Genomic DNA, 121896 nt, shown 5'->3' with positions numbered 1-121896 from the left:
ACTAGGTAGTTTGTGCACAAGGAATGGCCTATTATTGTAATCTCTTGACCATTGTACTTGCCTATAAGAGTGCTAGTTTAGTTATTTGTTATAAATGCAAGCTATTACAATTATTGAACACATTATGTTTTATTTTTACATTTGCTTATTTGAATTATTATTATTATTTTATTAAGTGGAGCACCTTTAATTAATTAGTTACTTGTATATTTAAATCAGTGGAAGTTTATAAACTTTTTAGCATTCATTTACATATTTCCAAATATCAAACTATCCTTGTTTTCTTTTGAATAAAACAAGGTAGCTAGTCTGTGTATGATGCATTATACTTCTGTTCGCACTGTATACATCATTGCATATTAAATATAAGTATTTGGTTCCCAAATGTGGACTTAAGACAAAGAGTTTGAATGTATCTTATTTTATAAATAATGACGTCTGATCCATTATTATTGAGTAAACAACCGTATGTTGTCTTTGTTTCCTTCCACATTTCTAATTTCTGCAGCTTTAGTAGGCTGTCATTGGAAGAGGTCTGGCCCTCGCCACCCCCTTGGTGGGGCCCCTCGTGTGGCAGCAGCGAATACTCAGTCAGATCGCGGACAGCAGCGGGGAGATGCTGCCGTCCAGCGCGGAAAAACAAGAGACTTTACAAGATATTTGGATTGTTTTTTTCACATTCATCAAAACATGGATAATAACGACACGTATCTACATCTTAGTAAGTGTTTAGTAGTTTTGTTTTCCTTTTCCTTCCCAGGTCCGCGTTTTTTCATTTGTACGCGTCTGTTTCTGAGTCCCCTCATGCTCTGCCTTATCTGAACTACGAATTCTCTTGACGGACTTTGTACGATTTGGTCATAAATTGTACTTGTTTGAGTTATCGGCGCTGTCGTGTCATGTGTATTGACTTGGAACCAGTGCCAATGTTAAAATCAGGTGATAAAGATTGTGCCTCTCAGTCAGGGTCAGGGGTTGGCACTTTAATTGCGGTTATGTAATTTATAGCTTTCCAGAGCGCCTCTTGCTAAACTGTTCGCTGTCGAGTAGTTATTAATGGCTCTCAGTTTGTATCTGGACAGCAGTATGTCCTGGTTTATTTATTTGACAACAGTTTTGATTTTGTAGCCAGTTTACAAAAGGTTTAAGACAACCCAAGATGCCCCAAACAGGATCAAGCGGTCACGAGTAAAGATCACAACAGATCTGATGTCACGATACTGACAAGTGGAACGTGGATTTTCCATTACTCTGCTGGTCATGCAGTTACGATTATTTGATTTTGGCACAATCATCAAGTTGAGTAGACTAAAATAAACAATGCACAATAAGCATATTGTACATCTTTAATTATAGGCTAATCAAGTATTGAGTACGCAGTACTAGTTCAATATTGATTTCTCCCTCATTTGTAATATAAAAGCGTCTGCTAACAAACAAATAAATACATGTCAATGTGATTTATTAACAGCACTGATATGAATGAGCATAGGGGCTTATATCAAGCCTAAGATGATTGACTTAGTGCTGAAATGTTGCTCATCATCACACCTATTAAATTCTCCGGACTGTGTGTTGAAGGTGTTTGAACATTTTTTAAAGAAAGCGACCATACTTGTCACATCGTATAACATCGACACTGAACTAATTTTCCTTCATTAACACCCTCTTGATGTTTTTTTTCTTAATTTCATCTTTAATTTTGTGGTCAATGGCAACCTGTGAACTTAGTGTCCATTTGAAGTTTATCTTCGGTTCGCGATAAATTGTGCACGCTCCTCAAACTTCGTAATTGCATCATTTCACGCGCACGTCATTTTGACTAAACTAAAACTAAGAGCTAAAACTAAAAGCAGCATAATCAAAATGATACATTAATTAGTCACTCTGTTAGTCATTAAAAATTCACTTGAAAGGTTAACGATGTTATGACTAGTAGTACTGTCATTTATGGCATGCTTTAAGAAATGAGGAAAGAATGAGGGTAACATGATTGATTCATTACCTTGCTGGTACACAACTCCAAGAATTTTTATCATCCATAAATATATATAAAGTAAATAAAGGCAAATTTGTGTGCATTCTTTAATATAGCAAGGAAAGCACATTTTGTTGTATCTGTGGGTTCAGCTCATGTTTCAGTAGATAGCCTATATGATAGACAAGTAGTTGTGTCATTGGTGTTTAAAGACCCCTTTCTTACTTGCGTTTATACTGGCCTCCAGGTAAAGGCTGTGATATCCTATTCACTCTTCACTGATTGCAATTGTTTCTTAAGAAGAAATCTGGAAGTCATTGCTGTCTCACCTGTGTTTGTTGACTTTTGTGATGCTGTAATTGCTTTGAATAACGTCAAATGTCTGAAAGTCTGCTTGCATCAAAAGTACACTGTCGCTATTTTAGATCAGCAGCACAAAAACAAGTTTGAACACATAGTGCCTGATCCATTAGATAACATTCAGTCCAAAAAGCCTGGCCATTAATGGTGACTACCTTCAACACAGGCCGAGCTGTTATTTAGCTTGCTAATCAAATTGACCACCTTTCTGCCCCAATTATGACAGGCTCTTAAAGGTAGTTTAGAGACGATCTATGTTCCAGATGACCCACGTTATCCTTGACGATGTTGGCTGTTTCGCATCCCACACTCTCAGAAAATGGTACAAAAGCTGTCACTGGGGCGGTACCCTTTCAAATAAAGCACATTTTTACCTAAAAAGTAGTATCTCATACCTGTGCCTAAATGGTGCATATTAGGACCTTTTTAAAGGATAATGCGTTTGTATCATTTTCTGAGAGTGCATGGAAGGTCACTCCTAAATAGCAACTTATTTTAACTTTAAAAAAATTAACAAATTAGCACCACTCTCTGTATTATCAATTCATATTTTTCTAATAAAAAATCTATAGATTCCTAAAATAATGAATACATTTTTAGAATTTAAAGATTTGACTGTAGCTTGACTGTCAAAACATTTGATTAAAGACACAACCACAAAGCCAAATCTGCCCGCATTCCCACTCTGACATTTAGAACGACACCCTAATTATCAGATTTTAGTCTTGCATCAGTTAACCAGTTCTCTTGTGATTCACAATATGATAATCTCCTTAATCTGAGGTAATCCAGCATCACTCTGCCACACATCCCCCAGGGGAAATTGTTTCAGGACCCCCATAGCTTTAAGATCCAATTTGGTATCTTTTCCTAAAAAAAAAAATAACCTAGTGGAACCAAAAGAGATAAGGTTGTTCACATGTTTATGTTTTCATATGTTGTTGGTTCACAGACTTGCGGTTTGTGTGTGATATTAGCAGACTTTCTGCTCTTTCTCTAAAAAAAAAAACAGTCTGTAGATGGGACAGCATTCAGGTAAGATAATCACTGCTAATGAGCCGAATGTTGTTTGAAAGACTAGGAGTGTGGAGAATAATTGCATTATATTTGACTTAAATACGTAATGCTATCTTTTATTATAGGATGTTTACATCTGTCAGTATATACAGAGCTCATGGCACTGAAAATAACACAAACTACACATACATCAGGATGTGTGTTAGAAACAAGCTGGTCAATAAGCTATGCTAATAATAGGTGGCAGTTAATGCACTATGCAATATATATATATTTTTAGATTTAAAAATCAAAATTTATGCGCTGTGACTTTACAGTATAGGCCATAAAGAAGAACGGTGTCAATCACTAGCATATGCTAAATATAATCAAGTGATCAGTTCTATTCAAACCTATCCAACTTAAATTGATATTGTCAAGTGTTTCAGAATTTGTGTTTATTGGTCACATTGATAATTTGGGATTTGATTATTAAAAATGTAGGATATCTGTAATATTTCAATATTTTTAAAATATTCAGTTCAAAAATGTATATCCGTACATCAGTTATATGTCAAAGATTACAACATTTGTTTAAAATAAAATGAGTGACATTTTTAGCCATAACCATTAGCAAAATTTCTGAAGTACTCTTATCATCTGTCTTTGGTTGGCCAAACTGATAACCCAAACACACACCATCGATTGAACCAATTTTGCTATGTCAGATTGATCTGGATGCTAAAACAAACAGAGCTTTAAAAGTATTTTTCAAGGAAACAGTTGTTTAGTGTTGCTGCGTAACACTGTATCAGGTGTCAAAATAACTGTTTGTAGCACAAGTAATGCTCATAACTAGGGGTGTCACGGTTCTCCAAATCCTCAATTCGATTACATTTTCGATTCTAAGGTCACGATTCGATTAGATTTGAAAGCACAAAAAATACTTTGCCATTTTTAGACTAGACTTTTATGAAATATAACCTTGAACCCGGAGATGCCCTGCCATGTTAGTCGTACTGCCAGTGGAAAAATATGGTACACGCACATACCTGATAAAACGAAACTTCATGTCAGTACTTTGCACCTTAAAAATGTGCTTTTATTACCGTCAGACAAGATTGTGAGACTATACCCCAGTAAGTCATGTTTAAATGTTGTTTTCATAACTCTTAAGCAACTGAAATAAGTTGTTGTGAATTTTAGTTCAGAGAAACGACCAGTCCTGGCACAGACGCCGTTCTGCTGTGCACGCGCGCATGCTCTGATTGAGTTCAGCTGAAGGCGGGAGGCGCTTGCTGTTTTTTGTTTCCCATGTAAAGAGCAGCTTGCATGGTGTCTCCTGCGTCTGCCATGCTATCTTTTGACTCGCTGTAGCCAGCAAAGTTAGAGGAGCTTGGTAATAACAACCCGACCGGACGTGACATGGAGCGTGGCAGCATCGACGATTCCATTTTTTAATTCAAAGTTTGAGGTTGTTAATTTTAATTGATTTCGATTTTCGTGACACCCTTACTCATAACAGTGGGTTTTTTAAGAATCCGTTTAAAAGAGACATGCATTAATGGTATGCAAAGTTAAAATTGTGGTTTAAAGAAACATGTCCAGGCCTAAAGGATTATATTAGGGAAACTGATCTCCTTAAGTTGTTCCAGAAACCGAATGATCATCACGTGCAGGAACTATGGCTGTAAACATCAACACTCTGTCGTTTCAAGGATGGATGTTCCTTCTGGTTGGAATCCCTACTGAAAAATCCAGCTAAGACCAGCATAAGCTGGTGAGCTGGTTTTAGCTGGTCCCCAGCTTGGTTTTAGCTGGTTTTGCTGGTGTAGGAAGCTGGTTTTGCTGGTGTAGCAAGCTGGTCTAGCTGTGTTTTGGTCAAATTTTAAGCTGGTCTAGCTGGACTTAGCTGGTCATGCTGGAATACCAGCTGGCCCACCAGCATGACCAGCTTTGTCAGGCTGGGAGGTCCAGCATAAGCCACCTTGGGCCAGCTACAACCAGCTGGAGCCAGCTACCAGCTTGTGCTGGTTTTGGCTGGATTTTTCAGTAGGGATGTGACATTTAGATGCCGTTAATACCACTAAAATCTCGTCAGGACACAAAAATCCCTCTCTCATATATCTCTATCTCACTTGTGATTGTGCGGGGTGTAGAGGACACCTCACTGGCTATCTAAAATGCCCTTATTTTGTACAAAACATCCCACATAAGATGAACAGACACGTTTGGAAAACAGACACTGTAATGCCTTTTAAATACAGTAAGTGAAAACATATTTTTGGGCCGACTGACATGAGCAATTGCATTTGGCTGGTTGTAAAATCAATGTTAAAGCTGCAGTGTATTTGTAAGATGCATCACTTCTTTATACAGCCAGGCAGAGTTTTGTTGAAAAGTGTGTTATTAATAGAAGCTTTTGTTTGTATTCTATAGACCCCTTCAAGGTTTGTAAACATTGAATGATTATCGGGTGCGCGCGCAGCACGGAGTCAAACTGTTCATACCATTTAGGCTTTCTAGTTTAATCTAACAGGGCTGAAAATGATGACTTACCTGAAATGAAGTGAGCACTACAAACACAAGCCTCTTTTATATTTGCAATGTCCCAGTCTGCACGTTAATTGCTTGCAGCCACAGATGTTGTATTTTTTTATTTTGAGATTCTGCAGGAATCCCGAAAAACTTAACGGCAGACCTGGTGCGATTTTCAAAGCCCACGACGCAAGTAGGCATTTTTGACGATACCGAATAATACGCAACTTAATCTGCTGTAATGACTTTTCTGACCCCGACATGCGCAGTGGGAACCGCCTGTGACGTGAACTGTGAAGGGGTCTATTAAAACAGCTTTAATAAACCTAACCTGGATTGGTGGTCTTAGCTGGTTTTGGGGCACTTGGTAACTTGTTGGCCAGGCTGGAACATCAGATAGACGCCAGTTTGACTAGAAGATCAGCTAAGACCACCATAGCAGCTAAGATTTTTGAAGGCATAGTTCACCCAAAAATGAAAATTATGTCATCAATTACCCACCCTCGTGTTGACCTTTAGTTTCCTTTTTTTTTACACAAAAGATGTTTTGTGAAACAATGGAAGCACAGAGTTGATGGCATACATTAACTAGTATTTGCTTATACTATGGAAGTCAACGGGTACCGTCAACTGTGTGCTTAACATCATTTATCAAAATATATTTTGTGTTCAACAGAATAAAGAAACATTGAGTAAATGGTGAGTATCATTTAAGGGTAAGTAAATGATGACATAATTTTTGACGTAATAAAGGCTGTTTACTATAACATTTAAAGCGTTTTATTAACGTAAGCACTAAAATTAAGCGTAATGATAACAAATAAGATGTACAGTACACAGGTTTTAAACAATATAAACATTAAGACACATAAACATGTTTATGTATGTATAAGAGAAGAAACAGCCTACATCTTGCACTCAGATGAGGCTGATGTGTGATGAGCCCCGAGTGCTTGAATTCAGTCACACCTGTGACCTCAGCTACAGTGAAAATGCCACCAATCATTAACCTCATGACCGAGATGTCTCGCAGCATTTCTTTCATGAAAATGTCAAACTGCCACTCTATATTTTCTATATTTATACAATAAAATCATGATTGTGGAACAGGATGAACAGGCTGAAGACATAAACGAATGACATTTTTTCCCAACCTTGTCTTTTTTTTCAGGTTCTTCTTTGCAGGTGACCCACAGCCACCTGAGCTCTCCTCCATCCCAGCCTCCTCTCAGCTCCATGGTGACCCACCACCACTCTTCTATAATCAATGGTATAGGGTCACCCTACTCAGTCATCACCTCCTCCTCCTTGGGTTCACCCGCAGCCTCCATGCCCACCACATCTGGAATGGGTTATGGAGCACTCCACAGTCCTCAGGTACAGTACAGAGAAAGGTCAGGTGACCTACTGTGCTAGCAAACCAATACACACTCAATAATACAAGAACGTCACAGAAAGGCCAGATTGAGATTAAATGTTCGGGTGATTCTCACGAAATCCTGACTTAAAAGGTGTCCAGTATCAGATTTTTTTTAAAAGCCCTTGATGCCAATTTTTTTTGCACATACACTCTTAGAACGAATGTGTTAAAAACAACACATTAGTGTTGATTCTGGGACAACACACTAAATGCGTTGTCCCAGAATTCACCCATCGCTGTGTTATTATTGAAACAACACATTTTGTGTTACTTTTAACACAACATGTGTTATATTTTAACACAAAATCAACAGAAAATGACACATAATGTGTTAAAATTACACATAATGTGTTAAAAGCTTACCACACAATGATGTGTAAAAAATTAACACATCCTTTCTAGGAGTGTATAAGATTAAGGTCTAAACTTACTATAACCATTATTTTTAGAGGATTTAAAAAATATGTCCTATAGAATTATTTAAATCTTTTAGTAAAACAATATATCATTACCGCAACATGATATTACATTAAAGGCGGAGTCCATGATGTTTGAAAGCCAATGTTGATATTTGAAATCACCTAAACAAACACGCCCCTACCCCAATAGAATCTGGACCTTCTGTTGATAGACCCGCCCCACACATACGCAACCCGGTATTTGATTTGATTTTATTGGCTATAAGTGTGTTTTGGTAGTCGGCCCGTCTCCTTTTCCAACGCGTTTTTCAAACATCGTGGACTCCGCCTTTAAATATATGCATTTACAAACTCATGTTTTGGTAATGAGCACTAAAAAGTTGTCTAGGTACTATGACAAACAAAATTTCAACTTTTATCTGGAGAGAAAAAATAAGAACTGTTTACCTGGTAGCCATCTTGAGTGGCTACCAGGCAGAGGTTTGGCACATGCGCAAACTTTGCAACCCGAAAATTTAGATTTTAAAATAGCATAAAAAATGATGTTAGGGCAATTGTAATCTATGTCACAGTCAATTATGTCCTTTCCAACAAATTTTTTTTTTAAATGTCAGTCCCTTGAGGGCTTAAACAATGACTGAAAATTGTTGCGGAGGATGAGACATTTTTTCTTGGATACATTTATATTCCTTATTATTGTCTCTACATATACCAATGATCACCAAATACCACATGTTTCTTTACTGTAAATGTTTATAGTATAACATGCACTGAAACTTTTTATTTTTTAGATTTTTTAATAATAAATATTTCCATGTCAAAGAACCCAAATCCAGTCATGGATACATTGTGGTAATGAAAATTTTCCCCTTAAGTGTGGAAAAAACAATGAAATTGGTTAGTATGATGTCATTTGAAATGTCATGTGCAAAATAGTACGTAAAGAGATTTTTGTAACTGTATGCTTCTTATTTTGATACTCTTACTTTGCATTTATGTTTCTTGACACCTCATAAGTCTAATTTCACGAGAATCACCCGTTTGCTATTACCCAGCGTAGTGTTTTTCTTTCTTTGAGGCTGTTTACATCTGGTATTAAGATGCATTGTGGTAAATTGGATCACAAGTGGACAAGCTAAAAACAGGTGTAAACGGGGTGTAAAACGTTTTGAGCTGGTCCACTTGCGACCACATTTAGAGCTAGTCGAAAATGCATTTGCTTTTGTAGTGTAGACGTGCATGTGGTCGAATGTATTCGAGCAGCTTCAAAAGACTGCCTACTCTTCGTTTATTGATCTCATGTGTGATGTACTGACTTACATGTACCGAGCAGAATGTTTTTACATCGGACATGACTTCTTGCATGAACCCGTGGTTCAGCGCGGCCTTCAGGCTTTCATAGAGGCTGATCTCTTTTCCATGTTTAAGTGCTATGATTGTGTCCCCAGTGCTTCTGTCAACCTAGAAAATGTGAAAAAGATCAACCCAGTAACTTAGTTTTGGTAAACCACTTTCTGCGAGCATGTGAAAAAATAGGTAATTAAAATTAGGCTCTCCTTGTGATGTCAGAAGGGGATAATACTGCTCCTTAATCTGCCCTATCCAACCACGGCACTGCCATTTAGTACAGCGATCAGCTCATTTGCATTTAAAAGGACACACACAAAACGGCACATTTTTGTTCACACCTACAAAGTGACAATTTTAACATGCTATGATAAATTATCTAAATGGTATTTTGAGCTAAAACTTCACATATGTACTCTGGAGATACACCAAAGATTTATTTGACATCATCTGACGTCTTGTGAAATGTCCCCTTTAAACGAAAGCAGAGGGACTCGCCCACAAAACACCCCATTAAAGTAATCAGGACAGAAGTGGTCGAAAGTGGACAAAAGAGACGGATTAAAATGAAGTGAATGTGTCTCTCTCGTCCAGTTGTGATCTGATTGTATAAACAGCCCCTTTGCATGTGTAATTTCTGTCATAAGAGGAGGTAATGGGACTTTTCTTAAGGGGACAGTTCACCCCCCCCCCCCCAAAAAAAAATCTGTCATAATTCACCCCCCTGTACTGTATACTATGTTAAAACTCATATGACTTTCTTTGTTCCTTTAAAAAAAACAAGAATATCAACAAGAACTGCTTCACTTACCATTTGTTTCCATTGTATGCTGTGAAATTGAATGGTGACTGAGGCTGTCAGTCATTAACACTTCCCATTTTGTGTTCATGTGTTTTTAAACAACATGATGATAGAATTTCATGTCTGGGTGACTATCTCTTTAACATCCATTAGGACAAACCTCGACTGTATACACAACAGTCAATGAGGGAAATGCAGAATGCTCTTTTAATGCATCTCTTCTTTCCTCTGCAGGGCCTCCCTTCAGCCTGAGGGAGAACAGCCCATTCAGTTTAGTCTAGCCTAAAAAGAGCTAATGTAGCGTGACGGACAGCCCTAGTATAACCTTGGCTCACATGCAGAGAGATATCATTGCGTTGAGGCTGCGGTACAGCGGGCGCAATATGCCACGCTTCTAGAAAGCTGCGGAAACCTACCATAAAATTAGCAATAAATAGTGTCATATGTGAATGTCTCACCTGAGAGGAGCAACACCTCTGTAGTAGAAATGATACTTGTGATCAAGACCCAAGCGTTTTTAATAATATACTGTAGACTATAGGCGGCAGATTAAAGGAAGGTGATGGTGACTTGAATGAATGCATGCGTGCTGTTTATCACCTTCACAGCATCTTTCTGCCTCACTGTCTCAAACATGCTTACAGTTTTAGGATAGCACTCTCACAAAATGTGCATGTGTGTGTGTGTGTGTGTGTAAGGTGCTATCCCTTTAAGGTTTGAGAGTGTCAAAATTAAGACTTCTCGCTCTTAACATGAGTGCTGGGTTGTGTTTGGCTTGAAAGCCTGAAGGGCAAGATGTTTTAGGCAGTTTAAATGAAAGCTTAATACTGTTTTCTTGCAAAGTTTCGGAGGGAAAGTTTGTATGAAATATGCATGAACTAGTTCTGAGATACATGAAAAATGCAAGTTTTTCATTGTATGAAAGATAAATGATGTCGTGTTAAAGGAAAACACCACCGTCTTTTATATTTTATTATTGTTCTTATCCCTATCTTTTTTCAATGCGTGCACTTTAAATCTTTGTACTGCGCTTCTTGAATGTGTTGGCATTTAGCCTAGCCCCATCCATTCCTATGGCTCCAAACAAAAGTTTTATTTTGTGCCACCATACTTACTCGTGTAACTTCTCATTTAACAGTCTTTAAATACGGATAACATGGAAGTGTTTGGTGGCTTCTAAATTAATTCCTGTTTGGATCCTAAGGAATGAATGGGGCTAGGCTAAATGCTAACACATACACGAGGCGCTGTACAAAGATTAAGTGCACGCATTCAAAATAGATAGGTATGTATTAATTTGTCTAATTTGAGGTAAGAACATAGTAAAAATTGAAAAACTGTGGTGTTTTCCTTTAAGCGTACGGAGCGGCTATTGAGCAATAAAGGGATTTTATTGATTTTTTTTTCAGTTCTTTGACTTTCTCTCTCTCTTTAGGCGTGTCTGTGTAATTGTATAAGATTGATCTGCTCTGTCTACTTGACCATGATCTTGTTTCGCTCATAAAACTTGCCACTTTTGTTATAGCTTTTGCTGCCCTCTATTGGTGAATAGAAAAGTAAAATAAAATCTCACTTTACAGCTATTGAAAGTGAAGCATGTTTTGCTTCACAGAATTGCGAAAAACTACTACCACAAATGTTTCCTAAATATTTTCCTCAAAGCTAGTCCTGCCCCAAACTTTAGTTTGGATGCTCAAACAACCAGAGCTAATATTTTGATGACCCTGCAGTGTCACAGTGTTAGAAGACATTAGATTTTACATTTATGCATTTGGCAGACACTTTTATCCAAAGTGACTTACAATGCAAGATATACACTATTTATCAGTATGTGTTTTCCCTGGGTTCAAACCCATGATCTTTTGTGCTGCTAACATAATGCTCAACCAGCTAAACTACAGGAAAACACTGAGCTGCAGTAATCCACCGAATGACTTGCAGTCATCTCTGCACTTTAAAGGATGAAGTATTCAGACGCTTTCTCTTTAATGACACATATATGCGAACCAAAGTTTACATTCCATTGTTGCAATATTTCCCCATCCCTTCTACGTGAACTCTTTGAAATCTGTTTACTGTTCATGTTGGTTAAGGCCTAAAGCCCTAAAGAATGAACGGAAGCCATACACAAACATTCTCAGGTCACGTGACCCAAGAGGAAGTGCTCAGGTAACAAATTTGGTCGTCGAGGTGGCAGGAAACTGGTGCGCACAGAAACACGTCCTGTCACCGCTTCGCTCTTTCTCATTGTTTTCTCTCTCCTGTCTTACAGATGAACTCTCTGAACAGTGTGAGCAGTTCAGAGGACATTAAACCTCCTCCGGGACTGGGCGGCATAAGCGGTTACCCGTGCGGCAGCCAGGGGTGCCTCTCCAAACACATCTGTGCCATTTGCGGAGACCGCTCCTCAGGTAACTGCCCTCATAAGCGTACCCACACACGTGCATGTTTCATCATGTTTGAGAAGCAGTCACTCGAGAAAACTTCAGTCACCTTAAAGCGACAGCTCACCTAAAATACAAATTTTGTCATCGTTGACTCACACTTGCGTCATCGTAACCCGTATGACTATATTTCTTTCGTGAAACACAAATTAATATGTCTCAGTCACTATTTACTTTCATTGTACAGGAGTCAGCTTTCTTTCTTATTTCTTCTCATGTGTTTTATGGAAGAACAGCATTGATGTTGTATATACTTCGTTTTTGTGGGGGGAGAGCTGTCCTTTTAACATAAGACAAACTTTATCCTTATTGACTTGGTAAATAGGATTTAACTTTTGTATATATGATCTTCTACTTACAGGGAAACATTATGGTGTTTACAGCTGCGAGGGCTGCAAGGGATTTTTCAAGAGAACCATCCGGAAAGACCTCACATACACGTGTCGAGAGAGTAAGGACTGTCAGATAGACAAACGCCAGCGTAACCGCTGCCAATATTGCCGCTATCAGAAGTGTCTGGCCATGGGGATGAAGAGAGAAGGTGTGGATTGATGTAGTATTGCAGATGCAGTTGAACCAGTTGTTTTTATTTGGTTTTATACTTTGTATTATTAACCCAGTATGAACTACTATGCTGGTCCAGGTCAATTTTGGTGGATCAATTAAATAACATTGCAATGCTGTTTAACAGGAAAACCTCTGGTTGACCAGCATGGAAAATAAGTGCAATTTTTTGAGATGTTTGGTATTATAGTGATGTTGTGTATGTGTAGCGGTGCAGGAGGAGAGACAGCGCGGTCGAGAAAGGAGCGACAATGAAGTTGAATCCAGCTGCATCTTTAATGAAGAGATGCCAGTGGAGAAGATCCTGGATGCTGAGCTCGCTGTAGAACCCAAGACTGAAGCTTACATGACTGAATCCAGCACTGGCAACTCGGTGAGATGATTTATGAAGTCGAAAAAGCATGTCCTTCTGATCTTTTTTTTTTTACATATGTGACCCCGTCTGTGAAATTCAGGTTAAAGTCTCATAATGTAATAATAAAATAAGGTGCATCAAAGTTTGATTTGACTTATTAATTTCATTTTTTGACATGACCTTGTTTAGTCAATATTAAAGATGTTAAAAAATATATAAAAGTAGGGCTGTCACAATGATTAAATAATCATCTCATCGCGATTGTTTGACCTCATCGTGATGATTTCAGATCACCGCAATGATTGCACATCTCTTTAAACAACACAAGGGGAGCTGCAGCGCCTGTTTAAACGAGACCGTATCAGATGGCGTCCTTAGGGGAATGGTCTACTCATTTTCAATATTAAACTATGTTATTACCTTAACTAAGAATTGTTGATACATCCCTCTATCATCTGTGTGTGTGCACGTAAGCGCTGGAGCGCGCTGCGACACTTCGATAGCATTTAGCTTAGCCCCATTCATTCAATGGTACCATTTAGAGATAAAGTTAAAGTGACCAAACACATCAACGTTTTTCCTATTTAAGACGAGTAGTTATACGAGCAAGTTTGGTGGTACAAAATAAAACGTAGCGCTTTTCTAAGCAGATTTAAAAGAGGAACTATATTTTATGGCGTAATAGCACTTTTGGGAGTACTTCGACTCGCCTGAAAAGTTCGCTCCCCTTCTCACTCTCATAATGGGAGAGGGAGGGTGTTACTGCGCCGAGTCGAAGTACTCCCAAAAGTGCTATTACGCCATAAAATATAGTTCCTCTTTTAAATCCGCTTAGAAAAGTGCTACGTTTTATTTTGTACCACCAAACTTGCTCGTATAACTACTCGTCTTAAATAGGAAAAACGTTGATGTGTTTGGTCACTTCTAACTTTATCTCTGATTGGTACCATTGAATGAATGGGGCTAAGCTAAATGCTATCGAAGCGTCGCAGCGCGCTCCAGCGCTTACGTGCACGCACACAGATGACAGAGGGATGTATCAACTTTTCCTAGCTAAGGTAATAACACAGTTCAATATGGAAAATGAGTAGACTATTCCTTTAACTGACAAGTGTAACACGATACATTATGCAAAGTAATTCAATACAGTATTTAAAGAGACAGCATGTAAAGAAATGCTGCAAAACTTTGATAAGACCTTAATAGGATTGGTTACTATTTAAGGCCTGTTCTGGTATAGTCAGTTTATTTTGATTACATTTTTACTTTCAGTTATTTTTTAGACACTTTATTGTGTTTATATCTTATTAAGAATTTTCAGTTTTTGAAAGATATATTCATTAAATTATAATATGTGTTATGTGTATTAATATTTACTGCCAGTTAAACCTCGCAAAAGATTTAAATAATCACAACGTGTGAAAATTATTTAATGAAGAAACAAAAAAATGTATGAAAATTAAATGTCTAAGCAATAAAACAGTCAAATAAGTTCTAAAACAGGCAATTAATCGTCATAATCATTACAATTTATTAGACAATTAACTGTCAGACAAATTTTATAATCGTGACAGCCCTATATTAAAGTTAGTTATTTTTCACGAAATCATCCTACATAATGTAAAGAACATTCTATGTAGAAAACAGTCAATCACAAACAGTGATTTTAGGTAGGTTTTCATATTAGGGCTGCTCGGTTTTGTGCAAAATTATAATCACGGTTATTTTGGTAAAAATCATAATTGCGATTATTTAATGCAATTATTCTGTGACTTTGAAAACATGCATTTAACCTTTTTATTAAACAAGTGTTAAAATAAGATACATGTGTCAAAGCAGTGGTCCCTTCAAAGTACCTTGCAAACATCCAGCAGCACACAATTTATATTTTAATCGCACAATAATTGTCATCCCTCGATTATCTTGTTTTTTTAATTGTTTGAATCAAAAATTGAAATGCACAGCCCTAGGTCATATATTTATAAAATGTTGTATTTGGAAAAATCTGATGGGAAATGTTGTAATTTTTTAAAATCTTTGTTATCTTGGCAAAGTTAACCCCGATTGGAACCAAGTATTTTTCTTAGGAATAGAATCTGGAAATTGTAGGGCTTCAATTAATGTAGTGTTATAACTACCTTATAAACAGTTATTAAATCAGATTATACCACAGGGCTGTTAAATGCTGTATTGTGATTGGTTGAGAAATGTTCCATGAGTATGCATTATTTTTCGATAACCACACACCTAACTTGTCAAATGTCTTAAAAATAGGCACCAGAGCAATGTTTGTGGTATCCGTGGTATAAGCGGAATAATTGACTCCGGTCCTTTGAATCATTTGAAAATAATGCACACCTGCAGTTTAATGACATTTCGCGTCGTGCCACATTACCACATTGGGTGTGCATTATTTTCGTATAATTCAAGGGCCCATTGTCAATTATTCCTTACTTAAAGTGTAACTAAACCCCTGGTCAGAGCCTGACTTCACCCAATGGCAATATTTGAAACATGCAAGAAAAGTGGGCAGACCCCAACGGGGAGAGAGGGGACGAACTGAGCTCGTACCAAGGGTGTGGTGGGATCGTAATAAGGCGTGGTGAGCTTGAACCTGCTTACATAGGGTGGTACCGCTTACGTCACGCTGTACCGCAACATCCAATAGGAACATTTAACTGCAATAGCCACCATTCAACCTGTAGAGGGCAGCACTCGTTTTTACCATATATTGTAGCATTAAAGAACCCTTAATACCCAATTGTCAAAAAAGTTACTAAAATAAATGAACAGCACTAATAAAGCCCCATTCCTCTATGTTATTAACTAAAAAATGTTGGTTTAGGGTTTAGTTACTCTTTAAATAATTTTTAACAGATAATAAAAATCTACCCAAGAGATTATTTCCCTCTCCTACAGGCAGTACTTTGTTAATATGTACATATTTCTGTCTCTGATTCTCAGACAAATGACCCAGTGACCAACATTTGCCAGGCTGCAGACAAACAGCTCTTCACTCTTGTTGAATGGGCTAAAAGAGTCCCACACTTTTCCGAACTACCTCTGGATGATCAGGTTATCCTATTGAGAGCAGGTCAGTGGCCCTTTATGTAGAAACATGTGAAATAAACTATACAGCATACAACCTCTCTCACTCTGTGTGTGTGTATTTAGGTTGGAACGAGCTGCTCATCGCCTCATTCTCACACCGATCTGTGACTGTTAAAGATGGAATCCTATTGGCCACTGGCCTGCATGTCCATCGCAGCAGTGCTCACAGCGCAGGAGTGGGTTCGATATTTGACAGGTCAGATCAGATCATTTTAACTGTCACATAATCACAAATAAATTTCATTTAAATACTTTCACTTTTATAAGGTTTTGAATCCTTATATTGTACAAGTGTGTTTATAATGAATAATGGAATTGGTCTGATGTCTGATGCTCCTGTCTGGTTACTGTGTATTGTTTGCAGGGTATTAACAGAACTGGTTTCTAAGATGAAGGACATGCAGATGGACAAAACAGAGTTGGGCTGTCTCAGGGCTATAGTCCTCTTTAACCCAGGTAACAGCCTGTCCTGTCTCTTTATCCACAAATAGGTGTTTGTTTTGAAAACCGTTAAAAAAACCTCTAAATCAATGAAGAGTTTTATTCATTTTTAAGACAAGATGATGAAATAAACATGTTCTTATGGTTTATGTAACTGTCCACTTTTTAGATGCAAAAGGATTGTCAAATCCATCTGAGGTGGAGGGATTGAGGGAAAAGGTATACGCCTCTCTGGAGGCTTACACCAAGCACAAATACCCCGATCAACCGGGCAGGTACCTCGTCTACAGCCACCTTGATGTTTTTTTATATAAGCACTTCTGTTCCTTTTTATGAAAGACTTTAAGGTGACATATCATGAAAATCAGACTTTTTCCATGTTTAAGTGCTATAATTGGGTGCCCAGTACTTCTATCAACCTAGAAAATGTAAAAAAGATCAACCCAGTAACTTAGTTTTGGTAAACAATTCTCTGCAAGCATGGGAATAAATAGGTCATTGAAATTTGGCTCTCCTTGTGATGTCAAAAGGGGATAATACCGCCCCTTAATCTGCACTATCCAACCACGGCACTGCCATTTAGTGCAGAGATCAACTCATTTGCATTTTGAAGGACACACCCAAAAACGGCACATTTTTGCTCACACCTACAAAGTGACAATTTTAACAAATTATGTATATGGTATTTTGAGCTAGAACTTCACATACATACCCTGGAGACACCAAATATTTATTTTACATCTTACGAAAGTCTTGTGAAATGTCCCCTTTAAGTATACACATATATAGGTCACGTGGTGGTAAAGTATGAGTAGTTAACCTGTATGTACTTTTCAAGGTTTGCCAAGCTGCTCCTGCGTCTGCCCGCTCTGCGTTCCATAGGGTTGAAGTGCCTGGAGCACCTGTTCTTCTTCAAGCTCATTGGAGACACACCCATAGACACTTTCCTAATGGAAATGCTGGAAGCTCCACACCAGATCACATGACACAAGTTCAGCTTCATGTAAATATCCCCTAGCGCACACTTACCCCAATTCCCCGAAAGAAGTTCTTATTTTGTACCAAGCACAATGTGAAAAAACAACAAAGATATTTTCAAGGAAAGCGCCACTGTTGACGTTATATGTAAAATGACTGTATACTTTTATTTTGTACATAGATTTTATCCACTGTGATAGCAGCAGCAACTAAATGTGAAATTATTTAATTCCAATCGAAAATTGTATAAAACAGACACCAGCGATGAGTTTTAGGATTATGTAATTAAAAAGTCATTTGAAAATGTTGTTGTTTATGACAGTAAGTTATTTTAACATTCTCAAAAGTCTGACATCTGTTTAGATATTTAAGTTGTTGGTGTGATCACAATTACTCAACAAACCACCCAGAAACATAATAACTATGAGAAATAGTGGCAGTGTGGGATTTTGTGGTCACAGATTCAGCCTTTTCAAACCTCCATCAAAAAGCCATAGATATAGTAAAGTAATATGGTGAAATGTGGGACCTGGAGCTGGATGTCATGTTTAAACGAAATGAAAATGTATACAAATATATTTTATTATAATAAAAATACATATAATGTATTAATACTGAATAATTACATTGTTGTTGTAAACAAATAGTTGCATGTTCTAATGCAAGTTTGCATCCCATTTCTTGATTTTTTAAAGTGCTTGTTAAAACTAAGGTCCTACACAAAGACAGTTGAAACCATGATCATTTGGGAGAATCTTACACTGTTAAAAAATTGCATCCTACAAACATCACTCAAAAATATGAACATGATTCAGTCATGGACAGCTTTTCCACATGTTTGAATCAAGTTACAACATAACATAAAGAAACTTAACATAAAGAAAACAAATGCTTAACATAGAGAAAAGATGACTAAATCAAGTAAAGATTTGCATCAAAACAACATGTTTGAATCACTTTTGGTAAATTTTGATCTAGCGCAACACACGCTAGCAAGCTTTTAAAAAAGCTTTTTTTAACCTTGCTCAAAGACATCAAACATTCTTGACATTGTAATGTAATGCTGTCAGATCAAGCAACCTTTTAAACTGCATTTAAAGAGTTCTCAGCCGAAGCAAATGCTCTACTCTTCATCACAACATACACTCTTATAAATACTAACACAACAGCATTAATAAGTCTTCTCATTGTTTCATCTTGATATAAAATACATAAAATAGCATTTTATTTGGACATTATTGACATTATTCCAGCAGCATTATTCAGTACCATGCTAAGTGCAATGGTAACTTATGGTGTCACTAATGCTTAAAAACTGTGTTCAATTAACGATTTAAGTACTTGGACAAGGAAGAAAATAGTACATACTACAAAAGAGTAAAGTTGTAGCCCTGTTAAATGTGTGACTAAGAAATGAAGAATTTAAAGTCGGTCAAAAAGTGACTTTATACAATATATGGACTGAATAATTAATAATTTTGAGTTTTAGTGATTCAAAAGTGGGCAAATTGACTTTGTAATGCAGTATGAGATAACTGTGAGTGCCTGTACATATACGTCTAGTGTACAGTAGTTGAGGGTTCATTTTGAATAAGAGCCACAATTTGACTCAAAGCACTGAAATTATCAGACAGAAATATTATAGTTTTATAATTATAGTTTTGTAGTAAAGTTGTGACTGAAGTTTCTCATTACTTTTAGGTGTAAATGTTTTTTTCAGGTTTGTCTGATGTGTCTAAATCAATGAATTTGTGACTCACTGGTTGGGAAACTACTCTTGCTCCGCAAATTAAAAAGCACTTGTAAAGTGTCTGGACCAGCCGGAAAGGAAAAGCAATAATGATTTTTTTCAGAAGGCATGAATGAAATGTGCATCTTTCATCTGCCTTTCTGTTGTGCGTCTAGACTGATGGTATTTATATTGTTACAAATGTAATTTATGGGTTTATGGGTAATTTATAGGTTCATCTATCAAGTGATAAAAACACAATTAAATATTTTTTGTCAAAATCTCACCTATGGAATTACTGCATCAATGTTGTATCATTTTGCAAATGAAATTACACCTTATTTTTATTTTAAAATCTTTGTAAAAAATACTACTGGACAGAACACGTGCTGGATTAAAAATGACCCAATGATGGGTTGTTGTTATGCAACCATGGGTTATAATAACCCATTTGGGTTAAAATAACCCAGCATTAGGTCAATTTTTAAACCAGCAAGTGTTCTGTCCAATATTTACCCTTTGGGGGTCAAAAATAACCCAGCCATTTTTAGAGTGAATGTAAACATTAGTGGCAATGCATCCCCTTGCAATAGAGAAAATATATGACTTCTTGAAAGTTCAGAAGTAACTAATAATGAATAACAACCAATTACAAAACATTTATTTTAAAAACATTTACAAAATGTCACTGTAAGTCACATTTATTTGTATAGGGCTTGTCTGACTATTAAACATGTAGTTATTTAATATGGTAAATAACAGGTATCATATTAATCTTACATGGAAATTGCACTTAAAGGAATATTCCATTTTCTTAAAAGAAAAATCCAGATAATTTACTCACCACCATGTCATCCAAAATGTTGATGTCGAAAACATTGCAGGATTTTTCTCATTTTGATGGACTTTGATGGGGCCCAGCATTTAATACTTAACACTTGACGGTTTTTTTAACGGAGTTTCAAAGGTCTATAAATTATCCCAAACGAGGCATAAGGGTCTTATATAGCGAAACGATTGTCATTTTTGACCAGAAAAATTAAAAATATGCTCTTTTAAACCACAACTTTTCGTCTATTATGCTCTATTAAAGTCCATTAAAATGAGAAAAATCCTGCAATGTTTTCCTCAAAAAACATAATTCTTCTCGACTGAACAAAGAAAGACATCAACATTTTGGATGACATGGTGGTGAGTAAATTATCTGGATTTTTCTTTTAAGAAAATGGAATATTCCTTTAAATAAAATAAAAACATATATAAAATATACTATAAAAATAAGTATAATAAGTATAAAAATATATTTTATTATATATAATAAATATAAATATAATGTATGTATACTGAATAATTACATTGGTGTTATAAACAAATAGCTGCATGTTCTAATTCAAGTTTACATTCCATTTTTTTTAGACATCTTACATGGAAATGGCACTTAAATGAATTAAAAACATATAAGAGCAGGATTTTGACATTAAGGAATTTGCAAAGATGCCATAAACAGCAGTGTAAAAAGCATAAAGAAATTATAGCAAGATCAAGTAAACCACACACCTATAAAATTGAAACACTGAAGTCTTTAAGATTGCAGCTGGACCATTACATAAAAAAGCTATATTTGTCATGGGCTTGCCAGATCTTTTGTACTAGATGTAGGTCTGAGTGTATCTGGCAAGACCATGACAGTACTATGTTCTGTGTGGGGACATGTGGAGTCATATTGTATGTGTGGCTTCCACGTGTTCCCAGTGTCTTGTGGCTGTCATGGTCTTGCCTGACCTTGGTGTATGTTTCAGGTCTGATGTTAGAGGGCAAGGCCATGGCAGCATTGTGTTTTGTGTGGGGACACGTGTTTTCACATCATGTGTTTGTGGCACGTGTTCCCAATGTCTTGTCACTTTTACCCTACTCCCTTACGTACTCGTGTCTTACGTAATTAATTATGTTCACCTGTTCACCATTGATGTGGTGTCTTTATTATGCCCTCTCGTTCTCTGTCGTGTGCTCGTTCGTTCGTCTTAATTCAGTGTGTGTGTGTTGTCCCGTCTTCCGGAGCACCTGAATTATATCTCTGAGTCTGTTTTGTTATTTTTGTATCCAGTGTTTATTCCCCAGTTCTGTGTTCCATCACTACGGTTTATTTATCCTCTGTTTTACCCCCTCGTGGGTTTTTGTGTTTATTTAATAAATCCTCAGTTTTATGTTTTACATCATCTGCGTTTGGGTTCTCCCTTATTCCTGTCGTGACAATATTAACAGAATTTACAATACCATAGGCTAAACTAATGTCAGCGGTCTCTCAGTAGGCAAGGCCTTGTTAGAAACAATGCTTAGCCAGGAGGACCAGTTCTCCTATTGCACCTCGTAACTTTTGGTTAAAAGGGAAGCTTACAATAGCAATGAAATACATTTTAATTGTCTTAAAAACTGGTCTGATTTTGTGGTGGATGTGACTGAAAAAGTCCCAGACTAAAACGCATGTTTGAGCTGCCTTAATTTAAAAACATCTTGTACTGACATATCTTATATCTTAACATATATCAGTGCCTTGTTTTGTCTCAAGATGCATGTCAGTATTGTTTTTTTATAAAAACTATTTAAATGTCCTAATTAAGGTCTAGTCCTGGATTAATCTAAACCCTGTCCTGGAAACTGCCCCTGTAAGTCCTAAGAGACCTCTGTCTTTATTTAACCTCATTCCTATTTAAAGATACAGTATTCAACAGATCTCGTTTCTGATCTTTCTTTTCTATGGGTAATGGTCTTCAGGCTCACTAAGTAAACTTGACACAGACTTATCATTTCAATTACCAAGAGTGTCAAGTCTTGATTTTATAAAGACTGTCACGATACGTAGAACAGGTATGCAGACGCAAGTTACCAATAGCATATATTTATTACAAATAACATTAAACGAATAAAACAACAGGCAGGCAGGCAAACAAGAACAGATACGAAAACTCTAGGGACTCAATGACAATGCTAACACATCTGATCAGACAACAGACAGGCATATACACTCACCTAAAGGATTATTAGGAACACCATACTAATACTGGGTTTGACCCCCTTTCTCCTTCAGAACTGCCTTAATTCTACGTGGCATTGATTCAACAAGGTGCTGAAAGCATTCTTTAGAAATGTTGGCCCATATTGATAGGATAGCATCTTGAAGTTGATGGAGGTTTGTTGTATTCACATCCATGGCACGAAGCTCCCATTCCACCAAAACACAAAGATGCTCTATATGGTTGAGATCTGGTGACTGTGGGGGCCATTTTAGTACAGTGAACTTGTCATGTTTAAGAAACCAATTTGAAATTATTTGAGCTTTATGACAAGGTGCATTAATCCTGCTGGAAGTAGCCATCAGAGAATAGGTACATGGTGGTAATAAATGGATGGACATGGTCAGAAACAATGCTCAGGTAGGCCGTGGCATTTAAACGATGCCCAGTTGGCACTAAGGGGCCTAAAGTGTGCCAAGAAAACATCCCCTTCACCATTACACCATTGCATTATTGAGAAATTGAAAAGGTGTTCCTAATAATTCTTTAGGTGTTGATGATGATAGTAATTAACGAAATGTCCAGGTGACAACAATCAAAGTAACAAAACACACAAAAACAGATCATAAACCGTGACAAAGACAGATTTATAGAGTGTTTGATGAATGTTTGTGTGGTTGAAAAGTATATGTACATGAGTGTAATGTGAAGTCGATTGTTCAGTCACTATTCAATCTGCAAGAAAACACAGCTAAATTGCAAAGAAGGATGGGAGAGTAATCACCTCTTAATAGCCAAATTTAACAATCTACTATTTATTAAAATTTTATTACGCTATGTAATAAATGTTTCAGCTTTTCTCTCTGTTGTAATATTTCTTTTGCAATAAAATTACCATGTGCTGTGAACAAACGTAAGTGAGAGGGAAAACATCCTATTTGTGGGCAGTGTTTTTTTTAAGTGATGTTTTTCAGATGTAGAGGCGGTTCGCTCCACCCTCAGACATACTGCAGTGATTAGTTTAAACCTCTGCTTTAGTCATGCACTTCACAAAGTAAACATTGCCTCAGAGACACCCACCACTGGCATATTTGTCCACAACAGTGAAAGGCATAAGGTTTTCTGTTCAGACATGTCATTAATATTCTGAGACCTACCTTATGCTCTCTCTGGGATTTAGTTTTTTTATTTGTTAGAAAAGGAACTTTGACAAACTGTTTTGACAAAGGTATGAAAAATGTGTGAAACAAATGAAAAATTGTTATGGCATTTGTAAGAGAAGACTTCTGCTGTGCCAAGAATGTGATGATGAAGATCAAGTGGATCCTCATTTAGTGTTTCTTAGCAAATGAGAAAAACTGTAAATAATTGCAGGCCAGGTACAAAGTCATTATCTGCTTTTTCAAATGTTTATATTATTCTAATAATTTGGTACTCCTTTTTTCTTGTATCACAAGATGTTACAGGCCATAACCATACAATGTTTTCCTATAAAATGTGTCTTATATAAATGAAAAGGATGATTATGTTGTACAAAATAGTATCAAGCTAAAGTAACAGTGTTGACAGCATGTAACCGAACTGGGGCCTGTTTCAGTAAAAAGGTTCAACCAACTCTGAGTTAAAACTTGAACTCTGAGTTAAACCCATGGACAAAAAGAACATGACAGCAGCTAAAAATTTAAATTAGGAATAAGACTTTGACATAAAAGGCTACGAACTTTACAAATGTTTGTCATTAATAGAACCGAAATACACCAAGCCAGGATTCAATTCAATTAAATTTTATTTATGTAGCGCTTTTCACAATTGTTAATTGTTTCAAAGCAGCTTTACATAGATAGGGGGAAAACACCAAAAAATCAATAGATAATATAAGAAGCAGAATACAGCGGCTAATAATAAACCGTACAAGCGAGTGTAGTAACAATGTAACGTTTACAGGAAAGTGCTAAGTTAAGCCAATGTTGGCTGACTCTCCATGGGATGAAAAAAAACCTAGGAGGAAAAACCCTATATATATAACACAATAGGGATATGAAACGGGTAGGCGGATTAAACTGGTTCAGCCGGTGGTCGCTAGTCAGGCATCGGCTGGGCATCACGGTGAAGGACAGCCAATAGATCAGTGGTATGATGAACTTCACAGCATCAGGAACTGGGTCTGTTTGTCTCATTGTCCTCGGGGTCGAGGACGAGACAGGGAGAGAAAAACAGAATCCTATTTCGAGACAGGCTAACTATTGCGGCATAAGTATATTACCCAAGTGAGTTATGTGAATGCTTTGTTCTAGACAAACTAACTATTGCGGGATAAGTACGTTATTCAAACTCAGATTGCCGATCTGAGCACAGTGGCTCTGATGAGTGTATTCATAAGGAATGTAAAGGCATCTGTTCGAATGCAAGAGCATTGCCACAAAGGCTGATGAGTATTGTATGTATTTGGTATTGATACTGTATATCTAAAATGACTGCAAAGAAAAATTATGCCGCTCAAATAAACCTTTCTACAAATAAATGCAATCTACGGGATATACTGCACTACAACAAGATCCTTGGAAATGAAATTTTAGTCACTGATGGTCTCATATCAAATTAGCTTTACAAGTCATTTCAATTTATTGTTTAAAATTTTAGTTGACATTTTTGTGTAATTTATAAAATATATAAAGTGGCAATTTGATTATAACTTAAAGACAGCAAAAAAATGTTTTACAGTGTGCGTAATAAAAATGTGTGCAAAGAATAAATGTACTAAATGAACTAATGAGATAAACACCGGTATTCATTAAAAAATTGGAGTTTACAGAATAAACCTGCTCCCGACCAGGTTAGGTTCACAGAGTAAGTAACCCTGGAAACAGACTATAACCCTAAGTATAAGTTACCGCTCCTTCTGAAACAGGCTTGACTTACCCTGCTGTCTCGGGTCTAACATACCTCCCATTCTGAAATCCCAGAGTTTCCCTCATTTTCGGGTTAACATACTCAGATTTTTCACATAACCTCTTTTCTGAAATGGGCCCCTGGTTATACAAACACACTTTTTCTTTGACACCTTCATAATCATGACATGACACGTGCCATGAACATGAAGAAGATTTTATACACATTTGACAGCTGTCATTAAGCGTCATTTGTTCAATTATGTCATTTTTAATGCAAAGATGATATTGTTTGAAATTTCTTTGTTATGACAATTTTACATAAACCAAAACTTCATAACTTGTCATAAATCTGTCATAAACATGACATAGCAGAATAATTATCAAACTTAAGAATCTTCCTTTATGGGTTAACATTACATTAAACTGTCATTTAAATGTCATTAAGTGTTAATACTTGTCAAATAAATTTAAATACCTTAACAAAATGCAAAAGAAATATCAAAAGATTATACTTAACTTTATGTATGTGCATAATACATAAAAACTTGACAACTAACCGAACTTTTTCTACCTCACACAGAGGGTTCTGACATTTTCTGACATAGAAGAAAAAACATTTAATTGATTTAATTAATTAATTTAATGTAATTAACTGTTTTTCCAGTTATGTGGACCCACCGCTGCGTGGCTTAACCCATTATTGTACTGTTTTCATTTAATTTTAGGTGATTTGGTCTCCAATTGCAATAAAATATAATTTTATCAGTTTTAATGATTATTATTATTATTATTGAATGATTGATTTTATTTGTTAAACACATGGAGGAAAAACATTATGAACTGATAAATATTAATGTTGTTAATATAAAACTGTTTGACAGAGTATCAACACTTAATGTCATTTAAATGACAGTTTATATTTTTACCATTGTAGTTGAGGTCAAGAAAAATATTCATAACGCTGTTATAAAACTATATGACAGAGTATTAACACTTAATGACATTTTAATGATAAATTAAATTTGTATCACTTGTAAAAAGTCAGTTATGTCTTGGTAATATCAAGTTATGATGTATTGGTTAATGTCAAGTTGTCATACAAAGACAAAACAATGTCATCTTTGCATTAAAATTACAAAATTCAACGAATGACACTTAATGACAACGTGCATAAAATCTCTTTCATGTTCGTGGCACGTGTCGTGTCATGATTGTGAAGGTCTTGTGAGCACCCCTTTAGGTAAAGTGTTACCAGAGAAATAAACAATTACTTTGGACACCAGATGTACCTGCAATTATATAATTACCAATATTTTTCCTTGGATCAAACTCTCACAACCTTTACACTGCAAACACAATGCTACAAGAAAACTTCTCTTTAGGTATAAAGGAGTAACCACTGAGCAATAAAACGTTTTTCATGGTAGACTCTGAAAGGTCAAGCGCCATCTGAGACAACTACTGTAAATAAAGTCTGGGAATAAAGCAGGACAACATGTGCTACAATATGTATTGGTTTCTCAGAATGTGATTAAAAAGTTCATTTTGGGCACATATGACGTACTGAAATCTAAACCAAAGCTTAAGAAGCATAAAAAACGAATTAAGTAGTCAAACATGATTTTATTCTATTTCTGATATATGAGGAACATTGAGATCCAAATATTTTTTTTAATAAATGCCACAGACTCATCTTTTTCAGACACACTGGTGTAGTCTGAAGTGTGTAGGAGGTTTGATCCTTCAGTCTTTACATCATCACGCTTTCATTGGGCTGCCGTGGTTAATTAAACAAGTTGCAGGCCAACAGCAGAAATCCAGCTGCTGGTTGATATAAAAGAAACAGTGGCCAAAGACAAAACAAGGTGAGTTCAGGAAGGCGCTTCTACCCTGTAAGTCTTATTATGCAGATGTCATTAACAATAAATCGTTGATTTACAGAAATGAGAACTTCATTGCTTTGTGATAAAGTCAATGCTTTTTTTGAATATAGGCTTTTCGATCCATTGTGATTTTTGAGACTGACTGTTATTACCATGACTGAATTCGCTCTGGTTTCATCTCTCGTGGCACTGCTCTGTGTTCTCCTGCAACTCTGTGCTGCTCAAGGTGAGTCTGATTCTTTATGAATCTCTCAGTTTTTGGTGAGGTCTGGTTGAATACTAAAGTCAGCATGTGTTGTTGTGTGCAGGCAGCTGCAGGGACAGATGCGGCGAGCCGTTCGCCCGTAGCCAGATCTGCAACTGTGACCACAGCTGTTTTGTCTACGGCGAATGCTGCAAGGATTTTGAAGAAGTCTGCACTACCAGTAAGACCCTTTTTCGACAAATCAAAGGGGTTTTCAGTGTTTTTGAACATTAGTATCATTACTAATGTATTTATTTATTGATATAAATCAAAGGGGTTTTCAGTCTTTTTGAACATTAGTATCATTACTAATGTATTTATTTATATTTATTTATATGTTTTATTGTTATATGTGTGTTTGAATAATTGGGCTGCCTATCTTGGCCAGGACACTCTTGTAAAAGGGATTTTAATCCCAGTGAGTTTCTCTCAAGTAATAAATAAATACCACAGGGCTGTTGAATGCTTGATTCTGATATGTTGAGAAATGTTACATGGGTATGCATTATTTTCAGATAAACGCACACCTAACCTGTCAATTATTCCTGTTATACCACAGTTACCACAGACATTGCTCTGGTGGTTATTTTAAGACATTTATCAGAATAAAGCATTTAACAGCCCCGTGTTATAATTGAAAATAATGCTTGGGTGTGCATTATTTTTGAATAATTCAACGTCCCGTCGTCAATTATTCCGTTTATATATATATAATTGACAGGTGGCTCATGCAGGGGTCGGTGTGGAGAGGCGTTCCTTCGTGGAAGAGAGTGTAACTGTGATTCAGACTGTGTCCTTTATAACACCTGCTGCTCTGACTATCACGCACAGTGTGGTAACAAATACTTCTTTTCATTTGAAAGTACAGGACTGATTTTGTTACTATTTTAATTTAGTTTCGGATTGAATTTTTTTCTTTTTTAGATGCTTTCTCCAATCCACAAGCAGCAAGAAGCTCAATGCTTAACAAACCAACAGGTATTATGTTAATGTGTACCTATTCTTCTCATAATTGTTGTATGATCTTTTCAGCACTCCCCTTAAAAGTTAGACTTCATTGCGTTAGCAGCGCAAAAAGTCATGAGTTCGAACCCGGGGAACACATGAAGAGTTTCGTTGCAAAACGAGATAACCACCGTTTTTTTAATTGTTCAGAAATCTCGATTTTTGGTTGTGCATTCCAATTCATTTCAATGCAACTGCAGTTGGTTTGTTTTGATTTAAACCTTCATAACTTAAAAAATACAGCTAAGAAGCACCATAAAACAAAATAATAACATAATAACATAATAATAAACATGTTTTGACAAAAATGTTAAAAAATGGATTTATCTCGTTTTGCAACGAAACTCTTCACATATTAATAATAACAAAAAATGTATACTTGATAATGCATTACAAGTTGCTTTGGATATATTATGGTGTCTGCTAAATGTGTAAATGTAAATTACATTTTTTGCTCTACTTAAGACAAAAACATCAAAGAGTGCAAATCTGAAGCCTTTCAAAGCGGTTTTCTGGAAAATAGTTTTTAAAGGGGCCATGTCACAAGACTTTTTTAAAATGTAAAATAAATCTTTAGTGTCCACAGAGTACACATGTGAAGTTTTATCTCAAAATACCATATAGATAATTTATATTAAAATGTTAAAATTTACACTTTGTAGGTGTGAGCAAAAATGTGGCGTTTTGGGTGTGTCCTTTAAAATGCAAATGAGCTGTTGAAATTCAAACACTGATCGCAATGATGGTGGTTTGTTGCAATTGAAATTAAATTACGCTGTGAATTATTTTCTCTCTCTCTCTCTGTCTCTCTGCACTAAATGGCTGTGTTGTGGTGCAGATTAAGGGACGGTATTATTATAATAAGATCTCCTTATGACATCACAAGAGGAGCCAAATTTCAATTACCTATTTTTTCATGTGCTTTCAGAGAATGGTTTACCAAAACTAAGTTACTGGGTTGTTCTTTTTCACATTTTAGGTTGATAGAAGCACTGAGGACCCAATCATAGCACTTAAACATGGAAAAAGTCAGATTTTCATGCCATGCCCCCTTCAATAGTTTCTGTTTATAAGATTTGTTTTGTTTTAGCTCTTCTCCCTGCCTAGCTACAGTAAAGTATACCATTCTAAACCATCAAACAGATCAACTAAGAAAGCAAACTATCCCCTTCTGGTAATACTGTTTATTCATGAGGGTCAGCAAAAAGATAGAACCATAAAGAATCTTACTGTTTTACAGACTATACTGACCAATGTATGGCATCATGCCTCGCAACCCAACAAAGCCCAGATCTCCGGATAAATGGTAAGAGATATAAGTTTAAAGTGCAGCAGATTTGTGTATGATTGCATGTACAGCACGTGTGTGGTTGTGTTTTTCCATCATAGGGCCCAGTGCTCTGAACTTTATGTCTCAAACTGACGCTCCAGCAGCCCTCGCCGGAGTCCCAGTCGCTCTCAGCATTTCTGCCCCCATGACCCCTTCTGACGTACCAGGTGACATACTGAGCTTCATAAAAATTAAACATTTCCTTATTGTCTATGAGGTTAACAAATATAATATTTTTATAGCCACCGGCTCCAATTCGTCTGGAGTCCCTCTACCAGACTTAGATCCAACCTCTGGACCTTCTTCCGGGCAACCCCTAATTATTCCTGTACAGGCGTCCCTCTCCATCAATGAACAAGGCAATAGTACTCTTGAAGGCATCACACAGGCAATGGGCGCAAGCACCCCTGCAGGATTAGGTATTGTAGCTGCAACAGCACTTCTGAATTTGTGCACATGCCTGATGTATTCATGTAGCATTTGAAGACTTTCATTAGTGTGTTTTAAATTAAAAAACATTTTTTAAAGATGCAAGTTTGAACCCTGACATCTGCAGCAGCCTTCCTATCGATGGGCTGGCAACTCTCTTCAACGGCACCATCATTATTTTTAAAGGTAATATTTTCTATTTGTGACTCTGCCTGTGAAATCCAATCACGAAAAAGTCATTTTGTGATCGCTTTCTACATAAAATGATCCTACATAATGTACAGAACATTCTGTGAAAATATAACCTTGATATCTTTAATACTGACTAAGTAAGGTCATGTTAAAGATTAAAAGTTAATGTAAAAACAATGAGTGATATCAAACTTTTACGCTCTGAATTAATATTATGAGACTACAGCCTGGATTTTTACAGACAGGGTCACATATGCTGTTTCGTTTTTGTTTGAGTGGTCACAAAGACATTAACCTTGCAAAGTGATTAAGCAATGTGATCCCCATCCCAGGTCACTACTTTTGGCTGCTGAATCCCAAGACCAGAAGAGTCGGTCCTGCTCGTAACATCACAGAAGAGCTCGGCATCCCGTCCCCTATAGACACTGCCTTCACACGCTGCAACTGTCAGGGGAAAACCTACATCATCAAGGTACTGACAAACAAAACCTTTATGTTTTTAAAAGAGAGTCTGCAGCATTATTGTGGAGGGCTGACAATTATTATTTGATCTTCAAAGCATTTTTGTGAACAGCATTAAACAGTAAGGTTACACTTTATTATAAGGGTCCATAATTCATAATAAATACCTGAATGAATTAATACTTACTTAAATATGAACTAATTATGAGTTAAGGCATGAACTAATTATTAACTAATAACAAGTCATCTTTTTATCTATCACGACACACTATCATTGGAAAGGTCTAAGCCTCTAGAATACATATTTTAACAGTGTTTTATAAAATCAATTATGTAGGAAGAGTAATTGATACAGTTTTGAAAAGAGGGTGCCTCAAAACTTTTATATCCTGCGAAATGTCACTGTCCCACCAGCGGGACGCCTACATTTACTGTGTTTTGTATGTTAATTCTTATCCAATCATGACAAACTATATATCATTTAAAAAGCTCAAAGAGTGCCGTTTTCATATTTCATCACCATTTTGGGAGAATTATGACGTAGTGAGAGTCAGTTTCTAAAAGGTCACGGGCCCACAGGTAGGTCAATTTTTTTTACATTTTTATAACACTAAAAGCCTACTTTAAACCTAAACAATCTTGACAAACTATATATCATTGGAAAGCTCTCAGAATGTAGTTTTCATATTTCAAGATCATCTGATGATAGAAATAATGTAGTGACAGTTTTTTGGTTACATGACCTCCCTCCCATAGGATAGGGCTGCATAAAAACTAATCGCAACTAATCGTTTGCAGAATAAATCTTTTTGTTTGCATCATATATGTGTGTGCATTGTGTATGGTAATTATTTATATATAAACACACACAAATGCATATATTTGAATATATTAAGTATTCATGTACAATATAAATTATATATAAATATAAAAATGTATATACACATGTAAATATTTTTAAAATATATACATGCATGTGTGTGTATTTATATGTACATAATTATTATACATGATACACAAAAACTTTTATTCTGCAAACAATTAGTTGTGATTAGTTGTTATGCAGCCCTACATATTAATTATTATTTATTCATAACACTATATCCTATTATTAATCTTCAAAAATTTTGACAAACTATATATGAAGAGTTTCATTGCAAAACGAGATAACCACAGTTTTTTTTAATTCTTCAGAAATCTCGTTTTTTGGTTGTGCATTCCAATTAATATCAATTCAACTGCAGTTGGTTTGTTTTGATTTAAACCTTCATAACTTAAAAAATACAGCTAAGTAGCACCATAAAACAAAATAATAACATGATAACATAATATTAAACATGTTTGACAAAAATGTAAAAAAATGGATTTATCTCGTTTTGCAACGAAACTCTTCATATCATTTTGCATTAATAATAGTAGGAATTTATTCATTTGTGACAAGAGTATGCAACAAACCAATGACACCTAGTGGCCGTTGTTGGTAAAACCACCAAAAAAGTGTGACAAAAACCTAATTTTTGTGATTTTATCCTGGAATTTGGATCACAACTACTTGAGACTTCATGTTTATATTATTACTTTTGTGAAAAATTTAAATTTGTATAATTTTATTTATTAAATCAGTGTTAGTGCATTATTTTTATTTATTAAAATTTATTTTAACTGCTATAACTTTTTTTATTTAAATTTCACCTTCAGACACCTCTGTGAATAACCTTAAATTGTCTTCATTAAAACAAGACCAAGATTAGGCTTCTAGACCAAAAAAATACTGGAGTTATAATTATTTAAATGTGTGCATCACAGTTTTACCCCTCACTCAAAAGGGATTTGTGTCAGTTAAGGGGTTTTAATGTATTAACAATGAATTCATGTGAACTGCTAATAGTTTTTCGTGCATGGTAATATAAGCCAGGCCTAAAATTGAACCACAATTTATACAATATGTAATATCTCTCTATCCAGCATGTTGATGGTGTTAAACTATTATTTTATTTCAATGATGATTTCAATGAAGGTCATTGACATTATTGTAATTATTTTGTCTGAACTCTTTCTCTTGTAAGGGTGAAAACTACTGGGTTTTTGAGAATGGTGTCATGGAGTCTGGATCTCCTCGATCAGTGTCTAAGGACTTTGGTGGGCTCACTGGTGAGATCACTGCTGCTTTGTCTATCCCAGCATTTCGGAAGAGGACCGAGATTGTGTACTTTTTTAAGAAAGGTGCCAACTAGATTTCTCTTTCCCCCTTAACTATTAGTTATGTAGTTACTATACACACTGCTCAACTGAGAATGTTAAACCTTGTGTTTTCAGGAGGTGTTGTTCAGAAATTCTCTTATCCACCTGGAAGTGGACCTACTTGCCCTGGAAAGAGAAGCAAAGACTCAGTCTACGCCAAGATTCGGCGAGCAAGACAAGCAGGTAGTGTGATGGTGGGAGATATTTTTAGGTAGTTGGGTGTTATATCAGATTTTTAAAGCAGTAGTTACAGTGTGGTTAAGGCTAATAAACTAAATAAATGCCTCTGTTAACAGGGAACCAGTTATCAGGCGAGATCAACATTAGCCTCAAATGGAAGGGTTTCCCCACCCCAGTGACTTCAGCTGTGTCTGTGCCTAACTCCAGAAAGACAGAGGGTTTCGATTACTTTGTTATCTCATGGCGTAAGTGACTATGTTTTTGCGTGATGGAGAAGTATTTCATGTATTTTCATAAAAATACACTTTGAAAATAGAATAGTATTGGCAATACATTTTCACAAACAAAATTATTTTAACATTTTGGCTTTACTTTACATTTGTTTTATATTCACCAACTGTTTTTATATATTTTTTATAAATGTTACAGATTTTTTGCATTCGCTAACATGAACAATACTTCTACAGCATTTATTAATCTTATATCATGTCCATTTTAGCATTTACTTATATTTTATTAAAAGCAAAGGTTTAAACTGTTAACATTAGTTAAAGGGATAGTGCAGCCAAAAATGAAAATCATGTCGTTTACTCAATGTCATGTTGTTACAAACCCACATACATTTCTTTGTTCTGAAAAACACAAAGTAAGATATTTTAAGGAATGTTTGTAACCAAACCGTTCGTGGACCCTATTTACTTCCATAGTATTCTTTTTTCCTACTATGGAAGTGAATTGGGTCCACAAACGGTTTGGTTACAAACATTTCTCAAAATATCTTACTTCATGTTTATCAGAACAAAGACATTTATGTGGGTTTGTAACAACATGAGAGTGAGTAAATGACAGAATTTTTGGGTGAACTATCCCTTTAATGCACCATGAACTAACATTAACAAGAATTCGTAAATGCTGAAAATGATATTGTTCATGTTAGTTACTAATGTTTACTAGTACAACCTTATTGTAGTGTTGCAATTTTTGTTTGCTAATACTAGTTCAGTATTGGAATCAACAGAACATTGTTTATTTAGTTTGCAAAAATATAGACCTACAGTGAAAAAAAACACTGGAGTGTTAGTGAAATAATACCGCATCTCTGTGATTTACAGCGAGAGTCTACAACATTAAGATCACTGGTGATCTGCCTACTTTGGCAGCTCCAGCCAGCAGTTCCTCCCAGCAGAATGAGATCAGAAGCTGGCTCGACTGTCCCTGAAAGATCAACACTAACCAGCTGCACATCAAGACACATTTCTTCATTTATTTGCAAAACTAATGAACATAGCGTCAGCGTAATTACTCACAAAGTACAAAATAACAAAATTAATCAATTGCTTTAAAGCTCTGATGAAATAAAATATTAAGAACGAATTAAACACTGGGTTGATTGTGGGGTGAGTGATCAGCGTTTCTGCTGGGCAGACGCTGTAAAGTCAGATGGATTTAAATGGGAGTGCCCCTGTTGAGACCTCGACCCCGACCTCCGCGAGGAAAACCATCACCTGCAGGAAACAATTGAGAGCCTTGAGTTAGAGAGAGATGCACATTTGTAAACAAATCTTTAAGTTTCCACAAAAACATCCACATTTTCATGAACCAATACAAATTGTCATTGAGTAAAGCTTTTGTATATGCATTTCAATAATCCTTTGCTTCATTAAAATCAGAAAAGCTTAAAAACATTTGTAGTCTGTGTTGTATGTGATGTGGAGTAAATGGGGTGTACTGCATGTGATCTGGAGAGGTGACGTGATTGGTTAATCAGTGCTAACCTCTTCTGATGAGCTGGTTTCTCCTGGGCAGCTGATGCTGGGGAATGAGCCGACTTGCAGGTTTGACCGGTCCTGTACTGGTGCAACTGGTGTCTAAAATGAGAAATAATACAGAGTGACGCATAAGACAAATCACACTGTTTCTATGTAAGCATAAATTACTGCGAGATGTGTGGTACCTGCAGAGCTGGACGTGGGCTCTTGGCTAGTGGACGGCAGGCTCGCATCATCGTTTGGCTGTGCAGATTCCATCTCCGACTGGCTCTCTAGACACGCTTCACTACTCACCCTACACAAAGTTATCACAATTTAACTCAATAAAATGGTTTGTGTCCTATAAACACATTCCTGAAATCCCTCGTGCCCACATTTCTATATTCTGACCAAGTCACACAATTTAAAGGATTAGTCCATTTTCTTAAAAATAGAAATCCAGAAAATTTACTCACCACCATGTCATCCAAAATGTTGACGTCTTTCTTTGTTCAGTCGAGAAGAAATTATGTTTTTTGAGGAAAACATTCCAGGATTTTTCTAATTTTAATGGACTTTAATAGACACCAACACTTATCAGTTTAAAATTGCAGTTTCAAAGGACTCTTAACAATCTCAAATGAGGCATAAGGGTCTTATCTAGCAAAATGATTGTCATTTTTGGCAAGAAAAATAAAAAATATGCACTTTTAAACCTCCGGTCTTGTGACGCGCCAGCACGACCTCACATAATGCCGTGAAAAGGTCACGTGTTACACATATGAAACGCACATTTGCGGACCATTTTAAACAATAAACTGACACAAAGACAGTTATTAGTATCATTCCACATACAACAACGTCAGAACGGTCCTTTTTCTCCACACTTGTAAACACTGGGGCGTAGTTTCGCATACGTCTTCCATGACCTCTTGAGGTGATGAAATATTGCGTGAGGTCGTGCTGGCACATCACAGGACGGGAGGAAGACGAGAAGTTGTGGTTTAAAAGTGCATATTTTTTATTTTTCTTACCAAAAATGACAATTGTTTCACTAGATAAGACCCTTATGCCTCGTTTGGGATTGTTTAAAGTCATTTAAAAACTCTGTTGAAACTGTTAAGTGTTGGGGTCCATTAAAGTCCATTAAAATGAGAAAAATCCTGGATGTTTATCCTCAAAAAACATAATTTCTTCTCGACTGAACAAAGAAAGACATCATTTTGGATGACGTGGTGGTGAGTAAATTATCTGGATTTTTTTTAGAAAATGGTTTAATTCTTTAAGGCATCATTAATGTCTGTAGCACAAATAATTATGCAGAAAAGTGTAATGCTACTACGCAAATTGTAATAATTCCTGCCTTGTAAAGCAGCTATAATAAATGTTTGTAATCTTAAGTGAAACTTATAACACTGCTATGGATCCCTACCCTTCACTCTCAGCCTCGGCTACGAAGACGTCATCGCCGTCATCTCCCGGCACAGCTTCTCCCGAAGCAGTGAGAGCACCAGTGGACGTGCTTACCATAGGAACAGACTGAGAAGCGGTCTCTGATACGTCAGACGGGTGGCTTTCTGTAAATACTGTCACTGTCAAGAAAATGATAAAAAGAGGCGGCAGAGAATTAGGCATGTCTTTGATCAGCAGCAGAGATGTCAAACAAAGAACTAGATGTCTTACCTGGAGCTGCCACCTGTAGAGGGGTGGTGGGCACACTCCTACCTCCAGACTCTTCATCATGGGTAGGCAGGAAGAGAGGACTCTCGTACATGCCCAAACCTTTGAATCAAAAAACATTAACTTACTTCAATGTGATTTACTCAGATTTACTCAAATGAGCATAATTTTTAGTTTCCTACTAGTTAGCATCACATAACCAAGAATAGTTCTGTACCTTGCATAAGGGTTCACAAAATACTATTTTCAGTTTGGGTGATCATATTAAAACAGTAGAACTTGTTCAAAACGGCAATATTGCTGTTGTTTCTTTACTCACCTCCATGTGTGGCCAGATGGCTTAAGTCAGAGTGAGATGAGCTGGCCTGGGGCATCATGTCTTCAGGAGGGCCGAAACGAAAGCGAGGGACCCCGGCCACCTGAGGGGAACTGAGATGAAGAGATGCGTCATTAATGAAACGGTTTAATGATGCGTTCATCCCATGCTATGAAAACAATCTTCTGGGACTCACTGAATGGCCTCGGCAAAGCCGTCCGTGCGGTGTGGTACCACAAGAGTAGGAGTGCTGGGAACCATCCTATCATCATCATCAAAGAAATGTTGCTATAGGAAAAAAAATAATACTTCACATCAGAAAAGTTTTAGCCCTAAATATATAGGTAGGATTTTGCGAGGTATAGGTGGGTTGTACAAATATTAAATATACCATGCTTCCGATTCCAGGCGTGAGCTGGGGTACACGACTCATCGAGGGCCGTCTGGTCTGTCCTGACTGCCTCTGCAAAACAAAACACATATGATACCTACCTCACATCTTTTTAACACTAAAACTTGGAATATAGTGTACAGGTTTGTTCTCTTTACCTGGATGATGGGTGGTCCAAGCTCAGGGACAGGGTGGATGTTGAGGCGTGGGGGTGGGGTGTGATGTGGCCTGCGAGGGGGCTGGGGCAGGCGTGGGCCCAGGGAAGAAGTGGTGGTGCTGGGGAGTGGCTGGTGCTCTCTTACTGGCTCAGCAGCAGGGAAGGATTCCAGGGTGCTCACACTAACTTCACCTACAAACATATGAAAAACTCAGCTGAACTAAGAGAGTATTTGATTTGTATCAAAGACAACTAAATTTGCATTGATTTGTAAACATAAGAGGTTAAATGTGTTGATATTCTTAGTCACAGTGAAGGGTATTTGGTATGCGAATGTCTACATGAAGTCTGCTAGTAGAGTTTAAGTAAAATGGATATAAATAAACAAACTTCAGCTACTTAAAGGGACACTTTTTTTTGAAAATATGCTCATTTTCCAGTTCCCCTGGAGTTAAACATTTGATTTTTACAGTTTTGGAATCCATTCAGCTGATCTCTGGGTCTGGCGGTACCACTTTTAGCATAGCTAAGTTACATCGTGTACCAAGACCGACAGAAAATTAAAAGTTGTGATTTTCTAGGCTGATATGGTTAGGAACTATACTCTCATCCTGGCATAATAATCAAGGACTTTGCTGCAGTAACATGGCTGCAGGAGGCACAATGATATTACGCAGCAGCTGAAAATATTCCCCTTAGTAACTTTCAACAGCAGGAGATTTTTTGAGCGTGATGCTAATGGTCTAATCAGATTCAATGGATTATGCTAAGCTATGCTAACACCGGTAGCGCCAGACCCGGAGATCGGCTGAATGGATTCCAAAAAGGTAAAAATCAAATGTTTAACTCTAGGGGAGCTGGAAAATGAACATTTCAAAAAAAGTGGAGGGTCCCTTCAAAATACATTAGTAACTATGTATGTATTAATTTTACCACTCTGAGAGTCTGCTTGTTTCTGGATAGAATCAGATGCTTCTTGACTTTCTTCATTGTCGACAGCTGGATCTGCTGCACCTTCACCCTATAAAAACACACAGTTACACATCAGCAATGCCTCTGAATTGTTAGACTCCCTAAACTTTAGAGAAATGGGGAAAATTTGTTTGAGAAAAGGGGATCAACATGGTCACCTCTGCCTCATCCCCTTCATAGGCCTCATTGATATCTCCACTGCCACTGCCTTCATTACTCTCTTCTGCTCCTTCTGCCATCCCTTCATCACCATCATCATCATCCTCCTCCTCATTTTCTGCATCATCATCGTCATACTGTAAAGAGAGGGAAAGTTAATATCGGTTTATGATGCCAACTTTAAAAATTCAGGAGAAAACACATACAGACCTGTCCAGCCTCTTCTTGCTCCTCCTCTTCCTCGTCGGTGGTGCTGTCCGTCTCTATGACAATGACCTCCTGCTTATACTCCTCCGCTAATTCCTGCTCACTGATCTGAGACTCGGGAGGCTGAGACTCGCTTACCTGATCCATTGGGACGGACTGAGACAAAGACTCTTCATCTCCCTCTCCTAAAACTGGGTAGGCTACCTGTAAAGAATGAACGAGTAATATTAGATTCACCAATTCTTAAGTTTCACATCCATACTGTTCTGTGAGCAATAACGGCTGGTACCTCACTGTCATCTGCAGGCTGCTGACCATCGAAACCTTCGACCATAGCATCGTTGCTCTCCTCTGTACCTGAAGCATCCTGCAAAAGAACATTGTGAAAGGATGTGTTTTAAAGCATATATAATATATATATATATTTTAATATATATTTTTAAAGGGACACTCCACTTTTTTTGAAAATATGCTAATTTTCCAGCTTCCCTGGAGTAAAACATTTGATTTTTACAGTTTTGGAATCCATTCAGCTGATCTCCGGGTCGTGCAGTACCACTTTAAGCATAGCTTAGCATAATCCATCGAATCCAATTAGACCATTAGCATCACGCTCAAAAATAACCAAAGAGTTTCAATTTTTTTCCCAGAATGAGAGTATAGTTCCTAGCCATATCTGCCTAGAATATTGCAACGTTTAATTTTCCATTGGTCTTAGTACACGATGTAACTACTGAAGAGTCAAGTTTAAAATGGGAAAAATATCAAAAACTCTTTGGTTATTTTTGAACGTGATGCTAATGGTCTAATTGGATTCAATCGATTATGCTAAGCTATGCTAAAAGTGGTACTACCAGACCCAGAGATCAGCTGAATGGATTCCAAAACGGCAAATATCAAATGTTTAACTCTAGGGGAGCTGGAAAATGAGCCCATTTAAAAAAAAAAAAACAGTGGAGTGTCTCTAAGTTCAACCAATACAATCTGATAAATGATAAGACTGAAACAAGCTTGTAAAATAGTCAGAGTTCACTCGAATCTAACAAACAGCAAACGACTTAGTTCTGACTTAAGAGTTTAACTTTAAAATGCAAAATACATTTTGTGTATATACACATACACTGCTCATCTCCAGACCCGCCCGCCTTATGATGCGGAGCTTCTTTGAGATGGGAGGGTGGAGGGTGTCATCCTGCGTGGTGTCTGTCACCTCACTGGAGCTCTCCTCCTGCTCCTCACGCACACGTTTAGGAACAGACGAGCCTGCGGTCGCTGAAACTGACACAACAATCACAAACTCAATGACTTCAATATGACAAAAACGGGCAAAGGAGTGCATGTGAATGAAATTACCTTTGTAACAACTCACTAATAATGGCCAAATTGAGAAACGTACCAGTGTCATGTATTTCTGAACAGATACAAACCTATTTTGGCAATGTTTTTCTATTGTCCCCATGATAAATCAACAATTCAGCCATTTAAAAATCTTACAGCTTCCGAACGAGGTAATAACGGTTTAGCTACTGTTATTGAGATCAGTCAATGAGCTTAGACATTTCTCATACTGCTTGTCAATATTTACTAGCATTTGTTAAGATTTAATCTTTTAACACTATTGTACCTGTGCCAAAGACAGCAGTGGAGGTGGACGGTCTCTCCATCTGTGAGCTATGCACCGCCTCCATAATAGTTGCTGTTGCCTCCTGACTGGCCTGCTGTTGAGTTGGCTGGACAAAGGCCGTGGCTTGGCTCTGCTGCAGGCTGAGGATTGGCTGCATGGTCTGTATGTTAGGACTGGTGGAGCGCACTGAGCCACTGGTGCTGCCAAAGACAGTAACATGCTCCACTGGACCCTCAGTGGACTGAAGGGCTGATGAGGCAAACCAGTGATGGTGATCTATTTAACTTGTGACACACCAATATAACCAACTATGTCAAATAATAGTGAATTAATTAATGAACAAAGGAGAATAGGTCTAAATGTCATGAACCTCTAGCCGTACCTTCCTGCGTTTCCACAGTGGTGGGCATGACGGTGGCCGTGGGCGTGGTCATCGGAGCAGGTGTTACCATTGGCCGGATGCTTGCCCTAGGAGTAGACTTGCTCCCCGCAATCGGTGAAGGCTTACCGGGGGCACCGGTGACTGGCGTGGGCTTAATGTTAGCTGTTGGCGGCTCTGAAGTGCTGGCACTGTTTATAGATACAAAGATAAAATTGAAGAACTTTCCTGGAAAAAGAATGACATCATCAGTCTCTGGTATATATAAACCATTACCTTCCCCTGTCAGCAGCAGGTGTGGATTTGAGAGTAATCTGTCGGGGGTCTGATGACCTCTGAACCTCTTGAACCTGGAGGAGATCATAGACATTTAACGGTATTTAAAATCATTTTTAATTTTGTTATGTGCCATTATAAAAAAAATTATTTTCACAAAATAATAATGTATGGCGCACTAATCACTTATTCACAATAATGCCAAAATCACATAGTAAGAAAAGATCCATGCATGACTATTATAATTAAAGGTGCAGTGTGTAAATTTTATTGGCATCTAGTGGTGAGGTTACGAATTGCAACCAACGGCTCAGCCCACTGCTCACCCCTCACTTTTGAAACGCATAGAGAAGCTACAGTAGCCGCCACAGGAAAACATGTCATCGTAGGAGACAGAAATGTTTGTCCGTTAAGGGCTTCTGTAGAAACATGGCGGCACAAAATGGCGACTTCCACTTAAGGGGACCCTCGTGCATGTAAATAAAAACATCTCATTCTAAGGTAATAAAAACATAATTTATTATAAAAATGTCTTTATACACCCATGATAATGTAGTTTTGTATATTATATTGCATTTCTGTTAAAAGATCCTTCTAAAAATTACACACTGCACCTTTAAACTGAGATACACCATTCAGTCAGTGTACACATAAGCAGTAAGTGCAATATAGGTCTTGAACCTTGCTTTGACCAGGCTCCTGAGTTTCATCTCTCTGGTCCCCATGTCTCTCCTGCTGCTCCCGGAGGTCTTTCAGCTCCCTCTCCTGTCGGCTCAGTCGACCTTCGTACTGAGACTTGAGCGCGCCCATCCTCACCTCCAGCTCCTCTTTCTGCTGCTTCAGCTCCTCGTTCTCCTTTGAAAGCTGCTCCTTCGCACCTAACACACACACACACACACATCTGTCTATCTGACCTCCTATAAACTTTTAACTTTTTGAAGACCCCTTTTAAAGATCAGACTACTGTTATAGACATTGATCAAAAATCTATTGGTTTTAGTAATATAAAAAAAATCATGGTTTACTAACTGTTGAGCTGATTGATCTTCTGCTTGGCACCCATGAAGGCTTTTTTGGTCTTCTCCTCTTTATCAGCCATCTGCTGTCTGAGCTGTTCTTCCAGGTTGCTTTTCTCCTGGAGCTCTGCCTTCAGGCGGTTGAGCTCTGGCTGCACCGGTCCCAGCTGCTCCTGGAGGCTCTTCACCTCAGCTTCACGCTCCTGGACTGTCTGTTCATACATAAACAAACATCATCACTTGTCACTTGTATTAAAGTCTTTAATTGACTGACTGATTATTCATTTAGGGATCACACTCAAACATCAGGTACCGTTTGTAATCGTATTGATGGCTCAATCGTATTGAAAAGCCTTCATGTAAACACCTTAATCAATACGACTCAGGTCGATCGGATGCAAATTTGAAAAAAAGAGATGCTGTCAGTGTAGCGTTGCCAAGTCCTCTGCTTTTTTCATGTTTAGATTTGGGCTACTATGTAGCCTCTAATGGAACGGCTGAAATTCCACAAGGGGGCGTATTTGTTCCTCAGACGTTGCACAATAAACGTGACATCCGAAATATATTCATTATAAATCGTGAATGAAAGTGAGATTCGAATGAATGTCTGTTAGTGCAGTGGTTCTCAAACTGGGGTCCGGGGGCCACGAGATGGTGCCAGGGGGGCCCCAGTTTTATGCCATTTTATAAAATACATTAATTTATCATGAATTCTGTGAAATTAAACCTAAAAAAAAAATAAGACAGCACTACTTTGTATAATTTAATGTTTTGTTTAATTAAAATGTGAAGTTTTAGAACTGTTTTTTGTCAAAATTTTTCTTTGGGGGGGCCGTGAAGGAATGCATCGTACACAAAGGGGGGCGCACGCTGAAAAAGTTTGAGAACCACTGCGTTAGTGAACTAATTGTATACACTATTTATATCGTAATTCGGTCAGAAACGTCAAGATTGTGAGATGAACAAATCGTTTTGGATTAAAAGGCTTAGATATTCCATTTCCTTGGACTTTTGGGGATTTATGAACAATTTGTTTTGGACAATTTCACTGAAGCGGATAAAGAAAAGATTTTGAAGGTAAGTAAATATCCTAAATCGGCGCCGCCCGGTTCAGGTAACTAACAACTAGATTACAGTTTTATGACTGCTAAAAATCATATTACGCTTTGTGTGTGTGCATAATGGAATCCCTAAAGTCTAAGCTTTACAACGATGTGCCGCATACCGTATATTTTGAAGATTTAATGCTTCAAAGTTACAATGACGTAATGCAGCCTCACGTGCAAGGGAGGGGGTGTACCGTGTACGGCACAGTGTTCCTTATCAGGTTAAACTGTTTCCACCAGTTTTTCTATTTTTTTCTGCGGGTTAAAGATGAAATGATTTTGTTGATTAGTTATTGATATTTGGGCTGTGGACAGTCATTGGGATGCTTTTGGGCTAGTTTTGAATGTCCATTATGATGGTTTTGATACCCGAATCTGGCAACCCTGACTGTGCGCTTGCGCAGACGTTCGGTTCGGATTCTGTATAATGTACATGTAAACAAACTTTTAAATCAGATTGCAATGTTTAGGGTGCATGTAAACGATTTTGTCGTAACCTTCAATCGTATTGAATTCAGTCGGATTGACGAAATTTTGTGCATGTAAACATAGCCAATGTCAAAAGTGACCAAACACCTAAAATCAAACTTTGTTAATGAAATCAATGTAGTATAATTTTAGTTTGTGTTTAGGTCACGTTTTTATTTAATATTTTGTATTTGTAAAAAAAAATGGTTTCGTGAAATATTTTTCTTTTTTATAAAAGTACTTTTTTCTATTATTTTATTTTTTGTCATCAAGGCTGTATATTAGGTTAAAATATAGGGAAGGCACTTTAAATCCATAGAGGCTAAATTAAAAACAGCAAAATATAGAGGCTTGTATGTGTCTTATTGTTTTTACATTTATACATTTGGCAAACGCTTTTATTCAAATGCTGGCTGTGATTAAATGGGGGCCTGACACGATTAAGGGCTTTTCACACCTGAAATTGTTAACCCTGGGTTATTCAAAACCCAGGGTTAACGGGTCCTGGGTTATTTTTTTCATGTTTCACACTGTTCAAACTTAACCAGGGGTTAAGAGATAACCCTGGGTATTCATAATTTGACGTTTCACACTGTGCATTCCTAAACCCTGGGTCAGGAGTCTCCAACCCAGTTTCAACACACCTGTCTGTAATTATCAAGCCTTAATTAGCTACTTCAGCTGTGTTTAATTAGGGTCAGAACATTCTAACCCTGCTTCGTTTCACACTGCATGCGTTTGACACCACAATGCGGGGTTAACACCACAAATGCGGTGCTAACCCTGCTCCAGAGCAGGGTTTCATAACCCTGGGTAAAAAGCGGTGCTAACACCGCTTTCAAATTACAGGTGTGAAACGCTCCTTAACCCAGGGTTAAAAGCAGGGTTTAGAATGAAGATAACCCAGGGTTAAGCGCAGTGTGAAAACCCCTTGAGTGTTTTAACCGCAAACAATTTTTTGTAAAAAAAAAAAAACTCAGGTGTGTGGTGTCATTGAGATTATCTTGCTGGTCCCGATCACGTTGGGGCCTCCCCGGTCCCAAATCTTCAAACTAGTTCGATATTTACGACTCGGACTGTTCCGACATGACAGTTGCAATAACCAATGAGAGCGTGCAAGCTTTAACCGTCAACAGTTGGAAAAATCTTGCAGCACACTTAACCTCAAATAAGTACCTTCTGTATATTGTCCAGCTGGGTCTCCAGTTCCGAGGTTCTGTTTTGTGCCTGACTTAATGAGTTCTTCAGGTTCTGAATCTCCTGCAAAGAGGCCTGGCGGTCTTCCTGCTCCTGTGCTGGCTTGGCAGCAGTCTCTGCCACCATCTGTCAGAAAGCGAGAGAGCAAGAAATGTGTACGAGACAATGGTTGGAGAGAAATGGGCGGTTAGCTGGCACTTTGATAATCTGCCAATCATTTGTTCTGGTGCACCTTCTCATGCTGTTCTTTGAGTTCTTCGTACTGGGTTTTGTAGCGCCGGCCAATCTTCTTGACCTGCGTGATGGTTTTGAGTTTCTCCTGAATCTCTAGTGTCTTGGCCTCCAGCTCCTTCTTCAAATCATCTCTTTCAGTAGTGATCTTCCCTATGCTGTCCTGCAGGTTTTGCACCTGGCTCTGAACTGCGGTGATGGATGCTTGGCTCCTGTTTAGTGGATGCTCTTGATCAGGGCTCAGATATAGAAAAGATTCACATAGCTTCTTCATACTAAGCAGCTAAAAGCATGCAACTGACCTGGCCAACTCGTTCTTTAGTTTGCCTGTTTCCTCTGTAAGCAGCTGGATGCGTTTGAGATGGGCTTCCCTCTCAGAATGTAGCTTCTTATTTTCTTCTTTATCGCTGTCTTTTTGCTGGTTCAGTAGTTGCTGTAAAGAAAAACAGTTCAGTGTGAGTTACTTAATCCAAAATATGAATATTGTTAAGGTATTATTAACCCTAATATTCTCTTTAAATATACTGGCATTTAAAACCATAAGATACTGCATGATACATTAATTGCACAGCACATTCCTGAGCAGTGAGATCCTAAACCTGTATGCGGATCTTTAAGCGCCTGACGTCCTCATCCAGAAGTCTCTTCTCGACCTGTAACATGCCGTTTTTCTCACTCAGCTCAGCATTAGACTCCTGCAGGGGTTGAATGTCTGCTTCCAGCTTACGCATCTATAGTCACAATACAAGAATCAGGTCAAACACTCGTAGTATAAAACTGATGGTTCTGCCTCTAAATATTGAGTGAAAGAGCTGTATTCAAAGCTGTTGCACAAACTGGATATCTTATAAGATTTAAAAAAAATAATGCTTTAAAGGGATAGTTCACCCAAAAATAAAAATTCTGTCATTATTTACTTACCCTTATGTTGTTACAAACCTGTATAAATATATTTGTTCTGATGAACACAAAGGAAGATATTTTGAGAAACGTTTGTAACCAAAACGGTTGTGGATCCCATTTATTTCCGTAGTATTATTTTTTCCTACAATGGAAGTGAATGAGGTCCACAAATGGTTTGGTTACAAACATTTGTCAAAATATCTTTCTTTGTGTTTATCAGAAACAAAGAAATGTATGCAGGTTTGTAACAACATGAGAGTGAGTAAATGATGACAGATTTCATTGTTGGGTGAACTATCCATTTAAGGTAACAAATAACAGGGCTAATGGGTCTATTATTTAAAGGGATAGTTCAGCGAAAAAAGAAAAATTACTCCATGATTAAAGGCGGAGTCCACGATGTTTGAAAGCCAATGTTGATATTTGAAATAACATAAACAAACACGCCCCTACCCCAATAGAATTTGGACCTTCGGTTGATAGACCCGCCCCACACATACGCAACCCGGCAAGGATGTCGGTTAGTAGACACGCTCCTTACTGCTGATTGGCTATAAGTGTGTTTTGGTAGTCGGCCCGTCTCCTTTTCCAAAGCGTTTTTCAAACATCGTGGACTCCGCCTTTAACTCACACTCAAGCCATCTAAGATACATGTCCATCATCTTTCAGACAAACACATTTTCAGTTATTTTAGAAAATGTCCTAGCTCTTCTAAGCTTTATAATAGTAGAAAACAGGGCCCATTACTTTCAACCCTAAAAAGTGCATACATCCTTTACAGAAGTAATCCGCACAGGTCATGGTGGTTAATAAAGGATTCTAAGGGTAATCAATGTGATTTTGTAAGAAAAATATCCATATTTAAAACTATAAAAAGTAGCTTTTGGTGACATCTAATGCACATTCACCAGAAAGTAGCTTAGCATACAATGTGTAAAATCTGGTTAGAAAAGACTCTCGTGAGAACAGTGCATTGCGAGTTATCCTGGAAAGTCCTGGACCCAGTTTTCAACTGTTATATTGCTTGGTAGAGCTGGGTCATTTTCTAAAACAACTGAAATTGTATCTCGGATGAATAAATCATCGGTTAATTTTAATTTTTGGCCAAACTATCATCATCTCGAGGTCTTGCCTTGGCCTGGTTCTGCTGTAACTCATGCTCCAGTCTGTTCTTCTCATTCTTCAGCTTATTGTTGATCTCAGTCAAAGCATTCATATTCTCCATTCGCTTGATCATGTCTTCTTGCTGTGCCAAGGTCTTTGTAGTAACCTGTACCATTAAAACAATCATTATATTTTTTGTACTAGAAGTGTACAAAAAACACTTAGGAGCGGTAGAGGTCTGCATTTCTGCCCGTGCCCGATGGGGCCCGACATGTTTACGCCCTTCGGGTCGGGTTTCGGGCCAATTTTAACGTCACAGCAGATACGCGGGCCGGACCTCGGGCTTATTTAGGCTTCTCCATCTTTTTATATTTTTCAACTTAATTAAAAGAACCTTTTGACAGACATTGATGATTGCAAAACAAACATAGGAAGACGTTTAACCTATCGCATGAGTCCGATACGCACAGCCACACATTTACAATGCAGCTGTTGCGTATTTAACAGCAGGACCTTCAGCGCACCGGGAAAAATTATAAATGGAGTACTGGATTAAAACCTTGGATACTGTACATAATCTATGCAGACAGCATCCAAGACATAATCTATTAAAGACTTCTCCCTGTATTAATTTCGTGTAAGAAGGCTGTGTCTTTATTTCTTGTTTGTGTATGGATCGACTTTTTTATTAGTTTAACTGTTGGATGGATACATGAATAGCCATGTTCTGTGGTAAGTCCTTACATAAAAAAAATGTATATGCAAAAGCGAAGTTGAAAGATAAGGCAACATGCATGTTTATTCTGTTTCATGTTTATTTCGTTTCGTTTAGCCCTTTTTATTTTTTTATTTCTGCACCCGTTGCAACTGCGAGCAGCAGAGCAACCTGCCTCCGCTTTTTAAAAATAGTGTGTGTTGATAATAAACGTTTAAACTAACATTGTGATATGCTGAAAATATTTATTTTAAATAGTTGTTATTATAGGCAAGTGAAGTGTTGATTTGAGAGGCTCAATTCATCAAACATGTCGTCAACTTGCTGTCGGCCGCTAACCACTTGGTTATCATAAAAAACTTTAACAAACAAAAAATGCTCTAAAATGTATATAAAAAAGAAATATAACTATTTTGCCATTTAAAACAAAACTGAACTGCTTTAATTGCTCCAAGAGTACAACTGTACAAGCTGTGTAAGTTATTTTTTGCTATTTCTGCGGATTTCTTTTGCAAAATCTATGCGGAATTTTGCAGAATGATTTAAAATGTTTTAAAACGATCCGAGAGAATGTGTGCTGTGAATATTACAAAACAATAAAATATTTTATAAGTATATTATACATTTTATTAAAGGATTACCCTGAATTAAACTGGACCAACATGAACCAACAGATAATGGATAATGTGCTGTCGCGACCATAGAGTTTTATATAATATAAATATATTACTGTCTACAGTGTAAGAGTAAAAAGAAAAGACTTCTCACAATGAATGTAGCGTATAGCAAGATAATTTCATCAGTTTAACAACACAATGTATATATATTTATCTTGTAAACGGATTTGAAATAATAAATAATTGTCGTGTCACGTAGCAAGAGAGACGATAGAGATCTCATTAACATCTCCGCAGTAAGTTTTATTTCAAATTCAAGTTTTACATATTAAATAGGCTATTAAAAAGTTTGTGCTTCTCTCATAAAAACCTCACAGCAGACAGCACAGACTTCTACTCACAAACACACGCGATGCAGTGACTATATCTGCGGTCACAGTTTCCTAATTGGGAGAATAAAAAGGTCGGACTCGGGCTGAAAATTCTGATAAGCTGTTGGGCAAGGGCCGGGCTATGGCCTAAGTGTCTCGGGCCAGGGCCGGGCCTAGATTTCAGGCCCGTGCAGGGCTCTAAGGAGCGGTTTCCCGGATAGGGCTTTTCATAGTCCCAGACTAAAATGCATGTTTAAGCTGCCTTTATTTAAAAACATCTTGCACTGATATATCCTAAAAATTCATCAGTTTTATTGTTTTGTCCCCAAATCAAGCCTGCATTGTTTTTTGTAAGGTTTGTTTGTAAAAACTTCTCAAATGTCCTCATATAACGAAGGCCTAGTCTTGGATTAATCTAAACCCTGTCTGGGAAACTGCCCCTTAAAGTAATTACAATGCTTAAGAGCTTTTAAAGTATAAATGAATGCAGATACTGACCTGAAGTTTATCCCTTTCTGCAGTCAGACTCTCCTGTAGTTCCTTCAGTTCTCCCTCGAGGTACTCCAAGCGTTGTTTATAGCGCAGAGTCTCCACCTGTGCAACCTCCAGCCGAGTCTCAGTAATCTCTTTCTCCCGACGAACAAACCTGGGTGAAATGGGACACCACATTAGTGAACTTCCTTGCACTATACAGAAAAGGATTTTAATGGCACGTGCCACCAGGTCTAAACCAGTGGCGGCTGGTGACTTCTTTTTTTAAAGCGCACAATGCGAAGTTCGCCACAACATGTATGTAGCTTTTCATGTGTGGTTCGTAATTTCAAAATATGTGTTCTGCGCTTTGAGAGATCGTGTGTGCATCACGTGTCATGCCAAAATAAGTGTCTGCTGCAGACGCATCTAAATGGTTTATGATAAAAGAGACGCTCGCGTTTGCCAGATACTCGCATAATCTCATGCGTAATCAGAGTTTTTCTGTTCAGGAAGTGTCTGGCGTGTATTTTGGGAACGTGAGCGTCTCTTTTATCATAAACGGTTTTGACGCGTGTGCAGTAGGCACTTATTTTGACAAAACAAGTGATGCACACAGGATCTCTCGACACGCAGGACACATATTTTGGAAAAGGGAACCACACTCGTGACAATCCAAACACTTATTTTGAATTAGCGCATCCTCGGATGAGCAGTTACGAGCCGCTACTGGTCTAAACAAGGTTATGTTTGATACTAGGGATGAAACGATTCATCGAGTTACTCGATTTACTCGATTACAAAAATTCCTCGAGTTAAAAATTCTGCTTCGAAGCCTCGTTAAATTCTTATGACGCACACTATACGCACAGGAATATGATTCACAGGGACCGTTGTTCAATGTTCAGGAAGCTCACCATAGCGCGTGATACATTTTGCATTTATTTGCGCGATGGAAGAGAGTAAAGATGTCCATAAACACCAGAGAACGTCTAAAGTTTGGGATCATTACATTCTTATCATTACATTACATTCAGCATCTGAACCGAAAACATCCACTGCTGTTTCACCAAAGCGTCGCTGTAACAAGGTAACACAGCCTATACTTTAACGTTCGCAGATTTTAATCCCATACTGTATTTGTAGCGATGCCGTGATGCGGTTTGACTAGATATGATGTTTAGCTTTGATGTTTTTAAGTAGTAAACGTATTCACGTTCAACCCTTCACACGCACGCACACTCATCTCTCCCTCAAGCATCACATAATTTTGTATGCATTATTTGTTATATATATAATATCAGATTACTCGATTAATTGATTGAGTGAGTGCTAGATTACTCAATTACAAAAAGAATCGATAGCTACAGCCCTATTTGATACAGTAGAACTGGCAGGATTTTCACCTTAGGATCTCCAGGATCTGCTCGTGAGACGTGCCCTCTTCGCTCAGACTGCTCTCTTTGGCTGTCGGCTGCTGGGTGGATGCATGAATTTTGCTGCTGAGGTTCTCCATCTGTTTGTGGAGCATCGCATTTTGTTTCTGCAGCTCCTCTGCTCTTTTCTGTGCTTTAGACAGCTCCTCCTGAGGTGAAAAATAACATATACATTTAAAAACAACAGTTTACAAAAGCATATACGACATAATATTTCTTACCAAAGCAAACCCCCCATCACTCAACAATTCCCCCTATTCAAATATGTTTTCAGCTAAGATTGTTACAACAACATCACACAAACCAATTTCTCACCTTTAGTCTCTTTTCCTGCTGCTCCCAGTCAATTCGACATTGACGCAACTCAGCCGTTGCCTTCTGAGCCTTCTCTTCCAACTGCTTTAGATTCTGCGCTGAAATCTGGGCCTGCTTCTTAGCGGCCTGGAGGGCCTCCACATCCGCAGCATGCAGCATGAGCTCTCGCTCGTACTTATTTTGAGCTTCTGCTGCCAGCTTACCCTGGAACCCGAGAAATAAAACATGAGTAAGCCAATCAAACCATCTTCTTCCCATCTCACGCGGACTGATCCGTTCACCTGTAGTTTGCTATCCTGCGTGGCTTTCTGCTCTTGGGCCACAGCTGCTGTAGCTCTCTGCAGGGCATCCTGCAGCTCCGTTTGCATGTCTGTCAAGCTGCTCTTCAGCTCCTTCACCTGGGACAGAGCCAAAACAAAGCGTTATATTATCAGAACTTTGCCACACTGTACAGGTGCCGAGGACACAACGGAAACCGTGAGGGTTCCTTACACGTTCTTCAATGCTCTCCACAGCTTTCATCTTCTCCTCCTGGAGCTCCAGCTTCTCTTTCTCTGCTTCCGCCAATCGGATCTCTAGCTGCTGTCCCAACTCCTGCGCTGCCTTCAACTGGCTTTCAGTCGAGGACTGTGCTTGCTCAGCCAACTGAAGGAAACATACTTTTATTGGTTCTCACATCTAAAAACTTCCTTAGGCATTAGGTAAAGCTAAGCAGCAAAAGACTTAATCCATAATATAAATATACACATTTAATTACTATTCACAATATAATAATGTCCAATTATAATATCGAATGTACAATATGGGGGTAGATTTTTAAGACACCAAGACAGTTTGAACAGTAAATGCCCTGGGCATTACCTGCTTCTCTTTGTTGAGCGACTCCTCCAAACTGAGCACCATGGACCTGTACTGCTCTACGCTGGTGGTGGTGGTTTTCAGACGTTCCTTCAGGTCAGAGTTTTGCTCCTCGGCCTGCTGTAGACGCACACGGAGGTCATCCACCTCCTGCTGAGGAACGCCAGGAGCTGAAACAGCAAACAACATCATTCTAACACGGTACAAAACAATGTCAATTTGACCACCAAGTCTAATGTATGATTATAGTTACCTCTGGGTAACGTCCTGAGAGGTGGTTTAGGTGTTGTGCTGTTGCTTTCATTGTTCAGTTGCTGTCTAAGGGAGGTGACTTGCTGTTCAGCAGTTCTTAGCAGCTCCTTAGTCTTCTGATGTAGTGCGATTTGTGCCTCCAACTGCTTCTTAGTTTCCAACAGCTTAGCCTAGCCAACAAAAATGAGAGAATTACAATTATGCATTTGGCAGACGCCGCTTCGTTTCATTGTAATGAATTGAAGCAAAAAATGTCCAACCATGGGCGCTGCCATGTTGCGTAAAAAGTTGGAGCCAGGGCATGCTCAGAAGGAATCGTCCATGGAGCCAAAGGTGGAGCCACGGTATCAAAGTTCTTCCCAAACGCTTGCGCGCCTTATTCAACAACGACAATCATAACGACACGCCCGTTTCTATAGCATCAAATGATTGGCTTAAATTGAAACTTGTGAACAATTGAACATATATCGGTGTAATAACAACTACCTTAAAGGACCAAAACTATCTTTCAGAAAATTTTATTGGAAATCTAAATCATTTTTCATTTAGAGCAGAGTTCGTCTGAATGGAGATGGCGGGGTTTATGACTTGTACTGCAGCCAGCCACGAGGGGGCGATCAAAGAGCTAGCGCCTTCACTTTACAAGATGTATGAAATAGGGATGCACCGATATGGAACTTTTGGCCGATACCGATAACTCTTTATATTTTGGGGCCGATAACCGATATCTATAGGCCGATAAATATTCATATTATTTTCACAATGAAAAACTCGCAGACCGCGGACATGTTGTCTTTGCGCTAGACTAGCATACTCTTCTTATGCCCGCAACACGCGTCATCTTCGTGCTATGTCACAGAAAGCACCAATCAAAACTCCACATGGCCAGCAATGAGCAAGTGAAGTGGTTCGACAAACCAAAATTATCCATCATTTATCGGCTTTCATTTATCGGCTTAATTTTGCTATCAGACCGATAACCGATAATATTAAAAATAAGCAGTTATCGGCCGATATATCGTGCATCCCTAGTATGAAACACACATACTGCTAAAAATATATGGCTTGAACTTGTACTCTTGTACTTTGGATAAAAAATGTAAATTTTTTATGAATCTTAACTACAAAACTAAAATGTTTCCATTACAATACATGACACAGTCTAATCTACCTGCAAATAGCATTGCATTGCATCTGATGCGGTCTAAGGCAGAAGCGCTGCATTTTACATCTCTAATGTCCAATTCACTTTGGACTGTGTCTGCATGACTGTGGTTGTTATGGTTTCATCAGCTCGCTTTCTGATTGGGTATCGTAACACACCACGAAAAAATCAGATAAGATAATCTGTACAACCACAAAGACGATCAGGGTTTCCCTAGAATTGTTGTAAGTGGGGAAAATCGGCACATATTCGGCCCGATTATCTTTGTTTGTGCCAGCCTTTAGCAACTTCTTAGACAAACAAGACTTAAAAACACCTCTCCCCAGATATTGTAGATCTACTTGGTATAAGCATGGTTTAAAACAATAGGATCAAAAAGCAGCATATTCCCATCTTACATCTTGGTTGCGTTCCAGCGCGTGTCTTTGTTCCACCTCCTGCTCCAGTTTCTTCTTGAACTGGACAATCTCTTTCTCCAGCCGCTGGATTTGATTATTGTAGCGTTGCTTGGTCTCGGTCTCAGAGCGCTCCATGGTCAACTGTAAATAAGAAAGCTATTAAAAATAAAAAACACCACTAGGAAACATGCTTTAACAAAGTATGGCTGGCATATGCACACAACCTGAATGGATTTGAGGTTGGTAAGCAGAAGGTTTTGACTCCTCTGCTCCGACAAAATCGACTCCTTCTCCTGGGTCAGTCTGTTCTCCACCTGCTTCAGTATGTCTCGTTCCTTACGAGTGTTCTCAACACGCGACTGTCGGAAATATTTCAACACCAGAAGAACATTAGTTTGCTAATAGCCATGTCCCTAAAGCAATTTTAATATTTTTAACTTTTTAAATAATACTGTAACAATGTTACAGTACAACAAAAGAACATGTATTAAATGTTGTGGTCGCCTGGAGTCCACAACTCATATGGTCATATGGTTAAAAACATGAACACGCTCTCACCTCAGCCATAGCTAGCTTCTCATTGGCCTCTCTCAGGTCTTGGGTTATTGTGTGAATGATCTCCTCATGTCTCTGATGAGTGGCTGTCATCTTTTGATTCCTCTCTCTCATGGCTTCAATCTCTCGTCTAAATCCCTTCACATTCTCCTGAAGCATGTCGTACCTGCAAGATTATGATACATATTAAGATTAAAACAGAAGCTGCATTAGATTATGTTAAACCGAAAATGAGAATTTAAAGGAATAGTCTACACTTTTGCCATATTAAACTATGTTATTACCTCAACTTACACGAATTAATACATATCTATCTTTTTCAATGCGTGCACTGTACAGCGCGTCGTGAATGTGTTAGCATTTAGCCTAGACCCATTCATTCCTATTGTACCAAACAGGGAAGCCACCAAACACTTCCGTGTTTTCCCTATTTAAAGACTGTTACATGAGGAGTTACACCAGTAAGTATGGTGCCACAAAATAAAACTTTTTTGGGTACCATAGGAATGAATGGGGCTAGGCTAAATGCTAACACATTCACAACGCACTGTACAGTGCACGCATTGAAAAAAGACAGGTATGTATTAGTTCGTCTAGGTTGAGGTAATAGCATAGTTTAATATGGCAAAAAGGTAGACTATTTCCTTAAGTAAACTTAAAACTAACCGTTTGGATGCAAACTCCAGCTGAGAGGAAAGCTTGGCCTTTTGTGACAGCAGTTCAGACATTTGACCTTGAAGCCTTTCTATTTGTTCATTCAGAAGTTTGTCGTTTTCTGCCTTTTCTTTTTTATATGTTGTGAAGGCATCATTAAGCTTTGAAAGGAAAACAATAGCATAAAGTGATTAATATAATAGTTGAACAAACTCTTTCATAGCTTTCAAAGTACTCTTGGCAGGAATTAAGTGGGTACTGTGTGTGTAACCTGTTTGAGTGCTGCTCTGGCCTGTGTTGCCTGGACAGATTCTGCAGCTGCAGACCTCAGTGGTATAGATCGGGTGCCCATGACTCCTGGTCTGCTGGGAGTGGGGGCCGGAGATCCACCCTCTGGACCTGAGCACAGACACAAAAATTAGTAACACGCAGGTTAACACCTGGATCAAAAGCTGATAGGGTAAACTGCAATGGGAAGATCACCCTGTGTTGGAAGCTCGACTCCAGCTGTCTGCAACAGGATGCGGTACATGTCTCTTTGCCGCGTGCTAGAGTCAGCCAGCTGTTTCTGGTGATTCATCTGTTCCTTGACCTGCTCCAGATCCTTCTGAACCTTCTCTAGACTCTGTTCCAGCTCAGTTTGCCTGAGAGAGCAGAGAACAACATCAATAATACCAAATCTCCTCAATTCTCAATGTTTATTGTTTTTTGAGAAGACACAGAATGGCCACACTTGATATCATTGATATCTCTATCCGCTCATGTATTGCAGTTAGTACCTGGCAGTCTTAGCTTGGCTCTGCTCCCTCTCTCTTTGCTCCTCCAGCTCCTTGACCTGGGCCAAAAGGTTTTGGTTCTGCTGCTGAAGCTCCTGGACGCTGCGGAAGGCCACTTGCCGTGAGCCCTGTACCTCAGAGCTGCTGCTAACTGCAGAGCTCACATCCTCACGCACCACATGATTACCACGCGCCTCCTCCAGCTCCACCAGCAGCACGCACACCTGAACCATTTAAAATAAAGCAGAAAAACAAGAAATGTGTGTTATTGCTGACTGGAGCTAAGGTTTTTATTATTTGTATGTGCAATGAGCATCAGATGGTCCAGACTACATGCTGCATCTTACAGTTTACCATAACATAACCACATAGTGTGACTTAGAGGCTGTTTACACTTGGCATTAACATGTGTTTTCGTCGATCGGATCACAAGTGGACGACGTTATTGCCCGGTGTAAACGGTGTTCAAAACGTTTTGAGCTCGTCCACTTTCGACCACTTTCAACCACATCCAGAGGTGGTCGAAACCACTTTCGATCGGATCGCTTTGGAGTTGCGGAACGCATATGTGGTTGAATGCGTTCGAACAGCCACACGCGACCGCCTTCTCTCCGCCCATTTATCTAATCTGAGGTATTAAACACAAGTTTTACGTCTTTTTTGACTTCTGGCGTGAACATTCGGTGAACAGCGCTATTTTTAGCCTTTCATTGATAAAACTAAGTGGCTGATCTCCGTAGTTTCGTTTTGAAAGCGTGTGAAAGTTGCGCGATCCTATTTCATCAATTGCGCTGAAAATTCAAAGAAAGCTCTTACATACTCATGTACAAAACACTGTGCAGCATGTTTACTTGCTAAACAAGCAGTGCACTCCGACAAAATATTAGTTTGCGTCTATATAAACTCATAATTACTCCCGCTCCGGTTTGAATGACAGCAGAGAGACTCGCCCACCGTCTCACAGACCACCCCCTCATAGTATTCAGCACAGAAGCAGTCGAAAGTGGACAAAAGAGACGGATTTAAATACCAGGTGTAAACGTAATGTGTCTCTCTCGTCCACTTGTGATCCGATCGATGAAAACACATCTTAATACCAAGTGTAAACAGCCCCTTACCTGTTCAGACACGTCTGCTAGCTGTCTCTCGGATCGCTGATTATCTCTCTCAAGCACTAAAGCTCTCTTATTGGCTTCATCCGTCTCCTTCTGCAGCCGATGGACCTCCTGATAAATAAACCACACAAGAGATTAAAGGGATAGTTCACTAAAAATATGAACATTTTCTCATCATTTACTCACACTCAAGTTGTTTTAAACCTGTATAAGTTGCTTGCTTCAAAATATAATCTTCCAGAATTATGTTCGTAACAAAGCAGATCTGGGCCACTATTACCTTCCATAGTAGGAAATAATACTGCAGAAGTGAATGGCGCCCCTGATCTGTTTGGTTACAAACATTATTTTGGAAGATTATATTTTCAAGCAAGCAACTTATACATGCTTGGAAGAGCTTGAGGGTGAGTAAATGATGATGGATTTTAGGGATGCACCGAAATGAAAATTCTTGTCCGAAACCGAAAAAGAGGAAGTCAAGGCCAAATTTTTTTTCCGCATCAGTAAAAAAGGGGTGCGAAAACCTAATAACAAATAAAGAAATTACAAAAAACATTTATAAAAAAGAACAAAGTTGCACATTAAGTAAGGTCTGAAATTAGCATTAGGTACAGAAATCGAATTAAATGAATCATAATACTGTCTTTTTGTAAAAATTAAATATGATTATTTTTTCTAGAGCTTCAGAAGTGATTTTCTCTTTGTCATGGGTTGTTTGAGTAACATTAATGACACAGAGTAGGTTAATTGAGGTTACTGTCTCTTTAAGAAACAAATAAACACAGACTGGGTTCCGACTCTAATCTATACATACACTTAAGACAAAGAAAAAAAACAAATACTGTGGAGATCATTTTGTTTGTATGTGCCCTGTCAACAACGAATAACGAAATAAAGATTTTATGTTCACTTACTCTTTAAAACGCGTACCTCCGTGTATGCACTACTGAGTGCACTTAAACGCGCACGCACACACAGACGGAGGGCGAATTCCAAACGGCGCAGCATAAACAGTCGCTTCACATAAAAAACGATATACAGAATCACGACCTCGGGAGCTAGGGAATGAATTGACACACAGGGATACTTAAATACGTCCACACCGCAGACATGTTGCTTCAAACAAGCACGTGCAGGTCGTGGTTTCTGTTTGCATCATCACAAAATTTCATCATTGTTTCAGTGATAAAAGAGAAAATTTCGAAAACCGAAAATGCTCTTTTAGGCCATTTTCGGACAAAACTTTCGGTGGCAGAATATTCGGTGCATCCCTAATGGATTTTCATGTTTGGTTGAACAATCTCTTTATTGCCTCTCCATTATGCTTCTCTATCAAACACGCACAGACCTTCATGGCTTGCTCCAGTTTCGCACAGAGGCTGGCCATGGACTTCTGCATGTTCTCATACTCCTCTCGTTGGCGTTTTAAAATGGGAGCCTTGGTCTCCACCTCCAGGACTATTTCATCCAGAACCTTGTTCACACGCTTGTTCTCCAGCTTCTCCAGGTGCAGTTTATCCTGTGCCTCCACAAAGGCATTATACAGCTGGAAGCAAATACAAGAGTTACTTAATCTTCTCGTATTCTAAGAAAAATAGTCTTAGATTTTTCCAGTGTGGATATCAGTGGTTTGCATGAGCAATTGATTTAAAATATTTTTAAAATATTTTTTTTTTTAAATGTTTGTGAACATCTTTCATACAGCTCCATGAGCTTCATACCAGGCTTAACAATCTTGGCCACTGCAGCTGCAGTTGGGGAAAGGTTTGTCAGCTCTTCTTCTGTGAAAGCTGGAACACCTTTAAGTACACAACATAGACATGGCATGAAAACCTTGCACAGTGTCAGACACAAATATAAGATTCATTTGAACAATCAATCAGACATGTATTACCATAAACATATCATGCTACATTACATTACTTTAATCTAAAATAAAATGATAAACCTCAGGCATCTCACTGTATTACCTCTCCTCTTAAAATCTGCCAGGCGTGTGTTGGAGTTCTCAAGCTCTTTTTCCAGATTCCTGATCTTCTCCTGTAGCTCAGACTCTGCTTTTTCCCGCAGACCCGCCAACTCTGAGAGCTTCTTCTCTGTGTCTTTTCTGGCTGTTGATGAAAGGAACAAAACTTCCATTAAGCACCACAAATCATCATGATTCAGAATAAAAATCAATATTCAACAATATTCGTCAACAAGACGATCTTCGTATCTTGCGCTTAAAGGAACAGTATGTAGGATTGTGGCCAAAACTGGTATTGCAATCACAAAACTTGTGGGTAAAACTGGTACTGCAATCACACAACTGGTGGCCAATACACAAAATGACAACATAAACATTTTTAAATGACAATATCCTGGCCAGACCACTGTTGAGAGTGATATAAGTATTTGAAATAAAAGTGATTTCTTAATGTCTACTGACATGTCAGGGCCATTTTATGATAAATTGATATCAATTTCTTACATACTGTTCCTTTAAAATTAACTGTGCATAATTTATTTTATTTGTTTGAACTAGTTTTAGTCACTGCATAAATCCCATAGTTTACAACACAAAAATATGAAAGAAATTGTTTGGACCGTCCACAGTTTCCTTTAACAGCTTGTTAAGCTCCTCTACAGCTCTGTTCAGCTCGCCGTTCTTGGTTTCGGCTTCTGCGGCTGCATCCTATGGAGAGACAACAAATGGATTTGGACCTTAATTGTTCCAAACATCAGCATGGTATGCTGCTTAACACATACACGGTTTACAGACCTTGTACAGGTTACAAAGTTTGAGGTTAGCATTCAGCTCATTGCGATACTTCTCCTCCATGGAGGTTCGCTGGTCCTTAGCCTGAAATAATGAGATACAAAAGTGAAATTCGAGTTTCTCTTTCCCACAATGTCAAATGGTAAACCAAAATGTGACATTGGTAAACCTCTTTGAGCTTGTTCATCAGATCTTCAGTACTTTTCTGCAGATTTTCATTGTTTTGCTTGAGCGTGTTGACTTGGTCCTGAAGCCTGGTCACCTGATGATTATGACATTGCATGTAAGCAATCCAATTTAGACATAATTAGATATAAAACGGCTCAAAACACAAGTAAATGCTCTCATACCTCATCCGTCTTGCTCTCTAGAGAGCACTTTAACTCCAGGATCTCTTTCCCCTTCTCCCTGGACAGTTTGGACAACTCCTCGGTCTTGCTCTTTAACTCTGAATTCAGCCATGTGTTCTGGTTCTGGATGAGCTCTTTCTCTTGTTCCATTCTTTTCTCACGATACTGATGAGATGAAACAGATCAGTAAACTACTTCAGAATTAAATGAATCAAATAAAAACCACATGCACTTCACGTGTAAAAGAGGTACATTTAAAGACCCAATGAAATCAACGAACGCATGAGAAAACTAAGCTTGTCAAGTCATTTAACGGGGTGTCATCATTACTTACTTGAATGGAAACCTCAGATGCCTGAAGTTCATCCAGTTTAAGCTGGAGCTCCATCTTGACTGTGTTGGTCTCCACAAGTTTCTCATTGAGTCGTTTGAGATCCTCTGTATAACAAGCAGAAGCAACTACATCAGCAACTATCATCAAGGGCTTTTAAATCATTTTGATCATATATGCAAAAAGTGGACTGAAATCAAATGCTGAAGTAAATGACAGAGCTATAAGTAATTCATACCACTAAGATTGTCCACTTCTTGAGATCTCTTTTCAAGCAAACGGGAGAGCTCTCTGTTCTCTGCCTCGATTTCATACTTGGCTCTTGGTGGTTTACTCTGAAATCGGAAAGCATTGGAATTATTTCAAAATATAAAATTAGGTATGATGAACTATGATGAAGTGTAAAACTTAAATAGTTACCTCCTGTGTTGTCCCTTGCTCTTCCTCTATATCTTTTAACTTCTTAAGTTCCTCAGCTTTAAAAGAAAAACACAAGCACTCCCCTTATAAAGCAGCTCTTTTGTTAATACAATACACAAATTGTTAAAAACAAAGAACTTACTTAGTCTGGAATTCTCCTCCTTAACACTGTGATATTCTTTACTTTGGGACAAGAACTGCTCCTGACTCTCAGCTAGTTTCTTCTCAAGATTAAAGTACTGTTGCTCTGTAAGTATAAACACACACGTAAGGATTTACATTGAAGCCAGTAGTTCCGTTCAGTATGTCATTATAAAAAAAAATGCATTCATTACTAAAATACGTTAATGTTATATGTAAGACAGTACTCTTTATATTGTGGGATGATCTGGCCTGTCTGTTGTTACATACCACAGTCTGCTTTATGTCTTTCATATTGGGATTTCAGTGAGTCTATTTCTGTCTGCTGGTCGCCGAGAAGCTTCTCGAGCTTGTTCTGGATAGCTTTCGGCAATTTGTTAAATTCGTTTTTCTCCAGAGTTTGCTGCAGAAGTGCCGCCATCTCTCCGGCACACTGCAACGGTTAGCATTAGCAGCTAGCTACCGTTACATCATATTTGTGCGATTGTAAACTCAAGAAGCACCGAAAAGGGCTGTCCAATCACAAGGCGCGTTCGACTTCATGCGGCGCTGCGCAGACTAATCGGTGTATGACATAAGGTACCGCGACAGCGATTCTACGGGTGGGCTTTTGAAATGTTCTCGCGATACTTATATTTCATACGCTGTGTGTATGCGCAGCACCGCATCAAGTCGGCTGTCGCGTATTTGATGCGACGATTGTCATGTCACACGTATTGGTTAAGTGTTCATCAGCTGCCTGAAGTGTGCACGATCTGAAGGTACTTTTAAAGGTTTTATTCATTTCGTTTTATTTATCATTGCAGTGTCATCATACGTCCTAAAATCGCTTTATTCTTCTTTATGCGTTTTAAGAAATACAGATGTTTGTACGTCTGTTACTAGCTGTTAGTATTCAGTGCATACTGTAGTTTCAACCATATTGAGGTTTAACTTACTATCAGCCAGGGGATATTATCATGGGATACATGCATTCAAAATGTTGTAAATAACAGCATGAATAAAATATGAGAATCAGAAACCTAAGACAGGATTCACAATCAATGTTAGCCGTTTAATAGTAAGTTTTACTAAAAAAGAAAAATGTCAGATCAATATATAATAATAACATACTACAAAGTTGACATATCCTGCATCATGTATAATCATGTTAGTTTTAGGTTATGGTGACAAAATTATGCCATTTGATCCACATAAACCCAACTATTATAACAGGACTGGTTGAAAAACTATTTCTTGTCCCTTGTTCTAAAGGAAACTAAATAGTATGTATCCTTTGCTACACATTGCCTGTTTCATAGGTTAAATGCACAATATGTAAAATGTAGGGCTGTCAAAAGATTTATCACGATTAATCGCGTACAAAATAAAAGTTTGTTTTGCATAATATATTTATGTGCATTGTGTGTAATATTATGTATATGTATATATACATAAATACACACATACATGTATAAGTGTAAGAACATTTTTATGTATTTTTATTTATTTACATATCACATAAAATATATTAAAATCTTAATAAATATAAATATATACATGTAAATGTTTTTTAATACATACATGCATGTGTGTATTTATATATACAAAATAATTACACACAGTGCACAAACATATATTATGCAAAAACAAACTTTTATTTTGTATGTGATTAATCGCGATTAATCTTTTGACAGTCCTAGTAAAATGTATTGCATTAAAATATACAAAAGCTGTTTTGTTTACAGTTGTTGGTTTTAAATTTTAAGTTTTAACCAGCGTAATTCCCCTGTTCATAGGGTCACTTTGTCAGTGGGGTCATGTCTGGGTTATCCTAGGTTTGACATCAAACAACTGTGAGAGCAATTATGAAAGCAATACTGTTGTGTTGCTTTCATGATACTTTGATGTCATAAGCCGATCAATCTTCGCAATGTTGCATGTGGTAATAGTGTCTAGCACGCCACTTCCATTAAGCCACACTGTCGCTTTATGTTACAGTGTAACAGTTATAAAACTTGATTTTTATTACGTCATCCACCATAATTTGCGATTACTGTCATATCGATATCTATTGTATATTGTTTGTTAGGGGTTTTAAGGCATTGATATGGTGCAGCACACACTAATTGTATTAGTCTACAGGCAGAATGGGTCGAAGCTACATTGTAGAAGAGGCGGTGGAGAAATATCTTGGTGGGCTTCAGACACCTCCTGGATCGTGTGTCACAGGACTCTTAATTGGTCAGGTAAAGTAACATTTAATCATGTTCTACGTGTTAAAAAAAAATGGGTTTTGGTCGTGTAATGAGATGTCCTTGTCTGTTTATAGTCATCCCCTCAGAGAGAATTCATAGTGTTGGCTGTACAGACTCCATACAGGGATAGTAAAGGCCATCCGAAGGTTTCTACAGGCAGTCCTTTGGATGAGATTGATGTGGAGTGGGTAACAGAACATGCCAAGCAGGTGGGTTATCTGCTTTAAAAGATTATTGTCTACTTGTGTGGTTAACAACCCACTGAAGTGTCTTGAAATGTGCAACTTTTGTGTTTAATGTATCAACATTTCGACAGAAGCAGGAAGTTAGGCCGGAGCAATTTAAAGGAAAACACCACCTTTTTTAAAATATTTTACTATGTTCTTACCTCAACTTAGACAAATTAATACATACCTATCTTTTTTCAATGCGTCCACTTAATTTTTGTAGAGCGCGTCGTGAATGTGTTAGCATTTAGCCTAGCACCATTCATTCCTTAGGGATGAATTTAGAAGCCACCAAACTGTTTCATGTTTTCCCTATTTAAAGACTGTTACAAGAGTTACACAAGTAAGTATAGTGGCACAAAATAAAGGAGATAAAAAACAAGAACTAAACTGTATGGTGGAAGAGCACTTAGTTTGCGCAGTAACATCATCACTCCTCAATACAAGGACCCCACTGAGGTCGAAGTGATTATGTGCACGCATTGACAAAAGATAGGTATGTATTAATTCATCTAAGTTGAGGTAAGAACATAGTAAAATATTGAAAAACGGTGGTGTTTTCCTTTAAAATTAAGTGGTGAGCTGTTGGTTGCAATATCACAATCTCACCACTAGATGCCACTTAAATGTACACACACCACCTTTAAATATCTCCTGCACATTTTAAAATGGCTAATAGTGTTTAGTTTACCTCGTAGCCTAGAATCTGATGAGAACCTGAGATTCAGAATGATAAAATGTATTAATCAGTATTATGACACTGTAAGCATTAAAGGGGCCATGGCATGAAAATCTGACTTTTTCAATGTTTAAGTGCTATAATTGGGTTCCCAGTGCTTGATTGAAATTTGTCTCTCCTTATAATGTCATAAGGAGATCTTATTATAATAATACCGCCCCTTAATCGGCACTATCCAACCATGGCAGAACCATTTAGAAAGAGAGAGAAAAAAATTCAAAGCACAATTGAGTTTCAATTGCAACAAACCACCATCATTTGCATTTTAAAGGACACACCCAGATGCCAAATTTTTGCTCACACAATTTTAACATGCTATAATAAATTATCTATATGTTATTTTGAGTTAAAACTTCACATGTGTAGTCTGGGGACACCAAAGAGTTATTTTACATCTTAAAAAAGTCTTGTGACACGGCCCCTTTCAAAGCTTATGTCTTCTAAATGCAAATTTTATGTTTTAGAGCACACTTGTTTAACTTTACATATACCCTTAAGGCTAGCATTCTCATACTAATGCCAAAAAACATCATTATTGTAGTTATCTCACATGTTACCAGGAGGTCTCAGCATCCTCGGCCTGTTTTTAGTAACCCCACCTGAACTATCTAAAGATGCCCAGAACACTCTTAAAAGGGTAAGTCTCACATGCATCTGTACATATGTGACTGTGTCTGTTAAAAAAAGATGAATGTTGCAAGAGACCATCATATCATCACACAACACAACAAAATCAGTCTGCCTTCAGTTATTTCTTTCCTTGTTTTCTACATACAGCTTATATTTGCTGTGGATAAATACATAACTAAAGGAAGACTATGGGAGCTCTCAGAGGAGGACGTAACGGATCGAGTCACACTGCACATTTGCTCCAAATCGAAGAAGTATCCTCCATACTATCATCTATTTTACCCCTGTTTCGGATATAATCATAAACTATGTTATGCTTGTAAAAACGTGTAACAAATTTTTAAAATTGCAATTAAAAGGTAATTATTGACTTGAATTTACAGAGCTGTCTGTAAAACATTCGATGTAAAGGATCCAAAGGTGGGAGAGACTTTTCTGGCTAAAACTTTATACAAAAATAGTAAGGTTTTGTATTATTGACTTTGTTTACTCATTACTTATTACCGGTTTGCAGAGTTCAGCCAAGCCAGCAGACTGGAAGTATCAGGCAGGAGTCTCGACATCCTGGCCCATGTTGACCTGCTCTGTGGAGCTCGACCTTATGATACCTCTGACTGAATCATCTTCCGATAACACAGATAAGTGCATGCAGGTGAGACCGAATACAGGCAGGTATACTAAGGCCATTTACTTTGTCTGCTATGTAACTTTGTACAAAACATTGTTTAGATACATTTTAAATAGTTTTATTCTTTGGTACTCTGTCTCCAGGATGGCCTTAGGAAATGGGCCAAGCAGATCGAGGCTGGTCACTGTCTCATAAATGGTAGACAGGCATTAGATGACTCTGAACTCATTTCAGGACAGGTAAAGGGTTTACTTTGTTTTTTCTTTATGCATAAGGATATTTTAATTCTGCATTTCAGCTAAAATCTTCTTTTACAGAAAAAAAATCCAAAGATTATCCAGCATCTTACTCTTCCAGTACGGATCCTTGTCTCTGATGTGAGGACTGCACCATCATTTGGACATTATTGATGGGTATATACTGTATTGTGCACATTGTCAGATGTCAAATTTTATCACAGGAGCAATCAGAGGTGGATGAGAGGTCCAGCGCGCAGGTTCAAGTGTGTAGTGGTTCAGCAAGGGTTCGAGGGGTGGTGCACTGCAGGGCCTACATCCACAACAATAAACCTAAAGCCAGACATGCAGCACAGGTCATCGAAACGCCTATCGCTACTTTGCTTGCATATTTGTTTTTGTTGTTTGCCTGTTACTTCCTGTTATTAAATCAATATTTGTTTTGTGCTGGTAGGTCATTAAGAGAGACATCATAAATACAATTTCCTGCAGAGTTGCGATGTTTCTTGAGGATCTTTTAATAAGCGAGGGGAGTCACAAAGGTACAGTGACACATTTGACTAAAATAAGTTTAAAAAATGTAAACAAAACTTCAAGCTTCCATTCAATGTTTTTTGCAAACATAATACTGGCCACTAGATGGCACTCGGGTTTCATTTGTGTATTCTACACTGAATTATTGCACAGAAAATGATAGTTTAAGAATAAGTCAGGATGTTAATGAACTTTCCAGGCCCGTGCAGTGGTCCGAAGGCTCTTCCTCGACGTGTTTTTGTCCAAGTGCCCTGCTCTGGCCTGTCTGTGTGTGACTACATGTTCCCAGATGAAAGCACAGCTGATGTGGCCGAGCGTCTTAAAGAGATGCTGGACTGGGAAACACCAGAGGGGAACATAGATATTAGTCTGGAGAGCAATTACTGTAAGTTTTTCCATAATTAACATAACAATTAAATCAGTAACAATCTAATATCACAAGCTATAAAAAATTTTGTGGGTTTTTTGTCATAAATTGTATCATTCTCACGCGTTCCAAGTGTGTATTGTAGTGGTTCTCAAACTGGGGTCCGGGGCCCCCTGGGGGCCGCGAGATGGTGACAGGGGGCCCCAGTTTTATATTTACAGTTACAGTTTTGTATTTTTATAAAATACATTCATTTATGATGAATTCTGTGAAATTAAACCTAAAAAAATAAGGCAGCACTACTTTGTATAATTTTATGTTTTGTTTAATTAAAATGTGAAGTTTAAGAACTGTTTTTTGTCATAAATTTTCTTTGGGGGGTCCGCGAAGGAATGCACCGTACACAAAGGGGGCTGCACACTGAAAAAGTTTGAGAACCACTGGTGTATTGTATGTGTTTAAAGAGTATTGCGTAATGTAAGTAACCTTTTGTAAAGACCCTGCAATTTGCACAGGTATTGTTGAGTTTCATTGTTCAGAATGTGTATCTAACAGTCACGAATGTGTATAGGTGTGGGGCCTGCTGAATCCAAAGGATAACCCTTGGCTAAATGAGGTTGAACTGTTTAACAACCTGGGACACACCCTGTCTCATTTCCCCTCCACAATAATAGCCAGTTACGCCTCTCCTCCTGTTGAAACCCGTTTAAGAAAACTTTGCTGATAAATGATTCTCCATTTGTGTTAAAAAGCAATATTATGACAGAGGTAATATTGCTAACCGCAGGCAATAGAAAATCCAATCTCTTTTAATAGGAGGCCCTTTGGGAAGTTTGGATTATTTATCTCTATGGCAACATAATCCCAACACTTTATAGACTGCGTCAGTGGCAAGAGATGCCAGATGCAACTTCTCCTACTTTATATACACAGTTTCAGCATCCACAACATAAACAAACGGCATTTGTGGACTAAACGCAACTTCTGGTAGACTTCCACATAGAATTTATAACAACAGAGTCTTTTTAGAGTAGTTTATTTCTGATAACAAGAGAATGATAAATTATTCATATATCATATCTATCACGTATCAACTATTACTGTGTTAAATGAATGTATACAATGTTAGCTACAGCTCCTTGCCTGGCTGCCGAACCATTTCTTTATATAGCAGTGATACATGCTCGCTGTCTTTCCTTGTCTTTAGGAAACCAAAACATTTTTATTTTCCAAAAGGTATTTGTTCAAAAGGTTAGTTTAGCAACTAGCCAGACCATGGCAATGCATGTACATCTGATTAAATCGTCTATAGGACACAGACAGAAGAATAGTTTTTTTTCCGCTTGGTGATATTAAGCCATTTCATAAATTGCACGTTTTCTATATGCGTTTCAGTATTTTGCCCTGATGTACCTGAAAGTCGCAGTGATGACTACAGCAGTCGTTTCACTTCAGAAGCACAAGTTGAAACACCTAAAACCCAGAAAGCCTTTCAATACTATGCTGGTAAGTGTCTCTTTTATATTAATCTATATTAATCTATATTAATTTACTGTTTTCCTGCTGTGTGCTATTCTGTTATATATCAAAATATGCTGGTAAACAACTCGTGGTGAATATTTGATCTGTCTGCGAGTAATAATTGGAGCAATTAAGTATTGTAATAATTATTTTATGTTGTGATTTTAGTTGATGCTTAAACCTAAACAACAAAACAAGTATTATTTGAAAAATTAGTTTTCCTCTTACAGATCTCAATTACTAGCTCAGTTTTATGAGTTGCATGCTGGTTAGATATATGGAATTTGATTTTTACTTAATTATTGGACTCTCCCTTTAATTATTTAATTAAACGGATAGTTCACCCAAAAATGAAAATTATGTAATTAATGACTCGCCTTCGTTCATCTTCGAAACACAGTTTAAGATGTTTTATATTTAGTCCAAGAGCTTGTTGACCCTTCATTGAAAATCTAGGTACAGTATACTGTCCATGTTCAGAAAGGATTAAAACATCATCAAGGTAGTCCATGTGACATCAGTGGGTCAGTTAGAACAGTGGTTCCCAAACTTTTTCAGCGTGCGGCCCCCCTTGTGTACGGTGCATTCCTTTGCGGCCCCCCCAAAGAAAATTTGTGACAAAAAACTGTTCTAAACTCAACATTTTAATAACAAAAAACATTAAATTATACAAAATAAATAGTGTTTTTGGTTAGTAGCCTTATTTTTTTTAGGTTTAATTACACAGAATTCATAATAAATTAATGTATTTCATAAAATGTCATAAAACTGGGGCCCCCCTGGCACCATCTCGCGGCCCCCCGTTTGAAAACCACTGAGTTAGAATGTGTTGAAGCATCGAAAATGCATTTTGGTCCAAAAATAACAAAAATTACAACTTTATTCAGCATTGTCTTCTCTTCCGCGTCTGTTGTGAAGCGCATGCATGAGACTAAATCACGTAACGCGCATGACGTGTTATCCTCAGACATTTTTGCATAGTTTTTTTTTCAAACTTACAGTGTGCGTCTCCCTCAGACCGTAAACAAAGCCCGGGCGCACAAAAATAAACAGCTGGGACGCACCAGAAAACACGTCTGCCGCGTCAATGCAGTCACGTGACTTTAGTTTCACGCATGCGCTTCACAACAGACGCTGAAGAGAAGAAAATGCTCAAAAAAGTCGTAATTTTTGGACCAAAATGTATTTTCGATGCTTTAACACATTCTAACTGACCCACTGATGTCACATGGACTACTTTGATATTGTTTTTATTACCTTTCTGGACATGACAGTATACTGTACGCAAATTTTCAATGAAGGGTCAACAAGCTCTCGGACTAAATCTAAAACATCTTAAACTGTGTTACGAAGATGAACGGAGGTCTTACGAGTTTAAAACGACATGAGGGTGAGTCATTAATGACATCATTTTCATTTTTGGTTGAACTATCCCTTTAAACGCTTCTTTTGGTCTATGTCCAGCCATCAGATTCACTGTCTCTCTTTTTCTCCCACAGGTTTGGCAGTAGCAGCAGCGATTGCTTTTCTTGCTACAGCTACATCCCTGCTGTATTTCAATGAATAACACTGCAAACTACAGTACATGTATGTATGTACAAGTGTATAAAATGGCGTGGTTGAGTAATATTGAATCATCAATGATCATTGATATTTTTTTAAATATAATTTACTTCAATAAACACTTTAGGTTGAAGCTATACTTAAAACATTTTATTGACATTTGAAACAACTTAAGTTAAAAATTGTAATTTAAAGATCATTCTGTAAAAATGTAACCTTGATATCTTTAACCCTAATAAGTCCCTCGGGGTCAATCTTACACCCAAGCCACTTTTATTTAGTTAAAAAACATGGTTCCCTTCATCTCAGTGAAATAAGATTCGGTGACTTTTCCAGATTATCTGTCAAGATTCATATAAAAAAACTGGGCTTGATTCGGTCGTTCTAAAGAGGTGTCAAAAAATCACCAAAAGAGGCCCTTTGGGGGTAAAAATGACCCAAATTGAAATGAATGGGAAATGCAAAAAAGAATTTTTTTTGTTATTCATCAAATAAAATCAATGCATCCAGAATTAATCTGAAAATTTTGACATATAAAGGTAGGCCTGGTACTAGAGCACAAATGCAACATAGAAAAGACATGCGCTATCACACACACACACACACACAAACAGACACGCACATACACACAAAGGTATGACTGCCATAGAGAGCATTTTTTACAGAATTTGGCAAAAAATCAGCCACAGATGCAAAACAAAGATGTAAAATGCCCACACACATACATACACACACACACGTGCGTACAAACACACAGACTCCACACACACACGCACAAAGACACAGTAAAACTTACACACACATAAAGACACAGACAAAAAGACAAAGTCACAATCGCGTGCGCGTGCACGCACGCAAACACACACACACAAATACACACGGACACACACACAGACAGAAACACACACAGACAAACACACATTTAGTCAAATTTCTGTGGCATTTTGTAAAAACAGACATTTCAAAATGCATCAAAAACTACAAAAAATTATACTATTATTTGAAAAAAAAATTATTTTTAACGACCTTTCTAATGCTTATATAAACATAAATTCACAAAATGTTTCACTAAAGTACTGATGTTGAGCAGATGGTCAAATCCAGTGAAATGAATGCGTCTCTATGGGACTCTGCTGGTCAGAATGATTGTTTTTTTTCTAAACACCAAATGGTCGAATTCAACACATAACATCTAGATCAATATCTAAAAAACAATTTAAATCAAATTTAGATCATAATTTATGTGAATTTTTCATAAAAGTTTGATATTTTACAGGCAAGCTAATGGTGTAGTTGAAGAATTAAGTGGTAAACAGGTACAAAAGTACTTCATATCTCCCAAAACACAGCATTATTGTATAGATGGGAAGTAAACAAAAAAAATGATGTATTATTTATATCATTAAATATTTATATATTTTTTTAATCACCCTTTTAATTTCTGGGGTCATTTTTACCCCCAGGGAACTCTAACGTATACAGAAAAATAGGGGCTTATGAGGGTTAATGTTGACTGAGAAATGCCATTTCAACTATTAAAATCAACGATTTAAAGCAAACTTTGATGCTCTTAATCTCATAATTAGATTAAGACTTAAACCTGGATTTCACAGGCATGGTTGCAATTTTTATTTTCTCCTTTATTTTCTGTTTTGTAAGCACTGCTGGCATGTGTCCACATGTGCTGTATTACGAACAAAATAAAAGCGTTCATTATCGTCATCTTTCTTGAAAATCTGTGGCTTCCTCATTGGCATTTTGAGTCATTTTTAAACCGGTCTTTTCTGGCTTCTGCCAGCCCCTCATCGTTGAGTAAATACAGGAAGTGATGCGTAAAATTGGAACTGAAAAACCCCATTGGCAAGACAAATAATTGATGTATATATTACTTCATTCATTATCCTTAACTGTCAATTCAATACATTTAAACCACATTCCCCTGAACCACCAAATAAGCACATTCACATGTGGATAAACCTGTAATCCCGTTGTGTTGGTTGCTTGTCAGGACTTGTTTTACTCGGAAGGGCCTTTGTTGCACAAAATTGCCAGATATTCATGACATAAAAGAGTGAATAGGGTCTCTTTTGGGTTAGTCAGTCTATATGAAAGAATGTCACTCGGATGTAGTGGAGCAACGCAACATAAAGTCTAACATTCTTCGTGCGTATTCATTTTATTCGGTAAGCAAATACTAGCTTGATATACAATAATACTGTAAGTACACATATTAGTTTCATAGCGTCAATACAAGATCTATATCAGTCAGGCAGCCCTCCCTAGATGACTGGTTTAACCTTTTAAAGTTTAAAGCTTCATTCCACGTCGGCGTTCTCATCTTCATCGGGACAGGCTGCAAACTCTCTTTCTGGTAGCAGACCATACGCATTTAAGAAGTTCTCCACATCGGTGGCGAAGAACTCCTCGTTCATGTGCTTCGTAATAGACAGGAAGTTACCCAGCAGCTCTCCAGCCTTGTACACCAGCAGAGCAGGCAGAACGTCATCTGAAAAACGCTCACCTGCCCCTGTAGCAAAAGCCCGTATACGGCAGAATTTCACGCTAGAATATTCCGCTGCGAGGCAAGTCAGGCAATTGTTGAGCGCGTCGCAACCTTTAATCCCGTCATCGTAGATGTGCACCACTACCAGGGTCAGGCGATGCTCCTTCTCAATGGCCTCCAGAAAAGCCTCCTCGTTTTCCAACTCAAAAACGCCATCAAACTTGGGGGCAAAGCTCAAGCGCTCATGCATCTCCTGCATACACTGCTTGCGATACTTACGCAGACAACTTTCATCCTCCTCTTGGATCAACTCGTATTCCTGCACGCTCATCTGCGGGTGTGGGCAGATGTAGTGTTTTAATAACCATGGAGAGCAAATAACATTTAAACATTTTTGGTCCAATTCTTCCATATAGCTCTACTTCATATAGTTATGAATGACTTTAGTATTAATACTAAAGAATGTGAAGGTGTCCTGTCCAGACATTAGCCTACCTTACAAAAAATTAAAGGTGCTAGTTTTACTGCAGTTACCATAAGTTAACTTTGACTTTGAAACCATGGTTGTTATTTTGTTAGGTTTTGTAAGGACATTTCTTAGGTATTTTAGTTACATTTTCTAAGCATCTGTACTTTATCAGAGTGTTTGTCTTGTGAAAACCATTGGGATTTTACTCCACTACATTATAAAGCATAGAATATACACTCACCTAAAGGATTATTAGGAACACCTTTAATTTCTCATTAATTTAATGGTGTGGGGAATGTTTTCTTGCCACACTTTAGGCCCCTTAGTGCCAATTGGGCATTGTTTAAATGCCACTGCCTACCTGAGCATTGTTTCTGACCATGTCCATCCCTTTATGACCACCATGTACCCATCCTCTGATGGCAACTTCCAGCAGGATAATGCATCATGGCACAAAGCTCGAGTCATTTCAAATTGGTTTCTTGAACATGACAATGAGTTCACTGTACTAAAATGGCCCCCACAGTCACCAGATCTCAACCCAATAGAGCATCTTTGGGATGTGTGGAACGGGTGCTTCGTTCCCTGGGTGTGCATCCCACAAATCTCCATCAACTGCAAGATGCTATCCTATCAATATGGGCCAACATTTCTAAAGAATGCTTTCAGCACCTTGTTGAATCAATGCCACGTAGAATTAAGGCAGTTCTGAAGGCGAAAGGCGGTCAAACACGGTATGAGTATGGTGTTCCTAATAATCCTTTAGGTGAGTGTATTTATTCCTGTATATTGCATATTAACATTTATTTAATACCTACTTTTTAAATTGTATTTCATATTTATTATTACATTTTTATTTAAAAAAAATATTATTTATTTTTTTATATTTATATAAATATTAAAAATAAAACAAAAACATTTATAAAATGAAGTGTAAAAATTATGATATGCTTTGAAATGCATGTTTGCCAATGAAAAACACTGATAAAATATAAATACTTGTACTTATAGTAAATAAAAAATAAAAATACTTCACTACAGTCCACCTCTGCATTTGACTGGTAGAGTATGCAAAGCTCAGACAAGTAAGGGAATTTATGGGGGAGTCACATGTAATCATTAAACCTCTGCAGTATTTAAAGTAGGCTACAAAGTGATGGGAAATTGATATAAAATTAAAGTTATTTCCTTTGAATCATTTGTTGTTTTTAAGTGTGTTCAAGTGTCTTACCTTGCGGTTGATCATTTCTTGTGTGTCATCAACATAACTGGATTTTGGGTTGGACATCTGTCTAAGCAGCTCTCTCTTGTTAGGTGGGATGCTGTCATGATCCTCACTCTCTAGTTTAAACTTTCTCCAGTCGTGAATTACCCCTTTGGGCCCTGAGATGTAAGAAAAGATACCATGTTTTTGCAGTTTACTTGCTGATTATTGATCTAATTATTCTTCAACTACTTAAGCTTAACTACTTAATGACTAATGTAATATCTGAATGGATCATCACCTATTTTAGAGGTTTGTGCTTATGGATTAAAAATTGGTCCATCAGGAATACAGTAAATTATCTTTGGCCTGAGGAGATGTAAAAGCGGCTAAATGCCACCTTCGTCAAAAATAAGATGATGATATTAACGAATGCTCTCGGCATGTATATGTTCATTAAATAATTTCGCTTCAAATCTGTTTAATCGCGGCCTGCAGGCCATTTAGAAATATCGGTTTGTCGGCAGAATCCTTTAGGAGTCTTATAAAAATGCTTATTTACAAGAAAACATGCACTAAGATGCACATAGTGGGTTTTGCATCTGAGCTCTTATAGTTCAAAATCATCCAGAATTAAAAGTGGGTTGAGAAAAGTATGATTAGCAAGACAAATTACATTGGTTGACTGAGGAGTATTTTTAAAATCTTTTTAAATCTTTCTTCCAAATCTGAAATACATTCTTTATTTACTAATCATCATGGGTGTGTCCGTGTAATATGGGATAGTCCAGTGTTACCTCACTCTCACTGTAAAAAACTACAAGTCCAGTCAAGGTGATACTTGTTGCTGTGATTTTGAAATGTTATTTATTTAATCAAATGCCAACAACTCCTACATTGCTGGTTTGTGCTTTCAATTATCAATGGCATTGGTTATGCCAAGCATTGAGACATCTGTAAAACATTTGTTTATAAGCTGTGAGATTTTTTCAAACCTGTTTGTGTTGCTGGTAGTTCTTCATTCCCAGCTGACATGATTTCTTTGGGATCTTCTGTAAAGATCTGATGGTAAAAAATACAGATCATAATAGATAATTCTTCAATTCAGTTTAGTTTATTTCTAGGGCACACGGCTGACCAAAGTGCTGTACAACACAGGAAGAAAAGTTATAGAAAAGCAAAAAAAAAAAAAACAAGGCCCACAATACATTAAAAAAGCAAAACATTCAAATTTAATAAAAGCCTTATAAAAAATATATGTTTTGAGATTTAATTTGAATAGAGACAAAGAAAGAGCGACTCTAATACAATAATGAAGACTGTTCCATAATGAAGGATCGGCCACCAAATAAACTCTCATGGGACTTAGACTATGTTAGATCTAGCCTATATGAGCCAGAGTGTATTATTAGTAATTTTAAGTTGTCATAATCTTTTATTTATATTTTTTATCTTTAAACTGTTCTGGTGGTTAAAGTTTCTCAAAGACCGCCAAAAACTGATAGACAGGCAGACACTTTTATTCAAAGAGACTTACAGTGCATTACAAAGTATACATTTTTTATCATGTTGGTTCGAACCCATGACCTTTTGCTCTGCAAAGACAAAGCTCTACCACTGAGCTAGGATCGAAAACCACAGGAAGTAGTTGCTTATCCGGAATGCTCCCATTTTGCGCAACTTCCTCATATGATCTAAGAAATGTAAATTTAAAACGATTAAACTGAACAGGAATACGAGTGATGAAATGGCTGAGTTGCTTCATTTAACTATTATAAGAAATGAGAGGAAATGTGAGATGTTGGCACTGTCAAACCTTTATACAATTATCCAGGTTGGGATGGAATTAGCAGCTTCCTGTTATAATTGATAGATTAAAATAAATAAAAAATTCAGTTTGAATAAATGCCTGCAAGGTCTGTGTTTTCTTGTAAAAGTGCATTAGCATTGCAATACTTGCAAAGACTGAACAGTTTGACCAAAACCACAAAATATCTGCATGCCATCAATTATAGATTGAATCAACAGACTGCCTAGTTACTGGAGCTGTGGTCTTACCAATGAAATATGCTGATTTTGTCAAGTGCAATGAGTAATACAGATTCAAACATACGTCAGAAATAATCTAGTTTAATCTTCTACAGATCCCTGTATGGTTCACACATATTTTCACACCTAACATAGACCATATAAACTTCAATACCAATCTTTTTCTTAAGATTATTTAAAATGCATACTGAATACTATTAAGGACTATTAAGGAACAGCTGTGCCATTAAGACACATTATTGTATCACAGATTAAAATCATTAACTTGCTCATTATACACACAGTTAAATATTTTTATGTCTTTACCAAATTGAGACTTTATAGTTTCACTTTCATGTCATCTTTATTGGGTCTTCAATAGTGCATATGCAGTCAAAACCAGATTTTTATTTCCCTGAATGTTTATGGTTTGTGCAACAAAAAACAAACGGTGCTATATAGCACCAAAACTGTTGATTTGAATCGTAACCATAGAAGAACCGTTTTTAGTGCCATATAGCACCGGTGAAGCACCTGTGTAGAACCATATAGGTGCCATATAGCACCACTATAGCACCACATTTGTTTCTACATAGCACTAAATGGTTCTACACAGGCGCCTCACCGGTGCCACACGGCACCAAAAATGGCTCCCCCACGATTACGAGCAAAGAACCACTTTTGGTGCTACATAGCACCGTTTGTTTTTAGAGTGTAATGTCAGAAAATAGCTACATTTTTTCAAGATACATTTAAATTATGCATGCAGTGGTCATTAACTCTTTTTAATCTCTTTGTATGTGATGTCTGACTACATATTAGTTACAATTTACATTTATGAATTTGAGAGAGCTTTTATACAAATGCTTTTTATACTGGGTTCAAACTTTTGCGCAATCCTGAGCTATACTGGAGAACATACAGCCTTCTACACTTGATCTCAGAAGCGAATAGTCAGAAAATTGATTCTTACCTGACCGTTTGTGTCTCTGTGCACCTGTCAGTGCTATCCTCTATTAAGTTTAACTGTCTCACTTATACTAGGGCTTTGACTACATGGACATCATTGTTATTATGTGTAATAAATTAGTGTCATGTAATAGGATTAGTGCACAGGAATTAATCCTGCTCTAATATGGTCTCTATCCAAAGCACAGAGATAAGCAGACAAAATACAGGCCAGTCATTTAGATAGCCCCTATAATATGAACAAAGTGTGCTGTTTTTAACAAACAACAGTTTTGAATTGTTAAGGTCACAGTTATTATCAATAGTGAGAAAACATTGTATTAATACCACACTTTGAGTGCTGGATGGATTCAACTTCTGCTTTTGAAGAAGCAGGAAGAAACCTAAGGAACGTTTTTTGCTGATCTGAAAATTATTCAACCCATGAATCAAAAACCATAATGTTATTCATTTAACCAGTACTACATTGTAAAATTAGACAATTCCTTCCTTCTTTTTTGTCCTTGGCCAATCACTGCCTGTTTACTGCAGTTGTGACTTCAGGAGCTGACAATTAGATACGGTACTGTTTGTGTTGCCTAATTGACCAATATGAGTAAATACTGCAGTGAAAGTTTGTCTGTTATAGCTATCAGTAGATGATAGTGAACTCTACTTGTTCTAAGTGTATTTGATTTTATAAAGAGAGCAGATTTACACTCTTCAGCATCCCACATCTGATATTAAAAGGCCACACATCTGTCTGTGCTGGCAATCTGCCACAAGGTGCTTGCAATCGTTTGTGGGCCGTTACCACACACCCTGTGCTGACCCTTTATTGAAGATTGGGTACTTGATTTATTTTTTTAATTTACTAAGCAAGCACCAAGCCCATGGGCTTCGTTAAGCCATTTTAGGGGTGCTTTAGCCCACCCCTTCCCCCAAAATTCTTCTCGGCCCTCCTAAATATTTGGCAATGTTATCTCCATACACTGTACATGGATTTGTGATTGCTTCAGTGAACTTTAACATTTTATATGAAAACGGCAGCAGGGCCTATTTCGTTTCTTTCCCCGTTTAGTCTGTGATAGCACGTTCAGCCCATCTATGTAATACAGTGGAATAATCCAATTAGGTGGCGGAGCTAGAAGAGTGCCTGGGTGTCCAAATTAATTCCCTACTTTCACTTCCTCTAATAATTCATTTCCTGTTTATCTACATGTTTATTTCAACATGCGGCATCGTAGCATTTTGTATTAACTTTGTATGTAAGTATTAACACAATTTATATTTGTTTACATAACTTCCAGTAAATCTATAAAGCTATCCAGTAAAGCTATAATAAATCACTCTTGAGTGTCCAGCCAAATGTGGATCATCTAAGATTCACTCTTTTTTTTGTGGCTTAATTTGCACTGCGGTTTTAATCAAATCAGATGCTAATATGAATTGGGTCAAGTAAAACGTCTACACCCACAGGAGAGCAGTAGTGCCTTGCACAGTTTAGCTTGTGCAATAAGTGAAAGTTTGAGGAAGTGGAATATCCGTGCTTGCCACATACCCACATGGAAAGCTTCCTTCCTGAACACATAAGTGTCTGCATGCGTGTTGTCCCGTTGCTGACCTCATGAGGTTTTTATCATAACTTACAGCACTAGTGTGCTGTATACAAAACTCACCACTTTGTGACGTTACTCCTGGATTGTTTAAACAACTTCACCGGTCAGGAATGCTTGATTTCGTGCAGAGTTTGTGACAAAAAGGTTAAATGAGTAAAACACGGTGACTACATCTTAGATATTCCCATGTTACACTTAACAATTTCCTTGTAAATGTAATAAAGATGCAGTACTTTCTGTATGTTAAAGTCACAATGAAATGGAAATTCAAAACTTTTTTTAATGTTGTGGTATTTTTTACAAATGACTATTTTTAAAAAATCTATTTGCCCTCATAATCTTTAATCAAAAATGGTCATCTTCTCCCCTCCTCGAAACGATCTCTCTTTACTTCCAGTCATGATAAATGGCAGGAGGGCGAGGCCTGGGAAAAAATTGCAGCAATTAGAAACATGACCCAACTTCCAATGATCCTATCAGTTCTCAATGGACAAATTTTACTCCCGCCCTACCTTTTTTCTCATTTCAGAAGCTGTTTGACTCGTATCAGGACAAGGAAAATAAGACAGGTGCTGCTTCCGTTTAATTAATATTAAAATGGTTTGACAATTAATGTCTACAGGTTGTTTTTTACTCCTCCTAAAAGCATAACTCTTGTTTCACAAGTGAAACTTATTATGACTCAATATAAAATATTCTTTTAATTTTTAATGGTATGTCATGGACCCCAGTACCACATATGATATACAGTTTGAAAGCTTAGAGCAGTGGTTCTCAACTTTTTCAGCACGCGGCCCCCTTTGTGTACGGTGCATTCCTTCACGCCCCCCCCAAAGAAAATTTATGACAAAAATCAGTTCTAAAACTTCACATTTTAATTAAACAAAACATTAAATTATACAATATAAGTAGTGCTGTCTTATTTTTGTAGGTTTAATTTCAAAGAATTCATGATAAATTCATGTATTTTATAAAAATGTCTTAAAACTGGGGCCCCCCTGGCACCATCTCGCGGCCCCCCTGCAGGCCCGGGACCCCAGTTTGAGAAGCACTGGCTTAGAGTATCTACTTTCTGCAGATATGCATACATTTGAGATATGTTGTACTGTAAGAAAGTTATTTACACTTAATTTACACTATCACCCCCCCCATTATTTTTTATATAATTTAATATTCACATATTTCATATTTTTCAAGTATGACAAACATGGGCAAATCTTTTATCAAATGAAAGCTCTCACTCTCAGGAATAAGGCTATTTTGGTTCTATTATCAACACATGTCAAACAATCGTCGAATGAATAATGAGGTAAAAAATCGTCTTTTGTAAACACATGGGAAACTTGAGTGTGAACTGCCTCAGATAGCACAGATAGCCACAAATGATACACCATCTTTTTAGGTCCTACTCTAAACAGCATTTTCTTTGGTTGTGTGCATGAATAATCCTTTGCTATTTATTATATGTGCAAAACAAAAAAGTATTTTTATATGAAAAATTTATTTTTACAGACTTCAGTAAAATAAGAATAACTTTTGAATTCAACATGCTAAAGAGATTATTCTTTTTTGGGTGTTTACTGTCTGCTGCTGGTAACAACCAGAACTGTCTGCAGTCTGCTAGAGGACACAAAACCAGAGTTGTTCACTTTCAAAGACAGTGTTTACAACACAAAAAAAGAAATTTGGTGGTTCATCATATGAAAACCAACCCTAAATAACAATATTTTTCACAAACAGCAGCTTTTTATGTAACTTCAAAGGGTTTTCTGCAAAATGATATAAAGGTATTGCATTCATTCCACTGTATGTGGTTATGGGGACACTTCAAATAGTTTTAGGCAGAAATTGTATACAAAAAGGGTATTATTCCTCCCTTCAGTTGGAGTAAAATAACTTTTGCAGAGATTATGATAGAGAAAAATGCCTTTTTCCTCTGTAAGCTGACAATTGGTGGAATCAAACAAAACTGTCTGCAGGTAGCTAAGGCACCCAGGTCCAGAGTTATACACTTTCAAATACAGACTTTAGAAAAAAACATCAAAAAGCGCCTATTTATTTTTGTGTTTATTAGAGGACTGACAACACATACAACCATGTTTAGCACATTCAACAGTGTTTTATGAAATTTCAAACGGTTTCCTGTAAAATGATACCAAATTTTTGTATGTAAACCTCTGCATGTGGGTATGGGAAGCTTTTGAATTTGGGTAGGCCAAATCCAGGCGAAAATCCCCAAAATAGCCTCAGGGTGTAAGATGTTAATAGAAAAAAAACTATTTTCCATAAACTGTAGCAAAGTATTTATTTCTACTACAATAATTTGGGTAACAGTGTTGAATAAATTGAGGAATGCTAATGATAATTCTTACACAATAAAACATCAGATAGTCATCACTAATGTTTTCTTTATTATGAATCATCTTTGGTAAAATCCACATAATTTTGTCAGTTTTATTAATCAGCAATTTCTCCTTCATCAGCCAGCCTCAGCAAGTCTTTGCACATTTTTTGCCAGTGAACAGCATTGGCTGAGAACAACACCAATCCAGCACTGACCAATACAAGCCAGCTTAGACTAGCATGAATATTGACGCTGGTCTCTTGCAGCAAGACTCTTACTCACAGCCGGAGGAAATATGATGACTGTTGGGAAGTGGGAAGTTTTTCTCTGGGTTTGTCATTATTATTGTTAATTTTTTTTATAGTAGCTGTTGGATAATATTTTCAGCTTTCCCAGAAATGCTGTAACTGTAGAATATGAGGTCTTATATAATTCACCCAGTTACAGAAGAATTTTCCACTTTTTGCCAAGCATTTCCACTGCTTTAATCATTATTGTAGAGTGTGTTTTAGTGAGTTCATAGTAAAGGTCATGTGCAAGACAAAACTGATAACCAAAGTTATAATAGGCTATGTTTTCCTCCTTATTTGATCCAGGATGGTCCAGTACTGTTTGAAACACATTTTGTGATGATTAACTGGGGCCAGATGTGGAATCAGTCAGGACACATACCATTTTTTATCAAATCACTTCCTGTGTTCCCTCTACTTTTCTGACTCTTGAAATAAAATATAAATTTTTGATATCCAAATCTGCAGTGTCTAATTTCTTTTAGGATAACATTCTCGAAACTGGCCTTTCGGGTAATAACATCTTGCCAATCTCAGTTTTCCACTTTCTTTCTTGTGCAACCTAAACTGTTACCTATTCAAATTCCACGCTGCAGATAACAAAACATTAATTGTTCATATAGTGTAAGAACTGATTTTGTGATGCGTACAAACTTACGAAGGTTTTGAAAACCACTTGTTATTTTTTCAGTATTTAATAAATATATTTGAAAGTAATGTAATGTGTGAAAAGGAGGAGACACATTTCCAGTTTCAAGTCTAGTTTATTTATATAGCACATTAAAACAGCCACAAGACTGACCAAAGTGCTTAAAACAGCATCATAAAATGAATGAGGCAGAAAACATAAAAAGTAGAAAAGTAAATGTTTGACATAACATCATATAATTGATTGACAAAAGCACCCCTTTCCGGCAACGATCTCAGAAGATTTACGGGATATTTGCTTTCACACAGAAGCTTGTCTGGCAATTTTACAGTGATTTTCTGGGACCAAAGGTCTGTGTGAATGTGGTTGAACTAAAATCCAAGTCCAGAAGTAAATCCAAATAGTCCAATGAAAACAAATTGTTTAAGAAGAAACTTAAAAATGGTCAGACAGGGCCGTAGTCTTTTCGTATATTTTGCTTTGCATGATCACCCCTTCCATAAAGGTTGCCAAAACTCAACCTTTTTCTTTTTCCAGGCATGCCATCCATGAAAACCGCTGATGCTTTAATTCCCACCATTGTGTGAGATGCCCGCTGTGCGTCCTAGCATACCCCAGATTGCGTAGACAGAGTCAAAGCCCTGTGTCAAAACTTCCACAAGCACAGACTGTAAATCACACAATCCGTCACAGCTTTACATGAACACTGCTTTACTGAATGATACAGTTATTCTAGCAGCTTTAGGTTTACAGTAACAGTAATTCATGAGTAAGTGGGAAAAATGTGTTTGAGTCTTCGTCTATACAGTGAGGTAGAGAAACCAGTTAGTGTACTTCACACAGCAAATTACATTCCCAGACACCTTATTCACATATGTCAAAATTGTAGTGTAAAGGTGAGCAAAAGTATTTTGTTGAAATTGTATCAATGGCAATTTAAAAGGTTTTTGACATCCTAGAGTAGTAGCAGTATCAGCTCACAATGTGATCAATCTTACACCCATCACACAACAAACAAATAGACCTGCGTCCCTAGCAACAAGCCTTGCCTAAAAGATTAGAAAAATGTGTGCCGTTTGTGAGCAACAGGAATGTGATCATAATCAGTACCCTTACAAGTCCATTACTTCCGCTCTAAAACCAGCCAGTCACTCCACTTTCATCAGATGTTCAAACATGCCTTTACCTGTTTAAAGTTAAAGGCACGTTTGGAGATTTAAATGAGAGTTTCTCTCCTAAGTCAGATCAGAAATAAACTAAGTATTTACTAATGATTTTACACCAGATAAAAGTTTATTTCACTTATTCTTCTTTTATCCTCACTGTACCTCTTGTTTGTGAACAAATGACGTGTATAGGTGCAAAGGTTCTCGGGTCATTTCATGTCTGTTTGCGGTATACTTTGTAGTTTGTTTAAGTATTCAATGATTCTTGCCTTTGTGTACATTGCCTGCCTTTGTTAAATTCAAATATAATATTTGAACGTTTTGGTTGAACATGTTTTTAATACCATGGCAAACCACCTTTTTTCAGGTTTTGAGTTAAATAAAAGTTTAAGCATTACAAACCATCACCATGTTTATTATAAAAATGAAATTTTGCGATTCTTTTGATGACACACTGATGAAAACATCTAGAGATTCTTAGGTCATGACTTTCATCATTCCAAATCTGAAAGTATGCCAACACTCATAAAGTAGTTTGTTTTTTTACATAATGTGCTGTTGACATGGGTTTACTGTGGTTTGGTAACTCTCATAGTAGTTGACACTCCAGAAACTACCTTTCTCTAAACTCATCGCCTTATCAGATGACTGTCTGTGACCTGTATCAATTAGACCGTGAGATACTATAAGTAAGACATGTCAAGAGTGACGGCTGGTGACATCTTTTTTGAGAGCGCTCGATGCACATGGTTTACATGACGCAACAAATACATATTTTGGAATGACGAGCAACACACATGACACACCGAATACATTTTGAATTCGCGCCCTCGGAAGAGAAGTCACCGGCCACCACTTCAGATCACTATATAGTATGCATTTACTAAAACTAAATCATCTGTGAAGAACATTTGTGACCCTGTCTGCGAGATCCAGGCTGACGTCCCATAACTTGAGATTAGAGCATCAAAGTTAGATTTTTGAGTCATTGATTTTACTCAGTCAGTACTGAAGATATCATGGGTTATATATTTATTTATTTATTTATTTATTTAAATATATATATATATATATATATATATATATATATATATATATATATATATATATATATATATATATATATATATATATATATATATATATATATATATATATATACACATATATATATATTTGACATATATATATATTTATTTATTTATTCATATATATATATGTATATATATGTATATATATATTTTTAATACCATCCTTTCATCCATGTTTTTTCTCTTTCCTGTTTTTTACACAACACACGTGCCATAAGCATAACAGTTGTGTAATCCAAACTGTATCTGTAATTTGTAATCTTTTCACCTTTGTGAGGAGTGAAATGAATACATTGTGTCCTGTGACTCTTGCCCTTCTTTCTGGTACTCCTCACATTAAACATCCATCTACCTCTTATCCCACTAGTGAATGAAACATTTTTCAGTGGCCTTTGTTAGGCATGCTGGTACTTGCATAGAGCCTTAAGCTTGTTCCTCCAACGTTTCAGTAACACCCAAAAGTCTGAGGTCTTTCAATGATAGCCAAGTTTCACTAATGAATATCTTTTATTTTGAATTCTTTATTTGTTTTAGTGATTTGTGTGTTCAGACACACCTGCAGTAGGCCAAAGCTACATGTAATTTGTTTTTGTCTGTGTTTGCATAAGATTTTTCTTGTTTTAGAATTTTGTCTTCTGCAGGATCACGAGGGTCTAAAAGAAATCCAGAATAAAATATAAATATAAAATATAAATATAAATGTTCAGATTCAAAATGTATTGCTGCACATGGGCTGTTTATTGATAACATTTGCTCTTAAATATGTTTATAAAAGTCTTGTAACTAGTCAAGGAGAACATATGTTATTTTTTATTGCCTTAAAAGGTTTATTGTAGTCAGGATATATATTGCATTATATTTAAACAAAATGATGTGCCATTTTAACACCTTAATTTTAATAAATGAAATAGAAGAACACAGTTTAAAGTAAAATAAATTGTTTAGTTAAGGACAGCTTGTGTTATCTTTAACACAACAGTTTTTAGAGTCTACCATGTCATTATTGGTCCAAGAGTTTCCTGTATGATAGTCATGATGTCATGAAATCAAGATTGGTGTTAATATTACCCATACGTCATTTTGTTATACACAGTAATATTTACAAATAGCTGCAAGCAGCAATTTCATAGCCAGTCATGAAAGCAGATGACAATAGTACAAAGATAAGCCTGGGTTGGTTAAATCCGTGCCATGCAGCTTTTGGCCATCAGGGTATTCAATCCATAGATATGACCTGAAATAAGCCCTGAAAGCTTTCATTTGAGGAACTATAGTGACACTAGACACACTGTAAAAATACTTTGCTGCCTTAAAATTTTTTTTTAAAAGTCATGTCAACCCAGATGAGTTGTCACAACTTATAAAATATAGTTGAAAAAAGTCATCTTAACTTTATAAGTTATAACAACTCACCTGTAGTTATAACAACTCATCTCTAGTCAAGATAAATAATAGTAAGTTGGAATGACTTGTAAATCCGAGTTGATTCAACAAAAATTTTAAAGGCGGCAAAGTATTTTTGCAGTTTACTGAAAACAAAACCACCATTCACACAACACTTTGATCTCAGAAAATTTCCACAGAATTGGCCGAGAGCCTTCTGTGCGAACACAAACACGTGCCGTAAATGTTTTGGAATCGTTCCCGTAAAACTAGGGTTGCCAACTGTCTTGATTTCTTTTTTTACATAGAGGGTTATTTAGTTGTTTGTACATGTATACGATCTGCATAGTTACAAAGTTTAGTCTCAGTTCTAAAGAGATAACTGGTCCAGACCTGCCTAAATTCCTCAATCTGAAATGTCCCAAGGCATTTCCAACTTTGCTAGGACATTCTTTTGATTCACAGTGTGTCTTGTAATTGTAAAATACATCTTACAGATCGTTTGTCACAAGCTAATACGTCGTGTCTTTATGGGATCTTTAGGGTATGTGTGTGAATGCACCCAAAGTTTCCTGAAAATTAATGGCAGTGTGAATGAATCAAAATCAAAGGATCCCGGACAAATCCATGGACGCGTTTTCTGTGTATTTTCAGTAATCTCTGTGTGAAAAGAGCTAAAACATACACTATAGTGTTTTAAGTTCTAGTAGAATCATTTGATTTTATTTAAAGAGTGAGCTAGATCATGGAAATAAAATAATACAAAACTGAGCTTGTATTAAAATAATTTTTTATTTGTAAAAAAAACATCGTTAAAGTTTGTCAGACATAGATACAAACAGTACATCACAATAAAACGTATATAAAAAACAATCAGTACAAATCACACATAAATTATAAATTATTCAAATAAATTATTTAAATAAATAAACTAATAAATAAAAACTTAAAGGTGCCATGTGGGACTTGTGCAATATCACATACATGGGGGGGGGGGCTCTGGACTTAGCCGTTGGTTGCAATTCACAATCTCAATGTCCCACACTGCACCTTTAAATATCAAGTAAAAATACTCAAGCCTTACAAGCATAATGCTGATGTGCATTTAAAGCTCTGAACTTCTCTCTCTCAAGACAACAGTTGGGTTTATATTATTTTGTGTGGAGTGCACTGAGCTTAAATTAACTTTTTCTACATTTTGATATTTTACTTCGGGCACCTGAAAGGACACCACTGGACAGGAGCCTTTGATGTTCGAGCACACCAGCTTCTTTAGTGATGCACTGTTAACAATGTCAAATCCAACTTTCCCACCAAATGTGCTTGGCATCCAGTATTCAGGAGAACAAATAGCATTTCCCATGAGGCCTTTCAGAGAGTAGGGGGCTCCCATCTCCACCATAGTCTCCCCAAAGACAGAGTTGGGTCTGGGCTTCTCAATAAGAAGACCAGTATACAGCTCAACTGCATTTACATCGCCATACAGGTTCTTTAGATCAGCTGCTAGCTCCTTGTCTCCTATTTAATCACACAGAATTGGGGATATGTTACCTACTATACACACTTGTTGTAATAATCCTCTAGATCTATACAAACACATTTCTATTAGCTTTTTATGTGATTGACACAAGTGTTTGTTCACTGTTTATCTTACCTGTCATTTCCTCAAAGGACATGTAGGGCTTCATGTTGAAGCGCTTCCTATAGGCATTGAAAGACTGGTAACGCATCTCTCTGGAATGTTCTAAAGCTTTAACAGCCACTCCCTGGACCGCGGCTGGCAGGTTGCGTCCACCAGCGACCTGTTCACATCGAAAACGGCAAAATTTAGCAAGGACAACAGAGTAAAGATAAATGAAGCTTTCCATAAATGAGTAAATCTCACCCTTCCAGCTCTCTGTTTGCTGAAGGACTCCACCATGTTGCGTATGCCGTGTTCTGTCACTATGGAGTTGTTAAATACGAACTGGTGGTAGCCGTAGACCTCATCCTGGATGTTGAAGTTGTCGGGCATCAGTGGGTGCCAGTGATATAAAGTGTTAAACTCAGATGCGATGCGATTCTGGTACTGGAAGCGCTGATTGAAGAGAAGCTCTGGGTCAAACTTGAGCTTGAAGTGGTAGCCGCTCAGATGCTGAACATAGTCCTCGATCACAATTTTGATGGTCTCACCTGTAAAAACAAAAAAACAAGCATTTAGTCCCTTGCTTTCGAGTCATCCACATATTTACCCAATTAGGAATATTTAGAGTCACGGCTTACCAATGAGGATAAGACGGGTGGTCTGAAAGATTCTTTCATCGTCCCAGTCGGGATGTTCTTGCCTCATGACATCACAGACACGATTGTGTTCGCGCAGCCAAATGGTAGCGTACATCATCAAACCTGGAACCAGACCGAAGACTTCATGGCCAACAGCGAATTTCTGTTCTTCTGGGATATGAGGAGGGTAGTGCATCTCCACCTGGACATCTTTCACCAGAGGAGGGTATACCTCACCATCCACAATCTGCCAACCAAATAAATAAGTTTATTTTAAATTGCTATACAACTTCATGTCAATTTTCATTTTAATATTTTTTATTATGTCACAGTACCTGATACTTCAGCTTGCCATCTTTAAACAGACGAAGTTTGTGTTGTTTTTCCAGTGTTTCTCCATAAATATGACTTAAATCCACCTAAAACATAACGGAGTTGTTAGAAATGGCATCACGGTTTTACGGTTTCTATATTAAATGCAGTCCCGTGCAAAAGTTTTTGACTGAAACTTTGAATTAGACTTACTCCATGGCCTAGGGCTTTTGTGAATGCTGGTCCTTTTTTAAAATCGGTTTTGAAGAACTGGTGAGTGAAATGCTGGGCGAAGAAGGCAAACATAAGACTGGTCCCTTGCGGATCAGGGATGAACTGTTTTCTTAACAGCACTTTCTCCACAACCTGCTTTGGATTGGGGAGATCAGGTGTAGGACAGTTCCTGGACAATGGCGGAAGAGTGCGCGTGTAGTAGGACAGGTTGGAATATGCTTCCCAGCTTTTGTAGCCATATTCTGCATTGTAAGTTGGTGGACTGTCGATCAAATGTGCTCTTGCTGAAAAACAAGAAATGAGAAAATACCATATTAAAAATACATTCATTAGTTCCTTTTTCGAACAATATGCGAAAGAGCAACCGGTTTTGCTCTGAATCCAAATAAGCGTTACACTTACATGTCAGGACATAGGCCATTATGGAATTTCTCAAATAAGAAATTTTGTTGATCAGATCCCAAATCCATTTATAATGTGTTAGGATGTAATGCAATGTGCTTGGAGCTGGTTTCAGAGTCAATTTGATCCATGTCAGGAGTTCAGCTGTAAGGGAAATAAACAGCAGAAACCTTTTTTGAGTATGTTTTAAAAAGTTATAAATCGAATGTAAATACAATCCGATGGCAAACTTACGAGAAGTGCAGTTTACGCCGTAATATCCTGTCCTGGTACAGTCACATTCATAAGCATCGGCACCTTTGGATAGACACACACCCTGGTTTTGGCAAGGGTCTGCACAGCAAGGGTCATCTGTGGCAACAGGAGCAAAGAAATGGTTAAACAATCTGGCTTTGGTAAAAAAAAATGAAAAGCTGCACTTCTGTCTACTTACATCCTTCACAGGAAAAGATCCAACAGCTTGAAAGTAGGACCAGGAAAATCACTCTATGCATTCCAGAAGTTTTATCTGCAGTGTTTCTTATTACAAGGCAGAGCAGAGCTGTGTGCTTTGAAGGATCTCCGAAAATCTAAGCCTTTATGGATTTCTGCGCCTTTTAAACCAAAAGGGAAAGAGGGAGGGACTCTTTGCGCAACATGAAGATGTAAGACGAGTAACGTCATAGACCTAGGCTACTATGTTTTTCCATAAAGCTTTTAAATTGATTGATTCTTTCTCTAGAGCTTCGGACCTTGACCTAAATATTAACAAATGTGAGTTGATGTCAATTAAAGGTTGTTAAATTAAAAGGTTTAATTAATAAATGTAAAATGTAAACTAAACTTTGATCCTCTGATTACAAAACTAAAAGGAAACTCTACTCTTGGCTACAGAGATATTTATTAATAAGAGGAAGAATTTTGCTCTCTAAAGTTGAAAGACTGTTTACTCACTTATGCAGCTGCATGCTCTCTTCTTGGAGGTTGATAAAGGAATGTTTAGAAAAAGGTTGATAGTATACTAAACAACTTTGTTTGGAAAAATAAAACCCACTTTATTAGAAAATCAGTACTGATAAATCCAATAAAGGTGGTTTGGGATTTTTTTAGACTAAACAACACGTTTAAGATCAATTGGATTAAGATATTTTTATGAACCCATTTTCACTCTGGAATACTTTCCCTAACTTTTTTTTTTTTTTTAAGTTGGTGGCCTGAATTTTCTTTTACTTTGTATTTATGATGTCACAAAAATTATTTTTTAAGTTTTTTAATTGTCATAAGCAGATGCTTTTACTGATCTCTATAAGATACAAATAACTTTTCTCCACACAAATATTACTCATGGGACAATAAGAATGTTCTCTACCTTTCTTTGACAACCGGTTCAAAGACAATCTTTTGTTAGTTGGACAACCTCGCAGACTCTATAACTACTTTACAAAAATACAAAAATTCTATAACAGCTACTATACTTTCTCCCAGGGAAAACTCTACAATATTATTACATTAGGAATTGTTGTTCATTTTCTCTAAAAAGGAAGCTTTGAGTTTATAATTATTATTTTTTTATTGCTCCACCGAAAGCATATACTTCCAATTATTGTGTCAGTTAAATTCAAACAATAAGTACATGGCCATGGAAATGTTTATCCTTGCATCAATAAAACACTTCAGAGGAAATAGAATTGGAAATAGTATTCCTTTACTGTTTCCAATGCTATTCCCTCTGAAGTGTTTTTATTGATGCAAGGATCAACATTATGCTTTCGGTGGAGCAACAAAAAAATAATAATTATAAAGTCAGAGCTTCCTTTTCAGAGAGAATTGACAACAATTTCTAATGTAATAATATTGTACATTTTTCCCTGGGAGAAAGTATGGTCTTTCCCTCCAAAGTTTTTGCTTACCAATAAACTAAAGTATTTATTACATGTTTTTTATATAAGCTTGGCTTCTTTTATGGGTATTAATGTTTTAAACAATGTTAAAACATATCAACAGGTAAAATAAAATAAAATCAACAAGTAAAGCAAAAGGTTTTGAGTAGACATCTATTGAAAAATCCAGCTAAGACCAGCATAAGCTGGTAGCTGGTTTTAGCTGGTGTAAGGTGGCAGTAACTGGTTTAAGATGGTCCTCCCAGCCTGGCAAAGCTGGTCAAGCTGGTGGGTCAGCTGGTCTTCCAGCCTGACCAGCTAAGTCCAGCTAGACCAGCTTAGCTTATGCTGGTTTTAGCCTGATTTTTCAGTAGGGACTACATCAAAAAAGTAGCCCTCCAGATTGTTTTATCTATTGTGGTAGCCCTTCCCTTACAAAACTTGACCATGGTTTTGCTGATAGTAATCAATACACCAAATAATGATTAGGCTATTACACTTTTACCACAATAAAACCATGGTTAATTTTCGTAAGGGTTGCTCACATAAAAGGTTGGAGACCCTGATATATGGAAATTATTCAAAGCTTTATTTAATAAAAACTATAGGCTGCCTCCGTTTTGTCCTTTTAATTTTTGTATACTTGCATTATTGTCCTCTGTGTATCCCTGGCATCGTATTTGTATATTTTTTTATGACCTAATTACTGGAATGTGTTGTTGTTTTGTAGGGGAAAAATACCGAATCTCTGTTACTATACCAAAAGTTATTTAGGGGTATGGATCGGATTTAATAATATGAATGATTCATTCGATTTTGAAAGACCAATGACCAGCGCATTAAACGCAGATTCTCGTAACAATCTCCTACAGTTCGTGAGCGCCGCCTCGTGTCTGTGCAAATGTCTCACTTTTGCCATTTAGTGTTATTGGAGCTGGTGAGAGTTTCGACCCGAGCTTCGAACTTCATTCATATTAACGAGTCGATTCTTTTAGGGCGATTCGTTTTAATGCATTTTAGGTAAGTGATTATAAATGTGGATGAAACGTCTGTCAATAATTGTAAATGTTTTATTTATTTTTTATTTTTTGTTAAAAGAAATTCTAAGTTGCCTTTTATCACAATGTGAAACGTGTTTTTAGCTTTTGTGTTTTAGTTGAAGGTGTCACTGAAAATTACTGAGACTCCTACTTTTATTTAATTTTTTTTTCAGCTTTACCCCCCAAAATATTCCATAGTCGTCTCGTTTAATCGCCACACACTTGCGAATCGTAGAGAATCACAAAAATGAACCGACTCAAAAGAACAAATCGTTCACGAATCAAATCTCTTTAGTCCGCCCAGTTTATGCGCATTCCTCTCGTCTTCCTGAAATGCCTTCAGTCGGAGAGAGTCCAACATCACTTTACCACCAGTGGTAAGTTCTCACGCGTTTCGTGTTTCTGTTAAACTGTAATTACGCGCCAGTATGATCTTTGAAACAAGTCCATCACGTCAGTAGACACCGAGGGTAAAGCTTTGTGGTTCGTCTAAAGACGTCTTCCTTATGAACTCTGCATATCTTATTCGCCTCAGTGTCATGTTTCAGCGTCTTGTGGGTCGACACTATTTTTTCTTCCTATTTTTCATTTTGTTAAAATAACAGATGTTTCCCGGACTGTCCTGAAAAAGTGCCGTCCTGACCACCAAACTGCAGCAAGAATGTCTTCCAAAGACCCCTATCAGTACATCATAGTAAGTTATATAACAGTAAATGTAAGTCTTAATGTAAAGTCGTTTTATTGTATAGTCTCTGATGCCATTTTGTTTGGTCATTTAAAACACACATGCTAATTTATTTATTGTGTGTTCAGAATAAAAAGTAATGTTTAAAGTCTTAAATTTACCACAATAAAGTTACAAAAGGAAAGAGCTGTGGAAGTATGAATAATTTGCATGAGGGAAAATGGGACTTTTTGACAATCCAAACAATTTGACAAGTTTATAACTTGTTTATTCATTTGAATATAATAATCATACACATCTTAAAGAGACACACAATTATTACAACACTATTATGTTTTATGGTAATAACAAGTATTAACAGTGTTAAATGCTTATGTTTTGGTTTGGGATTCACCTGTTGTGCGTTTCCTAGACAGATATTTAAATGAGCTTCCTTTATTACATAGATAGGAACTTTTTATTACCTCTGCCACTCTTAATCCCTGACACCGAGGATTATTTATATATACAGGTTGAGCATCAGTATTCTCATAGATTGAAAGTGACCGTGGTAGGAGCTGAAAATGTGACTAAAGGCAAATTTGGGGATTTATGTGAGTATATACAAATGATCTCTTCTTGTTATTTAAGGACATCTCTTTATTTATATAATGAGCATTCTTGTGTTTGTTCACAGTGGACACCCCGGATCCATACGTGGAATTGTCCATTCCCACCACCCCAGAGTCTAGGAAACGAACACGGCACATAAATAATGACATTAACCCTAAGTGGAATGAAACCTTTGAGTTCATATTGGACCCCAACCAACCCAATGTTTTGGAGATGATAAAATCATAATCTTTTACATAGAACAGTTTCAGAAGATACTTTTAAACTGTCTGCATGCTTTCAATTCAGTTTTATTTATATAGCTCTTTTCACAATTGTTTAATTGTTTCAAAGCAGCTTTACTTTAATAGATTCAGGAAAAACACAGAAAAATCATAAAACATAAGCAGCAGAATACAGATATTAAGATTAACCATACTAGCAAGCGTAGTAAAAATGTAACGTATGTAAGAGGGTGCTAAGTTAAGCCAATGTCAGCAGACTCCCCAGGGGTTGAAAAAACCCTAGGAAAAAAAAATACACATATACACACACAAATAAGTAGATTAGATGGGGCAGTCATTGGTCTGACATCAGCTGGGCATCAAGGAAGGCCAGTAGATGCTATCAGAGACATATTGTTTTATACTAAGCTAACGTCATTTGATTCTTTTCACCGTTCAGCTTTGTTACACCAGGACAGATTAAATATATAGGTCATGCTTTTTGTTTTGAATCATTAAAGTATAAAAATGTACATCAGATTTATAATGTCATTTCACTGCGCTTTTTTAAAGATGATACTAATGGATGCTAATTATGTCATGGACGAAACTCTTGGCACAGCTAAATATTCCCTTTCAAAACTCAAAGTGGGGCAGACTGAGAAAGTGACACTTTCTATTGGCAAGGTAAAAACCCAAATTGCTTTTTTTACTTTAACTTTACACCGGGGCCTAGTATAATTGGTTTATAATTGTCTATGTCTTCATTTCCTTCTAGACGACCAAAGTGTTTCTCGACCTGGCCTTAGAAGTGTGGTAGGTACAAATGCAATTTTATGCAACACATTGTTCCCCTTTTGTACATGATTTGTGTGCTCCATATAGACCTGTGAGAGTCACATTGGTATTATTGTGAATGAAAGACTGATGCAAAATTTTGGTCTGTTTCAAGTGCGTCCACAGACTTGCGCTTCAGCATGGCTCTGTGCGATCAGGAAAAGCTTTACATGCAGGCACGCAGGGACAGAGTTATGCTTAGCATCAAGAAGCTTCTTAAAATGGAAAACCCACGCTTCCTTCCAGCCTCACCACGAGAGGTAAACACAAAACCCACCGCAACCATCTCATTGCATATGCTATACTAAAAAAAGAGATCTTATCACGAGTGAGTTAATGGAGATGCAGTCTCATTGCAGTTTTGTCTGTGCTCAGGTTCCAACCATCGCTATACTGGGCTCTGGTGGGGGTTTTCGTGCCATGGTGGGATTTTCGGGAGTGATGAAGGCTCTGTATGAGTCTGGGGTGCTTGACTGCGCGACATATGTGGCAGGACTTTCCGGATCAACATGGTCAGGATTAGTTGCAGTCAAATAGTTGGCTATAAATGCTTTATTTTGTTTGTCTTGAATACAGCACTGCATATTTCATAATGAGTTTCCACATGGTATATGTCCATGCTGTACTCGCACCCTGAATTTCCTGCTAAAGGACTGGGCGATATAAATAAGGAGCTGATGAACAGGGTCAGCAATAACCCACTTAAACTTCTCCTGCCCCAAAACATCAACCGCTACGTGAAGGCACTCTGGAAGAAAAAATCAGCCGGGCAGCCCGTCACCTTCACGGACATCTTCGGCATGTTGATAGGAGAGACTCTCATTCCAGGGGTAATATATGCAGAATATTTACTGCTTCAGAGAGTTTGAATATGCTGTACACTGTTGGCTATTCAAATACAGTCAAATAAAAATACAGTCCTTTGTATGTCGCATGTCTATTATGCATCATAATGCAAATGGTCCCATGCTGGGAAGCATCGTCCGTATGAATCAGGAAGATACTTTTTTTAAAAGAGTTAAAAGCTGAGAGCCTTTATATTTACTGGATAAATGAGTCAGCACAACAGCACACTTTAATATAATGTGTTTATGCTGGTGCTGTAAGTCAGTGTTGAATCAGCTTTTTTAAAATATTGTGTAACTGAATTTTCCTGTGAAGTTTGTATGAGTGTGCATTGATTAGCAATGCTGAATGAGTTTTTCCCAGCAGTGATATACATTTATTCCAATGCATAATGTATATTCGGTACCCTAAATACCAGTGGCGGCTCATCCGAGGGGCGCAAATTCAAAATATGTGTTCGGAGTGTCATGTGTTTTGCTTGTGTTTTCAAAATATGTGTTTGTTGCGTCATGTGAACCATGTTTATCACGTGTTTTGTCAAAATAAGGGCCTGCTGCACACGCGTCAAAACCGTTTATGATAAAAGAGACGCTCACGTTTACAAAATAACCAGCAAGACACTCTCTTAACAGTAAACTCTGATTATGCATGAGATTGTGCGAGTATCTGGCAAACGCGAGATAAACCCTTTCGACGCGTCTGCAGCAGGCACTTTTTTTGACAAGACACGTGATGCACATAGGTTCCCTCGACACACAGAACACATATTTTGTAATTATGAACCACACACATGACGGACTAAATAAGTTGTGGCGAACTTCGCATCGAGCGCCCTCGAAAAAAGAAGTCACTGGCCACCACTGCTAAATACAAAACCATGACCATTAGACAGACTAGAAACTTTCATGCAGATGTGTTTAGGAAAGTTTCTGCAGGACACCGGCCCTCCAGGACCCCTGATTTAAAGTGTGCATGTACAGAAGTAATGTTTCTGTTGCTTCAATGAATGTAAAATGTTTTTTTTATTTATAGTACGTATATATTGTGTGTTGTTTAGAGAATGGACACTACTCTTAGCTCCCTGCAGGCGAAGACTAATGAAGGTCAGTGTCCTCTGCCTCTCTTCACCTGCCTTCACGTCAAACCTGATGTGTCAGAGCTCATGTTTGCAGGTAAGAATAATAAAAAGTTCACATAAAACATGCAATGAATGGCAGTAAAATGATGCAGATATTTATGAAACAGACCCTTGGTCAAATAACATGGTGCATTAGGATATTTTAATAGGGGGTGTGCATTAATTATTTGTTTTAAATAAAAGTAATAGCAACTGTTGCAAAAGTCATTATTTGTAAAGATAGCAAAAGGTTGTGTGTGCTCTGCTCGGCCACCGTGGAAGAAATCAATTTGTTTATATTTGCTTAATTCATTGGAAACATGCAAATATCCGTACAGTGTGTGAACTAATGATTGACCCAATGTAAAGTTGGTGTGTATGTACGCGGCTCTGCCTACAGATGTAGACTAGCTATTTTTAGAGGCTATCTATTGTGAGTGGGTTGGTTGTTTTTTGTTGAATGGGATCAGAGTGTGTGACTAAGCATTGGGTTGTTAAGAACTACTTGCTCATGAAAAGGAAGTTGGTTACATTTCTCTTCCTTTAGTGCTAACTTAAGTCACACAAGTATTTTTTGCATTTGTTAACAGTATTGATGGGATAAATGTTAGCAATGCTAGATTAAGGTGATGTGATATTAAAACATTGTATTTGATTGATCATGCATGAGCAGCTATTCATGTGTCTGTCTCCATCAGATTGGGTAGAGTTCAGCCCGTATGAAATTGGCATGGCCAAATACGGCACCTTCATGTCTCCTGGGCTATTTGGGAGCAAGTTCTTCATGGGCAGCGTTGTGAAGAAATATGAGGAAAACCCCTTACATTTCCTTATGGGTAAGACTGGAATTGCTCTGAATTACTCATTCAAACTCTTTCATTATAAAAGTTCATTTAGTATCAATACAGTCAACACTGTTTACTTCTTGTACTGTACTGTATATATTACACGCTTCATAGTTCCTGTAAGTCACATGTTTCTTTTCTAAACTCATAGTGTGAAAAACACTTTCAATGTAAGTACATCTTATCTGTGACAAGTTGGCAACTGATCTTGCACCTCGCATCTCGGGCTCGTTTCTGCAAAATAAATTTAGGCTCTTTATTACAACTGATTATTGGGTTCTTAGTTGAATACCATCAGTTTCACTATTGTCCATTGTACTATGTATAATCCATTAACTTTATGTATTGCAGGTGTATGGGGGAGTGCTTTCTCCATACTCTTCAACCGGGTTCTGGGTGTAAAGGAGACGTCCAGCAGTAGCACAATGGAGGAGGAGTTGGGTGAGAAAGATTGTATCTCTTTAATGTTATCTCCCTTCTTGATATCACAATTGAGATAAAACACACAATACAAGGGATAACCGGCACTGTATTTCAAGACAAAGTCATTTTGTATTGTCATATTCCTTTGTTTGTGACATTGTGTTATGCTGAAAAAAGTGCCGTTACCGGTTCTTCTAGTGCAGAACTGTGCAGTTAATACACACAGTTTAGAAGGTGTGGACATACATAATAAACAGTCACATATTAATCTACAAACTATTACTTTGTAACCTCCATCAAAATCACACACTCATAGATTTCTAAAGTAAAAATGAATCAATATACTTTTAACACAGAGCTGTCATGCCTATTCACAATGAGTCATATGTTTAAACGCTGTATCAGGTCTTAGGGAATAACCTTGTGGACTGCACTTAGACATAAACTGAGTTTATCACTAAGTGTCAAAGTAGCCGTTAAATCAGATATTAAATGTGTTCTGAGTTTGTCAAACAACAGAAAAATGTGTTATTAACCATCCAACCAAATTTGAATGCAAAAAAGAAAGTAAATGAAATTATCAAAATATTGGAAATATAGGCAACATTCACTGTTGCTGAACTGTATTGTGGATCCGTCAGCGCTGTGTCACTTAAGTTGAACATTTCTTAACTTTTCAAGTGGCAACGCATGCGTCAGCCAATCAGATCGCCTTATGCAAATAACCTAGGCAAAGCCAGCATTTATGCAAGACCGGAGAACAGAGGAGCATGTGTAGCGTCCACTTTGATTGGTTTTTGGCCACGCTTCAGACAAGCCAGAGTCGTATAATAAGAGAGTTACGAAATGCTTTGATCTCGCCGCCGCGCGGTCACGTGATTCATGTAACGTTCTACAGTTCCAAACCAAGCAGGGCTGTCAATCTGTTTGCATAAGTTTTCAGCTATTTTAGGTAAATATTAGCTTGTAATGTGAATTGATCACTATACTTACTATGTTTATAACGTTTTTTTACTAGGGAGTGATGGAAATACAGTAAATCAGTTAATAAAGATAAACAGTTAATGATGACCCAAAGATAACTGTGGTTATCTATACCAACTACAGCAACACAGTTTATCTTTTATTTTTGTAGCAAAAATATGGCTATATAAATGGCTATCAGTCTGCTAAAAACATAATTCCTACACTTTTACTATATTAAAAAGATCTCCAACGCGGTTATTTGTAACAGTGAAGCATAACAGAAACACACTAAATTCATATTTATTTGTATTTATAGTAAACATTAAAAGTTAATGTAATTATACATGATTTACATCACTCGTATTACTTACCAAACACAATGAAACACATAGCAGCATTGTAAGCAGTGTGACTTTCTTATAAGGCATTTAGCTTGTCGCTGTTGCCCCCTATTTTTACTCGTAATATATAAAAAAAGATAAGTATAAAGTAGATGGCCACCAGTAATAAAATATTAAACCATTAAATCTATATTATTCACACATTATACATAACTCATTAAAATATAAAAATGTTACTAGTTATTATTAACGATAATCATCACCTACAGCAGAGTTCATAAAATATCACGTTTGACTATATTCATAAAATGTCTGAAAATGTAAAGAGAGACGGTAATTTCATTGATTTACCAACAGGTGCCATTGAAATGAATGGGCTTCAGTGCTGCGTTTGTAACTATGCATCACTACATGACACGCTGTTACTTCCGCATTCCATTCTTACAACGGACGTCTATGTGAGTGTCGTAACTCTATTATTATACGACTCTGAGACAAGCCTTCCGTCAAGCGTTAATGCTTCTGTCTCGTGTGAATGTACCGTTACGGTTATTTGCAAAAGGCAATCTGATTGGCTACCGTTAGGGGTATGGATGTCCCGATCCGATTTTCTGGATCGGTATTGGGGCGGTTCCAGGCTTTTTAGCTGGATCGAATCGAGGACCGACAACATGACCGATCCAAATCCGATACTTTGCGTTAGCCGTGGTTGTTACTGACAAGCTATTAAAAGGACAAAGTATTATAAAAGCACCATAAACTATATTCAAAGTTTCTTAATACACTCCATAGCTTCATGTGAAGGAACAATCACACATTTTAAGATATTTAAGTTTACAGAAACACTGTAATTTACTCTCAAACTGAGTTAATCCACTGGTAAAGCGGACGGATGAAACGCGTCATTCACACACGATAATTTTAAAGATCTTATTTTATAAAGTCTCAGTAAGCTGTTGGATGGATGCAATTCACTATGTGCTTGCAACATGATCTCACAAAGTTCCGTGGGATAGTCACAGAATTTTTTGCTAATTTTTCCGTGACATTCTCACGTATCTCCGCATATTTCCGTGGCCCTGCTACTGACTTTCTTTTCCGTGGCATTCTCACGGATTGGTTACTCAACTGATTTTTTCCTATTTTCAAACCATTGTCGCTTCGGTCAGGTTGAGATCAGGTTGGTGCTGAGCACACGATGCATCTATTCTCTTTGTGTTTTAACAGTTATGAAATGTCCATTGTGGAGCAAAGATTCCCATGAGAGGATGATTCAAGTGCATCAATTCTGCGCCCAGAAAGCCCATAAACGTACTGTGTATATGACATAGGTGCATTCTGCACCTGGAATGTGCATAAAAAGTTTGGTCAAGCGCATAATTCCCAAAATAACCATCTGCACACAAGCTTTTTTATTTTAACAGTTTTACACAATTAAGGAAAAAAGTATTTAGCAAACTTAACTGATCAAACGTACCTATTATATCTTCTCCTAAACACTGTCATGATTAATAATTACTAATGTTCCCTGTAACTTGTAAATCATTTTAAATCATTGATTTTTACATTAAAAATGATACTAGCTGTAGCAGAAAGCACTTTACACATTTAATTACAGTAGTATCGGCAGATATTGGTATCGGCTGATATTCTGAATTCTGGTATCGGAAATGAAAAAGTGGTATTGGGATGCTCAAGTGCATCATTAAGCCACCGTTTTAACCCTGCCCAAATAATCTAGATCTTGGAAATGGTAAAAAAAACTCCAAATCAGGACTACATATTTTACAGTCTTTTTACATGTTTCAGCAATACATTTATAATGTGTTTCAAAAAATTTTCAAGATTGACTTTATAGAGACTTTAAATAGTGCTGTTTCCCTTACAATGAAACTGCATGATGATCACTACCTGTCAAGTTCCATTACTTTCGCTTGGTTTATTAAGATTATGCTGTGTATTAGGCTGGGATTTGAACCTGGCCCTATGCATGTAAAATGAAAACTGGTGCATGACACTTGTATTACACTGTTTGCCTGTTTGAATAGGAAGTGCTATGTTTAGATTGGCTTTCATGTGTATGGGTCTCCTGTTTTCAGAGCAAATTAAACCCGAGCATATTGTGGGAGATGACTCGACAGATAATGAAGAGGAAACACAAAGAGGTGAGAAGAACTTCTTTCCCACGCAGACAGTTCAGTTCATTGCACTTTTCAAACTACATATTATGCCAATATAGCGCCAAAACCACTTTATAGGGAACTGTGTCTTTGTGGAAGCCAAAAGGCAACACATGTAAAGGGGTTTTGTGTAACTCGATTAGTAGAGCATTGTGTTAGCAACACTAAGGTTGAGAGAAAAATTTCCAAAGAATACTGATATTATGCTGATAAAATGTATAGCTTAAATGCTCTATGTGTCATTTTGGATTAAAGCATATGCCAAATGCATAAACATGAAAGAATGTCTCTTTCTCTCTTTATCAGTAGGCACAGAGAGCACAGAGATGCAGGATGAGCACCAACGCCATGCCCAGGCTAGTTGGATGCAGCGCATGTTGACCTCCATAATGGGTGACACCACCCTGTTCACCACACGTGAGGGCCGTGCTGGCAAAGTGCACAACTTCATGCTGGGGCTTAACCTGAACTCTTCCCTGCCCTTCTCTCCCTTCGGCAGCTTCATGAACCAGAACTCTGTGGATGAGGAGGTGGATGCTGTCACAGGTACTAACAGTGCATGACGACTACAGTATTATGAAACTGTAGCTTGTCAAGGTGCTCGTAACGCCATGTCATTCAACTTTACATACAACTTTTTGAGAGGGAGCAATGCAATTTGTTAAGTATATTAACATTTATATGTTTTTGCAACCAGTAATATATGAAGAGTTTGGTTCCAAAACGTGATAAATGGCTTTTTTATTACCGGTAATTACCACCAAAATCAGTACTGTAACATGTCAGTATTAAAAATATTTTTTTTTATTTTACACAAAATCCGATATCTGCATTGCGCATTGAATACACACTGAATTCGTTTTCCTCCTCTACTTTGTTTTTCGTGATCAACAAACAAAGAAAAAAAATACTTTTGATGGCATTGATAAACTTTCCAGTATTTTAAGTCAATGAAAATCGAGCGAGGCCAAAACATTTTCCAGCTTATCGCTGTTAAAAAAGTTCAGCGACATTGTCCAAGGAAGACAGCAGCAATGACAGTGTTCTTAATATGACAAAGTAAGTGCTTTAATTAATGCCATTAATGTTTTTTTTAAATAGTACCATAGTGAACTAAATGAATATAACATGGCACAGATGAATGCACATTAATATATTGATTCAATAGATTTATAGCATTTTTTTAACTTGTCATGGATTTATTGCATTTTGCAGAAAAAATTATCAGTTTTTATAAAAAATCTTTAAAAATCTAATTATGGATTTGAATTTTTAATGTTAATATAACCTAAAGATGCTATGTGAAAGTTTGTAACAGAAAATAGTGGTTTTCATATTGTCACTTTCTTGGTATAGAAAACACATTTTTACCGAAATTAGTCAAAATGGATTTTGGGGTTTTGGAACCAAACTCTTCAAATACATATCAGGCACAAAACAATGTGGATTTCAATTAGGGGGACAGCAATTTTACAAACAGCATTTGAACAAATCAGTTTACACTGAAAACATATATGACCCTGTGTGTGAAATCCAGGCTAAAGTCTCATAATCTAATTATAGCCCTTTTCGCAATCAAATAATACTAGGAAAATGTCTCTGGTATTTGTTCGGGATCGTTTGAAAATTGTTGAAACTAAATAGAAAATTTGTATGCATAATATTTATAAACATATCCTTTTTAAAATAGCTACAAGACATATGTACTGTGGATGTGGATTTTGCTGCACACGAGAGTGTTCTTTAACATAACTTTAAATTAAAACCGAACAATGATTGGTCATTTTACTATCTGTCAAACTTTGGCTTTACATCAGAGTTTCTTTTCATTACAAACAACAAATTTAAGGAACAGAAAGATTTATCGGCCACTCAAAAAAAATGTATTGGTCAAGGCCGATAATTTCATTTTTTTACAAATATCATCCACTGCAATACATCTGTCTGTTTATTCACAGTGCTAATGATTTTCCGCAATCTGTGTGCATTTACACACCTTCTGTAAAGACAATTAATGTGCATTGTATTTGCAATTGTGCACTTGGTGGATCTACAGGATATTAAGTTTACATATTATTCGTGATATTCTCGATTAACCATATGCATGTAGTTTTGTTTCTGATTCGATTATAAACGATCGATCTCAGTTTCAGAGCGGATAGTGACGAGCTCCCGGATCTCTGCTTCATTCCAGTTTGCAGACATTTTTCGTTGTGAATGTTGATCTGCATTAAAAATAAGAAAGTTGAACCATTACTTCTTGTTGCAATAACAAGGGACTTTTCTGAGATCGATTTGGTGTGTGAATGGGGTTTATGAGAATAGCAGTTTGATTTCACAATAATTTCAATCTTTGACATGGTCTTTGTTTATGCATTTTTTTGTTTTACAAAATAAATAAACTTGCTATACTGCCGTTTCATAAAAGATCTCCATCTACACTATACATAGCTTTTGAAGTCTTAAGAAGTTCGGCCTCCCGATAGCTTCTCGGTACGGTAGCTTCTCAAACGAAAAGCCTTTCAGAGAGTTGTAAGAGCAGCTGAATTCATCACTGGTAGCAAACCCCCCACCATACAGGACATCTTCCATATACTATGTCTGAGGAAGGTTTGCAAAATCACAAGTCAGACTGTACATAGCCTGTTTACCATAATGCCTCCAGGCAGGAGGTACCGGAGCAAAGAACCGTTTTTTACTCACAGGCCATCAGAACGCTTGGAACAGACTTTAAATAAGGACATTATCTCCCTTAACTTTCTGCACCTGATGTATATACCATGTATGCTTCAGCACAATATGTATAGATTAATTTGTATGTAAGGTACTTGCACAAACAGTTAAATTTGCTTCTGGTGTGTGCGCAGCATTAACTTCAGTAGCGCTGCGCAAGTATTACATCAAATGATCGCAATGAATTTTGAGACCATTGCTTAATATACAAGTTGTAAATGTAATCTGTCAAAATGAAGGATGGCTTTCCGCTTTTTCCTTTACTGCTTAAAATATACCTAACTCAACATTTCCTACATTCGTTTTACCTGCACTTTACTGTACTGTACTGTACTGTACTTGCACACACAACCCACAATCCCATATACGGTACATAATAGATTGTAAGATAATCGAAGTACACTTGACAAATAAACTTGAACTTGACCATAAACTTATGAAACATGACCATTCCATTCACAAGTCAAGGACAAGTCCTCTAAAAATAGTAGACAAATGGGAGCTAGAGCGCTGCTGTTATCCCTTTTATCCTCTCTTTGAAAGGGTTTATTATAAATAAAAAAGAATTGGAAAAAACTTCCAAGTCCAGGCCCTCAGTAGGATGCAAAAGTTTAAAAGTCTTTATTATTTTTAGGAGCGAAAACCATAGACTGTAAAAAAGATAGACGTAGTGTCTGTGATGTCACTCGTAGGTTTCTAAAGATCGTTTTTGATTCTTAAAGTAGGCAGTGCCTGCCGTGGCCATCTTGGCTGCATGTCACCACTCATCACTTCCGGATATTAAAAAATGGGTAAAGAGGCAGGACGTGGGTGAAGCTGAGGTGGCTGGTTGCTGAAACCCCGCCCACCTAGCTCGATTCTAGTGACAGCAGTGGCTGTTCAACCGTCAGTCAAGTGGCCACGGCCTTAATTATGGAGAACTTTAAGGCTTAATATAATTCAAGCAGATGAGTTACACCCCCCTTACAGTTGTCATGAAGGGCAAACTTAGCTATTCAGACCCAAAACATTTTTTGTACCAGGCTGTAAATATTATTTTCTACTGTGAAGTTGGGCATTTTAACATGGAGGTCTATGGGAATTGACTCCTTTTTGGAGATTGGAAGGTTACCCATTGGCTACAACATTAAAACACCAACGCGTATCAGTCCACTGGCCTTTATCAGGGTGTTGGTCAACCTTTAACACCAACACCCTGATAAAGGCCAGTGGGTCGATACGCAATGGTGTTTTAATGTTTTAGCCCTCAAAAATGATAAAGGCTTTTTAACTTTGCATCCTACTGAGTGCCTGGACTTGGAATTTTTTTCCAATTCTTTTTATCCTCTAAAATAGCTTGTCTCCTGTGCATGTTGGCACCTGCAGTGTTATTTAATGCAGAGTTAAACTGCACAACAGCTGTTAACCTTTTAAGCCATTTGTATTGTAATTCATAACGTACCTGCATTAGTTCTCTTTTTATCACCTCTCAAACATGGGTAAAAAAAAAATTTGTGAAGGACTTTTGATATAGATTGGATTCAGAGCTATTCTCAAAACATACAGGAACATACAGCTGTTTGCCCTAGGGCGATACTTCTGGGTTTTATAAGTTGCAGAAGAGCATAATAGCGGTATTACCGATTGCCGGAAATATTTGTCATTGGCTGGAAAGTGTTTTCTCTTAAAGGTCTCGTACTTTCTGTATTTTTGAAGCTTTGATTGCACAATATAACATGTGCACATGTTTCACGTGTAAAAAAACACGATATTTTTCACACAATTTACTTATCTGTATACTGCTGTTTTCACTGTCCTAAAAACGGGCTAATGTCTTCCTTGTTCTATGAAGTCCCTCCTTCAGAAATACGTATTGAGTTCTGATTGTGTAGTTTGTTTAGTGTGTTGTAATTCGATAGCAGCTTAGCTTGTCGTTAGCTTAGCTTGCTGTTAGCTTGGCTGGCGACTGACGTATTCCTGTGGGCGGAGTTTAGTAAAAAAACTGTTGTAGTGATGTCATTAAAGCAGGAAGTAGAGGGCTGTAGTCCAACTAGACTGTAGTTTGCTGTAGGCTTTAAAAGGCGAATTCTGTTAAAGAAAATATATCGCCTGGCAGTGCACTTTGAGCTTTAACATTTTACAGGTTTTATTTATGCTCTAAAAGCAACATTACACACTAACTAAAGTTTGAAAAATGGGATCTATGAAGGATTATTTCATGTAAATCACAACAAATGACTTTTAGCTTGGTTTTCATAAATGTAAAATCTACAGTAAATTACTGGCAGCTAGTTGCATAATTACAGCAATACTGTAATTTCTACAGATTTTTTTTACAGTGTACAGATATTAAAATATCCTATTTTTAACTGTGTCTGAATACACTGATGAATCAGGGATCCCAGTGCTTAACATATCAGAGTGGTGCATATTAAGCTATTACTGCACTAATTAGTTATTTGGTTGACATTTGCATCCAAAGCAAGTGGTGGAGATTAAATCTACCATCTTTTGGTTACCAGCCAAGATCTTAAACCTTTCATCTAATTTCACTCAAAAGGTGTATTTTCTTTGTGCCCAATAGTATACCTTATTCAGGTCTCATGAAGTACGTGGGTGAAATGGGTGTGACATAGGTGGAACAATAGCCTGAATGCTGGTCAGGTGCCACAGGACTCGAAGATGGGATTTCAAACATTATGTAGTGCTGAAGTGGGAGGAGAGGGGAAGTCAGTTAGTCAGCTCACAAAACTTCTCGCTCGTATGAAATACCAACACACCCACTGGAGATTAACTTCTCCCCCAGAGGTTAAATACACAGAGACACCTGACTACACCGCAGACATGAACCAGCATTAAAAGAAGCATGCCACTGCAAGATCAGTAATCATATTACATGTGGCAACGTTCAGAGCTCACTCAGTGCAGTTTCTGTGTCATTACGCTACACGCACAGATGAGTAAATTCTTGGGTCTCACTTTATAATTATTACTAATAATAGCATTGTATGTCTCAGTGACTCAGCAAGAGTTAACTTCCTGTTGATGGGTTGGGTGTGGGAACATAGATAAACTTTTTAAAATTCATGTTTTAAGAAGAGATCACATTAACAGTGTATGAGACATTGTTGCAACATAAAAATGTCATTACTCATAAGCAACATAAAAGTAGGTGGATTTCACTGATGGCATGTATTGTAGCTGGCTTTTCTATATAGAAGTGGTTTTTGCAATTTAATATGTCGCTTTGTGCCAACCTTAATTGAAATCATGGTGATGTTGTGTTACATTTGGGTTAGAAAAATGTATAATTGTTTTTCCTATATGTGAAATCCGAAATAAGAGATTAGGAGTTGGATTTCAGCCAGTGATTTCACACTGATTAAATCTTTTACATGACTCCCGTCAATATTAAAGATAAGGTTATATTGTTACAAAATGTTCATTACGTTATGTAAGATGATTTTATCTGAAAAACAGAAAATCACAATTTAACTCATTCACCGCCATCCATTTTTTGAAAAGTTGCCCGCCAGTGTTTTTTGCGCATTTTCACAAAAGTTTCACAAAATTCCTTCCAGGAAAATTTTTTTCTAATAATATATATATAAAATACAAATATATCAAATAAAAAACAAACCCTCTGCTTTCAAATAAACAAACAAACAAAACAGGAAAAAAATTTATATCCTATCCTATCTATGGCTGGGCATAGATTAATCTATACAAAATAAAAGTTATTTTTTGCATAACATATGAGTTTGTGCTGTGTGTAATTATTATGTATATATAAATACACACACATTCATGTATGTATTTAAGAAACATTTACATGTGTATATATTTATATATATTTTTATATATATTCTATATTATATATAAATTAAAAAAAACGATATATATATAAAAGATTCTTATATATATATATATATATATATATATATATATATATATATATATATATATATATATATATATATATATATATATATATATATATATATATATATATATATATATATATGTCGTGACTTTGGTTTTTGATACTGCTGTATTTTTGTTTCTCTGTTTATGTTTCTGTGTTGACTGTTTTCACATGCGCGGCTCTGTCACGGGTGTCATTAGTGTCATTTCTGTCACCTGCGTCTCTCACCTGATATTCATTTGATGCCCAATCGGTTTAGTATTTAATCCCTGTGTGTGTGTTTGCTCCTTGCAAGTTCGTCTGTATATGTTCTCGCCATTACTAGCATTGCTAGTTTCCAGTCTTGTCTTGTGTCGATTTCTTGTTTGGATTTATTCATGACATTTGTGCTATCTGCTGTCCAGGATTTATCGCTGGGATTCTGTTTATACCCTCGGCTCTCTGGACTGTTTCTCTGCTGCCTGTTACAGACTGTCTTCAACCTCAGTTGGATTTACAGACTGGTCTATTACTTAACTGCAGAAGCTCATCGCGGCATTGTCGCTGTCCACCGGAGAGGTCCTTCATCACTGGAGCTGTCCAGCTGCTCTCATCTGTTTCTCTAACGCTCTCTCTCTCTCCCTCTGCCCGCCGCAGGATTTACCCCCTGTCCCAGTGGCTTCCGTGACGCGGCGCTCACGGAAGCGGTCTACGCACCATACCCCGTATCGGGGTCTTCATACTCTCTCCCACCGTTCGTCTGTCTGGCCGGAGCCCGAACGTGTGTGGTTCATCGGTGCGGTGCCAGTGTGTGATCTCCACCCCAGCCGTCTGCCTTGGTGTGGCTTTGAGCCCAGACGTGCTTTTGACATTTTCCTCTCATTATCATTTAAATAAAGTCTTCTGTTATCTGCACTGGGATCTTCTGTTTTCATTGTCTGACAGAACGAACTTGCCATCATGGATCCCGCAGATGCAGATTCCGTTCGTTCAGCGATCGCTCAGCAAGGGGCTTGGCTGGGTAGACACACCGATCAGCTCTCTACTACAGCTCGGGAGATGGAGGATTTGTCCGCTCGTTTTAATGAGCTTTCGTCACGTTTTGATCGGACTCATCATTCCCGAGATTCGGAGCCACATGTCGCCAACCCTCCACCTTACGATGGTGACCCCTCCTCCTGTCGGGCTTTCCTGTCCCAGTGTTCACTGGTATTTGCCCTCCAGCCTCGCCGCTATGCGACTGAATGCACTCGGATTGCTTATGTTATCACTCTGTTGGTTGGGAGAGCACGCCAGTGGGGCACCGCTGTTTGGGACGCCCAGGATCCTTGCTGCCATTCTTTCGAGGAGTTCCGTGAGGAGATGGTGAAACTTTTTGACCGTTCGGCTCGTGGAGATGCCGCTGCTGCCCGGTTGGTCCGTCTCACGCAGGGAGCCAGCTCCGTCACTGACTATTCCATCCAGTTTAAGACCTTGGCAGCAGCCTGCAGCTGGAACGAGCCGGCACTCCGGGCACGATTTCTTGAGGGTCTCAGCGACAACATTCAGGATGAGATTGCAACTCACGATTTGCCCCACACTCTGGATGGTATCATCGAGTTAGCACTGAGGGTGGAGGCTCGGATGCTGTTTCGGGTTCTGTTTCTTCTCTCCCTCAGGTTTCGGCGGTTGATTTGACCGGGGTTCCGGCGGAATATGCCGATATCGGTCAGGTTTTCAGTAAAGCCCGGGCCACCTCCCTTCCTCCCCACCGGCCATACGACTGTTCTATTGAACTTCTCCCAGACACTTCTCCGCCTAAGGGTAGACTTTATTCTTTGTCTGGTCCGGAGAGAGAGGCTATTGACCGTTATATTAGTGATGCCCTTCGTGCAGGTCTCATTTGTCCCTCCACCTCTCCCGCAGGGGCGGGGTTTTTCTTTGTTAAAAAGAAGGACGGCTCCCTACGTCCCTGTATTGATTATAGGGGTTTGAATGACATTACTGTTAAGAATAGGTACCCTCTTCCTTTAATGTCTTCTGCTTTTGAGCTTTTGCAGGGAGCGCGGTTCTTCACTAAGCTAGATTTGCGCAACGCCTATCATCTATTGCGCATAAGAGAGGGCGATGAGTGGAAGACAGCATTTAATACCCCTACTGGTCACTTTGAGTACTGCGTTCTTCCTTTCGGGCTTTGTAACGCTCCGTCTGTCTTCCAGACTTTGGTTAATGATGTGCTGAGAGACATGATTAACAAATTTGTCTTTGTGTACATTGATGATATTCTCATCTTTTCTTCCTCCATGCAGGAACACACTCAGCATGTCCGCCGAGTCTTACGCCGTTTGCTTGAGAACAAGTTATATGTGAAGGCGGAGAAGTGCGAGTTTCATAAGAGGTCAGTTTCGTTTCTGGGTTTTGTGATAGCCGAGGGTGAGATACGTCCCGATCCAGATAAGGTCAGAGCGGTGGCTAAGTGGCCTGTCCCCGACTCTCGTAAGGCATTACTGCGTTTCTTAGGGTTCGCCAATTTTTACCGGCGATTCATTAGAAACTTTGGTCGGATTGCTCAACCCCTTACGGCTCTCACCTCCACTAAGGAGAGGTTTGTCTGGGGAAAAGAGGCTCAGGAAGCCTTTGATAATTTAAAGTACCGGTTTATCACTGCTCCTGTTCTTTCTATTCCCAGATCCTACCTCCCAGTTCATTGTTGAGGTGGATGCTTCTGATGTCGGGGTTGGTGCTGTTCTGTCTCAGCGATCTCGTAAGGATGGCAAGGTGCATCCTTGCGCTTTTTTCTCACACCGGCTTAACCCTGCGGAACGGAACTATGACATAGGTAATCAGGAGCTGCTGGCCGTCAGATTGGCTTTGGGTGAGTGGCGTCACTGGTTGGAGAGGACCTCGGAACCCTTTCTGGTCTGGACGGATCATAAAAATTTAGAGTATATCCGTTCAGCCAGAAGGTTAACATCTCGCCAGGCTCGCTGGGCACTTTTCTTTGACCGGTTTAACTTCGTCCTCTCGTACCGGCCTGGTTCAAAGAACACTAAACCCGATGCTCTCTCTCGCTTGTTCGATGTTTCCGATTCGGGCAGAGACGAAACCATTCTCCCGAAAGGGCGAGTGGTGGGCGCTCTGCGTTGGGGCATCGAACAGCGGGTGAGAGAGGCCGGACGAGAGGGGGAAGTGCCAGAGGGGTGCCCAGCGGGTCTGCTTTGGGTTCCGAAATCGCTCCGTTCCGAGGTCATCCGGTGGGGTCACGAATCCAAATTAGTCTGTCATCCTGGGGTTCGGAGATCGTTGGCTGCCGTCCGTCAGCGATTTTGGTGGCCCTCTATGGGTTCCGATGTCAGACAGTTTGTGTTAGCCTGTCAGGTTTGTGCCCGCAATAAGGCTTCTCATCAAGCCCCAGTAGGTCTGCTTAAGCCCTTATCTGTCCCTTCCCGTCCCTGGTCTCATATAGCCATTGATTTTGTTACCAATTTACCCAGTTCTAGAGGTAACACTGTAATTTTGACCATTGTCGATCGCTTCTCTAAGGCAGCGCATTTTGTCCCTCTGCCCAAGCTTCCTTCTGCCAAAGAGACGGCTCAGATTATGATAGAACACGTCTTTCGCTTACATGGTCTGCCTTCTGACGTAGTTTCTGATAGGGGTCCTCAATTTATCTCCCGTTTTTGGCAAGAGTTCTGTAGACAGATCGGCTCCACAGCCAGCTTGTCTTCAGGTTATCACCCACAGACCAACGGGCAATGTGAACGGGCTAACCAGGATCTTGGTCGTGCGCTCCGCTGTCTGACATCTCAGTATCCGAGCTCTTGGTGCCAACAGTTACCCTGGGCAGAATACGCACATAACTCTCTTCCTGTTTCTTCCCATAAGTTGTCTCCGTTTGAGGCTTCCATGGGGTTTCAGCCCCCTCTTTTCCCAGATCAGGAACTCGATGCGGTGGTCCCGTCTGCGCTAGCCTTTGTTCAACGTTGCAGACGCACCTGGAGAAGGGCTAGAGATACATTACTCAGGACCTCCAGACGCACCAAAGCCGCGGCTGATCGTCACCGTAGACCCGCGCCCCGTTTTATCTGTGGGCAAAAGGTATGGCTTTCTTCCAAGGATCTGTCTCTCCGAGGGCCATCTCGTAAGCTGGCACCTCGATTCCTTGGGCCATACAGTATTGAAAAGGTTATTAACCCGGTGACAGTTAAGCTCAGATTGCCTCCTGCTCTCGGTCGAGTTCACCCAGTTTTTCATGTGTCTAAACTGAAGCCTGTTTTCTTTTCTCCCCTTAACCCTGTCCCTTCTGCTCCCACCCCTCCCACCCCGCAGCTTCTGGACAGTGCCCCAGTTTATACGGTTAAATCCCTTTTAGATGTGCGTCGGCGGGGCAGGGGTTTTCAGTATTTGGTAGATTGGGAGGGTTATGGTCCGGAGGAGAGGTGTTGGGTACCGGCCCGGGACATCTTGGATCCTGACCTGATTGTGGACTTCCGTCGGCGACAAGGTGAGCCCTCCCATGGACCGCCTGGGGGCGGTCGTGGGGGGGGGGGGTCCTGTCGTGACTTTGGTTTTTGATACTGCTGTATTTTTGTTTCTCTGTTTATGTTTCTGTGTTGACTGTTTTCACATGCGCGGCTCTGTCACGGGTGTCATTAGTGTCATTTCTGTCACCTGCGTCTCTCACCTGATATTCATTTGATGCCCAATCGGTTTATTATTTAATCCCTGTGTGTGTGTTTGCTCCTTGCAAGTTCGTCTGTATATGTTCTCGCCATTACTAGCATTGCTAGTTTCCAGTCTTGTCTTGTGTCGATTTCTTGTTTGGATTTATTCATGACATTTGTGCTATCTGCTGTCCAGGATTTATCGCTGGGATTCTGTTTATACCCTCGGCTCTCTGGACTGTTTCTCTGCTGCCTGTTACAGACTGTCTTCAACCTCAGTTGGATTTACAGACTGGTCTATTACTTAACTGCAGAAGCTCATCGCGGCATTGTCGCTGTCCACCGGAGAGGTCCTTCATCACTGGAGCTGTCCAGCTGCTCTCATCTGTTTCTCTAACGCTCTCTCTCTCTCCCTCTGCCCGCCGCAGGATTTACCCCCTGTCCCAGTGGCTTCCGTGACGCGGCGCTCACGGAAGCGGTCTACGCACCATACCCCGTATCGGGGTCTCCATACTCTCTCCCACCGTTCGTCTGTCTGGCCGGAGCCCGAACGTGTGTGGTTCATCGGTGCGGTGCCAGTGTGTGATCTCCACCCCAGCCGTCTGCCTTGGTGTGGCTTTGAGCCCAGACGTGCTTTTGACATTTTCCTCTCATTATCATTTAAATAAAGTCTTCTGTTATCTGCACTGGGATCTTCAGTTTTCATTGTCTGACATATATATATATATATATATATATATATATATATATATATATATATATATATATATATATATATATATATATATATATATTTATGCACAGCACAAACTTATATATTATGCAAAAAATACTTTTATTTTGTATATGTCCAGCCCTAATCCTATCTATTTTTTTTCTCTGCTTATAAACTCTAAAATATGGGTATTTTTCCTTAAAAATACAATGTTTTAGGCAAAAGCTGAAATAATTGCATTTTTTGAAGGAATTTTGTTAGAGATCAGATTCAGAATGTTTATCGAAACATACACGCAGTTTAAAATGAGTAAATAACGTTTTGGCTTCAGTTTTTTCATAAATTGCCATCTAGTGGATATTGCGGTATTGCAGATTAACATATAAATGTGTCAGGGACAGTTTTTTATGCAAATGTTTTCTCTTAATTGACGAGATAACTTGTCAATAGCAGGGAAAGAGTTAAAATGACTTTAGCTGGGATTTCACAGACAGGGTCACATTTTGTAGAATAATAAGAAATAGTGAGGTTCTTACAAGCCACAGTGGTAACACTGAAACAAACTGTGGTCTTTTTGTAGATCCGGATGAGTTTGAGCGAATCTACGAGCCCCTAGATGTGAAAAGTAAAAAAATCCATGTGGTGGACAGTGGCCTGACCTTTAACCTGCCCTACCCTATCATCCTGCGACCTCAGAGAGGGGTGGACCTCATCATCTCCTTTGACTTCTCAGCCAGGCCCAGTGACTCCAGCCCACCATTTAAAGTGAGTGTTTTAAGTCTTACTAATGAGTGTTTGTATGCCATATGAATGGGTATAACTATAATCAAATGTAGATTTTTTTTAGTAAAAAAAGTGAAGATAAATTTGGAATGGTCTCATGTCACACAGCGCTGTTCATTAGGCAAAAAGTGTACACATCCGTTGACCATTTTATGGTTTCTCTAACCTTTACAGAGCATAAAGGACTTGGTCATGTGTGTATTCCTCTTATTTTGTTTTTGTCAGGAGTTACTGCTGGCTGAAAAGTGGGCCCGTATGAATAAGCTGCCGTTTCCCAAGATCGACTCCAAAGTATTCGATCGAGAGGGTCTGAAAGAGTGCTATGTGTTCAGACCGAACAAGGGAGATAAGAATTGCCCCACTGTCATTCATTTTGTCTTGGCCAACATCAACTTTCGGGACTTCAAAGCACCAGGTGAGAGCATATAAGTTTAATGCATGTCACACTTTGTGCATACATTTTTAATATTGGTTGATTGTGAGTTACCTGGGCTGAAGTAGTGAGAAAGTAATCAATGAACTTCATGATTCATACCAATGACTTCTGTGTTTGATTTTGTCTGATTCACCTTTCGGATGGGTAAGATTTAAAATGTAGGAATTTTTTACTCTGTCACAACCCTGTACCATCTGCATTCCTGTGCTCATTGACTATTGGCAAAGTTGTTAATCCAGTACAGTGGGGGGTTAAAGGGAGTCTTCTGATTGGTCAGTTTGAATGTATCATGTTGTGTTTACTCACATGGTCAAGGGATAGAGAATAAAGGGCAGTGTTTTCATGAGCTCTGGGCTTTTTGCCTTTTGCTTTTTCTCTGCTCCTCTGCTTCTTCAGGGCTGATCTCCATGAGCTCTGCTCTTGAACTCGGCTCATTCTCTTTGCTTTTCTTCCTCACCTGAGTTCTTGGGTTCAGGCCAAGCTTCCAGTTCTCTATGGTGACTCTCTTTCTTCTAAACTTTCTTTCTTTCTACTATCAGGTAATATCTTACATACATTGGAAACAGTTAATTGTACTATGTATTATTTATTATTTCATGCATTTATAATGTAACCATTTCTATTGTAACTTTAAGTCAGTACTGGTATTAAACCTTTTCATTTATAAATCTGTTGTTAAGTTTTGATGTAATGGTAATACTTAAACGTTACCTATTGCAATAGAATATATTCATACTCTAGCAACGCTCTCTCTGACATATTGTGTCCGAAACACGGGAATGATTACAGTTTTGTTCTACTTTTGAGATCCCTTACAGATTAACTGATTAATTTTTTTTAATTACGCAAATTATTGAAACGCATTATACACTCACCTAAAGGATTATTAGGAACACCTGTTCAATTTCTCATTAATGCAATTATCGAATCAACGAATCACATGGCAGTTGCTTCAATGCATTTATGAGTGTGGTCCTGCTCAAGACAATCTCCTGAACTCCAAACTAAATGTCAGAATGGAAAGAAAGGTGATTTAAGCAATTTGGAGCGTGGCATGGTTGTTGGTGCCGGTCTGAGTATTTCTGCTCAGTTACTGGGATTTTCACCCACAACCATTTCTAGAGTTTACAAAGAATGGTGTGAAAAAGGAAAAACATCCAGTATGTGGCAGTCCTGTAGGCGAAAATGCCTTGTTGATGCTAGAGGTCAGAGGACAATGAGCCGACTGATTCAAGCTGATAGAAGAGCAACTTTCACTGAAATAACCACTCGTTACAACCGAGGTATGCAGCAAAGCATTTGTGAAGTCACAACACGCACAACCATGAGATGGATGGGCTACAACAGCAGAAGACCCCACCGGGTACCATTCATCTCCATTACAAATAGGAAGTAGAGGCTACGATTTGCACAAGCTCACCAAAATTGGACAGTTGAAGACTGGAAAAATGTTGCCTGTTCTGATGAGTCTCGATTTCTGTTGAGACATTCAGATGGTAGAGTCAGAATTTGCCGTAAACAGAATGTGGATCCATCATGCCTTGTTACCACTGTGCAGGCTGGTGGTGGTGTAATGGTGTGGGGGATGTTTTCTTGGCACACTTTAGGCCCCTTAATGCCAATTGGGCACCATTTAAATGCCACGGCCTACCTGAGCATTGTCTCTGACCATGTCCATCCCTTTTTGACCACCATTTACTCATCCTCTGATGGCTACTTCCAGCAGGATAATGCACCATGTCACAAAGCTCGAATCATTTCAAATTGGTTTGTTGAACATGACAATGAGTTCACTTTACTAAAATGGCCCCCACAGTCACCAGATATCAACCCAATAGAGCATCTTTGGGATGTGGTGGAACGGGAGCTTCGTGCCCTGGATGTGCATCCCACAAATCTCCATCAACTGCAAGATGCTATCCTATCAATATAAGCCAACATTTCTAAAGAATGCTTTCAGCACCTTGTTGAATCAATGCCACTTAGAATTAAGGCAGTTCTGAAGACAAAAGAGGGTCAAACACAGTATTAGTATGGTGTTCCTAATAATCCTTTAGGTGAGTGAATATCACTAGCTGAGTTTCCATTATAGATTTGCGCAAAACTTAAGCTACTGCGAAATTAATTTGTTTCCATTAACCGATAATATGCGACGGAAACTCGCGCGATAACTTCACGTCGACTGAAGATGGTTTGAAAGTACCCACAGTTAATATCTTAATTTTGTACAACTTTACAGGATTGTCTTTTTAAGTATGTTTCTGTTTTCTTCCAGGAGTACCCAGAGCATCAGACAAAGAGATCGAGTTTGCTGATTTTGACATATTTGATGATCCAGCTTCTCCTTACTCTACCTTCAACTTTAAATACTCCAACCAGGCCTTCAAGAGGATGCATGATCTCATGGAGTTCAACACGCTCAACAACATTGAGGTCAGTTTCACTCATTCACATTCATTCTGATAACTGAGTGAGTTTTTAGTCTTTGTCCAACACATGTTTTGTTTTTAGGTTATAAAAGAAGAAATTAAAGACAGCATTCTGCAGAGACGAGAGAGTCCCTCACGCTGTTCCGTTTCCCTTTTACTCAGTGAGATCGAAAACAAGAAGTTTCTGAAACGGGATACAGGCAATGCAAAAAGACACACTTAACAGATAACTATGCAAAAAAAAAAAAAAACTACACAAAGCCTCAGCTTCTGGTGTTGAGACTGCATTGGTTTTGCTCTGATGATTCTGAATCATGCTGGCGATGAGAATCAGCGTGCAGCTATAGACAAGACTGAATCAATCATATTACTGAGGTTTAACATGATTTGAATACAGTGTCGTTTTCAGCAAACCTTATTCCTAAATGCTGCTTGATATCCTCACATCTTTAAAGTGCTTACATATCTGGTTTACTTCTTTAAAGGTTACAAGAATCCGAATACTGGTGTTTTTTAATGGTTTAGCAGCAAATGCTGCTCTGAACTCTGATGGTAATATATGGACTCAGTGACAGCCTAAACCTCAGTACATGCTGTTCCTTATACGTTTCTGGCTATGCGATAAGAAAACAGTTTATGTTCTCCATTATGTTCTACTGTGACCCACCCATGACCAGTAGATTGACCAGGTTTGTGGTAGGCCCTGGTTTTAACACGATTCATCTTGTATGAAACATTTATTTTATTTGAAACTGGATTTACCTTTTGTTTTGTTTTTTCTTACAAATGTCCATTTGCCTGTTCAGGGGATTGAAAAGAACAAGATGATGATATTATATTTTACACATCCCATGCAGGTCTCCACCTTTAAGAAGTGAATGTCCTAAAGATATTTGATTAGATATGTGTCATTTCCTTTTGTATCAGATAAATTACATTTGTGTCACACCGTGGCATATAAGATTTAAAAAGAATCTAAATCTGGTACCTCCACATAATCATTCCTCTGGTTTACATATTTAACGGTGAAAATGTACCTTAATGGTGCATGTGCATGAAAGATATTTAAATGCCTTATGTTACATTTATTTATTTGTATGCTTATTGTGTAGTTTTGTAATATTCAATGTAAGATTTTTATTCATTTGATCTCATTTAATCCATTCAAATTATGACCTGGAAGGACAAGGGCAAAATCTGGTTTGACAAAGCCTTTAATTAAAGGAAATGTTTGCAGAATTAGCTTGAAATGTGAAATATAAACTGGCAGTGCAAGTCAAATCAATAATACAACTGAACTGAGGTCAGTGGGAGGAGGGTACATGCTGGGAAAACAGAGTGGTAAAAATAGACCTAAGCTTTCGAATGCAGTTTTAGCCTTTTAGCCAGTTTTAGTACACTGAAAAAAATTATTCATTGAATTTTTTTGGGGTGGGTTGTTGCAATCAATTTATTTAAGCTACATTTCAACAAAAGTTTTATATTTTATTTTACTTTACTAATCTTTTTTGTTTAAATGTAGCTTGGGTGAATTGGTTGCAACCACTTACCTTAAAAAAATTGATTAAATTCAATGAGTCATTTTTTCCAGTGTACAGTAAATTTGCCCACTTTAACTTTGCTATTAGCAAGCAAGTCACTAACTGGTCACTTGACATAAGATGACATTGCCATAAGAATTACATACGTTAAATATATATTTTTATATATATATATATATATATATATATATATATATATATATATATATATATATATATATATATATATATATCTTTGTATCCACTCAGTCTTTTACATTGGATATGTGATTAAAAATCAGGGTTATATCATTAAATTGATGTTTTTTAAAATTTCCGTAAAAACTTTAGCATTTTGTTATTGAGAAATGAATTTGAACTTGTTTTCTCTGCAGTATTCAAGATCGGAAAACACTGTATATTTTATGTTATTTGGACCATGTTTTCCCCATTTCAATTTTCAGTAAATAAAATCAAATAAAACATTATTTTTATTAGGAACTTGGGAGAAATGTTTTCGGTAGTTGGCAAAATGAAACTTGAATAATCTTGAAGTGTTCTCTTACTTTTTCCGTGGCTGTGTATATATATATATATATATATATATATATATATATATATATATATATATATATATATATATATATATATATATATATATATATCAATGGCAGCTCGTGACTGCTTATCCGAGGATGCGCTAATTCAAAATAAGTGTTCGGATTGTCACGTGTGTAGTTCCCTTTTTTCATCACGTGTTTTGTCAAAATAAGTGCCTGCTGCACACGCGTCAAAACCGTTTATGATAAAAGAGACGCTCACGTTCCCAAAATACATGCATGTTGTGACGACCTTCGCCCTTAAAAAAGGAAGTCACCAGCCGCCACTGATATATGTATACCAGTGGTGGCCAGTGACTTCTTTTTTGAGGGCGCACGATGCGAAGCACGTCACATCATGTGTGTTGGTCATCATGTCAAAATATGTGTTTCTGGCATCACGTGAACCATTTGCATCACACTGAAAAAAATGATTCATTCAATTTGCTTAATTTTTTTAAGGTGGGTGGTCAAAATCAATTTATTTAAGCTACATTTAAACAAAAAAATAGGAATACAAAACAAAACAAAAATGTTTTGTTTAAATGTAGCTTAAATGGGTTGATTGCGACCACTTGCCTTGAGGAATTGAGTGAATTGAATGAATTATTTTCAGTGCATGCGTCTTGTCAAAATAAGTGCCTGCTGCACACGTGTCTAAACCGTTTATGATAAAAGAGACGCTCACGTCCCCAAAATACATGCATGTTGTGACGAACTTCGCCCTCAAAAGAAGAAGTCACCAGCCGCCACTGATATATGTGGCGGCCAGTGACTTCTTTTTTGAGGGCGCACGATGCGAAGCACGTCACATCATGTGTGTTGGTCATCATGTCAAAATATGTTTCTGGCATCACGTGAACCATTTGCATCACACTGAAAATCTTACTCCTTACACTTGCCCATTTTTCCTGCTTTCATCACATCAACTTTGAGGAAAAAAACTTGTCCTCGGGGTTGATGTGTTATAAGCAGGAAAAAATTATGATGGCTAGACGACTTGGTCTGAATGACAAAAATCATTACAGAACTTTTTAAGGTAGCATGTACACACTAACTTACATAACGTACCATGATTGTTCACGTGATCAAAATTAAGTGCATATCTTAACACACAATTACACAAAATTGTATTAGATAGAAAACAAATAAGTATGTATTGACAATAAACAAAACAATAAATGTGTAAAAATAAATGATAAGGCTTCTGAGATATCCACTTATTTCCCATTGGTCCACAAGTAATTTGATGCTGCATTTGTCCAGGTACTGTGTACTATTTGATAGGAAGCATCTATTTGAGCTCAGAATTCTGCTTGTACTGCACTGGTGTTATATGATCATATGCTACTGACAATGGTGGCATAAATCAGTCATAAATCCCAACCAAGTAGTCAGTTACACGAAAGATGTTACACCTCAGAGTTTTGTACGGGGATGGAGTATCTGGGCACACTGGCATCTGCTCTGAAGCCATTGGCCTTTGAGAACGAGTAATACATGATGATCTATGAATACATAGATTTAGAAGATGTTCTGAAAGTTGGTAGGAAACTCAAATGTTGATGGAATTATAAAGCCTGGTCGAGTTTGAATTAAATACTCAATTCAAAAGACAATTTTAAAGCTTCTTTTTATCTTTTACCAAGAGATATTGTTCTGGATCCTGCACAAACATGTGCACGTGCCTGAACTTCTCTTAGTCACAAGATCAACCAGGAAAATGTAGATTTAACCAGTGCATACCTTAAAGCTATCTCTACAAATATGAACTATTGGACATTTAGCCTCTTTATTATTTAGAATGCATGCTACAATGTATTTGTGTATAATCTTTATTTTTAGTTGTGGGTCTGAATGTTGAATTTTAAAGAAAAAAAAATTTGTGACCCCACACTGGCCATACCACCTGCTGGGCCTCAAAGCGTGTGTATGCACAGATTTGATCGTGGAGTGTGCGTACACCAAAATCCACAGCAACGTTTACATTTATAAAAACCTTTTTTGACGAGGAAAAGTGCTTACCGCCAGTCAAGTTCTGTGCTTTATGGTTAGTATGAGCTCACAGTGAGTGTGCAGTGACTTCATATTGTGATCTTCATATGATCACACAGTGAGTGTGCAGTGATATTATATTGTGACCTTTATATGAGCACACATTGAGTGTACAATGAGTGTGCAGTGACTTCATATTGTGACCTTCATATGAGCACACAGTGAGTGTGCAGTGACTTCATATTGTGACCTTTATATGAGCACACAATAAGTGTGCAGTGTGGTTATACTTTTAGATCATTGTTACGCACACATTGTGACAACATTATTAGCATCTTGTGAGCTCAAGGTGTCTTCATTGAGAGATCAAATTGTTTACTGGACACCATTGCCAAAGAATTTAGTAAAAATGTTCTTCTGACACTTTATTAAGACTTTTTAATAAAAATTATAAAAATGTTCATATTTTATTGAATTAAATATGTTTGCACAATTTTATATTTTTATACATTGAAGTACATTTTTTTTAAATATTGATTTTTTAATTTATGAAAAACATTTAAGTAAAGTGACCAGTATTATATTTTAATGTTAATTGTATATATAAAATTATTCACCCTCCAAAAAAAACTTGTAATAATTTTTTCATGAAAATATGTTGAAATAGATTACATGGACTATAATCAATATTTATCCTCCCAGAAATTAAATTGATTTTAATAAATGATTTATACCTATAAAGTAATATGATTTTAATAATGCAATGCATAATCTTTCACTAAAACTTTCTATGATATAGTTCACAAAATGTGTCTCTTATCATGTACAATATACACCGGTAAAACAATTACTTTCTGTCCTTAAAGCTAACTGTGCTTTAACCTCTTATCATCATGTTTCTATTACATTTCCCAAACATGAACAAGAGTGCTGTTAGGAAGTGTGTGTGTGCGTGTGTGTTTTTTCTCAGTATCTTTGTTACAGAGAGGTGATTAACTGGCACCTTGAAGTGGTGGAATGGCCATATTAAGAAGATCTGACTAAAGATGATGTAACCTATGACCTGAACAGGTCAATCTGTGCCTAAACTCTGACTTCTTGCTGGCATATGTTTAATCAAACTAGATATGCTCTGAACTGGACGTTCATGTGTGGAAGTTTTCTAAGTTTATCTATAGCTTTAGCTTAACAAATCAAATTCATAAAGTTTGACATAAGGACGTTTTTTCATTTATTATCTCTATTAGAGTACAAATAATTTTTTTTGTACAGTATGTGTGAGCAAGGCAGCTAGGAACTTCTTGAGTGCTAAAGCTGACTTTCATCTCTGACTTCTGGTTCAAGTCTAAGGAGTTTGCCAATAATTTCCCCAGCACGTGTAAAAGATGTAAAGTTCTAGAAAATTATCTAAAACTTGAACTTGAAAACGCAATGATCAATGCACGTGATCTCTGAAACTAGAGACTTGTGGTCATTATTTGCACACAGATGTCAAGTTCACACTTTTCTGTGTAGCCACATCATAACAGCTGCAGTGAGACTGAAATAAGTGAAGCAAAGCACCATTCATTTTCGGTTTATTATTTTTGGCGACCAAGATTTTGATGCATCCCAACTGAATAATGAAGAAAAGCAGCC

At 37.6% G+C, this 121896-nt stretch overlaps 7 protein-coding genes across 9 annotated transcripts; 4 read left to right on the top strand and 3 right to left on the bottom strand.

The window, feature by feature from the left end:
* Positions 1 to 514: 514 nt before the first annotated feature.
* Positions 515 to 18361, top strand: rxrga (retinoid x receptor, gamma a). Its single transcript, XM_055202403.2, has 10 exons — positions 515 to 721; positions 7044 to 7249; positions 12133 to 12271; positions 12666 to 12845; positions 13078 to 13241; positions 16188 to 16317; positions 16398 to 16530; positions 16699 to 16790; positions 16945 to 17050; positions 17614 to 18361. Exons 1-10 carry the CDS (start codon positions 691 to 693, stop codon positions 17759 to 17761), a joined length of 1329 nt encoding a protein of 442 aa, XP_055058378.1. The 5' UTR covers positions 515 to 690; the 3' UTR covers positions 17762 to 18361.
* Positions 18362 to 26920: 8559 nt separating this feature from the next.
* prg4a (proteoglycan 4a) lies at positions 26921 to 34601 on the top strand. 2 transcript variants are annotated; one of them, XM_055202398.2, is made up of 14 exons: positions 26921 to 27276; positions 27378 to 27493; positions 27576 to 27692; positions 28233 to 28346; positions 28436 to 28489; positions 29757 to 29822; positions 29906 to 30013; positions 30089 to 30265; positions 30375 to 30461; positions 30800 to 30939; positions 32996 to 33152; positions 33246 to 33353; positions 33467 to 33595; positions 34463 to 34601. In XM_055202398.2, the coding sequence occupies exons 2-14, from the start codon at positions 27421 to 27423 to the stop codon at positions 34567 to 34569; spliced, it is 1437 nt and encodes a 478-aa protein (XP_055058373.2). In that variant the 5' UTR covers positions 26921 to 27276; positions 27378 to 27420; the 3' UTR covers positions 34570 to 34601. The 2 variants fall into 2 exon arrangements, with proteins under 2 accessions (XP_055058373.2, XP_055058372.2); XM_055202397.2 differs by having other exon boundaries at positions 26922 to 27249.
* tpra (translocated promoter region a, nuclear basket protein) lies at positions 34595 to 61462 on the bottom strand. The gene is made up of 51 exons (XM_073876393.1): positions 61253 to 61462; positions 60984 to 61088; positions 60842 to 60897; positions 60660 to 60756; positions 60425 to 60528; positions 60091 to 60255; positions 59910 to 60002; positions 59744 to 59824; positions 59569 to 59656; positions 58953 to 59093; positions 58689 to 58781; positions 58331 to 58530; positions 56986 to 57093; positions 55871 to 56091; positions 55575 to 55735; positions 55363 to 55490; positions 55104 to 55252; positions 54441 to 54603; positions 54107 to 54241; positions 53883 to 54023; positions 52321 to 52489; positions 52071 to 52237; positions 51702 to 51854; positions 51491 to 51607; positions 51210 to 51413; positions 50865 to 51043; positions 49486 to 49633; positions 47313 to 47450; positions 45877 to 46008; positions 45580 to 45710; positions 45279 to 45489; positions 45026 to 45172; positions 42289 to 42487; positions 41941 to 42137; positions 41260 to 41333; positions 40987 to 41174; positions 40605 to 40853; positions 40101 to 40258; positions 39270 to 39347; positions 38984 to 39184; positions 38773 to 38910; positions 38576 to 38663; positions 37644 to 37834; positions 37486 to 37557; positions 37291 to 37382; positions 37098 to 37207; positions 36782 to 36880; positions 36531 to 36690; positions 35305 to 35414; positions 35126 to 35218; positions 34595 to 34855 (listed from the first exon to the last, which is right to left on the bottom strand). Exons 1-51 carry the CDS (start codon positions 61401 to 61403, stop codon positions 34797 to 34799), a joined length of 7032 nt encoding a protein of 2343 aa, XP_073732494.1. The 5' UTR covers positions 61404 to 61462; the 3' UTR covers positions 34595 to 34796.
* Positions 61463 to 61608: 146 nt separating this feature from the next.
* Positions 61609 to 71386, top strand: odr4 (odr-4 GPCR localization factor homolog). 2 transcript variants are annotated; one of them, XM_055202399.2, is made up of 14 exons: positions 61609 to 61743; positions 63107 to 63210; positions 63294 to 63428; positions 64727 to 64822; positions 64963 to 65069; positions 65199 to 65235; positions 65330 to 65467; positions 65587 to 65682; positions 65761 to 65820; positions 65904 to 66035; positions 66134 to 66221; positions 66413 to 66598; positions 67976 to 68086; positions 69601 to 71386. In XM_055202399.2, the coding sequence occupies exons 2-14, from the start codon at positions 63112 to 63114 to the stop codon at positions 69666 to 69668; spliced, it is 1353 nt and encodes a 450-aa protein (XP_055058374.2). In that variant the 5' UTR covers positions 61609 to 61743; positions 63107 to 63111; the 3' UTR covers positions 69669 to 71386. The 2 variants fall into 2 exon arrangements, with proteins under 2 accessions (XP_055058374.2, XP_055058375.2); XM_055202400.2 differs by having other exon boundaries at positions 61711 to 61743; positions 63100 to 63210.
* On the bottom strand, positions 70670 to 77070 carry pdca (phosducin a). Its single transcript, XM_055202402.2, has 4 exons — positions 76842 to 77070; positions 74836 to 74902; positions 73868 to 74019; positions 70670 to 72498 (listed from the first exon to the last, which is right to left on the bottom strand). The coding sequence occupies exons 2-4, from the start codon at positions 74873 to 74875 to the stop codon at positions 71980 to 71982; spliced, it is 711 nt and encodes a 236-aa protein (XP_055058377.2). The 5' UTR covers positions 74876 to 74902; positions 76842 to 77070; the 3' UTR covers positions 70670 to 71979.
* Positions 77071 to 86158: 9088 nt separating this feature from the next.
* Positions 86159 to 89156, bottom strand: ptgs2a (prostaglandin-endoperoxide synthase 2a). The gene is made up of 9 exons (XM_055202396.2): positions 89002 to 89156; positions 88803 to 88919; positions 88569 to 88712; positions 88146 to 88450; positions 87956 to 88039; positions 87621 to 87867; positions 87244 to 87530; positions 87013 to 87160; positions 86159 to 86876 (listed from the first exon to the last, which is right to left on the bottom strand). Exons 1-9 carry the CDS (start codon positions 89060 to 89062, stop codon positions 86464 to 86466), a joined length of 1806 nt encoding a protein of 601 aa, XP_055058371.2. The 5' UTR covers positions 89063 to 89156; the 3' UTR covers positions 86159 to 86463.
* Positions 89157 to 91696: 2540 nt separating this feature from the next.
* Positions 91697 to 117232, top strand: pla2g4aa (phospholipase A2, group IVAa (cytosolic, calcium-dependent)). The gene is made up of 18 exons (XM_073876387.1): positions 91697 to 91844; positions 92073 to 92161; positions 92664 to 92745; positions 92829 to 92983; positions 93547 to 93654; positions 93746 to 93783; positions 93920 to 94064; positions 94180 to 94318; positions 94414 to 94634; positions 95708 to 95822; positions 96466 to 96603; positions 96964 to 97053; positions 100442 to 100507; positions 100829 to 101068; positions 113077 to 113261; positions 113505 to 113694; positions 115991 to 116148; positions 116227 to 117232. Exons 1-18 carry the CDS (start codon positions 91775 to 91777, stop codon positions 116365 to 116367), a joined length of 2370 nt encoding a protein of 789 aa, XP_073732488.1. The 5' UTR covers positions 91697 to 91774; the 3' UTR covers positions 116368 to 117232.
* Positions 117233 to 121896: the final 4664 nt, after the last annotated feature.

The sequence above is a fragment of the Misgurnus anguillicaudatus genome, chromosome 2 (genome assembly GCF_027580225.2).
Source record: "Misgurnus anguillicaudatus chromosome 2, ASM2758022v2, whole genome shotgun sequence".
Taxonomy (NCBI): Eukaryota; Metazoa; Chordata; class Actinopteri; order Cypriniformes; family Cobitidae; genus Misgurnus; species Misgurnus anguillicaudatus.
This window is presented reverse-complemented; position numbering and strand designations above follow the sequence as displayed.

What these genes read in the sequence shown, in the direction of transcription:
- rxrga (XM_055202403.2), top strand. Translation starts at nt 691, where the DNA reads ATGGATAATAACGACACGTATCTACATCTTA. An exon ending in GAGCACTCCACAGTCCTCAG is followed by an intron (nt 7,250 to 12,132) that starts GTACAGTACAGA and finishes CCTGTCTTACAG; the next exon opens with ATGAACTCTCTGAACAGTGT. An exon ending in TATAGTCCTCTTTAACCCAG is followed by an intron (nt 16,791 to 16,944) that starts GTAACAGCCTGT and finishes TCCACTTTTTAG; the next exon opens with ATGCAAAAGGATTGTCAAAT.
- prg4a (XM_055202398.2), top strand. Translation starts at nt 27,421, where the DNA reads ATGACTGAATTCGCTCTGGTTTCATCTCTCGTGGCACTGCTCTGTGTT. An exon ending in TGAAGAAGTCTGCACTACCA is followed by an intron (nt 27,693 to 28,232) that starts GTAAGACCCTTT and finishes TATAATTGACAG; the next exon opens with GTGGCTCATGCAGGGGTCGG. An exon ending in TTACTTTGTTATCTCATGGC is followed by an intron (nt 33,596 to 34,462) that starts GTAAGTGACTAT and finishes TGTGATTTACAG; the next exon opens with CGAGAGTCTACAACATTAAG.
- ptgs2a (XM_055202396.2), bottom strand. Translation starts at nt 89,062, where the DNA reads ATGCATAGAGTGATTTTCCTGGTCCTACTTTCAAGCTGTTGGATCTTT. An exon ending in AATGGCCTATGTCCTGACAT is followed by an intron (nt 88,451 to 88,568) that starts GTAAGTGTAACG and finishes CTTGTTTTTCAG; the next exon opens with CAAGAGCACATTTGATCGAC. An exon ending in CACCCGTCTTATCCTCATTG is followed by an intron (nt 87,531 to 87,620) that starts GTAAGCCGTGAC and finishes TTGTTTTTACAG; the next exon opens with GTGAGACCATCAAAATTGTG.
- pla2g4aa (XM_073876387.1), top strand. Translation starts at nt 91,775, where the DNA reads ATGCGCATTCCTCTCGTCTTCCTGAAATGCCTTCAGTCGGAGAGAGTC. An exon ending in AGGCAAATTTGGGGATTTAT is followed by an intron (nt 92,746 to 92,828) that starts GTGAGTATATAC and finishes GTTTGTTCACAG; the next exon opens with TGGACACCCCGGATCCATAC. An exon ending in CCCCTTACATTTCCTTATGG is followed by an intron (nt 96,604 to 96,963) that starts GTAAGACTGGAA and finishes TATGTATTGCAG; the next exon opens with GTGTATGGGGGAGTGCTTTC.
- tpra (XM_073876393.1), bottom strand. Translation starts at nt 61,403, where the DNA reads ATGGCGGCACTTCTGCAGCAAACTCTGGAGAAAAACGAATTTAACAAA. An exon ending in CGCTGGAACGCAACCAAGAT is followed by an intron (nt 52,490 to 53,882) that starts GTAAGATGGGAA and finishes TTTGTTGGCTAG; the next exon opens with GCTAAGCTGTTGGAAACTAA. An exon ending in GAAGATCAATCAGCTCAACA is followed by an intron (nt 42,138 to 42,288) that starts GTTAGTAAACCA and finishes TGTGTGTGTTAG; the next exon opens with GTGCGAAGGAGCAGCTTTCA.
- odr4 (XM_055202399.2), top strand. Translation starts at nt 63,112, where the DNA reads ATGGGTCGAAGCTACATTGTAGAAGAGGCGGTGGAGAAATATCTTGGT. An exon ending in ACACAGATAAGTGCATGCAG is followed by an intron (nt 65,468 to 65,586) that starts GTGAGACCGAAT and finishes CTCTGTCTCCAG; the next exon opens with GATGGCCTTAGGAAATGGGC. An exon ending in AAGCCAGACATGCAGCACAG is followed by an intron (nt 66,036 to 66,133) that starts GTCATCGAAACG and finishes TTGTGCTGGTAG; the next exon opens with GTCATTAAGAGAGACATCAT.
- pdca (XM_055202402.2), bottom strand. Translation starts at nt 74,875, where the DNA reads ATGTCAGCTGGGAATGAAGAACTACCAGCAACACAAACAG. An exon ending in ACTACCAGCAACACAAACAG is followed by an intron (nt 74,020 to 74,835) that starts GTTTGAAAAAAT and finishes CTTACATCTCAG; the next exon opens with GGCCCAAAGGGGTAATTCAC. An exon ending in AAGAAATGATCAACCGCAAG is followed by an intron (nt 72,499 to 73,867) that starts GTAAGACACTTG and finishes CCACACCCGCAG; the next exon opens with ATGAGCGTGCAGGAATACGA.